The 144179-nt window shown below is 37.2% G+C and overlaps 3 protein-coding genes across 3 annotated transcripts; all 3 read left to right on the plus strand.

Annotated features, from left to right (window-relative positions):
• The first annotated feature begins 27864 nt into the window (after positions 1-27864).
• LOC146003947 (modular serine protease-like) lies at positions 27865-97527 on the plus strand. Its single transcript, XM_083142459.1, has 13 exons — positions 27865-28003; positions 30666-30786; positions 47228-47353; positions 54734-54850; positions 58510-58674; positions 62141-62257; positions 69160-69509; positions 71541-71804; positions 73160-73321; positions 74921-75024; positions 76372-76548; positions 96177-96333; positions 97278-97527. Exons 1-13 carry the CDS (start codon positions 27952-27954, stop codon positions 97481-97483), a joined length of 2118 nt encoding a protein of 705 aa, XP_082998585.1. The 5' UTR covers positions 27865-27951; the 3' UTR covers positions 97484-97527.
• Positions 97528-110831: 13304 nt separating this feature from the next.
• Positions 110832-112082, plus strand: LOC146004483 (chymotrypsin-C-like). Its single transcript, XM_083143342.1, has 2 exons — positions 110832-110911; positions 111857-112082. The coding sequence occupies exons 1-2, from the start codon at positions 110851-110853 to the stop codon at positions 112060-112062; spliced, it is 267 nt and encodes an 88-aa protein (XP_082999468.1). The 5' UTR covers positions 110832-110850; the 3' UTR covers positions 112063-112082.
• Positions 112083-125358: 13276 nt separating this feature from the next.
• On the plus strand, positions 125359-126715 carry LOC146004358 (chymotrypsinogen B-like). The gene is made up of 2 exons (XM_083143148.1): positions 125359-125490; positions 126435-126715. Exons 1-2 carry the CDS (start codon positions 125385-125387, stop codon positions 126638-126640), a joined length of 312 nt encoding a protein of 103 aa, XP_082999274.1. The 5' UTR covers positions 125359-125384; the 3' UTR covers positions 126641-126715.
• Positions 126716-144179: the final 17464 nt, after the last annotated feature.

The raw sequence follows: 144179 nt of genomic DNA on the forward strand, positions 1-144179 counted from the left end.
CGCGTATGCGCGAACAACAAACCACGGCAACATGTTGCAAGCTATTGAGGAAATGGCCCAGTTTGAGCGACGCAGAAGCGACAAAGCGACACGTGTGGCTTATCGTGTCGCCTAGATCTGTTGTTGTAATGTGCGATTTATCGTGTCGCCTATCTGTTGTTCGCAAGCAACGCTTGCTAATAGACTGAAGGCACCATGTCGCTTGTCACTTAGTTGGGAACTCCCCCTGTAGCGGGTCGCTTCGGTCTCAGCACCCTTCCTTTAAGGAGCTTTCCGACCGAAGTAACAAGTAGCACGCGAATACGCCATATGAACGTGTCGTTTGCTGTTTGGACCCTCATGTGCAATGAATGCTATTTTACAATCTGGAAGTGTGTGTCACTAGTGTGACAGTGTGAACATCCCGTGTCGCTTGTCCCATTGGTTTGAAAGTTGCCTTACACTCATGTCGATGGCATTTGTGGGGTTCCCCTTGTCGTTTCATGCAATCATCATTATCATCATCGCCGCGATTAGTTTAAAGCAGAAGAAAAGAGATAAATATCCAAAATACAAATGCTTCAGTGTGTATATCTTTAAAAGAAATGATGATGATGATGATAATAATAATGAACCTAATTCATACACAAAAATGTAGTTGCCAAGAACATTCCACGCGTATTTTTTCTCCCGTATTATTAACGAAAGTATGACGATAACAGGACGTGGTCGACTGTCTAGAATGTTCGTTAATATCTTCGCGACCACTGTACCAAATATCATAGCAATTATCACATTCATAGAAATGCTTCATGTAAAAGAATCAGACGTTGCAGCGAAAACTCCATTTACTTCCATTATAAGAAGACGAATGCCTAGCACGTGTACCGACACCAGCGCCTCTAGCGGTATCATTTTCGAGTGGAACCAGCCTGAGAGCGCAGAAGCATGCCGTTTTCCACACTACGTTATTCTAGGCGCTGTAGTAGTCGCGCGGAGAGATTTGAAGTTGCAAGAGGTGCTTCGCGTTACGGAAAAGATAGGCTTACGCATCTCGTGCTGTACCGTTCAAAAGTATTTGAATTGTAATTTTTAGTCTTACATGATATACGTGCGTGTCTATAATAAACGTAAAATTGAACATATTGCGGTTTTTCTTTATTTCGAAAGTGTATTTCGTACTTGTGGATACCTGCATCAGGAGGACAACCTCGTGGGTTGTCATTGGACTTCACCTGTGGATCCAAGGGGAAGGAACGCAGTATCTCAACCCGATCCCTGGGATTATCCAGCATGCTCTGCTGAGCTTATAAGGTAAGTGTACTTGTGTGAAGTGCACCGCTACGCGGGACGTAGCACCCCACACCCCCTAAAATGACCCTAGATACCATTTCTCTCTTTGAACAACTTTAAAAAGGAATCCCAAAAGTGGTAATTACCAAATATTTTATATTGTCTCTCTCCACCTCCCCTCCGAAAGAAAATCCTGCGTACGTACGTTTGTGTCTGGAGGAGATTTACAAATCACTCGCGTAATGTAAAGTGTTGCTTGCGATGGAATACTGCTAGAATTTAAATTTGAAAATAATTTCAATGTTAAAGGCGTCATCATTATTACTATTATTAATATGATTTTGTAACGTCCTATTATTGTTATCATTACGTCCCTGCCTAAATTCGCAGCCAGAAATACGATTGATTGATTGAGTTATTGTTTTAAGTCCACTTTATGCACAGTAAGGCTAATGGGGACTGGACTTACAGTTTAAAGTGGGGTCCGAACCACTATGTGCCTCCACCGGGTATCAAACCCGGGACCCCTTAATTACAAGGCAACGACGCTACCACTGCGCCATCGAGGAGGCCCAGAAATACGAATAAAACGCGATCTTCTATCTTCAGGAAAGCAACGTCTTGACAAGGCACAAGGCGGTCCTAAGACCAGCACAAAGCTTGAATGGAGACAATACAACAAGCTTGTTCAACAAATGTTGGCGCGAAGGTTGCGGACAACCAAAGGCGGCACTGCGTCCCAAATACTTTCTGAACTGCCTGTCATAAAATATTCCTGCGAGAGGACAGTCGTCACCTGTCGAACCTGACAAATTGCAAGGAGCGGTCTTTCTTGCTTTAAGGGAACAAGGGAAAGATGGAGAAGATAAAGGGAAGGAAATGACAATCAAATGGTAGAGAAGACTTATCCCTGGGTTGTACCCCTGCTGTTTGAGAGCACAGTTCCTGAAAGGCAATACGCAAATATGGTTAAATTTTCCCTTCCCCAGTAAATCTTTGTTTCCGATTCATCTTGTTCATTCTGCTAGATTTTGCTTCTCTCCAGGGTGCCAAGTACCAGAACGGTCCAATGACCTCGGTGCCCTCGAGCAAGGAATAACATGAGTCAGGAGGCAGGAGGGCTTTGGGGGAGGGAGGCGGGGCAGATGCAAGAGGACGAAGAAAATGTAGCAGTTTACTTACATGATGACTCGTGAAAGTAAAATTGTTATTGCCTGCTTGAAAGAATGAAAGATATGAAATTAGTAATATTTTTCTAGTTTGCTTCGCTCTCAATATAAGCGTTTCTAATAAGTAACAAATTGTAATTGTTATCCCAAAAAACTGTGTATATTTGTGTGCGTGTATGTAATATGTTTTGTTAATGATGACATACTGGATACCAAATAATGTAAAAAGTAAAGTGCTCCCCTGTGCTTTTCACCACGCCATGTAGGCGTATAGAGAGTGTGGAGTTTGGGCTCCATACTTTCTTGATCACGGCCGAAGGTGGCCGCCTTTACCCGCCAGAGTTCCCTCCATGTACCCACTTTATACGACGCTGGGTGGGCGCCCGTGCCGCTTGAACAGATTGGAAAAAATCCCGGTTCATCTCCGCCGGGGATCGAACCCGGGTCTTTCTCATGGTAGTCAGACGCCCTAACGATTGAGTTCTAGGACACCAAATAATGACTAAAACTATATGCGGGAGTGCTCTGAAAATACTAAATAGTTAAAATCTGAAAATGTGTTGTGCTTATTGATACCGTATCAATCCATAGGATTGTATGTTTATTTTACTAAGTCTCTCTGAACGCTTCATGTTGACCAGGGCATTCACTTGTTTTCTCAGCTGTCTCAAGCCTCTTAGGCATGTTTACAATGCGTTGTGTTGTGCCATGCAAACCTCCTGAGCATTCAGGAAACAGGTAACACTTCTGGGTTTGGTGTCAGCGGTTTGCATGGTAGCAATTAGAATAAACACGATTCGGCGATTCGGCATCGAGGAAGAGCTCGATGGCCAGGGGATATAGAGGTGAGACAAGCTGGGAAGTGACTGGACTTTGGGAATTGAGTTGGTAGAGAGAGGAGGTCAGCAAGACAGGAGGTCGATAGTGGAAGCAAGCTTTGGTCAACACTTAGAGAGAAGCTTACAGAGGACTTCGCTATTTTCGATTCAGCTCAGAGACTTCAGTTAGACAGGTAATTATCCTACACCCAGCCATGATACAGGTTCAACGGTTCACAAAATCCAACGAGTTGCCATTGTCTTTTCAGTAGTTTAATTCCTTTGTGTTATTTGTACCTTTCGCATGCCAAGCAATAACTCGTCATGTCAATGACGAGTGGTCTCATCAAGAGGATGAATGATGAGTAGTTTACATCACCCCATCAGCTAACTGGTTAACCTGCTAGATACTTTTAAGATCCCACGAACTTTAAGGTTCGTTACGTGGTGGAGATTTGCGGGTCTTTTCATTTTTTTTAGAAATGAAAAGAAATTTTTAACCAGTTTAAATTCAATCCCACCCCAAAATTTTGCTCATTTATTTAGTTTCGTTAGTATGTCCTTGCCAGAATTTATTTTGAAAATACATAGGGCTTAAAGTTTTTTGCATTTAGGGGGGGAGAAGAATTTATATATGCCATGATAGATGTTTAGTCTAACATGAGGATGAATTTGATTAAATTTATCGACTTCAAGTTTGGGTCGGTAATCAGCGAAATGTAGAATGCGAAGGAAACTGCGCCCTAGCTCCGTCGCGGTTACCCGCGTCGGGCTGGCGCTATGGTATCAGGAGCGTCCGGCAGTCCGCGTGGCGGAAGGTTCGATGTCGGGTTTCAGGCAGCCACATTTTGCCAAAAATGCGGTCGGCCAGGGACGTCTGTGGACGTTTTCCTATCAATCTGCTCCTGGTAGCTCTGTGGTTCACTCACGAACCCGGTACCATGGTTACGACAAATTCCCACCTGAGAAAATTTTACCATCCAGAATTTTACATAAGGAATAAGGGAAAAGCATTTAGATTTGAAGATTTCTTGCATTGACAGTGATTTTAGAATTTTTTTTTTTTTACATAATCTTGAATACGAAAATTATTACAACGTTGGTTATGAGGATGCAGTAAGCTACAGTGAACAGTAAACGATTTTACCTTTAACATTTTAATTAATTAATATAGTGGATTAAAAGTGGATTTTAAAGTTATTTATGAATGAGGAAAATAAATTAGTGCCACCGAGTCAGAGTCAATCGGCACTATGGTGCATTTTAACGAGTCATAGCACAGAGTATGCTTGTTTGAGTCAATATTTTGTTTTTGTAATTATTATTAATTGAAATTCCTTAAAAGTTTAATTTAAATTTGGTTCAAAACTGACCGTAACTTGTAAATGATTTAGAATGCTTGAACTATGACTGCTAAGACTTTTGCAACGAGGATATTACATTTTATACATATATAGTTTTGGGAACGAATAAGGCCCCGAGGACCACTCATTTATATTCTTAATGACTGAAGTCTCCTAGCACCTCATGAAGGGAGCTTAGATTAAGGAGATAGTCAAGTTTATACGAGATAGTCACTTGCCTTACGTTACCTTAACTTACGCATACATTGCCTGAAAATTTTAATTCATGTTAATATGTAAAGAAACGAAACGCTAATTATATTCCTCGACACGCTGTACAATGTTCGTACCGTGATTTAGGGTATAAACCGCCCGATTAATTAAAAGTTCTAGTTGAGAAGTAATAGATGTATAAATAGGCTGCAGTGACGAGAGATGTCCGTTCACAGGTAAGCAGTTGTGACGAGAATGAATCCGTACACATATATACATATACTTATATGCTTTAAGCAAAGTTAGGCACAGCCAACTTATTTTGAATAACTAGAAGAGAATTATGAGAGCATTACACGGCGTGGACGTTTCTCACATATTAACGAGATTTTATTGTTAGTTTATATTTATATATTTTTTTTCCTGTCCGAAACATTGTTTCGTTTGACAGTTGAATATTTATCCTTAGCACGTTGTAGCTTCGAATGTTAAAAACTTTAAAATGTAGTTTGTTTTAAATTTTAAAATATAAATATTAATATTCTGCTCCAAGTTACGGTATTTATTAAAGTGAAACAGGTCTAATATTTTAAATTCACTTGCATGACATAATAATAATTTATAATAAAATGGCACTAATAATATTAAAGATTAAAAGCAGACTTATTATTTAATAATGTGCTTTAGGCACAAAAGTTTTTTTGCAGTATGTAATAATACTAGCTCAGCGAATACGTCACTAGAATTTTATAGTTACTCTTCAGAAGAAGGTATATGATTATATTAGCAAAGTTTATTTTAAGCGCCAGTTATGAGAATATTTATATTATATGAATATGTAGACGTCGATGTCAAGATTTTATTGCGCTCCTATAACAAGTATTTTCCTTCGGATATTGGATCATGACCAATAATCCTGGAAATCCATTCTGCCATCGCAGAATGATAATGATTAAACCACAACGGTTTTAGTTTAAAGCTTTGCCACAATAATATGCTAAGCATATTTTAGAATGAGTAGAGAGAATTAAAGATTCTTCAAGTTTTAGTGATGTTAGTATTTTAATGCATTTAAAGATCGCATAAATAATAATTATTTTATTTCAGGTAGTCAGGAGTAAATCAGTCTCAATTTTTTTTCCTTACCTTGTACCTCAGTACGGTTCGATTGATTTCAAAGAATTTAAACGTAAAGTTAACACCTGAAAGTAGATAAGAGAAGTTTGTAGTAAAATTTAAAATAAGATAAGTTAACCAGTGCTAATAAATTCAGAGAATAAAGAAATATATATTAAATAAATAAATTACGCAGATAATTTGAGCCTAGAGTCAGAAATAATTAAAAGTTGAGTTAAACTATTTACTAATTAAACTAGGCAGGCTTATAGTACGTATTAGTTTTGAAGAACTGTTTGTTTTGATTGCCTAAGCAACATGAAAATCATTGCGATTTTAGTTATTTTAAACGGATTTCTTCCATACGTAAAAGCTTCTAATTTTATTTATCTGTTGAACAAGTCCTTTGACTATCCTTATAATATAATTACAATTTTATTATTAACAACATTTATTATTAGTATTTTTATAATTTTCATAATCTGTTATTTTCAATGTCAACGCAAGAAATCTATTATTTATGACCATGAGTGTACCAACGAATTACCGTTAAGCAACCTTAATGATTCACCGTCCATTGACCAAATTTACGACGATGTTGCACCGATTGTTGAAGTGGTACCATTGAAAACTATAAATCCGCCACTGCCGTCTCCACTGCCTCAGTCCATTATTATTCAACCCAGGGTACAACAAGAAGTTTAGGATGTATCCAGAAATAGTTTAGTCACTAAAGACGACAGTATAGATTTGCCGAAGAATATTTTATTCGTTAAAGATAGAGTTCAGAAATTTGCCGTAAGCAAGGGTCCTAATTTTGATCAAAGCAGTTGCAGAATGGAAAGTGAATTGCCTATTTCACCCTGTGTTCAGCCAGTTGTAAAAGTTAAAGAGTTATTTGCGAATCAGTCACCAGTAAAAGCCGAGAAAGTTTCAAGTGTTATTTTAAAAGCAGAATGTAAGCCAAATTCTCAGGTTCTCGAACCTCTTGTATCATTTACAGACCATATTTTTTACGACTTCACGTTTGCCTAGAATTTTTATATTTATTACGTTTTAAATTTTAAGTATAATTCATTTTTTTTACGTTTGATTGTACCTTATGCAAGGTTTATTAGTCATTTAGTTTGCTAACAGCTTCCCAATTACTGTTGTTATTACGAGCGCGGAAGTGTTCAAGTAAACACGCTGTCGCAAGCACAACGAAGTTTTTCTCTTTCCATCACATTTATTACGTCATTTCAAAGACCTTGACTTTATTTCGAACTCCCGCAGCGCTTACTAGACTTTGTTCGTAGTAAGTTAAAGTTTTGTAAACTTTAACGCGTCATGCTGGTGATCAGCGAATCATGGCGTTGCATTTTCTTCCTCCGCACCTTTGCTTGTTGCCCAAAGCAACGATTTTTCGTTCGCTATCCCGAACGGAACCCGAACGTACCCGAAGTCGCCGATCACGGCAGCGAACTTGCAAGAGCTCTCGTTGTCGCCATAGAGAAATTTTCAGTTGCGTCCAGCGACCACTAATGCAACTTTGCACAATTTAGATTGTCTGGTATCAGCAAATTCCTTTCTCCGCACTGAAGCTCTCCCGAGTACTTTGAACACGCTGGAAGTCAGAAACCACTTACCATAGGCTTTGCATATTTTTTCGCATTAGTGGCGGTCGTCCATTAAAATTTTAGGGAATCAGTTTAGTTACGCTTATAGCCATCAGAATTTGATTTTTACGATAGAAGTTCATGTAAACAATGTTAGGGATATTTTGTTCTATATAGATAATTTTTTTCCGTAAAACGTCGCATTTATGCACTTCAGACTAATCACGACCTATAATTTTCAAAGGAACAACAAGACGAATTTTTTTTGCGTTTTCTCGCAAAATTTTCCCGTTTTTCATAAGAGATATTTATAGTAAGTAAGTTTTTGGGAAATCGACGTATATTTGGTTTAAATCAGGATAAGTCAAACGAAATTTTGATAAAAAAATCAGGGAAATTTTACAAAAGGGCAATTTTAACACTTTATGCACTTAGAGTAATCAAGATTATTAGCAACATGCCAGGCTAAGCCTCGGTGATTGGCACAGGCATGTGCAGCAAAAGTCGCCACGGCATCGTTAGCCTTTCCGAATTTAAACAGTGTGGTTTACCACAAATGTTATAATTTGGGAATTTATTATTATTATTAATATTTATTATTAGGAAATTTAGCTTATTTATCCAATTTGCATCTTATTCGACAATGCAGCAATAAATTCATTACTTCTTACTGATTAACTTCATGTTAATGTTAGTACAGTAGGTAATAACTATTAATTTGTATTTATATTCTAATATATTGCATAACTATTCTATATTTATTTTGTTTAAACATACCTAAGGAATTGACACACCATTCTTATACGAGTCAAGTATATTTTTACCGCGGCGGGTCTGTTTACACGGCCAAGTGATTTGAGGTATACGGCGGACTCAAGAAGTTTTGAGTGGTTAAATTTCTTTTGTTTAAAGGAAATTTGAAATTGAGAAAGTTTTTCATTATTTTTATTGTGTTTTAAATTTGAATTTCACCTTTTTAATTCCCTGATGCTATGTTTGTTACCACCTGGAGTTTCAACGAAACTCAGAAGTAGCATTTAGAACATGCTTGCAACACTTATCTTTGTTTATTAATTCTACATTTTGTAATTTTGAAGTGAAGTCTATTACTGACAATAAATTATTTCAGTTTATTAGAACACGCAATGGTATTTTAATATCAGGTTCAGGTCAATTTATTGTGATTCAGAATTTGAATAATAATTTGAACACGCACAGATCAATTCAGCTTAACGAAGGGGAATCTTTATTTTTTAATTATCAGGATTTTTCGCAAATTATTGTGGATCAACAAATTTTACATACAAGAATTTTAGCTTTCGAACAAGTCAGAATGCAGGAAATTGAGTTACTACCTAATATTCCCAAGAATTTATCTGATTTCACTATTCCCCAATGGACTTCGCTTCAACTTGCTTTAAAGCAACTTAATCAATCAATTAGTAAGAACATTTCATTTAAAGAATTAGTTTTAAACCCTTTGCCCATGTCTATATTAGTTTTTGTTATTTGGAATGTGTTATTAACCACAACCCTAGGATATTATTTTTATAAGCATCATCAGCTTGCAAATCAGATTAATTCAGAGCAGCGCAGTAATAATTAATAGGTTAAGGCAACACATTAATCATGGACATTAATATTTTAATTACGGTTGGATATTTTATTTAAATTTTCCTTATTTATTTTCAAAGAGTTATGGCAATTATTTTATTTATTTATTTAATTTATTTTATTTTGATGAGACAATTTAATTTAATTGTAAAGAAAAGGCAGTGGAAATTAGTTGGTTTTGTGTACATGCATACTTGAATTATATATACCCATCCTATTGCAATTTCCTTTCTTTGTCATAATTTTTCCTTTTAACCTAACCTGTCTATACGGAGCACCATGGACAAGCAATGCCTACACCATCCATGGGCATTTTTCATGACGGACATCCGCAGGCAGTCTATTACCAGGCAGAAAGACTGATTACCATTCTACGAGGGAGACATGCAGACATTTTAAGTACTATTTCAAGAAGAGACTCGTCACCACCAATTTGAGGGAGACATGCAGACATTTCTAATTACTACACGGAGACTACCTTTTATAGGAAGGATGTAATCAACCATACATTTCCCAGTATAGCGGACTACACATTATCCACAGCACCTAGTGATGAAGCTAGATAAAATTCCCCTCCACACTGTTTGCAGTTCGAACAACAATTTTTCCCCATCTCCCAAGTTCTACGGGTAATTTACCACATTTTTTTTACATTGCCCAATGCAGTTAAGACGACAAGCAATTCAGAAAGAAGAAGAAGCATAGAAAACGTACTTTCTACAAACAGCAGTTCCGGTCACAAACAATAATTACAGAATTGTGCTACAGTGTTTCTACACATACACATGCGAGCTCCTATCATGTGTATCTATTTGGTCATTTAACATGCATTATGGGAAACAGTACTTTTTCATAGCCCTTATACACATCTTCAGTTTTGTGCCATGCATGAGAACCAGTTTTATATGCATTCAAGTTCACAGTATACTACAAGGAAGCGACAAGCACCAGTGGTGTCAATTGACCAGTGCAATTAGTGCATAATTTTTTTTAAGATGAAATTTTGCACTTTGAATAATAAACGGACATGCAAGCAATAAAAACATAATTACAGCACTTTCGAACATTTTAGAAAGCATGCTTTAGTGACAATATTTTATGCATATGTTTATTGCATGCAGATATTAGTGTGATATATTTTTTTTTTCTTCTTCTCACCAACATGGAATATTGAAAGCGACACATTTGTTCGCAGAACATTTATTTGATATTTAAAATTCAAGCACATAGTTTTGTCACTTGGAAGATTATTAATTTTGTGTGCAGTCATACAAAGGTATTCACCTAGCCATATATATGTATACAGTGTACAGTTTACTGTAGAAGAGAAAATGGAACGCTATAATTAAGTTTTTACCAGCGACAGTTTTCAGTGTAACTCACTATATGCATTGAATATTGTAGAATAATACATTGGAATGTGCAACACAGCCATGCAAGTTCATATATTTGGCGATGTTAGGAGTGCAGTGGCTATATAGTTCGTAAAACATACGCACTTTGATATGATCAGGTTTTCACACGGACAAAACAGTGAGATGTGACAATGTTTTACATGCTTACTTACGTGTACTTACTTGTGCACCTTTTTAAGGTTTTTCTATTTGTTTGAAGAGTCTATATCAAGTGGAAATATACATAAACATTGTGAATTCTGTTCCATCTAGCACGACGCTCCAACCGCTTGCCTCGCGGAACACACAGAGTCGTTACCGCGTGGCGAGACATCACAGACTCTTGACTAGGAGCAGGTTGATGAGCAATTATACATAATATACATTACGTACACGCACATGTGCTACATTAAGAGTTTTATCGTTTAACGACATGAACTTTTGTGATTTCTAGTCCTATAATAGTATATATTATTGTTTTTTTACATCGTATAAACATACGAATTTGTTAGTATTAAGGGTATTATTCATTTTAGAGTTTAGGGAATAAAAATTTTTTTTTTTTCATTTAGGCTACGGCAAACAAGGGAAAGTTATGTTTTGGTGGATTTTTTTTTGTATATTTGGTTTTTTATGAAAATATATGGAATTGGCGAACCTGAGTCATGTCAAGCTTTGCGATTTGACTTTTAAATTTTCAAAGGGGAAAATTTTTCCTAGGAGGCGCGAACGTATCAATCCATAGGATTGTATGTTTATTTTACTAAGTCTCTCTGAACGCTTCATGTTGACCAGGGCATTCACTTGTTTTCTCAGCTATCTCAAGCCTCTTAGGCATGTTTACAATGCGTTGTGTTGTGCCATGCAAACCTCCTGAGCATTCAGGAAACAGGTAACACTTCTGGGTTTGGTGTCAGCGGTTTGCATGGTAGCAATTAGAATAAACACGATTCGGCGATTCGGCATCGAGGAAGAGCTCGATGGCCAGGGGATATAGAGGTGAGACAAGCTGGGAAGTGACTGGACTTTGGGAATTGAGTTGGTAGAGAGAGGAGGTCAGCAAGACAGGAGGTCGATAGTGGAAGCAAGCTTTGGTCAACACTTAGAGAGAAGCTTACAGAGGACTTCGCTATTTTCGATTCAGCTCAGAGACTTCAGTTAGACAGGTAATTATCCTACACCCAGCCATGATACAGGTTCAACGGTTCACAAAATCCAACGAGTTGCCATTGTCTTTTCAGTAGTTTAATTCCTTTGTGTTATTTGTACCTTTCGCATGCCAAGCAATAACTCGTCATGTCAATGACGAGTGGTCTCATCAAGAGGATGAATGATGAGTAGTTTACATCACCCCATCAGCTAACTGGTTAACCTGCTAGATACTTTTAAGATCCCACGAACTTTAAGGTTCGTTACGATACATAGAAATTATTCTCAGTTGTAATTAATAATGGCAATTATGAAAATATTTCGTTGTGGAATTGTATTACAATTAAAGAACAGTTTTTTCAGTGATTTTATAGTAAAAACAGTATGCTATTCAGCGCAGCTTTGTGTGAATTCACTGAAAACCGCAAGCCTTCGCACAGAAGTTTGATATCAAATATAACCAACATGAGATTGAGGTACTACAAAACTATGTTCGTAATATAAAACAAACAACCACACTAAACAGCATTTCTGACCTGCATTCAGCTTTGCCGGAAACAATTTTTCCAATTACAGCAGAGCTGTTACAAGTAGCATTAACGTTACCAGTATCATCTTGTGCGTGTGAACGATCTTTTAGCGTGCACAAGAGATTAAAATCTTACCTCAGATACAAATCAAACCAAGAGAGAACATCTGCTTTGGCAACCATAAACATAGAACAAGAAATTTCAACGTCATTAAATGTTGATCGTGTCATAGACTCGTTTGCATTACAAACGAAACGACGTCATTCTTTGATAGTTCCAAGAATGTAACTTCCGGTAATGGCCTCGGTCTCAAGATTAGCAATTGCTACGTAAGTAAGCACGAACACAAATGTGTCAACAGTCCACAGCTGCGACTCCTGTATATAGTTTAAAACTGTGTTTACAAGCTTCGTTGTACTGATTTTTGCATGTCTCAGCAGAGAGGAATTTTCAAAAACATCTCTCCTCTGAAAGTGCTAAGCAGATTTCGTAAATTCTGAAAAATGAATATGTGTAAGATTTCATCTGTAGGTTTGTTTGTTTGATTTGTTGTCTTCACTTTATGCACAGAAAGGCTAATCAGGACTGGACCTACAGTTTAAAGTGGGATCCGAACCACTGTGCCATTATCTCCACCGGAAATCGAACCCGGGACCCCTTGATTACAAGGCGACGACCTTACCACTACACCATCGGCGAGGCCCTTTCACCTGTAGGTTTGGAAGAATCCTCATGATGGTTGCATTTGTAGCTGTGTTGAAAATAAATGTAGTAGTTTTGTCTTTCCGGAAACTTAATATCAAATATCTTGACAGACAATAATGCAATCCACAGGAGGATTCTCCAGAATAGCTAAATAGGAAAATCCTGCACAGAATAATTTATCAGATGTCAAGAAATCAGCTTAGCACTTCCACAGTAGTTTCTATAAAAAAGAAGAAGTTGTCATTGAGACAGGCAGAAAGTAAAATACATTAAGAAAACTGTAAAGTAATAGTTTAATAGTGGTACTTTCATAAATTGATTTGCTTCCTGAAAATTCTTGAACTCTAATGTTTATTTGACCTCCATATATATTATATACACTTCGTAGTAGTTTTATATGCCAATGCACTATATATGTAGCAATATTATAATGTAATATAATGTACATATAAAACATATATATATATATGTATATATATATATATATGTGTGTGTGTGTGTGTGTGTGTGTGTGTGTGTGTGTGTGTGTGTGCATCACACAGAGTTGTTTAGATTTAGTGTCTGGTAATATTTGCATAGGAACAAATTTTAGATTTGGCCCCCCCGAACTGATCAACCTAGCTACGTCCCTGACATTAAGTCAAAATGTAGGACACAAAACATTCTCAATAAATAATACATATTTCTATAGAGCACGTTAGAAAGTAGTTGAAAAATTACACTTTTCAGTTTTAGAAAAAAATAATTCTTAATGAATTTTTAAATGCAAAATGTCAAGACTTGCAATCATACTAATCAATGCACCTCTTACTACATGATTTAAGTGGTACTTCTCTGAGGAGACAATTTTTATCAAAATTTCAGGTTTAGTCACACTCAGTCAAACTCTTTGAAATTATAGGGGCCAGTAACAGACATTTTACAGACTTTATGAACAAATAATTTATCTCGTTAGTCTGTTGAGCTGATGGTAATAAAAGTACTCTCTGAACATTTGAATTATGACCTGTAATGTTAAACAAATATTCAGCAATTACCGTAATTTAAAATTCGAGAAGTTTGAAGCTTGAGAAGTTTCATCTTGGGTAGTCTTTAGTTCAATAACAGGGTGTCTACCAAAACAACACATCCAGAATTCTTGACTTTTTTAGGAGTTTTCTAGAACTTTTTCCACGTCTTTCTTAACGTTTATTTATCCGACCCCTACTTAGGTAAAATTGGAAATTAGTAATTAAGAAAATAAATATTTATTTATTGAAAACCCCTACCAAAGGGCCAGTTAAGATGAAAACTGAAGCTGAATTTAAGAAGAGAATTAGATCTGCTTTCTCGTATTAGTGCATCCTGAACTGTGTTTGGCAGACGAGCAAGGCTTTGGCGTCTGGACTCAAGCCAGTATAATCTTATGTGGGGTCTGTGTCGGTTGTCCCTATATGTTTGTGACTGTCCCTTCATCCATCTTACCTTACCGCCATTCATTATCATTTTCGCGATTATCCAAAGGGACAGAAAAAAGTTAAGTAAAATAAACTAAATCAACCAATCAGTCATTATGATAGCAAAAATTGCCTTTGTATTGACTTCTTGACCAATTTGTTGATTTCTTTACATTTTCTTGACTACCATGACTTTCTTGACTGGTAGACATCCTGAATAACTTTGTTCTCTATACCCCTGCTTTACAATCAAATTGAATAAGAATGGCAACACCTTGTTCCATCAGTATAATCCCTAACGTAAGAGATTCTGCTCAGGCATTGAACAGTGACGTTATCAGAAAGTGGTCCCAAAACTTTGTTCATTAAGTGCTTCCGTTTTTCCGTATTTTTAATATCAGGACAAACCTTTTTCTTTTTGGGCAATGCCCGAATCAAAATAAATTTCACCATTGAGTTTGGAAGCGCAGTCCATAGACTTGTACTTTGCATGACTTTATCTGTTAAGTATTTTCCTAATTAATATTATGTGACGCTCAAAATGTAGGACATTTATGATATTTTTCAAATTCCTCCCGAACGCCGGACATAAGGCTAAAATGTAGGACATGTCCGGGAAAATCCGGACGTCTGGTAACCCTACATGTGCCCCACGGTCGACGTAGTGGAGATATAGGTTTGGCTCTATGGGGATTTTTAGTTGATATATAAGTGGGTGATCGTGGGTAAAGGACAGCTGGTATGCCTCGGTATCTATAAAATAACAGTATAAGAAAAAATATCGGGGGTTTGAGTGATCGATGCTCTTTACGATCTCCCATTGTCGTTGGATGGCGAATTCTCTATTGAAAGGGTGTGGGTGAGTATCCCATGTTTTAAGTAAAAATTTTACAGCGAGTTTTTTCCGTCTTTGTGTGAGTGATTGTTCATTGCTCTCGAGATATACACTCACATTAGGACTTGAAGGCATTAATCCGAGACAAGTATGTAATGTCTGTCTTTGCAATATATCTAACGAATTCAGGAGTTTTATATTCGCCCCGCCATATACTGGGGCTGCGTAATCGTATAGGGAACGAAAGCAATTTTTATAAAATAGTAACATGATGTATGGATGACTCCCCCACTTAGTGGTGGCTATACTTCGTAATATGTTAATATTTTTTTTCCCCTTTGCTTTGAGGTATGCTATGTGAGGTCTCCACGTTAATTTTCTGTCAAAAACAACTCCGAGATATTTATAGGATTCTACAAGAGGTATGTTTTGTATACGTGAGATATTGTTGGGATAGGTAAGGGGTTGTCGAGAATTGAAAATTATTATGTTAGATTTGGGGGGTGAAAAAGTTAGTCCTATACTCCAGAGATTATCCCGAAGTACTGTGATAGCTCAGTTTAGAGCCAGGATGCCTTGGGTGGCGTCCGATGTTTGTTTATAACAGCATAAATCATCTGCATATTGTAATATTTTAAAATCAGCGAGATCTAAGTGGTGGATGTGTTGAGTATATATGTTGAAAAGTAAGGATTCCGGTTCGAACTTTGCAGGTCCCGTCTACTCGATCGTCGAACCAAAAGACAAGATTTCGTTCATTATATAAGTTCCATATGATATTAACCACCGAAGGGTGGACTGTAATTTTTGTAAAACATTGCAGAGTATTGGTATATGAACAGAATCGTATGCTTTCTCTATATCTGTGAACAGGCTAAAACAATAATCTTTAGGTATCTGACTATTTTGAATTGCTACAGTTAGTGTCGATACGGCATCCTGACTGCCATAACTGATCCGGAATCCCATTTGTGTTGGGGGAAAAACTGTTGTTTTTCGAGGGCCCAGTTTATTCGATATTGTAAGGTTTTTTCAAAAAGTTTAGTTATTACCGGAATTAAGACAATGGGGCGATACGAGTGTGCGTTGTTGCGGGGTTTGGATGGTTTGAGGATAGGAATTACGATATGGTTGTTCCAAGTTGATGGGATAATACCTGTATGGTATATTTCATTATATATTCTGACAATGGTTTGAAGACCTTCTTCCGGCAAGTGGCGAAGGACGTCATATGTAATGCCGTCATATCCCGGTGCGGTATTTTTGAGTGAGTCCAGAGTATTGATGAGTTCTAATGCGGTTACCGCAGGAAAGTCATCTGTGAATGAGGCATGTAATCTTTCGTCGTGTTTGTAACCAAAGCTAACCGAAGAGGGTGTTAAGAAAGAAATGAAGTCATTTTCCCAGGTTCGGTCAATCGTTTTTACCTTACTTTGGGTTGGTTTACGAAGGGTATTAAATTTGTGCCAGATCGAGCTTAGACTGTCACTGCGATCTAATGTGTTGCAAAAATGTTGCCATGCTGCTCTCTTCGCCTGGAGATATATTTTTTAGGCTTTCGCTTGCAAGCGTTTTATTTCAAGCAAATTAGCACGAGTGCGATATCGTTCATATGTGCGAAGTTGATGTCTTTTCCTGATTTTAATGGTTTCGCATTCTCGTGTCCACCAACTGATGGATGGATATCTGGGCGAGGTACGAAAGCGGGTACGTGTTGCACTGTAATCCATGGCTACCGTGATCGTGTCGATGAGATTATCGTAAGCTACATGGATGTTTCAGAATGATAAGATTGGTATATATATCCTTGTGAACGTGTCTTTGAACGCCTCCCAGTTAATGGAAGCCTTAGTCCATCTCCGCACTGGGGGAGTCTGCCTGTTTGCCAAACTTGGGTGTCGGGACGGAGAATGACGTCTGATTAATAAAATGGGTGCGTGATCGCTGCCCCGTAAGTCTTCTTCTTTATCCCACGAGAACTGGGTGAATATTTCCGGGGACGTTATCGTCAGATCAATGCAAGAGGGGGTGATTCCCGTTTAGAGGGAAGTGGGTGGGGATTCCATCATTACTGATGATGAGATTGTTCTCGGTAATCCATGTGTCTAATACTTTACCGAGTCTGTCATCATGTGGGTTTCCCCACGTTGAATGATGCCCGTTAAAGTCACCTAGTAAGGCAATAGGTCCCAGAACGTGTTGTCTCAGTTCTTGGAGGTCCCTTGAGCTTATGCGTTGGGAGTTGGGATGGGAAGGGATGTATATCGATATTACCGTGAAAGTTCGGAGGAATATGGAAGCGCGAATGGCTACAATTTCTGCTTGAAAATCTTGTTCTAGTCTTATGTCATTCGGAATCGGTACCTCTGTATGTTGTATTTGTTCATGTACAAATATGACAGTTCCCCTATTGGTGGTTGGGATACCGTATAAATTATAATGCGCGAGGCGATATTTTTCATGTTTGGTACCCTTAACTTCCTGTAAACAGAGAATTTGGGGTTGATATTCGGCAATTAAGTCTATCAGTTCCAATTTTCTTGCAGATAAACTATTAACATTCCATTGAACGATTATGTCCATTTCCGGTATCTGTTGGAAACCTGGTTCCATCAAGGTGTGGCTTCTAGTATCGCCAGAAGGTTGGATGTTAAGGCTTGGATTTGATGTATTAATTGAATTCGACGGTGTTTATTTGTTGTGTCCCGCACTGCGTCCCACAGATTGGGAATTATTGCTAATATCGAGTTGTAAATTTGAGTTTGCTCCCTTGTTATTTGTGCAGAGGTTGAGGTTTGTGAGGACACTTTTGTGGTTAACCGAACCGGGGTGGCTCGATGATGTATCGGCAATGGTGTGGGGGCATTGGGAAACGCCCGTTTCCCCACCGGCAAGGATGCACAAATATCTTCCTCTGTGGCTGAGCTACTAGATGAATAGTTGCTAGTTCGTTTGCGCATAGGATTATGCGGTTTCTTGTTCCGGGGTTTGTGGTGCGAGTCATATTCTGGTTGTACGAAGGTAGTTAGGGGTTCAGGCGTATGGGCTGTAGGGGCGAGGATAGCTTGTCGGAAAGACTGGCGTCTCGCGTTTATGGGTAAGGCAGGTTTCGTAGGGGCGTTAGGGGTCGGGGTTTTTAGTAACGGGTATGCCCGGGGGTCGTGTAACGAGTGCAGCACTTCTGCTTTAGTTATTGGCGCAATGTATGTTCCTTGAATTCTGTGCTTAGCCTAAAAAAATGAGATGTTGTCGATTGCCATACGGTTTTGGATGTCAGTTGCCTCTTGCCATTTGGTACAGGTTTTATCATTGGCTGAATGGGCCTGTTTGCAGTTAATGCATCTGGGACCTGTGAGACATGGTCCTTCATGTCGGTCCGACCCACAATGTCCACAAATTGCTCGAGATCTGCATTGGGCTGCTGTGTGATTATAACGCAGGCAATTTTTGCATTGTAAAACAGGGCGAATTCGGGGTTTCACCTCTTTGATTTCTCGATTCAAGATAACAAATTCTGGGAGTCGAGTGCCGCTGAAGGTGACACAGATAACTCGGGCATCTTCGAGATGGAAGGATCCATCGTCCTTCCAGATCTTCTTTTTTTGTCGTGTCACACTCAGTATCCGAATTGGACCCGAGTCCAAGCCTTCGATGATGTCGTCTTCTGTGATATCCAATGCCACACCAAAAATTAGCCCTTCTCTTTGAATAAGTGAGAGGGGTACGCGAGCAGTAACCGCCAGCTTTGCGAGAGTGGTTGTATTCTCAACAAAGTGATTGGCATCCTGGCCCGAGGGAAAGTTGACACGTACGCGGTTTTTCCCGCACTGTTCGACAAGTTCCACCGGGATGTCGTTTTTCCTAAAAAAAATTCCTAGACTTCCGCCATTCAAATGGCTAATGTGCTGGGCATGTGGAGTGCCTTCTAGGAGGACCACGTACGGTCCTGGGTGGTCAGTGGGGTAAGTATGTTGTGTCGCAATCATATCAGCAGTTTTGCGGGATTTGACGTTAGTTACACTCTCGCGTTCAACAGAACTCGAGTCGCAAAGTCTTTTCCCATTGCCCTTATCATGACAGTCTGGAATATGGATATCATCGCAAAAGGAAGCACCAGGGTTATCCCCGAGCTGAGCATTGGGCTCTAAATGGTTTGATTCGGTCATGTTAGATGGGGTATTAATACACGGTTTAGAAAGTCTGCGAGGGTGTGAGAGAGTAGTTTTCGCCCTCGAGGGGCGTTGTCTATTTCTCCGAATCTGCGGTATGGTATAGTTGTCCTTATCAGGTCTACTCAGAAATGATAACACTTACAATAAATCCGGGTCCACTTATTCGACAGATCGTACTCACTATTCACGAGGTATGAGGATAGACTTCCAGCACCTATCGTGGTTCGCGAGCGACTCTGTCAGAGAAGGGAATTGCAGAAATTCCAGTGTTCCACTTCCACCGATCACCCTCTAGATGACGTTCATACAGCCTCCTGCAGTTCCTCTTTCACTCAGCCACATGACATGGTTTCAGGGCGTGCACACTGCTCTTGTGAATGACCTTGTGAATGACCTTGTGAATGGCGCAGTTGATTGTCGCCTGCGATGTGGGGCATTTGCTGGCCATTGCACGCTGTGTGGGGGGATTTTTGGAGGTCGCCATACGCCGAACAACATGCAATAGCGGCAGGGTCCTCTTCACGGGAGGCCGGTTTCTAGCTCCTCGCGTAGGTGTGGTGGGCTCAGGACTCTGTGCCGCATATTTCCATATAATACGAATCATAGTGGCACGACCTACTCGAAAATTATGCACTTTACACATTTCTACGATGCGCGACGCCGTGAACTTACCGTCGGAAAGGGCAACAATGTACCCCTCCCAGAATCTGTTCAGTTTCGGCGGTATCAGTCTACGCTTGACCACACTGCTCTACTGTGTGAATACCGAGATACTGTTGCTTGTCTGGGGGCAATCTCACGGCGATACGTTTACCTTCACAAAAACGATCCATTGGAATATTTGACGTTTTTATAGTTACGGTTATCAAGAAAATAAAATTTAAAGTTGGGGGGCTGGCTCCCTACTTGAAAGTGGAGAAAAAATGTGTAGATATAATAGAAATTTCGTGTGCACAGATTTTGTACTGCTGAAGTTTTCAAGTAGAGGAGGGCACTTCCGATATATAAAAAAAGGTAAAGTGATCCCCTGTGCTTAGCACCACGCCATGAAGGCGTATAGGGGGTGTGGGGGTAACGCCCCACACTTTCTTGATCCGGTCGTGAGTGGGGGTGATGTGATCAGCATCACGCCCCTGACCGCCTTTACCCCCCAGGGTTTCCTCCAGGTACCCATGTTATTCGACACTGGGTGGGGGCCGGGGCCGGGGCCGCTTCCAACGTTAGAAAAGTTCCCGTATTGGAATTTTAATTTCAAAACCATATCGATACAATTTTTTACGAAAAAGGATGTGATGCAAACTTGAAATATTCCAATCTCATTGTTTTTCTTTTTCACGAAATATACCGTGCGTTCGAAAAGTCCCCGCACTCAAACTTTAAGGAAAATCTACTACGGCATTCATCTGGATGAGTTGGCAAGTCTATCAGTAGCGATTGGCATGACCTTGAAGAAAGAGTTTATGTTATATTTAGAGCAGTGCCGCTGTCACAGTCCTCGGTGTGAGACATACAATCACATCGCCCACGGAGACGCGGAGAAACGCGGCAACAGAACTTCTCTTGTCTACTTCTATTGAAATCAAATAGTGTAACGCCCACTACAGGGAAACGCACGGAATTTCCCGTCTGCAGGTTATCGCCCACTGAAACTTACCTGTTGCCGCGTTGATCCGCGTCTCAGCCGGCGTTAAGCTTTACACGCACACAGCGAATCGCTATGTTGGAAGCATATTTTGAGTATGTCATTTGCAAGATGTGTGGAGAAATGGAGAAGTCTATTTCCCGATGATGCAGCACTAGGATAAACAGCAATGGATGATTGTTTCAAATTTAGTTTCAATATTCTTTTTGTGTATTTCAGTGCGCGGTAAGTGCTTTGCCGTCTTGTCAGTGTGTTACCAACCTCTTGTCAGTGTGTTTACAAATTATTTTTTGTGCATTTCAAGATATAGTTAATATTTGTATGTATTCATTACGTTGAAGAGTTCAATAAATTATAAGGAAAAAATTCCTATGCGGGTTCTTTTCGAACGCTGTGTAAAAGTGCTGCATTCCAATACAAACGAAGAGCAATCTAATGACAATGACAATGATATATAGATAGTTGACTCGCCGCGGACGAGTGAAGCCACACAGGAGTGCTCCGTGTACGGTAAGAACCCGTTGGCTGTATGCGCGGTAGCCGTAAATATGGTTATTTCTTGCAGAGCATATCACTGCATAACCCTGGAAAAGCCAGGGTCGGATGTTTCCTTTCATAGATATGTATTTATTAATTGTGTACCTACATCTTATTTTTATAGGATGAAAAAAGTGCGTCTTATACGCCGGCAAATACTGTATTCCTCGATTGAAAGTGCAACAGAATGGCTCTTGTTTGAGGAATGGACTTCGGAGACATTTTAAAAGATATTTACGTCAGCAGCAAGTACAGAATATGGAGTGAATGGTACTTACCAATTAGTTGTGATTGTTCCCCTTCTTTTTTGCAGCATTTTGATTTTGTCGTCCCTGGATGAGCAAGTTGCCGCTGAAAGATACAAGGTAAACATGAATAAACCCAATGCCGAGATATTGTTAATTAATTATTAAAAACAATGCAACTGAAATCTTCACCAGTGTGATAGAAGCAAGGTAGATTGATTTAAATCACTTTAAAGAAATAATTTAAAAAAATAATGCACATAAAGATTTTGTATGAGTAGATATCAGAAACACTTTTGGTGAAAGCATATTAATCTCGTACTCATTCAATGATGTTTATTAGGCTCTAAGAAAGGAGAAGATACAAAATATATGTACTGATGGGGTGAAGCTCACACGAAAGGAAATGTAATACGCGTATGTTATATGTAAACTGTGCACACACTTAAATTTATCCTGATTTAAAATTCAATAATTTTTACCGGCAAAAATATCAAACATTTTGTGTATATTAGTAAACAAAATGCTAATAATGTTAAACTGTAAATAGTGTCATTATCATTAAACTGTAAATAGGTGTCATTATCATTAAACTGTAAATAAACACGGGAGCTGATATTTTGCAAACTATCATGAAAAATCTGCCAAAATTCAACTACAAAGACAAAAAAAAAAAAAATTTAAGTTACAATTATATAATACATGCAGAATGTTTTATTTTTACTGGAATCAAAGTTCCATAGTAGGTTCATATGTACAGTATCATAAACAGAAAATGTATATACACATATTTTTTTATTTGCTTTAATCAAACTGTTCAAATATTTTACAGGGCTATTTACCAGAAAAGCCTTTCTATATAAAAGAAATATATCTATATGTATGTTCCCAAAAACCATGCAAGCAATTTTAAGCATGTTTCTTTTAAATCGATTTAAATAAACAAAGTCATCAAAATTATTTTTTAAAAAATAAAAATCACGATTTTTATCCACGATTTTTATTTAAACGACAGAAAATTAAAACAATCTTCAACTTTGATTTTTTAATTAATTTGTTTCGTTCCTCGACAACCAGAAGCCACCTAAGTAATTCAGTATTTAAAAGATCGTCTTGGTACAATCTCTAGATTTTTCTGAACCCATATTAATATGAGCTTTCAATTCTTCATTTGCTTTGTGAACAGCGTCCCTTTACATCCCCAACTATTGACCAGAGGCATACAGAGACTTTTTCCGTTGGTGTCACATTTGGAATAATAAACGAAATTATATACAGGTATGTAAAAATAATAAAACTGAATCCTCATCTCCTACTTTTACAGTACTGCTCTTGGTAGAAGCTGCTGCCTGTCCCACTGGCTCCTTAGAAGATGTGAAGGCCGTGGTGTTCAGTCTGTCGGTTGAACTTGGCTGTCATCAGGCAATATGGGTTTGCTGGCCTTTCCATTTCTCAAAGTATGTTGAGACACTTTTCTGAGGAAGAAAAATGTATTAATTTCGAACAGGTTTTCACGTCGCCAGGAAAGCTACAATTCCTAATGTATTCATTTGTAGCATTCAGAGGCGCAACCAGGAATTTTTGCCTGGGAGGGGGGACAAGTACCAGGAGGATAAACGTGCCAATAATAATAATAATAATAATAATAAAAATAAAATTTTAGATTCAATTTTTGCGAACTGAAACATGTCTCTCTTTTACAACATTTTTCATTTAGATTGTTCGGTGTCCAGGTTGGACTCCTGCCGCCCCCTAGCTACGGCTCTGAACTTGATGAGACAGTACGATAATTATACGAAACTTATTTTTATTTGCATAAAATTTGAAAACAGGGCGCAATCCCTGCTTTATCCCTGGGCTGTCTTTTAGTAAGAATTCTTTCTCCGTGGCAGACTAGCTTAAATGTTATTTACGCGGTTTTGAACTTTTGAAATATCAACATGGCGTTAAATTTGCTATTTTTCTTAACATTTGTTCCCTTATACATAGGCCCCTTTCCGTATTCAGTATAATCTTTCTTAAGGAATTGTGCGTTATGATTTAGACACCATTCTATGGATTTAAATTCTAAACAAGTGCATGCCTCACGTAATATATCAATATGCACAGCTGTTTATAAGGAATAAATCTAGCCTGACCATTGAAGGTTATATTTGAATAGCATTACAAGCATCAACCTTTCCAATTATTTTTCAAGACCCGTACAAAACAACATTCGTGATTTTCGTACAGCTATCAATACTCAAGCTAGACTGCAAAGTTTAAAACATCTATCCAATACTTTAATGTTAGCGTATGTTTTCCTTGTATTCAGTAGACATTTCCTTGTTGTATTTTGACCTACATTTTTTTCTTTTTGTTTGTTACAATACTTTCAAAACTGTAATGCCTGTAAATAAAAACACCAGAGAGATTTGGAGACGTTAAGCAACATAAGATGTTCTGAGATGTACGTAAGAAATGCGTTCCGTAAACCTTTACGTAACTTGAAATTTACGTGAGTCGAATTTGTAAATTGCTTAAGTGTAACTTCGTAAGAGAAACTGCAATATTTATTATTATTATATGTATGTATATAATTTACACAGTATTATTTTACAAATGAAACATCATGCAGTAGTATTTTCTTGGATATAAACTATAAAAGTATGAAAAATATATAAAATAATATAAAAACTAACGGAAATCACACTTTTTTAATAAACGAAATGTCTTGTGACAGCTACGTACAGTTATTACGTAAATGCGAATTTACGTAAGTCGCGTATTACGTAAGTCGGGGATTACTGTATTCTTTTTGATAAATATTTATATAAAGTAGAGGATCAAATTCAGTATCCATGCCGAAACGTGTGATATGTAAAGAAATAGTCATTTACAACAACAATTAAGGAATTATGTAAGTAATATTCTTTAGCGGACCAACTCGCAACAACAAGTACTTAATTTGTGAAAATTACATTTAACGTTACAAATACTGTGTAGGCTATAGGTATTAGAAGTTTTTTCCTTTTTATTTCCAATAGGCTTTATTTTCTGTTTTTGATTCATTTTATGTTACCGTACACAAATTTATAATGAATACTGCAAGTTCTTAAGATCTGAATAACCGAAAAGTGTATACTTATATTATTAAATAAATGTCCTCCTTTCCTTTTTTAATTTTTTTATTCAATTTTGGTCTCTCATTAGTTTTTCATGTCACATTTGCATTGACTTTTTTTCTAAGATAAGTTGTATGGGAACATATAAGTATTATTGAGGTAAAATATTCTTGCAAGCCAACAATGCAATTTGCTCCTCATATTTATTATTAGAGCCGTATTTTTGTGACATCATACTTCATTCTCGCCTGTTTTTCGGTGCTTTAGTTCATTTAGACAAGTTTGTATCTTCTGTGAACACGTTGATGTTGGTTGTATTGGTCATGTAAATACGTACATGTGTTTAATATATTTTATCTTTAGGTCGTATTTTGTCTAAAACATGGGAAAACATGCTGACCCCACGTCACCCGATTACCGGTTGAACTACACACCTCAAGGTAGGATTGTGAGAGGGAGATTGGCAGTCTGGAGATAGGCCAAGGCCTTTACGGGCTGTAACCCGGTGGAGGCGCAAGTGGTTCGGATCCCACTTTATACTGTAGGTCCAGTCTCGATTAGCCTTACTGTGCATAAAGTGGACTTAAATCACCAAGTCAACCAACCTTACGGGCTGTAGAGCCACGGGTTGTTATTATTATTATTATAGAGTCAACATAATGGCATCTGATACAGAATAAAATTAAATAAATATTTTGTATTTTTGGAATATGCATGAATATTTCTAGTTATTTGGTTCAATTTATTATATTAAGGTTCAGCTGGTCAAAGCCCTTCTTTTAGGACAAGTACAGTGGTCAGTGGTATTTTACATTCTAAAATAATTAAATCTATTTATAATTTCTGCTAGAGAATTCAGGAGGAACTTCACCTTTTTCTAGATATTGGTGACACTGTATATTATAGTGCTACAGTGAGGGTTTTTTTCTCGAGCGTCTAATACTTCGCACGGACGACGCTAAATAGCGTACGGAATAGACAGCTTCTTCACTCGAGCGAATAACGCTCGAACAGGGGTGGCTCTAGTATCTGATCAAAGCTAACTGAGTAAGATCGCTCGTTGAGCAGACTGATCATTTACTTGACGCTGTGTGCTCATTTATCAAAATATCAGTGCCTCTGAATAATAATGTGTGATCAATGTGGCTACGTCGAGTGGACAAAATTTCAGTGTTTGAAAAGCTGTTAATTATGGAAATAGTTGATGTGGATAAAACTGTCGAAATTTTAATTTTCACACCTTGCACAACTTTCCAAAACTACGGTGTATATTTGGAATAAACAACACTTTCATATTAATAGAATTACAAAAACTGGAATATTATATTACCTTCTGTCAGTGGCGGCGATTGCGTTCCAAAACTGTATGGGGGGGGGGGGGGGTGCAAGGTGGTACAACTGAAAGGGCAAGAACAGTTTACTTCTCCCCTTGGTAGATAAGATTTAGCATAGTGCGGGAGTAAAAGCAGCAAAAAGTGGGGAGGAACTGACCCCCCTTGCCACACTAATCGCCGCCACTGCCTTCTGTTATTTGAGCTTCCTCTGTAATTACGTCATATTGCAAGCCGTTAACCATAAATGTTTCCTCATTGGCCACCAACCAGCCACCCTCACACAGTTTTCCTCTTCTTGCTCTCTGCCTCACGAGAACGAAAAAAAAAACCGATAGAATATTCTGTGCCTCAAATCTATGGTGAGCAAGGTTCAAGTTAGCTCAGCGATGAAGTGAGCAGCGCTCGCCGAGCAACGTTTATTTGGTCGTCAAGTAGCTGAGCGTTGCTCGCTGAGCGCTCAGATACTTGACGTGCCCCATGTAAAACGATCGATATACGCTCGAAGTCCAGCAGTCCAACTATAACGTAATTTGTCTGTGGTGGTGGTCCTCAAATATGGATCCTGAAGTGAAACTTAAGTGAACATGGTCATCATCTCCAAGTTAAAATGTAGTTTAATGTATCTTACCAATACATAAAAATATATGAAAATGAAATAGATGATTATGGGCTGAAACTACCAGGGCGGATTTTTACATATAGGTCACGACGTGCCTCTCCCGCTAAATCTGCCCATAAATGTTAGCTGTAAGATGAACATTAGATTATTGCAATGCAACCAAGTGAAGAAAATAAATTACATAGTCGCGTTTCAATATATTTCTGTAAGACAACGTCAGAATTGCCTGATACAGTAATTCTTGGTAGAAGGGAAAATTCCTTCCCCCAAATTTTTAAAAATTGCTTTCCAAATTCTATACCCATGTCTAAACTATCCTACAGAATATAGCCTATCACTGAAGATGAAATACCTTGGTAAATTCTTCGAGGTGGTAGTAACTAAAATACATTCGAAAGGTTTGAAATCACCACTTCCGTAAATTAAGTGGGTAGATCTGTTTCATTTTCTCTTAAATTACATCATATCGGAATTAGCGATTTTTCAGGATTTCCCAGGAGTTTGCATGAATGGATTTTGATGATATTTTGCTATGTTGATTTTTCTGCGAATTTTGAATAATTAACTCTGTGTTGCATTGTAATTAATTCCCACTTCAATTTTATCTCGCACCGAGTAAAAGGTCAAAAGTAGGATTTTTCATGTAGGAAAGAACATTTCATCAAGAAGCACTTAAATATTCAGTTTCGTGATCGCCTTCACATGGTTCAATTCGGGTGCTTACTCATTCATGACTTTCAATTGTTGTATTATACAATCCTTTCTTTTATTTCCCATTCATTATGAACGGGTAAAAACCCACAACAATAACTCCTAAGAGAGCGAAACGCTGTCGAGGCATGCTTGGGTTTGAGATCTTACTTCAATCAACCGCAACAATAGAAGTACCATTGAATTGTTGCTTTTTAAGTTTTCTCTTTCCTACAGAAGACTGGAGACGATGTCACGCAAATCATGGACATTTTTGTTGATAAAAGCTCACGAAATGCAAATGTGAGTTCCACTATCGCGGCTTGGATGCAAGAAACCTGTGTTCGCCAGTTACACTCAAGTTGAATCAAAATTCATTTTACCTAAGAATAAATAAAATAGCTAATATTTTCTAGATGTGCGGGTATGGGATGTTCCTGTCGCTATTTGCGATACTTTCAGCAACAGGTAAGTTGATGTCATTTTCGAATTCATTTAAATACAGTGGAACCTCGATTTTACGTTCGCGGATTTTATATTCTCCCGCATTATACATTCACTATTCATGATTCTAATCAAGGTTGATTGATTATCGCGTTTTAAATCAGGTATTTTTTTTAAAAAAATCACTGATTTTAATTCACTTAAATAAATAATTTATAGAACAGCTAATGTATATAAGGATTTTGTAGATATCAGAATCACTTATGGTAATAGTACATTAGTAATAATTTAATTGTGTTTATTAGGCTCTAAGAAATGAAAAGAAATTAAACAAAATATATGTACTGATGGGGTTAAGCTCATACGAAAGGAAATGTAATATGTAAAATGTAAAGACACTTAAATTTCTCTTGATTAGAATTCAATAATTTTTAAAAGCAAAAATAGCAAACATTTTATGAAGATTCAAAATACTAATCATGTTAAGCCGTAAATAGTGTCATTATCATTAAACTGTAAATAAACATGGCAGTTGATATTTTGCAAACTATCATTAAAAAATTGCCAAAATTCAGCTACGAAGACTAAAAAATATTTTAAGTTACAATTACATATAGCACATCCAGAATGTTTTATTTTCTCAGTATCAGAAACAGATAAATGGATATTTACACATATTTTTTTATTTGCTTTAATCAAATACTTCAAATATCTTACAGGACCGTTACCAAAAAAGCCTTTCTATACAAAAAAGAAAACATGTATGGTGCCAAAAACCATAAAACCAACTTCTAAGCGTGTTTTCTTTATCAAAAAAATCGATTTAAAATGATTTTTAAAAAATCATGATTTTTATCTACCCTGGTTCTAATAGAGCAAAACACCTTAAAATTTCATTAGATTTTACATTTTCTTATGTTTTAAGCTCTTTTCACCTTGGTCCTGTGTAAAACGAAAATCAAGGTTCCACTATATCTTGCCGATAATTTTACACAAATTTTACTTATCTTTTAAAAAAGTATTAATAAGTTTCAGAATGTGGCGTTGCATAAACACGGGAAACACGATGTTAGGTATACATCGTGAACTCCGCGTAGCAGAAAGGTTAGCGCTTTTCTGCGAACGGATCCGGGTTCGAACCCCGTTTCTGCTCTAGCATCGCTAATACACAATTGCGGCTACTAATAGTTTACTTCGGTTGTTGCACTCTTTCGAGTGGAACTTCCACCTTCTAGTTACGGCCTCCCTCTGGTCTCTGGGGGATGTTTTATATACAATATTCCATTGCTTCGATAGAATTATAGAATTTACCAAAGTTTCTCCCCAGCCCCACCGTCGTCGATACCCGGTGGAGGCACATAGTGGTTCCCACTTTAAACTGTAGGTCCAGTCCCAATTAGCCTTACTGTGCATAAAATGGACTTAAAACACCAAAATCAAATCAATCTTTGCTAGTTAGTCTTGTTTCGGCAAATGGAAGAAAGCAAATGTAAAGTCACACATCTTCACACAAAGGCAAATTTGAATGCTCCATAGGAATGTTAAGAGCGAATATGGTAATTTTCGATATTTTCGTATCATCAATTACAATGAATGTGTTTTTATCTTTCAAATAATAAAACAATTTAATATTGTATACATTTCAATGACTTCTGTCATCAGAAATCAAATTGGGTTGTATGTAAATTGTTTTTTTCTTTAAAATGTTATTTAAGGTAAATTTATAAATATAAAATAAAATAGTATTTTGAGGTGTAGCAATTAATTCTACCAAGTCTTGCTTTTATCAAATAATCAATGATTCCGGATTGACGGTCGGATTGTGCTCAAGACACACTTTTTTTGGTACTATCCTCCACTTGGATACACATTTAATGGTAGATCTTTCATTAAAATATATTAAAACATGTCGTTTTAAAGTTTATAAATTAAGCTTACAACTTTTATTCGAAACAATTTCCTGTCATTTGATTTGTTCGAAAGTTACAAGGCAAAAACTTCAAAAAGCATTTGGAAAATATAACTTTTTAAAGATTATTTTTCAAATTATGGCAAAACCACTGACATAAAAAATGAAACAAAACCTTTTTGTAGCCCATAATGAGAATTAAGACTAAAAATAGTTTATTTGCCTATCAGGTTACGGAGATATTATGCGAAATTTATGTTGACGGAGCTGGAGGAGAAGTTCCGCGGGATCAACGGGATCTTTTGGGATTTTGCACTACTAGTAGTGTTCCAACAACTGATCAAAATTCAGCTCTTACGGAATTATTCCCAACATTGGACGCTTTCTATCATTCATTGACTGAGCTTCTCGTATATGCCTTCAAGGCGAACTGATAAATAAGTGGAAATTTCATCGCTAGAGTGCAGTTGCTTTTTAAGATATTGAGAGTTCCATATAATCAGCAGGGTTCTAAATTGCCACTTCTTCCTCTATTAAAAACAAACTCAAACTAATATATAAAATGTACCACTAACACACACACATACATACACAAACACACACACGCAATGCTTGATAATTTCCGAAATAAAGTTGTAGCGTATTAATTCTTCAATGTGTGTTCCTGGGAATTAAGTTCTCGTTCATATCTCCACGAGCATTCCATTAGAATTTTTATTGATGTTCTGACCATGACAAGTCATTGCACTTACACGAATTCATTTTTTTGTTGAACAGGAGTGAAGAGTATGTTTCAGTGCGATGACTACAGCACAATCGTTGCACATAAAACCTGCGATGGAACACGTGATTGTCCCGATGGATCAGATGAAACCAGCGCTGTATGTGGGCAAAAGACGTAAGTTTACACCATCCCATCATTTTTACCTGTTCCTTGTGGTGATGTTTGTTTACCTAAAAATGTTGAATTTCTGTTTTCTACAGAAGTTTTAACATTATAGTTTCTTTTTTTCAGATTAAGAATAGTTTTTCGAGTGCAATGTATCTATTTGCCAGATAGAGGATCTGACCAAAGTACAGTGTAAAATGATAATACTGAAAGAAGGCATGATGAACAAGAATAATAGAAATAATAGCACTACGGCTGTGACTACTGTGGCGTAGCGTTTCATCCGAGTTGCGTTTCGTCCGAATTCCAGGAACAGGCAGCTTACGGTTACCTGACCGAGTAGCGTTTCGTCCAAGGGCTACCATCCTAATAGTGTTTAATGAAGCTTTAAAACCTATTGTTCATTGCTTAGGTTTACAGTGCGATAAGGTCCATCTCTATGAAAATAGAGGCAGGCCTGCCGTATAGCCTCGCACTCGGCATGGACACGCACGTATAATCCATGGATGTCTTAAGTTATTTTTAGAATGTTTAAAATGCTTAACAGCTCAATGGAATTACCTCACTCGGCAGCGATCTAGCGGCAATTGAAGGAAACTACGCGATGTTAACTTCCGTTCAGAACCGTTGGACTGTATGTGGGAACACTGACCAAGGGAACGGATGAGGAGGCGTGGCTCAGCGAGAGCAGGCCAAGTCCACAGCTGCCTCCCTCGTCCACTTAGCGCCCAATACAATTTATGACTGTTGATGGGAGCGAGGGACAACCAAACAAGTCCGCGGTCAACTTTCTTGCAATCTGAGAAGGAAGCCACCAGATGGGGCCAGATAGAGAACTTGCCCTGAGATAACTGGAACAAGTTCATGAAATTTAAATTTTGAGTTTGTGCTGACATTTCTAGACTTTCGTTTTCGGTATCCAGAAAGTGCAGAAATCATTTACGGAAGTCTGAAACTGACTTTGACAATACACGCGACGGTATTTTCAATTATTATTTTTTTCTACAGATCTTTCGACGCGTAATATTATGCATCAGGGATACCATGAAGGAGAGCAGAGAAAGTGATCTCCGTATGTTTTTCTTTTATAATAAGACCTCGATTCTTTTATAATAATAATGGACTCAAATATGAACTTTTCAACAATAAAGTATTATGAATTCAATTACAATTTTATGATTTGTAAAATAATAATATTAATATACGTAATACATATTTTCTTAACGACTGAAAGTCAAGACATGGAATCTTACTCTGCCACTCCTCCCTCCGCAGAAAAATCCTTCGGGTGCCCTAGGTCGTCTGAGGAATGAAATGAATTAACTTTACTCCTATTTTTATGTGATAAATCAAATAATAATGTATTTATGGTTTTGGGTGTTGTTCAAACCCCATAGCCTACATTACAGTTTACCAAAGTCTCCAACGGGGAGACATTATCGAACAGTAAGTCTTCGTCTCGTCTCGATTTTACAAAGTTTGACTTGTCCTCGGTCCTGTCTCTATTTTCAAGAGTTTTCTCATTGGAATTTTGAATATTAAGATGTAACAAACTTGTACCAATCCCTTCGAGTTCTGAGATTTCGTGCGACTTTGGTTTAGGTTAATTTTTCAAAGGTCACACATTCTGATTAACCAACTATCCAACGAGACGAGAGTGTCGAACAGTAAGTCTCAATGTTTTCAGTCTTTAGAGAAGCACGTCTCAACTTTGGACTCGTCTTGGAAGTCAAGGAAAAGTTCCCCGTGCATGTAGCACCGTGCCGAGGAGGTACATTTAGTGGATGTGGGGGACAGGGCCCCACATATTCTCGATCTCGGCAGCTTTGGAGGTGATGTTATCAGCATCACGCTGCGACCGCCTTTACCTCCCACGGTTTCCTCCAGGTAACCACTGATTTGAGGCTGGGTGAAAACCGGATCCGTTTTTAAGTGAGGACAAGGCCGGAAAAATTCCGACCTTAATCGAACCCGGGTATCCCACGTGGCAGTCAGATACCATACCGACTAGTCTTGAAAGTCAGGTATCGAATATCAAACAGCCATCTCAGTCTCGATCGACTAGTCGCCAAAACCTGCCCTTCAGTCAACCGGTAAACTATCGTTTTCTACCGAATTATAAGTTTCCTGTCCTTCTCCAACAGTGATGATTTGAAAATCGCAATCTAAAAATGTGAGCTATAAAGAGCGTCCGAAAAGTAAAAAACAGCCAAATGCGAAGAATACATACACACACACACAGAGAGAGAGAGAGAGAGATGTATGTGCGTGTGTACAACCATTATATATATGCACGCAGGGTAGACCAAAAGTCGCAATACATAGGAAAATAACATTTTGTTTTTAAGTTTTTCTATTTATTTATTTTTTAAAGTGTTCTTTCTAATGCGTGTTCATCAAGAGTGGAAGAAACGTATTGCAAACCAATGGTAACCATGTAGAGGATATTATATGAATACATTGTTTCTTATCACAACATATTTATTTGTCCTATGTATCGCGACTTTTGGCCCACCCTGTATATATATATATCAGCCACGTATCTAGAAATATGTTTCGGGGGGTCCGAACGAAGTTTTTCAGGAATAATAATATTTAATAACAGTAATGTTTAAATTATTATATAAAATTAAATTAATACTAATTACAATATATAAATTAATATTATATTATTATTACACGATTAGGTAAAATGACTATAAGAATAGAGATATAACAGCGCATATTCATTACGTAGCTTATCTGTAGTTAAAATCGAAATAATTTACATAAAAACAAGTGACCTGGCAATGAAATTATGTCAAATAGATAAATAATTGAATATTTACCGAATAACAAAAATGATGTTACATGTAGTTGGAGAAAAGTGAGTTTCTGATATATATATTTTTGCATAAATTATTTTGAGTAGTAGTGCACATAAATCCTCTTTGTAGTGTCATTCAAAGCCGTATGATCCCAATATAATCCATGCCTTCTAAAAAGTTCAGAGGAAATTAATAACCATCGACAAATGCTAATATTTTCATTACTTCATTTTAGTACTTGGTAAGGCTCTCAGGGCGTCCAGACCCCCCCCCCCCTTCTAAATACGTTCTTCCTGTTCTTCCAAGCCATATGATCCCAATATAATCCTTGTCTTCCAATAAGTTCAGAGACAATTAGAAGCCCAATATTCACGAAGAAATTTTACAGTTAATTGTTGGATTGGAGATGGTGTGGCAGATTGGATTTTAACGAAGTCGAAGTTCCTGTCCACTGTGCGTTTGGTCCTGAAGTGGCAGCCGCTCACCCCCATCACCATGAAATATTTTGATGCAAACCTACAAAAATAACATGGATAATTTTTTTTAAGATTTTGCAATAATTTAGATTTTCTTCTTGTATAAATGAATAGGTTGTCTCTAAAGAGATGCAGAAGTCTGCAGTCTACTATATTTAGTAATTTTAGTTTCTTAGTAATTTTAGTTTTATAACAATTTCTGCGAAGCTAGTAAATGTTCCAATTTGGTCGGGATAGTTCACCATATTTGCTCCCTCTTTTGACTTTTTTCGAACTGCAGTCTTCAGAAAATGATCTCTTTTTGTGGTTAATTCACATTCAGACATGTTCTTCATTATTAGGATAATTCCATAGTTTTGGTGGATACATTCAAGGTACGAATACATACAAAGAAGGAATGACAAAGAATGATGTCAGCCTGTGTGTGAATGTTGCATACATCTCTTGCTCTCTCTCTCTCTTTTTTTAGGGCTGGTAACAGCATTAGGTAAAAAAGTACTTCTACAGTCATTGATAAGACTTTAAAATTATATCAAATTGGACTAGTAAGAAATGGAGCTGTAGCTGCGAAGGTTGTTGTCATTGTCACCCTAGGCCCCTGGATCATAGAAATTAGACCGACCTGTTATTTCTCGTACATTTCTCACCTCCCTTCGTCGGGAATAAAACATAGCATTACAGGTTAATTTAATAGGAAACTAATGTCTTTAAAGTTTCTCATTTTTTGTACATCCACCTAGTTATTTTTAATTTGCAATCGATGTTGCAGATGTGAACAATAACACACACTGCTTTAATGAAGACTGTTCTTCTATTAGTCACATTTCTTGAATGCTATGTTCTCTTTTCATCGAATTCAACGGAAAAGAGTAGGTGCATAAAATTCCTACAATGTCTAAGTATGCCAGCTACGTCTAGGTAGGGGAGGGTACAAATTTGGTGCAGGGATGCGAAAATCATTCTCGTCCTGGACACTGAAATCTCTAGCTACAACTCTGATAAGGAAATATTTCCTTTCGAGAGACCATTAATAGATTTACACCATTATAGAAGCATAACACAATAAATGTATGAAAATTTAATTATCATTTTAATAAAAAGCAATACAAAATTACTTTGGTACATTTATAAAGTAGCAAATTAATTCCTTTGACTGGTTCAAAATGTCAAGAAATTAGAAGATAGGTGAAATGTTTTTAATAAGTGAAACATTTCACCCATCTTCTAATTTCTTGACATTTTGAACCAGTCGTTAAAGGAATTAATTTGCTAGTTTATAAATGTACCAAAGTAATTTTGTTTATATATGTTTATAAATATAAATATATATAAATAAATGAATTAATTAATGATATTAATTATTTAATAATTGACATATATTTCATGACAGTCCTCCTCCGTAGTCGAGCGGGTTAAGGCGTTCCCTCGTCTTGAGATCGTTCGCTGCGGGACGGCGTAGGTTCGAATCCGGCTCTGGTCGGAATTTATTCGGCCTACGTATAGGACCGGTAGCAACCCACCATCGTGAGGAAATTGGGAAGCTACGAGTGAGTGAGCGTAACCCGGTCGAGAAGACCTACAACAACGGCTGGGGGTTCGTCGGGCTGATCACCCGTCACCCCAATACTGGTCTGAGACCTCCACGCTATAAACAGGTGACGGAGGAACAGTGTGGGAGGGAGACCAGCAGTCGGTAGGTAAGCCAAGGCCCTTCAAGGTGCTGTAGAGCTGTGGGTTATGTTATATTTCATGACAATTTATATATATATATATATATATAACCAAGGTTTCGGACTTGGCCCGCCTCAAAAACATCCTGGTACTGGCCTGATCGCACTCCCTAAATTTCTTTACGCACCCCCTCAACACCCCTAGATGATAAATCCAGGCGCCGCCGCTGCCTTTGCCTCCTAGTTTTGGCACCCAATCGCCTCTTCTGTATATAACCATATACCCAGAACATTTTGAACGGCACATATTCTTGTTCTAGAAATCGAGATTTGTGCATATTGCATGATCTAGGGCTCACGAATATTAAACCACGAAGGTCTCCACAATAATATTTCCTTCGGAAAAAAGATCAAAATGTTATATTATTTACTATTATTAACTACTATTTGTCACAACACAATTTACTGGGGCAAGGGAGGGGTCTATCGTTAGATGGTTGTAGGGAATCTGAGAAAAAGCTCATGGGAGTATTATTTTTATTATACTCTTGGGAATATCAAACTTCCAATGGCGCAGAGATGCATAATATAATAAATCAACTATCCTTTCACAATGTGAGTTGATTGAGTTCATTTCACTTCGCTGTTTTTCCACTTTTGGCTAATCGCGAAGATGTGAAGATACACTCACAAAGAACACCCATGCCCTCACCGGGATTCGAACCCGGGATGAACCCTGCACGACGTGCTAACCACTCCGCCACGGAGGCCGGCATATGAACTGATCACATTGAATATTTCCGTCATGTGATGTAAAGTGAAGTTGTTGCGTTTTTTTCTCCATAAGGAATGAAGGGGATTCTATAAACATTTATTCATCATGATTTTCAAACATAGTGTATTGCTAATGAACTAGAAATCGCTTACACTTGCAACATGGGGAGAAATTCACACTATATCATGTGGTATGGTTATATTTTATTAGCAGTACCCATTCCGACGATGTAGAAATAAATGTACACCTGGTACGAAACTGCCAAGTCTTCTAATATATGCAATTAATATGAACATCAAACCCAAATATGCACCAAGTGTTTTAAATCGAGTCAAATGAATTAATTCGTTGACAGCATGTGGATTTTCCTCAAGGTAAAAAATATGCAAAAATCCGCCGGCGAATCATCATCACTCATCTTCATCGTCGACATTAGTAAAAAGTGGCAAAAAAACCCAAAGGTAAATAGCAAAACTTTAAAAACCAAGCGGGACTCCAACCAAGTATAAAAAATTGAAGTACTGGCCTGGGTTTGTAAATAAAGATACAGAAGGTTCGAAACATGTAGGGGAATTCGTACCTGTAAGTCCCATGACGTTACTAACATCTTATACTAGCACGACGCCCTCTCTTTTTACTCTTGGAAACAAATTATTTTCAAATTACTGTATAAATGTTGACATTCCTACAGTAGCAACCAATGTCCCGGATGTTAGTTCCCCAACAAACTTTCACCCCGCTTACTTCTTGCCTTTGTCCTTGAAAATGTATCAGAAAGAGGTAACTTTTGTTACAGTGACAACAGTTAGAAAATAAAGTATCAGTGAATATATATATTCAGTGTTCGAAAAATCTTCAGAGCTAGGCGCCAGCTTTGAAAAGCAGGCGCCAAGAAACCACCTACTAGCAATTGTGCATACTACAAGAGTGGCGGAGTGGTTAGCACATCGCGATACGAAGCAAGGGGTTACGGGTTCGAATTTCGGCCTAGGTGTGGATGTTTGTGTGTGTTCATTCATCAATTTCATCATATCACTTATCCCCATCTTCGCAAATTAGCTAAAAGTGGCACAAAAGGCGAAGTAAAATAAAGGAAGTCAATCAAAAATCGATCAATCTATAAGAAGCTGAACATCACCGTATTCAAAACATCGCTAAATCGTGTGAGAAAGCTGGAAATGGGAGGGGGGGGGGGGTTGGAGGACAAAGAGTAAGAAATTGTTACTGATTCTATGGAATGTTCACAACGTTGATAAAAAAATCATTTGCTAAATACGTTGATAAAAAATTGCTAACTTACGCTGTACTGCAATTTGAACTTGGAATCTTTAAAATTTCGTACATGCAAACTTAAAGAAAACAACAATACTACAGCAAAATATCACAGTCGCCAGGCTGAATTTTTTAGTCGCCATGGCGACCTGGCGACAGGGATTTTTCGAGCCCTGTATATATATATAAAATAACCCATGGCTTAACAGCCCTCGAAGGGCCTTGGCCCTCTCTCCCATACATATATACTATATACAGTATATTAATAATTACTTACAGATTAGGGGTTAATTAAGTAATAACATAAGAAAATTGGGTTTAATTTTGTAAACGCATTGGAAATTGAAACTGATTATCTTTTGTTACAGTCACAGAAGTTAGGAAACAAAAATACTGATATGTATCATCTATCAGTGTAAACGTTAGATTCTGGAGAATGCCTGGATAATTTGCCCATTCTTCGCAAATGAGGAGTTTATGAATAAATGATGCAAGGAAACCGGATATTTTTCAGAAAAGGATTGATACACACACATACATACATACATACATAGAGAATGAACTTCGATGGAAAACATACCACTTACAAGTTTTCTGAAGTGCAATTTAGATCCACTTTATGCTCAGGTAGGCAAATCGGGACTAGACCTACAGCTTGAAATAGGATCGAAACCACTGTGTCATGTGCCTCCAGCAGGAATCGAACCTGGAGCCAGGTCACTGGCACTGTCACGCTTAGCCAGTCGATTGTTCCTCAAGGACTCATCGGTTATGACGCACAAGCGACTACAATCAGTACTCCTTGAAAAGCATAATGTATGAAAAATACACGAAAAAATCTGACAAAATTTGTCTATTTGTGGATCACTGTATGAATCTGTTTGAAATAGTTCCCTTGTACGAAGAAAAAGTAAACATAGTATTCGATGGAATTCTGATCATTTCCAAAGCATTTCCATGATGGAAAGTAAATTCGGCAAAATACAGAGCATTCCCTGACATTCGCTATGAGACTCGGCGGAAAGCGGCCCGGCATCGGCGCTTGTCTTTCCCGGTGAATGGATCCGCGACAGTCGCTTATATTAAACCTCGTAAAAAAGTTTAGAGTAACAGGGTCAGTTCTGAATAAAAGTGGAAAGAAAAATGGGAAAATAAAGTATACAAAGACAATCCGCACACCATCCGTGAGTTAAAAGATAGTATTGTACAAAAAATCGGGAGAATGACAGTAGACGAACTTGCACGTGTAAATGTCAATTTCCTTCGGAGATGCCAGGAATGTGTTGCAGCAGAGGGACATCATTTTCAACACCTTCTGTAGTCAAGGTTAGTACACAATATGAAAACTGTAATTTTAATAGCCGATTCTAGCGACTGTCGCTGACCCGTTCACCGGGAAAGACAAGCGCTGATGCCGGGCAGCTTTGCGCCGAGTCTCGTAGCGAATGTCAGGGAATACTCTGTAGTAGTATGCTTGAAAGTAGGAAATGTAAAGTATATATTTTTTTTCGTTTTAAACATACGTTCAGTGTGAAATTCACATTCAGTAAAAGCAAAATAAACATTCAATACACAAAAACCTGTCTATTTATCGTCCGAAGTCACAGAGCATCCCAAAATTATCCGGACAATTTGTTCATGGAAATTAAAAAAAAGCCCTGTGAACAAAATAACACAGTTTTATTTCCCACCCCAGCACTAATAAATCATCGTTCTTGAAGCAGAGATGTCCCATAGTTTAATATATATTGTGCGGAAACGAAAAATTGCAATGAGGAGAGGTACAAGTTACAGTAAAACAATAGTTAAACAATGGTAAACCAAATAAATATGGATATAATGTAAATATGTACTGTATTTGTTCGGTTACATATACATTGAGACAAATCCATGAAGAATTACATAATTATTATAATAACTCCATGCCTCTCCTGCATTCTGCCCGTAATTTTCCAGGCTTGTTCAAGTACGTTACTGCATATTACAAGAAACTGTATAATATGTTTCCTGATTTTCTACCTGAAATCTATTCCCTGTTGTCTGCTTTGTTTTTCTACCGTCTCTACTTTTCAGAGCTTCCAGGGCCTTCTTGCCTGTCGCGAATCCCACCCTGCAAGCTTGTTTACTCTGGAGGACCCTTCAGAAATATTTTTCCTCTAAAACGAACATGTGTTTCTCGTTCGGTGACCAGTAGACAGACCTCTTCTCGCCCCTCCCCCTCTGCCCTCCGCGACGAGCCTCGAGGGGTGAAGCGTGTGCCGTGGGTAGCTAGCAGACAGGCAGAAATTTAACATTACGCATATGGGAGAATTACTTTACTGGTACTCTTGGGAATATCAAACTTCCGATGGCGGAAAAAAACATATGATGGGGTAGAGGATCCATTGAAGATTATATTTTCAGAAGGAAAATACAAAACTCCCATTGGTTTAGCCGTAACTTGAATTTAAAGTTGCTCCTCCATAAGGAATACATGCCTGGTGCGTTATTGTCCCTCTTCGCCTTAACAGCTCAATGGAATTACCTCACTCGGCAGCGATCTAGCGGCAATTGAAGGAAACTACGCGATGTTAACTTCCGTTCAGAACCGTTGGACTGTAATCCAATGAGTAGTTTCAACAGCATACTGGTGTGTAATACGTATATTATTTTTGAATCATGGCGTACTTTAAGGATAGCTTCAAATAGGCGAATATAGGTAACCTTTTTCTTGTCAGGAAGCAACGCAAGAACTGCAGGCGTAACATTTGTCTCTTTTCTAGTGCTTCCTAAATCTACGTGAACTGTATACAACTGAGCAAACTGTTTGCTAACATGGACGTCCGCAGGATTTTTTCCAGGGAGGGGCAAGGAAGGTATTTTTTCCAGGGGCTCCAAACAAAGCACATTTTCTCCAATAATAGTGTTGTTTCCTCAAAAAACATTGCCTAAATTTGAATGTATCATATTCATGCAATAATTAACTCACATTATTGCAGCTGAAATAAAATTATATGTGAAATATATATACTTTTTGGTTGACTTTCATTTTCCAGGGGGGGCCACGGCCCCCCTTGCCCCCCATTCCGGACGCCCATGTTTGCTAACACTCTTAAATGTTCCATCCAAGAAAATATTTTTTTGTTGTTTTAATATTTCTTTCCCTCTGGAACTTGCGAATATTAATAACCTCTCACCTTCACATCGTCAGCTAGTAAGAAAGTGTTGCCATCTGCCATGACTAAAATTTCTGGATCCAACCTCGGACGAAACGCAACTCATTAAACCGTCGCGGACGAACTGTAGCATTTTTCTACGAATTTCGCTTTCGCACGAACTACAACTCGGACGAAAACTACTGAACCGTGACTACAGGCTGTGCTAAGCCCTCTCAAGTAGTAGTAATACCACACATTCCACACATATGAAATTATAAATAATGTATATGCTTTATTTGTCTTTGCGTTAAACCGGTTAAGGTCGAAGGTGATGGAAGAGACCCTCGCTTCGACATCTGCGTCGTTTTGTATACTTTCCTACCGAGGACATCTGTTCAGATGTTGACTTTGAGATTGCAGTGTGGTCGACATCTTGATTATTCTATCATCAATGATTTAGACCTCAAAATGCAGGTTGGTCATCTGTCTGACATAGGAAATGAGAAATTATCAGTGAAAGGTCATGAGGTTTTTGAAGTATGAAGACAAACTTATTTTATTACTTATTTATTAGTAAAGATGTGTGTGGCCTGATTTATATTTTTTAATATGAAAGTTGAAAGCAATTAACACATGAAAGTTAAAACATCAACTGTAGATTCATGCTCAGCATTACACAGTATAAATATCACTCATATTTTAACTAACTTTAATATATTTTACAAGTTAAAATGTAACGCATATTGTTCCCTGTTTCAATGTAAAATACATATAAACACATGACATTTCAATTGCAGAAAAAAAGAATTATAGATCACGTCCGCAATGAATTGTTACAAAAACATGGAAGTTTATCTCAGAAAATTCTTGAAGAATTGTTAAGTAACAAACCAGTGAGTGCATATGCGGAGGGAAATAATTTCTGCTAACAGTAATATTCTCAGATTTCTGTCTTCCTGTATTCAATGTAGTTTTGCGAAGCCTTTCTCATAATTGAACTAATAGTAAAACAAAATATACTTAATACTTTGGACATTCTTCATTTCCAAGAAACATCTATCACTTTGTTGGTGAACAAATAATAACTTCTTGTTCTCTTTCACGATGCACAGTTACCAGACACCACGTATCTGTAATCTATTGTCATGGTACCTCTGATTGGTGTAAATTATTAAGGCTAGATTCCGACTTCGGGAAATTGTTTCTCGACTTTTCGTAATCTCGAACAGCAGAGAAATTCCAAAAGATCTTCATATTTTATGGACTATAAGTGTCTGATATTTCTTGAAACGAACATTTTTTTATTCCAGAAGTGCACAAACAATCACTTGAAGGGAAAATAATGTGTGCAGTTTGAGATCTTCACCGCATCGGGAAATTTCGAAACTTTACCGTCCTGAAAATTTCTTGACTTGGTTGGGAAATAATTTTTCACTCCAGAATTATTAATATTTCCTTCCCAATCGGGCCAATAGGCCGCGGTGGCTCAGTCGGTAACGCGTCTGACTACCATGCTCAAGGTCCCGGGTTCGATCCCCGGCCGGTTCAAATCCGGGAACTTTTCTAACGGTGGAAGCGGCCCCGGCGCCCACCCAGCGTCGAATAACATGGGTACCTGGGGGAAACCCTGGGGGGTAAAGGCGGTCAGGGGCGTGATGCTGATCACATCACCCCCACTCACGACCGGATCAAGAAAGTGTGGGGCGTTACCCCCACACCCCCTATACGCCTTCATGGCGTGGTGCTATGCACAGGGGAACACTTTACCTTTTTTTTTTACCTTTTTTTTTTCTTCCCAATCGGGTTTCTACAAAAAATTTTCAGTATCACTTCCCTAGTAACAGCAGTCAATATCATTCTAATGTCTCTTGTGAAAACGCTCTCTCCTTATTTTGTTGGACATGACTGTAACTGATGACAGCCAGAAAACAATATTCTTTGTAATAAAATATAGCTACAGTTTCAACATTCGAATTACATAAACATTTTGCCGATCTATGTGAAGGGGGAGAGGACAAATGCCCTCGCTCACGGCCCGACCTTGCTTCAAAAATACGCATGGTAACGAATCGAGCTAACTTTTATAAAAAAAAAGGACGAGATTTAGAATAAGCACACCTCACTGATACAGTCAACAGCACATTGTCATTCGCTGTTTAGTCTACTAGCGCCACTCAAAATGTAACGCCGTCTTGTAATCAAGAGGTCCCGGGTTCGATACCCGGTGGAGGCACATAGTGGTTCGGATCCCACTTTAAGCTGTAGGTCCAGTCCCGATTAGCCTTACTGTGCATAAAGTGGACTTAAAACACCAACTCAATCAAATCTATCAAAAAGTAACGATACGGGCTCCTAAAGGCGATGAACAAGCATGCAATAACTTACAGATTCAATGCAATTTTCCGTTGGATAGGTTGATGACATTGTCAGAAATCACTTGGGTTTCAGGAACGATTCGGCGAAGTGGATATCTCATGCACTCAGTTATGACAAGACCAGTCGCGTCATGATCTGCCGTGAGCGGAAAGACCACTTGACACGTGAACCAGATTTCCTAGATAGACGTTTTCCTGTGACTTCAACTAGTCCTTCAGGGATAAAAGGAGCTTCCTCTCTTCTGATAGTGGACCGAACAATGAATGCTGTGATGTTTCTTTTCCGAAAGTGGATAGGCAGATGCCACATGTTCATTCATATAGGAGAGTACTGCAAAGGAATCTAAGTGTTATTAATCGTGTGTGTTTTGTGTGATAAACTTGGTTTCCTTATTTTTTAATGCCCCTCGTACATTCTCTGGTGTTTTAAGAAGTTGGAATTGTTGATGCGAAGTAAATGATATTATCTGCTTAATTGATGTTTTGTATTAATACATGATTATTACATTGAGGATGAGTGTATGAAAATGGTGATGAACAATTCGCCGGATACTTTTGCCGTTGGGTGTACGTCAATATTTGCATGAGTGGAGGAGGTTTTTTTTGGGTTATAACTAATATTTTTAAAATTTATTAGATACATGAATAGACGGTTAACCTTGCACTCACTACCAGGACTCACCTGCTTACGAGATCCATATTCACACCACTTTACAAAATTGAGTAGCAGTTGGAACATTCCCTGACCTATTTATACATTATTCCACAAGTCTGACGTAGCAATTAGCTAAAACTGGAAGAAAAGCGACGTGAAATAACAAAAAACATAATCCACAAACTGGATTTGGAAGAATACTTTCATTTTATGTATTTGCTCGCGAAATTTAAGAAATCGAAACCTTATCTTCGATATTATGTCACCTTGCGGACACTAGATGTAGTATGTAAAATGTATTAATACATGATTATTACATTGAGGATGAGTGTATGAAAATGGTGATGAACAATTCGCCGGATACTTTTGCCGTTGGGTATACGTCAATATTTGCATGAGTGGAGGAGGTTTTTTTTGGGTTATAACTAATATTTTTAAAATTTATTAGATACATGAATAGACGGTTAACCTTGCACTCACTACCAGGACTCACCTGCTTACGAGATCCATATTCACACCACTTTACAAAATTGAGTAGCAGTTGGAACATTCCCTGACCTATTTATACATTATTCCACAAGTCTGACGTAGCAATTAGCTAAAACTGGAAGAAAAGCGACGTGAATTAACAAAAAACATAATCCACAAACTGGATTTGGAAGAATACTTTCATTTTATGTATTTGCTCGCGAAATTTAAGAAATCGAAACCTTATCTTCGATATTATGTCACCTTGCGGACACTAGATGTAGTATGTAAAATGCTAGCGAAAAATGCAGTCTCAACATGGATGAGATTGCATTCTTGCTAACATTTTTACATAATACAGCTTTTGTGTGCCAGATGGTAATGTGTAGTAATATTCTTCTTCTCATTATGAGATATTTTGTAACATTAACGTCATCAGTAATTCAAAGGCAACTGATTCAATTGCGACATCACTGGTTGGCAGAATTACCTAGAGCTGGTTCCAAGAAGGAACAATCCTGTTCTAGACTTGCCGAGACAGACCTCTGAAAAATCTAGACGAGACCGAGACTTAGTGTCCGGGACTTTTGCTCTTGTTCGAGACTTTTGTATGGTATTTGAAAAATTTGCCCAAAATAAAATTTATTTCACTAATGAGCCTTCTGTAAATACTTATATGAAGGGGATATTATTTTTATAGATAAGACTATATTTTGTTTATTGTAATTTCAAACTCAATCTACTTTTACCACAGATCAGTGAAAATAGGCCTAAATTAAGATAACTACAAACGCATATCTACATCTAAAACGATATCGATTAGATGTCTTCTTTGTAAATTTCCTTGTCTGCCTATTTAGTGTTCACACTACAGATAGATTAAGGTTATCAGAGGTCCTTTTTTCTCGAGCATGTCCTACATTTTAGCCTTATGTCCGGCGTCCGGGAGGAATTTGAAGAAAAAAAATCATAAATGTCCTACATTTGTAGTGTCACAATTTGAATTTAAAAAATGCGCGTTCATGTTGAACAAAGATAAATCAAGTAAGCCATAAGTCTATGAACTGCACTCCAAAACTCAATCCTGATATTTATTTTGATTCATTGCCAGACTTCGGAATCGCTCATTTCAATTTCTAGATGAAGATAAAATCAAATCATCCATCCAAATCCCCGAATGAGAAAGAGACCCCCAGGTCATAATGCCGGCCACCGTGGTGGAGTGGTTAGCACATCGCGCTACGACGCCAGAGATTAGTGTTGCCCACGAGACGAGACTTTGGCCTGTCTCGTCTCGTGGAAATGTTGTGAAATGCTGTCTCGTCTCGAAAATATTTGTTTGTCTCGGGACACATGATCAATCTCGTCTCGTCTCGAATTTTTAAAAGCCTGTCCCGTCTCGTCCCGTGGGCAACACTACCAGAGATCCCAGGTTCGAATCCTGGCTTGGGTAGGTGAGTGTCCATTCATCAATTTCATCACTCATCCCCATCTTCGCAGATTAGCCAAAAGTGGCACAAGAATAGAAGTAGTATAAAGCAAATGTATGTATGTACGTATGTATGTATATACGTACACACACACACATACACACACACACACACACACTCACACAAATATATATATATATATATATATATATATATATATATATATATATATATGCACGTTTTTAGAAATTTATTTCGGGGGGTCCGATCCAAGTGTCTCAGAAATAATAATAACAACAAATATAAACGTTTAAATTAAAATAATTATATTAAATTAAAATTATAATAATAATTAATATTAAATTAATATTGTATTGTTATTATTAAATTAATAGGTAAAAACTGTGTAAGAAGAGAGATATAAAAGCATGTATTCATTATCTAGCGTGTAGTTAAGATTGCTAAAATTTGTATTGAAGCAACTACCCTGGCAAGGAAATCAGTGCCAAGTGGATAAAGAATGTAATATTTATTAAATAACATGAAAGAATATTAGATCCGTTTCTCGAAAATTAAAGTGTCAGATTAAGATCTTTGGTACTATCACTCAAAGTTCGGCGAAAATAAATAACCCTCGATTATACAGCAAATGCTAAAAAAGTACATTTTCATTGTTTAATGTTAGTACTTGGTAAGCCTTTCGGGGGGACGGGGGTCCGGAACCTTGGGCTTCGGCCCCAAATACGACTTCACAGTGCGGTAGGATAGTTTAGTGTCAAGCGTCTCCCAATAAAATAATTACGTTATTATTATGCAGTCATTGTACTACATTAGCTTTTGTTTAGACACACACACATATCAAATTAATGTTAAATAAAGGACATATAAAAAACCTACTGCCTTCAAATAAATTTTAAACAAATAACCCTCGATTATACAACAAATGTTAAACAATTAACGCAACGCATATTTTCATTATTTAATTTTTGTACTTGGTAAGTCTCTCGGGGACTCCGGACCCCTAACAGAGTTCGACTGTTCAGAGTTTCATAGATATATTTTGACTAAACATGAAAATTTGACATAAATCGGCTCCTCTGAACGACTGAGAACACGTGCAATAAGAAGCGTATTATTTAATATTGATTACAAATTTGGAAATTTGAAAAAAATAATAATACCAGTAATTATTTCTAAAGGCTGAAAATGAGTCAATTTTACATTACCTATTGCTAATATATTCTACTAATGTGTTATTTACTGAGAATGATTTGTGTCCCACGTTTTGGGACAGCAAGTCATACATTTCCCTTATAGTGATCTGGTAACCCTAAAATAGATGTGCATGTGCTTTATAAAATTAATATCTCTCCTTGTCATTATAGTTGCCAGAATGCTTTTCGTTGTCGGTATGGAGCTTGCATAAAGAACACCTTCGTGTGCGATGGTATGGTTAACTGCGCAGATGGTTCTGACGAGGCTAACTGTGGAAAGAAGTCTGGAAGCTGCGAGTAAGTACTGGCTGAAAAGTCCGTGAACTTAGCCCGCCACTTGTCTAGAAAATTAACCAAAGTTTGTCCATCGTAACTGCAATGTTAGTGCTGGTTTCTGTCGTAAAGAGTTTCGTTAGTGTTCCTATAATTCCTAAATTAAGAATTTGAAAATATATTTCAATTTTGTTGTTGTGGGTTAAATTTCTGTCCGTTTAAACTTTAGTGAAACAACTTGACACTTGTTCTTTTGTTACCTGTGTTTGTATTAAGCTGAATTTCTTATCTCTACTTTTAATATATAAAAAATGTGTATCCTAATTTACCCTTTAGATACTGTAATACTAGGCCATTGCAATCGACGATTTTTTGCAGGGCCTTGATGAGGAAAATTTCTACCGCTTCCATGGCAATCTCACTGGTAGTTTCCTTTGCAATGATTGTGAAACAGAAATGTTCATTTCAAAAAATGTCTACCCAGATAGAACCTTTAAGATATGCCAGTTTTCACCATCATGCTAAACACAGAGCGCTAGGTACCAGCACGATCCAAATTATACTATGTTCGGGATGACATCGTAGACTCACCACATGAAATAAAGCATTCTAAAGAATTTTTGAATTTGTAAACAGCCCTTTCGGTGCTTCTGAAGCCGGCTTCATGATTGCCATAGTAACGTAAAGCAGGGACTTTAGTACGTGTGTACAGTCGGAGAAAGAATTACCTGGGCCACGGGACCTAGAATTTCGTAACGTCTTAAAGCCTGTTGTTTATGCAACCCAAATAACAAATTATTCACTTAAGTTTGTCTGGTGGATCTGAGTTCTCGGGAAGGATTGAGCATTGATAGCATGAATCACATGACTCATGCTCCAGCAAAAACAAACAACAGCTGGGTGTTACGTGGCCTCAAGAAGAACATTTCAGCAACTGGTTTCTTAACAAGATCTACTCGTAAGAAAATATTTTCGACTGATACTAGTCATTGTCAAGAAGGTTCACTGAAATGATGGTTCTCATCACAGGCCACATGCCACACGCTAATGGTTTAAGTCCAGTTTATGCACTGGGCCTACAGATTAAAGTGGGATCCAAACCAAATATTCCTCTATCTGGTATTGAATTCGGAAGCCTTTGATTACATGTCGAAGACGTTACCACTACGCCATCGGAGAGGCAATGGAACGCATTGAGAAAGAGACGAGTGAAACCATATTTGACGTAAATTTTAAAAATAAGACAATATTTTGTGGTGACAGTTTCGAACCGTGGGAGAGGCATATATATTTTTTGTCCCATCGTCCATTTCACGAGTTTATAATTCTTCCTCACCGACACGATTAACACGAGTGGTAGAAGATAAGCGAAGTAAAATAACTGAAACAGAAATAAAAGGAAAAAGCGAAACAAATTTTATCCATAATATTCTGCAGTCACTTCAGTCGTGTTCAAGGAATCCTACCTTTAAAGAGAGCCGTAGTCTCTAACTTGTCTTTTCCCCTTCCTTTGTGCTCTCGATTCCCTCTGTCACGATTGGTCTAAAACTAATTAATGCGACGTTAATTAAACAATCTAAACAACGAAACAATGCACAACTGCTCAACATTCCAATTTTTTTCGAATCGGAAAACAATTGAGATGCAGTAAAATGAAGCAAGAAGCAGTAATAAACTGGGAATTTGGTACGGTATAGAATTAAATCGGTAAAGATGTTCCATTTGATTCGATTTTTGTTATTTAGTGTCGCAAATAGCGATGATGAAGATGAGTAATGAGTGATGATATGATGACATTGATTAACGGACACTCACTAAGAACACCCATGGCCAAGCCGAGATTCGAACCAGGGGCTCATGCTGTCGTAGCGCGCTGTGCTAACCACTCCGCCACGGAGGTTGGTTAGGAGTGGACATTATACCATATTTTGTGTGCGCAATTGGGATCAATCAATGGAATGACTAGGCATAGTATATTATTAATATATTCATATCATAATATCACGTCATATTATTCGGCACGAAGTAACATCATAGATATTCAATCTTGCATTATTGCCTTTCAACTATTTCTTCGACTTCAGGTTAATAACATCAATAAAATAAATTATGAAACAAATGATAATGAATGTGGGATATTGACAGTTATTTCGAATTACCTGACACAAGCAACATTAAGCAGACTCGGTGAGCAAGCTCATTAAGTGGTCAACCTTCGATCTCGTCACCAAAGTTCCTGGATTTGAGTACCGTCCTTGTCACAGGTGTTTGAGTATTTCGTCATTAATTTCATGTAATGGTCACTCGTCCGCGACTAGGAAGAAAAGTGATGTTACGCAACAAAACTAATAAAAATAAACATGATCGAAGAGTACTTATTTCATCTCTCACGAAATCTCCTATAAAACCGGGATATATGAAATATATGTATCTTCACATACTTTTTCGATTTCTATATTTAACTAGCCGAGACCGAGAACGAGAGAGCAATTTTCAATTCGAGAAACCGAGAGACGGAGACACTGTAAAGTCTTGTTTCTTTCTTGACATCTTCCTAATTGAGTTGTTGTTCTGTTCGTTATTGGCTTTGTATTGGCAATTATTGTCATTATTCCTCCCCTGTAGGTAAACCATAACGACGATTTATGATGAAATACAGTAGAGCAGATAAAAGGGCAAGAACAAGAGAGTCATGCGTGCCCGGGACTTCAACCCAGAACCTTACGTAACGAGATTTGAAATTCTGGAGAAGGCATCTGTGTTTCGCTTGGCTTTCTCTGTCCTCAACTTCTGTTATTTTATCATGCACGTATAATTAAAATGGATCTGAGAAAAAACGTTGCGATCCATCATTGTGTTGGTTAGATGCTATAAATGTGAACTCCAACATGGAATAAATTATTCCCTTTTGTATGTGGTTGAACATGAAATTTTCTTACACTGTGACAATTTCTTTTTTAGTTTTTCTGCACAGATAAGCTAATCTGGACTGGACCTTCAGTTTAAAATGACATACGAACTACTACGTGCATCCACCGTGTATCGAACCCGGGATCCCTTGATTATAAGGTGACGACGTAATCATTACGCCATCGAGGAGGCCCCGTGAGAGAATATTATTCACTCGATCTATACAATAATTTATTTAAACATTTACATTTTCGTTTTCTTCTTTCTTTTTTGTTAACTACTCTTCTACGACTCTTTTTTTGTCTTTGAATTTCTTCTTGTTTCAGGAAAAAAATAATACATGCAGGCTGGATACCCCCCCATACAAATAGATAGAAAGCTCACTCTCGAGAACTAATTTATAAATAACGTAAACATTAGGAAACAATTCGAACGTTGACTGATATAACTGCAGATGAAACAATACTTACAGACGCTAACGAAATATCTATTCTTGTATAAGCTCACAGGCAACAGGTATCTGGTGAGTCATTCACTCTTGCTAACTACGAGCGAAGGTCACTGAACCAAAGGGTGGCAAACAGGCGTCTGCTCTACGAAACTAGGGTTAGCAGACGAGGCCCGTGTTCCTGTTATCAATGACGTACGAAATAAGGAGGAACACAGCTTTCATATCAAACTAGACCTGTGTTTTGGTCCCGTCATTGCATGTAAAACACTTTCCTGTCGTGGCCTTGAAGGCCTACGTAAAGGCTTCTCTGCAAGAAAGATATCTTACCATTGAGGGGAGGAAAAGTGTGTGTGTGTATCGAGGTCCTTCAACTCTCGTATTCTTCTTCATTTCAGAATGCGTGCTGTATCGTCGATTTAATCTAATCTAGCCGTTCTAGGTTCTGTTTCTGTTCGGTAATTTCACATTGTCTTCCTGCTTATGTTATTCGCGACGAAGCTTCTGGTTTCGATAATCTGGACGATAACGGGATTATGTTGGTTGGTTGATTTGGTGTCTTAAGTCCACTTTATGCACAGTAAGACTAATCGGGAATGCACCTACAGTTTAAAGTGGTATCCGAACCACTATGTGCCTACACATTACTTTGCTGCTAGATATTTGCATGCTAAGATGTAGGAAATGCTACATTTTGAGTGTGTGGAATTAAGATTTATTTCTGATACGAAGAATCGGAGAATGGAGTTTGAATTATAGCCCCCCCCCCCCCACACGCACAGGATATCGGCCGTGGTTTTTATAACGAAATTTAACATGGATGAATTATGTCAAGAAAAACTGGAGCCTATTCACATCCCTACGGAACTTGGAAGAAAGTTGTAACCGTACATATTACCACTAATATATATTTTTACTCATTATCTTAAGTATAGGTATATGCATATTCATATTATTTATTTAAGATGCATATTGCTCATATCCCCGTTTAAGGAAATTTACTTCTCGTGGGAACTAAGCAGATTCTTGTCTCCCAGCTCTGACCTAAATTCCACATCTTCCTTCCAAAAGGGTGAATCTTCTGCCCGCCATCTCCCACCTTTTCAGAACAATAGTAGTGGCTATTCCGGCCCAAACTTTCATCACCACCTACCGTGCTGGGCGACAGCCGCTTGGTGTTTTTCGGCAAAAATAGATCCCTCTTCTCAGATAACGTTCATCAGGTTGGGTATGTCGGTAGCCGATAGTTTCTTGAACCTTGGCCTGCATGACCCCGTGGTTCAAAAGGAAAGGGCCAATCAGAACTTGCCCCTTTATGTGGAAGTTTTAGGAAGAATGGAAGCCCGCGAGAGGAGAGAACAACAGTTTTGGGGACAATAAAGAACAGGACAGTATTTGAAAGTGTTGGTAGAGGACAGTTCTGGACAAGGGTTGGTAGAGAAAAGTTCAGTGGAAGAGTTCGGGCGCGAAAGTTCATTGGATGTGCTTTACAAGACTTTGTGCATAACAGTTCGCAGTGCATTAGTTCAGTGCAGCAGTACTCGTACGCTAAGGGATGCTGAGTGTGATCTAAGTTTCTCGCAAGAGACAATTTGTTTGGAATATTGTTACGTCGGCTGAGTGATATTCGAGTTGCCCGGAGGGACTCAATGTGCATTTGAAGTGTTACGCAAATGACTCATCCTGCGATTAGGCCAGACGCGGAAGCAGCAGTGCTTTGAACTACAAGTTGCGACTGTGGGACAAGCCAGTGTGACGGGTTCGCGTCCCGGCTACCATACGGAAGTGTGCGGGGAACTTTTCCGGTATACCAGGTTAGAGTCCCGCCAGCGGGCACCGCAGGTAAGCGGAGCAGAACTATATGTGCGCCGTACCCAAAGAGGAGCAGCGAGCAGTGTAAATAAATGTAAATAAAATGTATATAGTGTATACGACGTCTCTCCATAAGAGCCCCTTGATTCTTTCACCGAGATCTGCGGGATTTTGTTGTGTTTTGGTCCCTGCAAAATGAGTCCCTGTATGTCAGCAATCTTCTCACTCGGCGTGGTCTGGCTACATTGTGACTTTCAACGGCGAGACGGCAACAATTTGCGTGGCGTCTCGGCTTGGTCGCTTACAAAGTCCACGTAGAAATTAGAAAGTTCTGTTCCGACAAAATCGGGACGTATGAATGAATGAAAAAGCAAAGTGCTACCTTGTGCTTTACAGCAAGCCATGAAGGCGTGTATGGGGTGCGGAGTTAGGGTCCCACACTTTCTTGTTACGGCCGAAGGTGGGGATAATGTGATCAGCACCACGCCCCTGGCCGCCTTTACACCCCCCCCAAGTTTCCTAGAGGTACCCACTTTATACGACGCTGGGTGGGCGCCGGAGCCACTTGAACAGTTGGACAAAATTCCAATTTTCCCCAGTCGGAGATCGAACTCAGATCTCTCGCATGGTAATCAATCTCCCTAACGACCGAGCTACCGCGGCACATATAGTATAGTAGCCTTTGTAATTAAGGCAATAATTATTTTAGCGTTTCGTTTAACGGTTTTAGGGGAATAATTTTCGGACATAGGCTATAACTCTTGTCGGTTCTGCGACCTGGCTTGAGAAAAGGCGATTTTATGACGAACAACATTCCACCTGATGTCACGTGACTTTCCTACATTTCCTGTGTCTGTTAGCTATTGCATGAAAGACGAGTTGCTCCTTGAGACAGACAGAATCACCCGATCACCTAAAGGTGCAATGTGTGTTGCCTACCTTTCCGGCATTATTTACTGCCATTAAAGTCTTATGGGGAAGAACTTTTTTCCATCACTGTACATCCCCCCCACCCACACACACTTGTTTGTCTACCCTACCAAGCGAGGAGTAAAGCGAAGTGTGAAATCCAATATGTGTGAAAAAGGTATGTGAACCGTAGACATTTGTGCGAGTGTGTGTTTGTCTACGAGCACCCAACATACGTAGCTACTGAGCCACGCTTGGGAATAGAGCTAGAGGCTGAGGAAGCAATGTGGATATCGGAAGAATTATCAGAACGTTGCCAGGACGTCCTCGGATCAACGGTCCGGAAAAAAATATGTTCTAAAATCGCTAATGTGTCCTCGTTTTTACGGGTATACCGATGCACGCACCAGCAGCAACTCACATGGACACAGTAGATGAATCTTTCTGTTAGCTGTAGGACATATTTTTTGTTATTAAATCTGCGGTGGTCGAATAGGTATTTAGTGTGACTGTCATGCGAGAGACCAGGGTTCGATTCTCGGGCTGGAAAAGGGGGCGGGGGAAGGGGGCGGGGGAAGGGGTAAAGAGTCTTGCTGATCACCTATAAAATGTCTGCGATCGTAAATGTATGTAGACTCTACTTACACAACTCTCCTCTGTGGTTTCATGACACTGTGCAGTTTGTATGGGGTAACTTTCCTTTTTTACTTTTGCTTAATGGAAACATGCACAAATGCATATACAGGGTGTTGTCAAAAAAGTCACACAACCGAGGTTTTGAACGTACATAACTTTTGTACAAAATGCGATAGAGACATGAATCTTACACTGGGTATTAACTTTGTCTATGTGGATATTTATGAGACATTAATCAAGAAGTCATGCTACATGAACGTTCAGTATGCGAGAAAAGTTACTAAGGTGTAAAAAAGTTTTTGTACGAAGTAAAAACAAACATAAATAAAGGACAGCTGTGGAATCGCTTGCAAGAATTTTCGATGGTTTCTGTGGGTATTGATCGATTTGATAACAATAATACATATTTACGTATTGTATGCATTACAGACATTTTTGGGGGTTCATTTTGACATACTCATGAAAAGTATGTTTTTAAAAAATTGCAAGGTGTACTGGCAACACTGGTCGTTTCAGAGGACAGTACCAGGTGTACCCAACATCTGGCTACGTTATTCAATCAACGCCCACATGAAATAAAGGGTTGAAATTTATGGTAAAAAAGGGACGAAGAAATGATATCTAATGTGCTGGTATAATAATGCTATTGTAAATTGTGAATTGCTATGAGGAATTTTAATCTTTCGCAGGTCTAGTGAATTCCGCTGCCAGTCGGGGGAATGCATCGACTTCACTTCTCTCTGCAACGGAACGGTGGATTGCAGGGATGGGTCAGACGAGACGAAGCAGACTTGCAAATTCCATCTGTAAGTTTGTATAATATTTTAGCAGACATATACGATACTTGCTTTTACAACTGGAGCAGCTGTTGTTTGTAGGCTTGCTTTGTTAGTGATGTTGCAAGTGTTATGAATGACGTATTCTATACCTTTAAACCCGGTATCCACTTGTTGCAAACCAGCGTATCGTATCCCCGTTCCGTATCAATCATTGATACGGCACGGACCCCGATTTGTCACGTATCATTACTGCTTTCCGTATCATCCACTCTGTAGCATGATTGATAAGGGAGTGCGATACGGTTCACAGTCTGACCTCAAATGACGATGAGTACACCGCAGCAAGTGGCAGCAGCCGCATATATTTTCATTAATTACGTTTTATCAAAAAAGAAAAAAAAACGCAAATCACGCTGGTGGATGACAAACATGTACGCAAACCGTGAACTGTATAGTGAAAGCAGCTTATTGGCAGACTTGCGGTTGCAGCAGATCAGCGGATTATACAAAAACTTTACTCGGATGCATCCGACGGACTTGAGTTGTTGTTACAACTTCCTCTCAAGCATCTTGTTTACGAATTTTGTTGTAGTGCTCCGGATGTTTAGGGTCCCACAGAATTCCATATTTCTTATCAATAAATTCAATAGTATTTTCCTTATCCCACTCCATTATAAAGATAATAAAGAAAATAAATTGACAACGGGACGTACTGTCATTCACAGAGCTCACTACACACTGAAGGATGATGCAACGAGGCAACGGAACGCGCGCATGCCCGTCCACACTGCCCCTCCTTTGCGTATCGTATCCTTTCTTTGATGTGACGGGGGAAAACCGCCAAATGAGCGATTGGGTCCGTTGCGTATCTTTTCTCACATTTTGAAACGGTGTGTTGCAAGTTTTTTTCGAATAAATTGATACGAAACGGAGATACGATACGCTGGTTTGCAACAAGTGGATACCGGGCTTTAGATGATAGATGAATGGTTATGGTTAGCGGGCGGTCTCGTGATGGATCTTCGTTACGAGCTCCAAACTTTCAGTGTTGACGCTGCATCGTGAGAATACATCGGTAGCTACTTGGAAGAAGCAACAGTAAAGGACTCCTGGTTAACACAGCTCGCTACAACGGCAGGGGGGCAGGCCTATGGTTCGGATTCCGGCCTGCGCATAGGTGTTCTTTGTGAGTGTCTCTTCATCATGTCATAACTCAACCTCATTTTCGCGATTAGCCAAAAGTGACAGAAAAGCGAAAATCAACCAACTAGGTCTCCCAAGTCCAGAAAACAGCGGCAATGGGATGGAACTGGACTGTTTGGCTCACAACAGGTTCTTGGCAAGCCAGCCCCTCCCAAGGCTGTTGCTCCACGGAGTTTAGTTTTAATATTTTATATGAATAAATTATTGGTTTTGGTATATATTTACTTCCATTTTCTTCCACTTTTGGCTAATCGCCAATGCCCAGAACCTCTGGCGTCGTAGCTTGTGGTGCTAACGACTCTGCCACGGAGGCCTGCGGGGAAGTAATAATTTTGCTTATGGTAAACTGAATGAAACGGCAGCCATTAACATCTAACATTCTATAACTAGACGTCTACTGTACGTATTGTGCTCTACTCTTATCATCATGCACAACCATATGCTGTACAGGTGAATCGCAAGAAATTCCATAACTCGATAATGTTTACGGTGGTGCTTCTTTTAAACAAGCAATTTAGCTTAGATAAATTTGCCAGAAAAATAATGATCATTTATCTGTGTTATTGGAATAGAAATAATTTGTTCGTTGTATTCACAAGATACTATGTTTAAAAATTAATTTAATGGCATTATTGCTAAAATAACTAGTGTTAATCGTATGGTATCATTTATAATAGCCTGGAAACTTTAACAAACAAGCTAATATCAGGCCTTTTGTTCAACAAAAAGGGTACAGGAGCTCTAATTCTTTCATCAGTCTCCTGTTTCATTCTATGATTTCACCTTAACAGTAGAGTCTCGATAATTCGATGTTCAGTACAATCCAAGGCAAAACAAAGAAAAAGAATTGAGATTTCTTCTGATAAGTGCGCAGTAAAATGGGTTTGTGGACGGAAACTGTGCAACGCCCTACAGCAGAAGAAACTTGACCTTCTTTTTCCTAAAGTTCAATATTGCCTAACTATTTTTCCATAACATCATTTTTACTACTATACTGAGAATGCAAGAATACAATATATTTATAACACGTAATACTCTATATTCCATTCGAAATAATATTGTTCGATTGCAATTTTTTTACTCTTTAGGAGCAAATAATATATTTTACACCTAAAAAAGTACTGCAGCCCGGCAGTGATTTAAGGTTTATCAATTCAAATTTCAAAATGTGTTAAGGATTTAAATGTGGAATGACATAGATTTATTGGATAATGATATACTTTACTCCAGAGATACAGTCGGTTCATGAATCATGATCTGTCTGAAAAAATACAATGTGTGGGTTGATTGATTTGCTTTATTTTACTTCGCTTTTTGTGCTACTTTTGGCTAATTTGCGAAAATGGGGATGAGTGATGATATGATGAAATTGATGAACGGATACTAAAAACATCCATGCTCAGGCCAGGATTCGAACCCGGGACTTCTGGCGTCTTAGCGCGATGTGCTAACCACTCCGCCATGGGGGCCGGGTACATTGTGTTGGGATTCAGTACTTTAATGGGAAGTATAAAATTCTGATTGTTGTTGTTTTTCCTTTTTTGCATCTGGACTACAATATTGAAGTTGAAAATCGTAATACCAACTCTCAAGAGTTGTAGTCCAATAATATCGGCAATAAAATTTTCTGAGTTTGTTTCCAAATTCCATACTTTACCTTATTGTATTCCTTGATTTACTTTAAATATAGATCAGTGTTTCAAGATTTTTCCACGGCGCCGAAGTCAAAATATAGGCCTTTCTCACACTTGCAACGCTAAGTTAGTGTGATTAGGTTGCTTGTCTTAAGTTAAAAAATAAACACATATTTCAACTTCAGCAACTTATTATTTGTAAAAAAGTACTAAAATCATATGTAGACTAACAAATAAGTGTCATTTGAGTGAAAATATTGGAACATTTTGCGGCGCCCCTCTAAGCTAGACGCGGCGCACACTTTGGGAACCACTGGTATATACATTTAAAACGTGTCAGTCTCATTCCAGACTTCCTGTTCATTATTTTTTTGACTGTTCTGGCCTTTCGTGCGACCAGTCCTGGGTTCCATTTCCGGTGGGAGCTCCAAAATATCTGTGTCGACTCAGAACCGTGAAAACAATTGAAGCGCTACTTAAATGGAAGTAGGGGATTCATGTCTATAAAGTCATCAATCAGCGACGATGTGAATCATACACTTACCACTTGTGGCTCAAGTAAGTCGCTTTACAGTCCTTGACCTTCAAAGAACTACCGCACCACAGCGTTTAGTTTTCCAATCTGGGAATAAATGAGTTCTTTTAGTGTTAATAACACTCATTCATTAGCTCCTATAGATTGTGTTTTTTGTATTGGTCTCGTAAATGTTATAGGGGAAATTGGCTCCTGCCAGTTAAAATCCCGCTTGAATATTTGGGATTTCACGAGCAACCTCTTTGCACTTAATCTAAATGTGGAAGTAATTTTTCCTATTGGCGTATATACACTACCGTTATTTTCCGTTCCAGGTGTCCTGTGCAAGCTTTCCGCTGTTCTTACGGAGCGTGCTTGTCGTCGAGGCTGGTGTGTGACGGCATCGCGGATTGCGTCGATGGGTCGGACGAGCTGAGGAGCCTTTGCCCCAAGGTCAACTGCAGGGACCCCAATAACTGCAAGCGTATAGAAGAGTGCGGGTAAGTACAGTTATTTATCATTCCAAACAATGCGTCTGCATCTGCAACAATAAACTCATTACGACTTGAAACTGAAATTCAGAACATAATCTTGTCCCTACTACATTTTGACAAGTAGAAGACGATTGAGAAAACAATAAAGATTTCAATGTTACATTCCCTCCTCATACTATATCACACACAAATATTATCTGGTAAGAATCGCAATTTCTTATATAGCTTACCATAAAAAGAATGACGTGTACACGAAAAGGTGATGAACTACCACTGACCACAAAAAGGAGAAGTCATATTCTCCCTCTTACAATAATATTTATTTTCTTACAAAATTCCGTGTTAGCATATTTACAAACTAATAGGAGAAATAAAAGTATATGTTATTTTATCAGATCCTGGCTAAATATTTATAATGCCCCGTGTATGATTTATTGTCTACTTGTATGTTAAAAACTAAGTAAATTTTACGTTTGGTTCTTACTTCTTATTATTGCATAAGGGATTCATGTGAAAAGTGCATATGCGATTGTGTACATAATAAACAATGTTATACAGAGGCGCCAACTTGAAAATATTATTTGGGGGCCAACACTGGAGTACGCAGGATTTTTTCTGGAGGGCCTTATTGTAAAGGTGGATAGTACATAGTTTTGTTCTAGAGGGTGGGATGATACATTATAAAATATTTCGCATATTTTTATTTTTCACTCTATTAAAAATGTACACGAAGACAAAAATGGTAATCAAAGATCATTTTATGCGATGTTTACATTTTCACCTTTAATTTGTTTTTAGTTCTTAGAGTTCTTATTTGACTTTCATTTGAAAATGTTTATTTTCTCAAAATTTCGGGAGGGGCTGTAGCTACCTTCTGCGTACGCCAGGGGGAGGAAAGAATGTAGACATTTAGCAAGTTCTTTGCTTGGCACCGAAGGCGTAATAAGTTGTTAATGCGTTAGGCGCGTACGTTTGTGTTGCACAATTAGGCGCGTGGGTGACAGGCGTCACCCACTTATTAAAATGTATCCAGCATAAGGAAAGTCAATTTTCTTTCAAATGATGCAGTATTTTATTCTACATTCTTTCGTTTATTTAACAAAAATGTTAATTACAGATTATAATTTTGATTTTACAGTGTACTATAAGCAAAAATGTATTTTCATGATCACTACACTGATTCCAAGCAAGTTACACAAATGTATTTGAGATGTTCTCCACACATCCACCTCTTATATTTTAAGCACCACTTCCTTGTAGTTTTGTCCCTCCCTCTTGCACAGGGGTAACAACGTCCTCTCTCAAGATCAACTGTTCCCTCTTCCTCAACACCAAACAACAGTCGGCCTGCAGTGATCATGAAAATACATTTTCGTTTATAGCTAACTAACTAACTCACTAACTCTCTAGCCTTCTTAAACCCGAAGGTTCATGGCTGCAGCAACACAGACCTTCCATCTGTCCCTATCTTGAGTAAGATCTATATACTCTTTTCCATCCCTACCGATTTCCTTTAGGTCCATCTCAACGTTGTCCCTCCATCTTCGTCTTGGCCTTCCTACAGGTCTCTTACCATCAGGTTTCCCAACAAAAATCCTGTAAACTCCTCTTTCCTCTCCCATTTATGCCACATGGCCTGCCCACCTAAGTCTTCTTGATTTAATTATTCTAATAATATCTGGACATGAATACAAATTATTTAGTTATTAATTATGTAACCTTCTCCACTCACCTGTCTCCTCATCCCTTTTAGGTCCAAATATTTTCCTAAGGATTTTATTTTCAAATACTCTCAATTTATGTTCCTCTTTCAATGTAAGGGACCAAATTTCACATCCATATAATACTACAGGCAAAATTACTGTTTTGTATATTTTAACTTTTACTTTCTTAGATATTAACGAGAAGACAAAAATTTATGAAGAGAGAAATAACATGCATTTCCTGAATTAAGCCTACTTTTTATTTCCTCTTTAATATCATTTTCATTTGTTAATATTACTCCTAAGTATTTGAATTTGGAAACTGGTTCAAACGAGTTGTTATCAATAATTAGATTTTGATTATTACCTAACCCCTTGTTTCGGCCTGTAAGCATATATTTAGTTTTCTCTTTGTTAACTTCCAAACCTTTCTCTTTAGCAGTTTTGAAAAATATTTTAGCATTATTCTTAATTGTATTCACATCATCCCCCAGTAAGTCTACATCATCTGCATATGCTAACAACTGAGTCACACCATTTAATTTTAGTCCTTCTTTATTTTCTTTTACCTTCCTTACAGCATATTCTAAGGCAAAATTAAAGAGCAATGGAGATAATGCATCTCCTTGTTTTAACCCATCATGAATTGTAAATTTGTCAGACATATTAATAGCCATACGAATTTTACTTTCTGTTTCACTGGTGCATATTTTTATCATACCAACAAGCTTCTTAGGTATTCCAAACTCGACTAATATATTATATAATTTATCTCTTTTGACCGAATCATATGTTTTTTTTAAATCAATGAATAGCTGCTGGACATTTTGATTATATTGTCGTTTATGGTACATTGTAAAAATCCAAATTATAATCTATAATTGAGGACTAAAAGTGGTAAACGTTGTAAGTGTCAAAAGCGAAAGTGTTAGGAAATCGCATCGTTCAGCACATCAGGCCGTACAAACGTTCACACTAGTGCCTTTTTATACGCTTTTTGAACTACTTAGAGGGCTACCAGCCACTTTTCACGTTTACCACATTATAAAGTATGGCACATTTCACAGTTTAACGTGGAAAACGGTGTTTGAATTCTTGTGGCACTTACATCGTTTACCAATTTTAGTCTTCAATTAACATTTTCGTTAAATAAACGAAAGAATATAGAATAAAATACTGCATCATCTGAAAAAAATTACTTTCCTTATTCTGGATAAATTTTAATAAGTGGGTGACGCCTGTCACCCACGCGCCTAATTGTGCAACACAAACGTACGCACCGAATGCAAGGAACCGAATAATTTCATGATCACTTTCATGAGAACACACCTCCGTCTCCTCCTCTTCCTCCTCAGGCCACTGCAGAAAACATTCCGTCTTCCGGCGTTTTGATTTTACTTGTTACGTATATAGGCGCGCGGTTGACAGCTGTCACCCAAACACGCTACTGCAGAGAGAATTTATTTCTTACCAACTGTAGGCGAGAAACAGAAGTGCGTTACTGCCGCCACAACAAACACCAACAATCAACGCTCAGCTACTGAAACCGGCGACTACCATAATTAACACACAGTGGTGCAAACGTGCGTCAAATATCAGTGGGGGACAATTGTCACCCACGCACCTAACGGAGGGTTAAAGTTGCTTGTTTCATTAGCATGCCCTGGTATTGGGGGAGGAGATGAAAGTGTCAATATTAGTGGGGGTGCAGAAAGTGTATTTGCCCCCCAAAGTCTGATGTTATATACATTTTTATTTCTCTTTCCTAGAGCGAAACAATATAAATGCAAGTCCGGCCAGTGCGTGGCGCTAAGATCGTTGTGTGATGGAAAAAAGGATTGTGAGGATGGCTCAGACGAAACGAAAGAAAGCTGCTACGATCAAAAGTAAGTTCTATTACTGGTGGTAAAATAACCAACACAATATGATTGTAAACTGAGTAATATGTATCTCTTCACTTGAATTCGAATTCCAGGTGGCAACTAGGTCGACATTAACCTGAATGTTTTCTATACTCTTCTTTTCGTGAGAAAGAATTATGGAAATGTAACCGTTAGATCAGAAGATATGCCTAATTTAGACGCTGGACGCCATCTTAAATTACACGAATAACTCGAAAGTAATTACGTGATACCCATTCTTGCAATGTGAAGGACTATTTTAATAATATCATCAATAGAATAACATTTAAGGGCGTAAGGGAAGGTTTCCGCGAGGTTCTTCTCTCTGCGACACCTGGGAGCACTGTTGCCAACTTAGCTGTTTTGGAGCCTCTTTAGTTTGGCTGTGAACTGGGGCCCGTTCCATGCCCCACTATGGTGCCATCACTGGCTCCGATCCATATAGACTAACTTTTGCCACAAATATACATTTTGCACTTAATATTGTAATATTGGCTGCGTCGCCTGACCCCCACCCCCACCCCCTCTTATGATGGCTCCAGATTTAGACGGTGAAAACTAAGAACAAATTGTCATCACCTTAAAGTGAACAGTAATAGCACCCCCCCCCCAACACCTTGACACCTTATCGAGCTTTTAAAAATCTAGCTCTTTGATACTCAGTTTTAACTCCATTTAAAGTGAAATTTAGCCCTTTTTTTCATATCAGGCATGGCAACACTGCTGCACAGTGCAGTTTTGTGCCGGAGAAATACATTATTATTATGGGAGTATTATTTTATTTGTTCTCTTGGGAATATCAACCATCCGATTAAGTAATAAACATGTCTACGTTAAGAGAGCAGGCTCAAGATTTTGTCACCGGTTGGAAAAGTCGAAATGTCCATTATTAGACGTAACTTGAAGTTGAAGTTGCCTCTCCGTAAGGAATATATGGGATCATGTAAATACTTATTTCTCATATTTTTCACAGATCGCATCTGGCTTAATAATCAATTTTAAAAACTGCTTCCACTTCCAACATGGGGAAAACATTAATGTTCTCTTTTGCTTTGATTGATTGATTGATTGATTTGTTGTTTTAAGTCCACTTTATGCACAGTAAGGCTAATCGGGACTGGACCTACAGTTTAAAGTGGGATCCGAACCACTTGTGCCTCCACCGGGTATCGAACCCGGGACCCCTTGATTACAAGGCGACGACGCTACCACTGCGCCATCGGGGAGGCCCCATGTTCTCTTTTGCCTCTGGCGTTTTTTCAGTAGCAGTTCACATTTCGACATCATTGAATTATAAATAAACACCCACTTGGTGCGAAACGCCTCTCATAGCCTTAAGACCATAATTTTGGGTTTTGCTATCCTCTACAGCAGCCATGTCAAACTCGCGGCCCCCAGCCCGCGTACAATTCATGCATGCAATATTATTTATACATTTCTAGTTATCCCACCTTTCCTTTTGTCTAAAAACAAGCCCCGATTCAACCGAACTTCCCAAGATCGACTAATTTTTCCTGCACTGTTGTCGACTAAGTAAGTTGATTGACAGTTTAGTTCTGAAGTACAATACTATCTTGCTGGTTGAGAGTGTTGCCAACGAGACAGTTCTTGGAGGAAAAGTGTCAGACCACCATGTCTCTTCCTTAGCCTTTTGGTAGTAAGATAGTGAGAAAAGAGCTATGGAACTGAAATGTAGACTTTTTCCAGAGAAGTGGGAGATCTTGAAGTAATTAGTGAAAAGGGTGGAAATTTTGTGCCCTGATAAGTGAGTTTGTTCAGAAATATTTCCTTCTCACGAAATACAGTTGCCAACCTTCGTGGTGGAGTGGTTAACATAGCGTCCTACGACACCAGGGTGTCGGGTTCAAATCCCAGCCTGGGTATGGGTGTTCTTTGTGTGTGCCACTTCATCAATTTCAGGATATTGTCACTCATCCTTATCGCGCTATTAGCTAAAAGTGGCACAAAAACGATTCTAAATATCAAAAATCAAAATATATTAAAAAAAAAAAAAATCAGAAATGCACTTGCTTGAGGAATGGATTGATGACTTAGCAGGCGATATCAACGAACAATTGAAAGCGAAAATTCCTGGTTTTGTTTCATTTTCGTTCGCAATAGATGAACGTACTCACGTCTGCATGTGGGGTAGCTCAGTTAGCTGTATTTATTCGTGGATGTGATTCTCATCTCAATGTGGCAGGAGAACTGCTAGACATGATTTCTCTCCGTAACACAACAGAATATATTTTCAAGGAAGTGGATGCCATGTCGCAAACGTACGTACATTATTCCTTTATCTCAGTTAGTAATACAATATGTAACATTGTTATTCGTACACATAGAATTTCCGAGGAAAAAATGTCATATCTACTAGTAAATATAATCATTTTCATATGTACCTGGAAATGAATGTTAATGAAGGTTTCACCAACAAATGTCAATAAAAATGTGTGTTCAAAGTGTATAAACAGAGCATATAATTTGTGTGAAAAGAGAAAAACACGCTGTTTCATGCAACATTGTTATTTGTACAGGCAAGAGATTCAATCTTCCTCGCATACAGCGCCACCGCTATTCGGGTGATTTCGTGCAGTTTGCAACTTCGTAACAAGTTTGAACATGCAGGCGCGCTCCCCGTCAAGAGGAATGCTGGCGTAGGTATTGTTGTAGGCCTATCGTCTATCTATCAGCGTGTTCGAAATGTGCAAGGTGAAGGAACTTATTTCTGATCTGAAGGATGTTATTATAAATTTGGCCCTTAGAGGTTATTCGTTAAGACAAATTGGACAAACAGTCAATAAATCACACTCCACAGTTCAATACATAGTAAACAAATTTAGAGAGGAAGGTTCAACACAGAATGTGCTTAGAAAACCAAAATTGAGACGGTTGAATAAACGTGATGAATGCTTTATTTTAAAAAGTGTGCAAGATAAGCCCCGACTAAGTGTTTCTCAGTTACGACCGTTAGTAGAAAATGTTTCTGGCAAGATGATGTCCGATCAAACTGTCCGACGTGCCTTGTGGAAGCATGGATATCACGGCAGAATACCACGAAAGAGGCCGTATGTAAATAAGGTGAATCACAGGAATAGACTTTCATTCGCGAAAGAGCACAGTCACAAGGACCAGGAATTTTGGGATAGTGTCATATGGTCAGACGAGTCCAAGATAAATATATACGAGTCAGATGGGATAAATTGGGTCTGGAGAAAATCAAATAAAGACAATGATCACATTAACATAGTTCCAACAGTTAAACACGGTGGTGGGTTATTAATGATTTGGGGCTGTATGTCGTCCAAAGGTGTTGGTACCATCCAGTTTATTGATGGTATCATGGATGTCTATTTGGACATATTGAAGAACAATGTAACATGTTAACATAAAGCGAAGGTGATTAAGAGAGTAAGAAGAAGGCTTTTAGAAGTAAAACTCAAAAATGGATTGACAAAAAGAGTGCACAGACATTTATTGGGAAAGCTAAAGAACATTTATATAGGTCAGAGATTGGAGGTTGGATGATTTTTGGACGTTTCCAAGATATACACAGGCAGCACCAGGACCTGGGGAACCAGAGGCAGCGGTAACTACACAAACAAGGAACATAGAGAAACGAGAATTTTGAAGATCTTCTAGATCTGAGAAAGAACCGGATAAACTAGAACTCACTTTTGGTAATAAGACCTATGAATGATTTTTTTTTGTTAGAGGGGGAGAATTGATAGAAGTTGAGAAAAAGATAAAGAATTTAAGATGATATACTGTGAGCAAGGCTAGTTGGAGATAGAATGTGTTTTGTCTTTGTTAAATGTCTTTCATGTAGTTTTTATAACTTGAAGTTATAAGTTAAATAAATGTTGTTATTTGTTTAACGTTTTGCCTAATTGAAGATTATTACACGATGGACAATTTTCTTGTTCAATTCTCTGCTCTTTTTTTATGCTGTATGTAAGTCTTAAACTTCAATCTGAATTGAATTGAAATAGAAATATCACAAAGTGGCTGTTCCACAGCAGTATCCTCGGATAAGTCATTTTGCTGCTGCAATTTTAGTGATTTTGGCAGCACTTGCCTTGGTGAACAGTTGTTCTCCATTATAAATATTAAATAAAACAATAAAAAAACAAGAATAACTAACAGACATTTGTTGTCTTCACTAAGAATTTGTTGCTCATAAAAACATAATGCGGTTATTTTGTTAGATCTTTGGAAAACGCAACTAGAATTATCCATAGAATGTTTCTTGTCAAAATGTTTGCACAATTGCAACCAATTTATATAACACCATTAAGCCTTGTTTCCATGATTATGAAAAAATATAAATATGCTGACCAAGGCAGTAATTTATTTTATTAAAAACAAAACTAAACGTAACGTTTCAACCTTTTAGCAAGGTCTTCATCAGACTCTGTATCAAGTACAAAAGTGCCTTGGTCAGCATATTTATATTTTTCCCAATTTATATGTACATGTAGAATAATATCACAGACTACGAACAAATATTTCAGTTTCATTTTATTTCAATAAAACCAATAAGGATTATAATTAAAATATTTTTACTACAATTACACACTCGTGTATTCATCCAGTTGTAAGCAAGGTGGTACGTGAAAGGGGGGGGAGTGGAAATTCCGCCTTCTGGTTTTTGCATCCCCTGCGGTTGCTAATTTATGCACATATAGTTTTCGTAATATACTGATGCTATAATAGTAATCAATGGCATTTTCCCTGTCAGGGGCGAACCCCTTAGTTTTGAACTTCAAGAGGTTGGAGTTTGACATGTCGGTCAGGAGAGATTTGACATTAACGTGCCCTACTCACGAATTGAGTTTGACATGGCTGCTCTCAGCATGGGCGAGGGGGGGGGGCGAACGGGGTGGTGGACCCCCTGGAAATTGACATCGTTCATTTCAAGATACATGAAAGCCGAAAGTTTGTTACTCTTATTGTTAAAAACAGAAGAAAAGTTCATTTAGTTAGTATTCGAACAGACCCGGTGGGGGCACATAGTGGTTCGGATTCCACTTTAAACTGTAGGTCCAGTCCCAATTAGCCTTACTGTGCACAAAGTGGATTTAAAACACCAACTCAAACCAAACCAAAACATTCGAACAGAATAATCAAAGTAAAAACGCATTGGATCGAAAACATTGAGTAAAAAATACAGGAACAAAGAACAAATGGTTCCAGTTTTCAAAATTCTAATAATTACAGTTGTAGGTGAGAGGTCACACAACAAACTTTATGAAAAAAATTCCCTTATCATTTGAAGCCTTTTCTTGAACGAGACGTGCAAAAGTTAATATCAAAATGCATTTCAGATACTAACTGCATAAAATGCAAAATAAATCATGGAAAATAGTTTTGCTGGTATTCACTCCTTTTGTGGATCGAGTCTCAACATTTGTGTAATAATAATAATAATAATAATAATTATTATTATTATTATTATTTTATCGAATAAAATTGGTTTTAATAGTTTATAATATTAATAAAACATTATTATAATATGACATTAATAACCGTGGTAATAATACCCATTGTTATTTTTTCTGCTTTCAACTTTTATCATTTGCCCGACCCCACCTGCAAAAATTTCTGGCAACGCCAATGCTCTACAGGACATCGTAGTATTTCTAATACCAATAACTACTACAATAGATTAGTTTTGAAACAACATTATCGCAAGATCATGAAGTCTTCCGTATCTACAAATATTGCGCAAATCCAAAACAAGGACAGCAATTTGAATGTTAGTGACGGTAGTATTAAAACAACAGGTTGTATCAAGATTTTTAATAATAATGCGTTTTCAAAATGGAGATGTGACTACTCAGTATATTCTCGTGTCTCTGTCTCCGTCCAACTTTAGAATTAATTCTCTAATAATTCAATATGCCAGACCACAACAGCTTGTTGGATATGAAACGTGGCCACTAGTAGCAATAACAAATAAGTTAGGAAACTTACTGAGTGGGAATTTCGGTGAATAAAATTCCATTCTCTTGAAATACGCCAAAAGTTAGGAAGACTTGCGGTTACTACAAACAAGTTCCATTTCAAAATTTGTGTTCTGATCTTTTGCGAGAGAATCTTCTAAAATCAGCAAAATTTGTTTTAGCCAGATGAACAGTATCATTCTCTCTTGTTTCTCCAATACTTTTTAAATAATTCCTATACTCTCATATTTTACTAATTCTCTTCAGAAATTCCTTGTACACGGTCTTATGTAAGCATTTAAATTTTGACCACCTTATCTAAATATAGACGATTGATTGATTGATTGCTTCATTGATTTGGTTTATTTTACTTCGCTTGTCTGCTACTTTTCGCAAATCGCGAAGATGATAATGAGTAATGATATGATGAAATCCATGAAGGGACAATTACAAGGAACACCCATGCCCAGGCCATGATTCGAACCGGAACTCCTGGCGTCGTAGCGGGCTCTGATAGCCACTCCACCAAGGAGGACGACTCTAGCCTCGGTTTATATTTCTTTCCCAGCATCGATGTCTCTAATTTGTAGGACCTCACCGATGACGTTGTTGTAATGTCATCGACTTGTAATGAAGTGGGTCCGACTTCGATGTGGAGGTACTTAATGGTACGGATTCCACTGTAGGTCCAGTCCCGATTAGCCTTTCTGTTCATAAAGTGGACTTAAAAACAAATTCAATCATTCTAATTTGTGGGTTATATTCTTCCCTTTGTTTTATCAAAGTCGACGTTTCAACTTTGAAACAAAAATATTCATAGCATGCCTTGATATCTACAATGCCTTTGAATCCTATTGTTTCACATTTGCTTTCTCTCGTACAGCTGTTTATTACTTGCATTGAAATTGTTTCTACAGGACGCATTGTTCTTTGTCTTTGCAGATGCCCTTCGCATTCGTTCCGATGCAGCTACGGCGCCTGCGTCGCCCGAGCCCTTCTGTGCGACGAAGTGTCCAACTGCGCCGATGGCTCGGACGAGGATGCGAAGCTCTGCAACAAGGCGGCTCCTGCAGGCAGCTGCAGGCTCCCCTCGAAGCCCCCGGGTGGAGACTACCTGGTGGTCGGGTGCGAGGCGGAGGGCTCCTGCCAAGGGGCCCCGCACACCCTGGTCGACGAGTTCACCTCCATCAGCTACACGTGCAACCCTGGCTACGAAATGGAGGGGGACGCCAGCCTCTACTGCCTGGAGGGCGCTTGGAGTCCACCGGAGCCTACGTGCTTGAAAACTGCTGGTAAGCCTGAGAAAGCATATATGAGTGCCTTTCTCATATTTCCTCACTTACTCATGAAACGGTATATTTGTTACCTCAAGTTCGCCAATCAGAATATTTCTACTTGGAAGTACCTTCTTAAAAGTACTTCAATTTTGTTATCAATTCAATCAGAAAGATACAGAATTTTCTGAATGGATTGTCATGATTTAAATCGCTAGCTGAAACATGGAGAGTCGAACCAAAATTTGAAAGTAAAATTATTCGACACATAAAATGTCATTTAGATTAACTGTGTATATGCGTTTGGATGAAAGATTACTAAATCTGGAGACTTAGTTTAGAACAGCAGTATTTAATGCTTGATTGGACGTAGTTATAGCGCCCACCCAGTGTCGAATAACATGGGTACCTGGGGGAAACCCTGGGGGGGTAAAGGCGGTCAGGGGCGTGATGCTGATCACATCATCCCCACTCACGACCGGATGAAGAAAGTGTGGGGCGTTACCCCCACACCCCCTATACGCCTTCTTGGCGTTGTGCTAAACACAGGAGAGCACTTTACCTTTTTTACCTTCAACAAAGGGCAACAATTGTATAATAATATAGAAAGCTACTAAATACAACTGAAAATCCATTACGTTAAAATCTCCACAAGCATCTCATTCATAAGTTCGGTATTCAATGTTTTCAAACAGCTTTTTGATATTTCCATAATCATACAATAATATTACAAATGTAGTTATAACTTTGCAAATAGCTAACTTTTACTTCCTAGTCAACAGTTACGGCGGGCCTCCCCGATGGCACAGTGGTAACGAAGTCGGCTTGTAATCAAGGGATCCCGGGTTCGATACCCAATGGAGGCATATAGTGAGTAGGATATCACTTTCAACTGCAAAGTTGTATCCTAAAAAGTCCCAATTAGCCTTTCTGTGCATAAAGTGGACTTAAAACAACAATTCAATTCAATTCAACATGAACTAGTAATTCCCCTTCAGTGAAACTTAAATTTACACATAAAATTACTGAGGATAATTTCATCACTTTACGTAAGTGACTTCAAAGCATAATTGACATAATTTGGTATCGATTTTTACTGCCTTTTAGTAGTTTCCGTGGTAACTATCTGTATCCTGTTATTGTAAAAATCCTTTTAAGGGAAACGTATGATGCAAAATAACTTCTGAAAAATCGACATTTGGGAAAAACTGGTTTCAGATTCGTCATTAGCAGGCCAAGCAGAAAACGTTAAAACATTAACATAAACAATTTCTTGTGAAGTAATGTTATCAATTCAGAAAAAAAATGTTATGAGACCACTATATGTTCAAATCAGGGTTTTTAAAGGAATTTTAAATAAATTCAATTCCGGTTCAGGAGAGAAAATCAGGAATCGTAAGTGGGTTCTGGACAGTAAAGATCCTTATCTGTAAAGTATTTCAATTCGGTCCAGGAACATTTACCGGATCAATTTAAATACGGTCCAGGAACCTTTATCGCAATCAATTTACATACGGTTCAGTAACATTTTTTCCGGATCAATTTAAATACAATCCAGGAACCATTTTCTTCGGATCAATTTAAATAAGGCCCAGGAACCTTTTTCAATGAAACAATACACAACTTGGACCGAATTTAAATTGTGCGAGAGAAAAGGTTTCGGCCCTGCGTAACCCATTAAAACCCATGGGTTCGTGGACCTTTGACAACCCTGGTTCAAATAGTATAATTGGGAATGGATCTTCAGTTTAACGTGGGATCCAAATCACTGGGAATACACCAGGGATCAAGCCACAGACCCCTAGATCACAAAGAGACCTTGTGTAATCAAATGTTGTAACATCCACTACAGGGAAACGCGCGGAAACGAGGCGGAAATTTCCGTGCCAGAAGTCTGTAGGTAACCTGTTACGTTCTGCTGCCGCGTTTCCCAGCGTCTCAGTGGGCGTTATGCTTTACACGTGCCGTTTCCCCACGGGAAAAGTCCTGTCGAGAAACGCATGGGGAAGTAATGTGTAACGTCACCAGCACTGTTCATTTTCATTTCAGGCGCCGATGCCACCGAGGTGAAAGAGGACTCGGCAGGCGAAGGCAACTTCTGTCCACCGATGGCCTCCACGCAGAGGCTGATCGTGAGCTGCGTGAACCCGGAGACCAAGTACCCTGTCCCCTGCACGGGTGCAATCCCCATAGGGACGGTTGCTCGCTTCGAGTGTCCTCAGTACTACCACCCGACAGGGACACCGGAGGACAGGGTCAGCGTCTGCGAGAACAACGGGCATTGGAGTAAGAAGACGGCAAGCTGCGAACCGGGTACGTCATAAACAGGGAACGGATTTGTATGTAGTAAAAATGTGCTTAAAATTGTAACGGTATAGTTTGCTCTTTTAAGCTGATTCTCAGCAACATACACAATATACACAACCATACATTTTTGAATCCTTGTCCCGAGGTTCAAAACTTGCAGTACCTGAAGTTCTGTGGATGCTAGTTTAGGCAATAGACACGTACTTCTTCAAATTATAGCTTAACGCCCATTTTCTTTTAGATATATATAGGTTTATTCATAATACATTTACAGAAGTTAATTCTTGGACGTTATTCACAAAATTACTTTCCGGTGTACCCTGTCCCCCCTTCCCGAAGAGAGGGTGTAGACTCGCGTAGCCACTGGCTCCACGAGTAAAAAAAAAATATATAACCCTCAGTACCAAAAAAGGTGGCTTAAATTGTAATAATATAGCTTTTAATAATACAAGACACTACACGAGCTACTGTACGCTTACATTGACATTAATTTTAAAACAACACAAAATGTGTTTTCATTTTTTCTTCTCAAACAATGAAAAACAAAATTTTGTTTTAAATGTGGAGCCGATGGAGCCCTAATTCTCTATTGTTGACAACAATTGAAAATATACAGGAATTCAAGTGTTTTACAATAACAAAAGTAAACAGTTTGGGGGTCTAAAATTGTCAGTTATTAGCGAGAAATTCACCCAACTCTTTCGGTCAGACGGAGACATCTAGTTATTGCGCGAATATGGAGTATATGTTGAGAAATGTTCTGAAATATGGAAATAATATGTCAAAATAAGTAAAATATGTGAAGCAAGCACCTACCCCACGAAACCCACTTACAAATGCATGGACCTTCTCACAATAACCTAAGTACTCAACGTTTCGCTTACAAGAAGCAATGATTATGCCCCATCTAGCCTTTTCTGCTCTACAGGTTACCCACCCAATACGCTGATCTTTCAAACAAACAGACATATTTTACAAATCAAACACGTTTTAGAAGTATTCTGTGTAAGTATGTGGGGCATTCCATATGAAAGTGGCCCTGAATAACAATTTTTAAAATTAAATGCAACCTTTATTCTATCTTGAGAGTGAGCAATCTAAAATGCTCCTCTACATCAAAATTCAAGTATTTTACATAATTAAGTTAGAAGGTAGAATGTGTTTTACATATTAGTTGATTATTTAGTTTTGGATTTGCTTTTGTTTTCTATTGTATCCCACCCGTGAGACCAAAAATCAAATAATTAATTTGGATTTTTTAAACAAATAAAGTAAATAATGTAAACCAAGGAAAACTATGATATTGAATACTAAAAGATTCTTGAAATTGAATAATCGTGCTTTTTTATTGTGCTTCACAGTTTGTGGAAAAGTTATAACGGAGGTGGCGCCCCTTGTGGTGAACGGGTTTGGGGCCCGCTATGGGGAATGGCCCTGGCAGGTCGGTCTTTACTTCAAGAAGAACAAGGAGTGGATTTTCTGGTGCGGAGGGTCGCTCGTTAGAGAGGACATTGTACTCACAGGTACGTACTTCTTCGCTTCTTGCGCACGATGGCGCAGTGGTAGCGTCGTTGCCTTGTAATCAAGGGGTCCCGGGTTCGATACTCGGTGGAGACACATAGTGGTTCGGATCTAACTTTAAACTGTAGGTTCAGTCCCGATTAGCCTTTCTGTGCATAAAGTGAACTTAAAATAACAATTCAATCAATCAATTTGAGCACTGTTCGCAATTAGGTAATAACCTGGATAATGTTCGGACAACTTCATGAGATGTCACATACTCTGTTAATGTTTAGGCTACCAGAAAGCTTATGTGTATTTGAGTGAGTGTGTGTGTGTTTGTAGATAGGAAAACAGATAGGAGAAGCATTTAAAGATACGTAAAACGTTTATCTTGCTGCAATACTTTGCCTCAAGAAACATACACGCTATAGAATTATAGAATTAAAGAGCAGCTGTAAACAATTTTAAGGTACTATGTAGTACGTTTATCATGCTTAAGGATATCGACATTTAAATGAATTATTGATATATGTGTGTGCGCATAATTGTGTATGTGCGAGGGATTTGTCATGAGCAATAAATGAAACATATCAGCCACATCACAGAAAGTGAGTCTAGATGTCCCGACCGTGTCAGTACTTTCAAGATTTCTCTATTGGTTATCACTTGAAAGTAAAATTGGTAAAAACACGTTCCTGACTACATGATGTGCTTGATTACTTTTCATCATGCTGTATTTATGAGGAGATAATTTTTTTTTATGAACTGTTACGATCAGGACATGTAGGTTAACTTTTTTGTGGAATGGCCTATATGCTTTGCCTGACATAAGCCTATATTTGAGTTATTTTGCTGTTTTATAAAAAATAATAATTAATTATTAATAATTAATTTATGGAATATATTAAAGAAGCTAAAGAAATCATGTAGACTCTCGGCTTCATAGACAAGTTTAGTATCACGTTACACTAACCAATACACGTTGAAGTTTGTGAATAGAGTGTGTAATAAAATTTAAAAAAGTAAATGAATCCATTATCCATTTGAAATTTTCATTTGTTGATCTTACTAGAATTCTCTTCGATGTTATTTTCCATAAAACAAGAATGTCTATCATTAAAATACATTTTTGAGTATATTAGTTTTCTTATACACGATGTGCAACTGAGAGGCCGCGGTGGCTCAGTCGGTAACGCGTCTGACTACCATGCTCAAGGTCCCGGGTTCGATCCCCGGCCGGTTCAAATCCGGGAACTTTTCTAACGGTGGAAGCGGCCCCGGCGCCTACCCAGCGTCGAATAACATGGGTACCTGGGGGAAACCCTGGGGGGTAAAGGCGGTCAGGGGCGTGATGCTGATCACATCACCCCCACTCGCGACCGGATCAAGAAAGTGTGGGGCGTTACCCTCACACCCCCTATACGCCTTCATGGCGTGGTGCTATGCACAGGGGAACACTTTACCTTTTTTATCTTTTTACCTTTTTTACGATGTGCAACTGAAACTCCAATTAATGCTTTAAACCTGGCTTCAATGTTAGCATATTGTACTTTCATATTTATTCAAAACTGGATATTAATCTCTGTGATAAAATAATGTTGATGCTATTTTTACCTTAGCTGCTCACTGCACTTGGCGTGTGGAGGAACCGAACCTGCGAGTGGCTGTCGGGAAATACTACAAGGAGTTCAACAAGACCCAAGACCTCACGCAGATCAAACTTGTAAGTTATTTCCCTGATGTAGTAAGAAAAAGTATAGGTTTGGTGATATCATTCCATTATGGAGATTTTGTAACCCACTAATCTGAGAATACACTACAGAATGACAACTTATGATTTTTGAAGTTCTATTATATTTGTTTATTTATTTATATCGGCTTTGTATACATGGCAAAGCTAAGACCTTAATTAATGCCTTTTCTTACACTTATCCATCTGCTTTCATCTGTTTACAAATAAAGTATAAATGAAAGAAAAACAGAATTAAAAAGAAATACAACAAAAATACACCGTTTATAACTCAAACACCGGCACATGCTCACCCTTTCACACACGTAAACAAACGCCAGTGCAGTTTATATTACACACACACACACACACACACACACACACACACACACACACACACACACAAACACACACACATTCTTATTCATACACACGCACACGCACACGTACGTACAAGCAAATGTATAACGTTACGCTTAAACATGGTCTAAAACAGTCTAAATTAATCATAATTCGACTGAAATATTACATGTAATCATTTTCTAGTTCTAAATTTGAAACTAAAAGGACTAAATCAGTCATGCTAGAGTTATTGACACACTTTTTTTTAATTTTATTTGTTTTTTTTTTTTTTTAGAAATTGATGGATTGCAGGAAGACACATACTTGACGAATACCTCAAGCAATAATTGATTCCGAGGTTACCTCAAACAAGTGACTTTCTCTGTTTCTCTCTTTCAAACTATATTTCGGTAGCCTCTCTCACTCCGCAACATATTTGTCTTTATGACATTGTCGTTGACAGATCTACTGCTCCTTGAACTCACAGAACGCAGCACCAGTACCATAGTAGTAACTTGACGGGGACAAGGGGGTCCATAAAGCCTTAAAAATGTTAAGGTTTATTAAAATTATTTCCACACAATAAAGGTACTTTTGTTAACCTTCTGAGAACTAAGGAGCAAAGTAGTAAATAGTAATATTTGTGATTACGTAAATGTAACGATTATTTATGATTCCTGAAAGCTAATTTTATGGAATGGAAAACTTTTCGATTCTGCCTCCCCCCCCGCCCCCTTCAAATTAAAACTGAAGTTCGATTGTGCATCTTCAAAATTAGGCCACACATCACGCCCCAGTTCCTCGGGTTAATTTTGATCGTAAAATCTTGTCAGACAATCTTGTCAGCATTTTCTCACGGATGTAAAATTTCAAACGATCATTTTCATAGACACAACCATCATTGACTACCATTTTGCGTTTTATCCGCAAAAAAATAATTCTAATATGTATTTATAACAATTTTCCTAAGATTATAACTACGATGTCTTTCTTTTTCAGGTGAGGAAGATAATAATGCATCCAACGTATCAAGACCTCGTAGGCAATTACGGATCTGACATAGCTCTGCTTGTTTTGGAATCACCAGTGGAACTTAGCCCAGTGGTGCAGTTGGTGTGCCTCGACTGGAACCAGACTCTAGCCACTGCCCACATAACTCACGGAGCTATTGGAGTTGTAAGTCGATTATATTTATTAGTTAATCACTAGGGATTATAAGATGCAAAATCATGGTCGGAAATATGGAAAAAAAGGTTCTGAAAATGTTTTCAAAACGGTGCAAAAAGCGGTGTTGATAGAGAACTGTAGTTCTGCCGAATATGTTTTGTTGAAGTTCGTGTTTTCTCTCGTGGATTTTGCTACATTATCTTGGGAAGTATTGGGGCTGCAATGATTGTATTATACCATTAGCTCCAGTTCTGCTCTATAAAGTGAGACTATAGCTGCTCAAGAAGAGTGAAAAGCATGTATTTTTCTGTGCAATTTTTTTTTAACAAAACATGAAAGAAAAGGAAGGGAAAAGGTGCTGAAGCATCAAAGAGAGAGTAATAAGGGGATAAATGTACTAATCTCACGAGAAGGTGCAACAAAGTGTGTTCATTTTACTTGATTTCATGCCCTAACGAAGGATGAAAAGAGCCATATTTTTGGAAAGTGCTGCACCCTAAAATCCGTTTCCAGTTAATCACGAAGTTAAAGAAAGTATTTTTCATAATGTCAAAATGCCTGTCCTTTATCACGGGTTACAGCCGCCTTTTGGGGCTATACTCCTAGCAAGAAACCTAGGCCCATCGGAGGTTCTTAATGCTCGGGAAGTAACAGGATTTTCAATACTCAAAATATAACAAATTAATCCAATCAGGCACTGCATTCATTTTACAGATATGTAGCTTCATTACAGTTGTCTGGGTACAACATTTATTAACTATAATTGAACTTCTGGTTTCAGTAAGTGGTTGAGAAAACTCACATGAGAGAGAGAGAGAGAGAGAGAGAGAGAGAGAGAGAGAAATTCCCATTTTACGTGACGGAGAGAACAATATAAAATCAACTAAATTTAGCTGTCTTTATAATCTATGAATTAATTAATTGAAAAACAATGTACCAATATGATCACAAAATGACGATCGAACAAAACGTTAATATTTGTTATAGTTAACTGGAAAACTGAAGACCGATTGCTTAGGCGATTCTCTCTCTCTTTCTCTCTCTTATGGCTGCCGATAGCAGCACATGCACGGCATCTCGCCAACCAATCCGAGCCCTCTCGTGACGTTACTTGTGACGTCACTCACTCTTGCAAAAAAAGTATTATTTTGTATATTTTCAGACCTCAACAAAATAATAAGAAAAAATATCCATGTGATCGAAGGGTTACAGGGTGAATTGAGGGAGAGGCGGGAAAGGTCGTCTACAACCAACAATTGTCATCACTGCACAGGGACGACGACAGGGGTGGGCACGGGTGGGCAAGCGCCCACCCAAAAATTCCTGTGCCCACCCGATTGCCCACCCAATCAATGATTAAATATTTAAGTGTAACCTGGTGTTCATAACATGGATATTTTACTTGTGAATATTATCTATACTGGAAATGTTCACATATTATCAACCCATAAAAAGCCACTTTTGTCATTGCGGAAACACAACTGTGATCAAATTAATACTTCCATGTTTAAAAACAGCTAGTAGGCTTAGGAGGCTCAAAATTATGCAGGGTATGATCAAGATTAGATCTGAATTTAGGGTGAACTTGAGGACTGTAGCTCCGGGCCTCCACTACGTATATATATTCTGGCCTGGCTATGGTTAAAATAATCTTCAAATAAACAAATCTAAACATCATCTTAGCGTTACTTCCACCAGCAACACAATACATTATTTCGACTTTTAATTAATATTAGAACAATTTAATCAAGAAGACTTAGTTAGATGGGCAGCCATGTGACACGAATGGCAGAGGAAGGAATAGTTTACAGGATTCTTGGGAAACCTGATGGTAAGGGACCAGTAGGAAGGCCAAAACGAGGATGGAGGGATAACGTTGAGATGGACTTAAATAAATCGGTAAGGATGGGAAAGATTGGATTGATCTTGACCAGAATAGGGGCAGATGGAATGCTTGTGTTGCTGCAGCCATAAACCTTCGGGTTTAAGTATGCTATAGAGCAGGCATGTCCAACGCCTCGATCGCGATTGACCGGTCGATCGCGGGGCGTTTGTTGGTCGATCGCAGTTATCTATTGTAATTATACGAATATACGTTATTTGAATTCAACTTCTATAATGTATAATGGCTGAGTAAGTACAAATTTTTGCAAAGATTAACGATTAATAGTAGCTCACTGCCTGTTGTTGATGTGACAATAAAAAGTAGATCACTGCTTGATTGAAGTTGGACATGCCTGCTATAGAGTATAATATAATTTTAATTAGCTCTGCATTGAAATTCCAGATGTTTCCCTTTTTTTTTCATTACAATTTTTATATACCTGTCATCTTCAAATATCAATGTGGTATACGAAATATCAACTTTATATTCGTTCTACTAATAAGAAGGATTCACAACAATCACTTCAATACCGAAGTGAATAAATTTTAATAAATCAGTTATATATGGAAAAAGCTACAGAATTATTCAATTGCTAATGAGTGGCTTATCCTGTTTAGAAATCCTCGTTCCACACATAAATTTTGTCACATGAATCAGCCGAAAATGTCAACAGAATCTGTAGATGCAGCTGAAGTAAAGTATATAGAAGACGATTTTGTTAGTTTGTTTCTAAGCCCACTTTTATGCTCAGATATGCTAATCAGGACTAAACCTACAGTTTAACGTGTAGTCCGAACCGTGTGCATTGTGTTGCCAGCAGAGGAGGGGGGAGTCGAACACAGGACCTCTTCATTATAATGCTACAGCGTTATGCCATTGGGGGAAAAATATACAGAAAGAACTCGCACCAAATGTGGCGTTTTATCACCACAGAAGATGTGTCTATTTTAAGAGGGTGATTGCCCGAGACAACTATTTGAGAGTTTCGGAAAACAACGTCATTGTTCACGGAATTAGCTGCCTTGATCCACTAATGAAACGCTGTGCGATTGAAATTACCACCTCAACTTTCTAAGAGGTATAAACTAATGAAACTCCATTTTTGGAAGAGTAAGTTCTGGTTGATTTGTTTTATTGTAAGTCATTTTTTTGCTAATTTTAATAATGACGACGTTATTAGGTTCAATGGTGATTAGATGAAAGTAACGAAGGGGCGAAAACAAACACATGCTGACACTTAAAATACAAACCCTCATAAATTATTACTTTGACAGTGGTTCCAGGTGCCAGGGACTCGTTGCCCTGAAAGAATAAAGTTTCCAGGGCATGTTGCCCAGGATAGAGGTTGACATTCTAGTGTGTTCGAAATGGTCACGCCATACAACCCAATGAAAAATAGATGAATTATTACTGGTACGATGATCAACTTCGATTAATTCTTTGTGTCCTAAATCACTTTCTTATATCAAAAAATATGTTCATGTAACCATACGTGTATTGCTTCTCCCGCATTAGCAATATGACAGTTCTTCAGAAAACGAAGAGCAACTTAGCTAATAATCTCTTAAATTCTGAACAGATTTCTCAATCTTACCTGTTTATTACTTATGAGTGATATTTTGTCAAAATAGCCTTTCATTAGCCTAGGAATACTTCATGGACAATGAACAAAGAATTTGTTTTCCATGTGTGTTTTAAATCATTCCTAATAAGACGTTTATTTTAATCCAAACATTCAGTGGCAGTGGCGGCGATTAGGAGGAGCGGGAAGTGGGAAGTGCAGTTCCCCAGCCACATTTTGCCACTTTTTGCCCCCGCACTATGGCCTCTTTATGCTAAGCCTTTTCTACCAAGAAAACGTATATTCAGGAGTGCCCACAGGGGGATTATGGCGCAGGCTGCGCCATCGATTCTTTAGGGGATTTTTTCCCTTCAAATAAGGTAAAATTGAACATTTATATATTTTTACAAAATAAAGATAAAAATTTTACACCTTAAATTCACCATATTTAATCCATTAGATAAGAAAAGAAAGCGTTTAAGGTCATTATCGAAGGTGCGAGGAGGGGGGAGATAAGTATCCAACTCTTATATATTAGGCCTTAATTGACACGTGGGTTCTGGGGGGAATTCTGAATTAGACGTTGGCGGGAAGTTATTCAACTCTAAGTCTTAGATTATGCCGGGTATTTTAGTCAGAGGGGCATTGAGCATTAAGGTATCCAATTCTTGTGTATTACTATTGTCTTAGAATGTTGCAGAAATTCTGGTGTGGAGACTGAGAATTATTTTTTTGGAGGAGGCAATATCCACACTTCAATGTCAACAGTTAGTCTAAAATTGGCATGGACATTTTTGTGGTAGGATTGAGTATTAAATTTAAAGGGGGAGATATGAAGCTCTTGATAAAATGTTAAATCTTAGATTGTCAAGGGATTTCTGTAGTGAAGAGAGAGTTTGAACATTAGATTTTGGAGACTATATTTAGCGATATGGTATCCACACGTTTTCGACCCCGAATGTGCTAAAATAGAAGTTCTAAAAGACTAAATATCCCGGGATCCTAAGAAAGTATTGACACCCCGTTAAATTAATATTCTTGAAAGCCTGCAAAGAAATGGATGTAAAAATGTTCTTGCTTGCTTCGCTCGCAATAATGTGTTTGTTACAACAATGCGTGTTTGGCGCTTTACTGAGGTGGATGTGAATTTTTATGCTATAGCTGCATTACAAGACATGAGCGATATTCTAAATATTCATGAGTAACATCACTTCTTAAAATATAGTGCTTATTTTAAAGCAGGTGCATCATTTGTAAAAAGCTAAGAAAAAAGTTACTTTCGGTGTAGGGATTACGATATAGTTTCAGGGCGCAAATGATATTATTTGGGGGGGGCGGATGACATGGACATGATTTTTGTGGGGATGCGCCATTTCCCTTGGGAAGGGATGGGCACCCCTGCGTATATTGTCCTTGCCCCTCAAATGTTGGCACCCAATCGCTGCTACTACAAACATTCAGATAGATTTGTCAGTTGTACAAACCTTGTAAGCTAAGAAAAGTAACCCCCAAGGAGTAAGAAAACTCTTTCAGTCAAAAACTTATTCGATGAAAATACTATGCTGAGGAACATGCATTTAAATTACGAGAAACTTCACGATTGTCTACCATCGCACTTTCTATCATTGTCGCCGAATACATAAAATCAAGTATGTGTCTTGTATTTGCAACACAAGCTTAAACCTATTTCTTTCGCTGTATTAACATGCATGAAAGAATGTGATTAGAATGTATGCCTGCGCATGTGTAAACACTTCCTTGAAATAATTGTGTCCATCAGAGACAAAACGAAAGGAAATGGAACAAGATGCGACAATAGATTAGAAAATAATAAAGAGGAAAAGAAGGAAAGGGAAAAGAAGTAAGTGGAAAATCGGGTGTGTATGAGAGAGGGGGATACATACGTCTTACGTACACATACATGGTCTTACATTTATACTGCCCACCCAAATCTATCACTATGGAGCTTCTGCCCACCCAGTCGAAAATTTCTGGCGCCGCCCCTGTCACTGCAGATAACAGTAAATGGCGCTACGTGATTCCCCATAGAGAAGACCTTCTGTCGTTGAATTTCCAACCATAAGCGAAGAAAGAGAGCGCGGACGATGCAATCAGCTGCTTGCCATATAATCCTGCCGCTGTGTTGTTAGAATATGCGGCATTCGTCAACACATCATCGTCGCCTTTAATGAGTATCAAGTGGTTGTATCATCATGAAGGGAAAAACGAAAAAAAAATACAGAGATATATGTAGTATTCGACAATGAAGAAAGTGACAAAATGAATTATGGCAACACGGGGCACTCGGGTACAACCGAAGGGGAAACGAGAAAAAAATATAAAAAGGGAGGGGCGCCTCGAAGTAAGCCCGTCTCCGCCCGCACACATTCGAGGTTATGGCCTTAGTGTCCTGGTACTTTTAAATAAACCAGTACGTCATTTGCGTGAATTTTAACGGTTCTCCCGCCTTTTAATCCTCCTTCTTTTTGTCTTTATTTTCAATTTTCATACATAAAATACAAATACAATAAGAAAATAAAATAGATGGAGATTCTATAAATAGCTTCATTCAGTAATTTTGAGTTTGTATTATTGTCACGTACACAAACTGTATTGTTGGTGTTGGAGGTAGAGGATCATATATGGCAGCATGCAAAAAGAACGACGCTTATGTTTGATGATGCATAAAGCAGTTTAGAAAGTGGGCCAGAGATGGCAGCACTCAAGAAGACGTTTGCCCTTGTGAAAGGAGAAGGAGCAAAGAGATGATGTGGTGAAATAATGATTGTAGATATTAATACTAATTATAATGGAAGAAATAAATGAACTTAGCACAATAACAGAATACAAATAAGGTGGAAAGGGTAATTAATATTCAGTAATAACATATGTGATCATTATATAAAAGTAAAGAAGTCGAATTGTAATTACGATTATGGGTCTTTTACGGTTCCCACGAACTGAGAGTTTCGTGCGGTTTTTGGGTTGTTTTTCACAGGTGTAGCGCCATCTCACGGCAGGCATCCAAGCACTTTTGGTAGGCGCATCTATTGCAGCACCAAGTTAAGGTTAGCGCCGGCCAGGCGGCGATCTTTAACTAAATCCTTTCTCTTTGTTTGTCGGGGAGATCGATTTTCTTAATATTTACGTCAATTTGGATAAGATCGACAAAGAAACCCAGAGAAGAAAAAATACACAATATGTAATAATTACAAGAAGAAGTAGCATTAGTAATTACAAGAAGAAGAAGCTTTAGTAATAACAAGAAGAAGATGACCTAGTAATTACAAGAAGAAGAAGCATTAGTAATTACAAGAAGATGAAGCCTTAGTAGTTATAAGAAGAAGATGCCTTATTAAATGCTAGAAGAAGAAGAAGCCTTAGAAAATGTAAGAAGAAGAAGAAGCCTCAGCGATTACAAGAAGAAGAAGTCCAAAGAAGAAGATTGGCTGCAGTTAGTAAGAAATAAAATTGAAGAAAAATGTTGTATGAAAAGATTTCCAAAGTATTTGTATATGTGATTCAAGAATACATTACGAATTGTACCCTCCGTAGTGGGTTAAATCTATTGTTTCTTTCCATATATTCGTAGTGTTAGTCACCCTGATCTGTGCCCAGAGGTATCTCATTGTTTCTACTCTGTGCTAAGCTGGCAGATGCTCACGTGAGAGGACGTGGCATTGATTAATGGCGCACAACGTGGGGCACGATACAGACCAGAGGTTGAAATAACGCGAAGAATAAGAATTTGGAAAGATAAGTAAAGCAAAAATGGAAGAAGGAATATATATATATATATGTTGCGGCGAAGAAGGAAGTAAGGAAAAAATAATACAGTGTAAGATATGTGAAGAAATGAAACACTGGTTATGTGAAGGAATCCGGAAAGAAAAATATGACAAGATATGACATCTCTAAAATAGATGAAGTAGAAAACAGAGTAGAAGAAATGAAAATTGTGACAGAAGAAACAATAGTAAAGGAAACTTTGAAATTTAGAGAAATGCTAATTAGAGAGCGACAAGAAGTGAGGGAAGAATTAGAGAAGAGTAATAAGAAGATGCAAACCCTCGAAAGTAAGATCGACAAAGGAAAGAAAGAGAATAAAGTACAATGGAGAGGAATAATAACTAAAATAGAGGATATGAGAATACAAGATAAGCCAATAGGTTTCAAGTATACGAGTGCAAGGAATGCAGGAAAGTAAAGTTAAAGGAAAAGGAAGAAAAGAAAGAAGAACAAAACACGATGGAGATGTTGATGATTGCAGAAGTATGCGAAGAAAACAGGAAAGCACTTGAGAGAAAGATAGAAGAAATGATAAGGATGTCAGATGAAAGATATGAAGAAACCAATAAAAAGATCGAAAAGGAAGCTTCAAGAGTGAATGAAGAATGCCAGCAGAGGAGTACAAGTTTAGAAAACAAAATTTTGGCAAATAAGAATCAGATAGATATTAACATCTCTAAAATAGATGAAGTAGAAAACAGAGTAGAAGAAATGAAAATTGTGACAGAAGAAACAATAGTAAAGGAAACTTTGAAATTTAGAGAAATGCTAATTAGAGAGCGACAAGAAGTGAGGGAAGAATTAGAGAAGAGTAATAAGAAGATGCAAACCCTCGAAAGTAAGATCGACAAAGGAAAGAAAGAGAATAAAGTACAATGGAGAGGAATAATAACTAAAATAGAGGATATGAGAATACAAGATAAGCCAATAGGTTTCAATCGAGAAGGAAATGATGGAAAAGAAGAGTATGAAAAGAGGAGAATTAAAAAGGAAAGTAGTAGCGACGAATCGACTACAGAGTAGGAAATAAAGCATAAAAGGTATCATCAGAGGAAGAGAAGGAAATGGAAAAGTAGTGAAGAAGGGACCGACAATGGAAGATGGTTAGACAAAGTAAACGGAAGTAATTTGGAAGAGGGAAGATATAAGACAAGAATCCCTAAGCCTAATGAATTACAACATTTACCCAAGTTTAATGGAAATATATCTGACAAGTGTCCACGAAAATTCCTGAAGGAACTAACAACTAACGTGAAGCTAATGAGGATACCTGGAAATATGATACTGGACCTTATCGAAGGATGTTTTGAACACCAGCACAAGTTTGGAACATTCGAAGAGCTTAGTAAAAGATTTTTGGAATGTTATTGCAGTGAGGAAATTAAGGAAAGGCAACTGGAGACATTAAAAAGAAAATATATAGATTGGTCCAAGGTTGAGAGTTTAGAAACACACACATGGGAAACATTAAGGAGCTTCAGAAATTTGAATGAAAACTGGAATGAGGAAGAGTTGGTTAGACAAGTGATACAAACGCTACCAATATGGACACAAAGAGCGAGCGGTGGCTGTAGTAAAGATAAGGAAGGTGGAAGACTTGATAGACTACCTCAGAACAGATGACATGCTGAAAAAGACTCAAAGGTCATGGGATAAGGAAAAGGAAGGTAGATATTATCCTAAGAGGCATCATCCTAAAGAGGAACAACGTCCAGAGCAGAAATTCCGGAAACAAGAATTCGGGATTAGGAACATAGAAGTCAGAAATGCATATAGAGGCAGAGGAAGAGGATTCTTAGAAGATAACGGAAATGGAAGAAGGCGAAATTATGTCCAGGAAGCGCAAAGAAATTATGAAAGAAGGAATATAGGACCGTGGAGAGGAAACCGCGGATATAGAGGAAGAAATTATTATTGGCAAAATGTGAATCAGAAGGAAGGATGGAGATAGAAGAAAGGCAACCTAGAGGAAACAATTACAACGAGAGGAACGAGAGGGGAAATACAGAGATAAATGAAGAGCGAAGAGAAGCAGTGGAATTAGTCAGAAGCCAAGTGTAGAACGAAGTAGGAAATGCTGGATGGCAGCAGATAAATGAGGAGTCGTGGAACGTAGAATCGGTCGAGAGGCTAAACTTGTAGAGCTCTCGCAGCAACTCCCAGGTGTGAGAGCAAAGGAAAATGAATATATGAAGGGAGACCATACGATAAATGAAGAAGGAATTCTGAAGTTATTTTTAATTGGAGAGTCGAGCCTTGAAAACTTAAAACCTGGAAGATCTGTGTATGTAGAAGCAGAAATAATAGAAATTAAGGTTAAATGGTTGATCGATTGTGGGAGTGTTTTCGAAGTAATGAGCTTTAAATGTTGGCAAAGAATTAAAGAGAAATACCCACAAGCAAAATTAAACGCTTCTGAAAAGGACAAAGTCAGATTAGTTATGTCTGCGGGAAATGAAGAATACAAAATTCAGGTCACGGTACGCATCATAATGAGCATCAGAGGAGGTAATTTTGAAGTAAAATTTCTGGTGATAAAGTGTTTGAGGTGTGATATAATCCTAGGAGTACCTTTCTTAGAAAATTACAATAAAATTTCCTAGGTCATGTAGTATCTGGAGGTGAAATAAAGATGTGTCCAGACAAAAATGACGCGATAAGAAAGTTCCCAAGACCAAACACAAGGAAACTACTCCAAAGATTCCTGGGAGTATGTAATTGGCGATCGAAATTTATACACAATTTCGCAAGCAAAGCCAAGCCATTATATGAGCATCTCCGAAAACATATAAAATGGAAATGGGAAGGAGATGAAAGACTTAAGAAAGACCTTATACAAGCGCCAGCTATAAGCCAACCTGAATTTGGGAAAATGTACTTCTTAGGCACAGATGTATCGAACATTGGATTGGGAGCATACCTATTTAAGAGAAACGACTCCAACGAAGAGAATGCGATACAATATGCTAGCAGAAGCTTGAAGAACTTCGAAAGAGCGTATACGATAAGCGAGCTAGAGTGTCTGGCGATAATATTTGAAATAGAAAAGTTCTCTGCATATCTGAAAGGTAGAAGATTCAAGGTGGTAAGTGATCATAAGAGTCTAGTTTGGTTAAATTCTGCAAGACAGTGGAATGCATGGCTGACTAGATGGGCGATTTTACAGCAACAGTACAGTTTTCATGTTATGTATGAAACAGGAAAAGAAAACCATGTTGCAGATACTCTAAGCAGAGCACCTTTGAGGAGAAATCAGGAACCAGAGGAAGTAATTAGGCTAGAAATCAACGCTATCGCTGAGGAATGGTATTAAAGAAGAGGAATGGCGATTTGGAACAAAGGAAGATGAGGAATTAAGGGATATTATCAAGGTTTTGGAAGAAGAGGAAGAAAACAAGAAAACAAGGATGTCTAAGATAAAGAGCTGATATAAAATTATAAATGGCATCGTTTTCCAAGTTAGCTACGAAAATCCGAACCAAGTAAGGATAAGGGTACCACGAACCTTGATAAGAAGAGTACTTGAGGTCGTGCATGAAGGATCTGGCCACTTCGGAGTTGATAAAACGTTGAGATTAGCTAGGAGATTTTAAGTATGGAAAACTATGAAGAGTGACGTTGTTAACCATGTCAGAAATTGTACAGTTTGCGTACAAACTAAACCCTCAAAGATAAAATTCAGGAAACAAGAATTACATATTATTGCTAAATGGCCATTAGACATGGTTTCTATAGATCTAAAAGGACCATTACCTAGGTCTAAGCGATTTTTGTATATATTAACGTGTGTGGACGTATGTAGCAAGTTTATCATGTGCTATCCTTTAAAGAAAGCTACAGCCAAAGAAATAGTCAAGACGTTAGACGAAGGATTTATCAAACATTATGGCAGCCCAAAGAAAATGCTAACAGCCAACGGGACTCAATTTACTTCAGAATATTTCAAGGAATATCTATATTTCAAAGGGATAAGGTTGATTAATGTTACAAGATATCATCCAAGTTCCAATCCAATTAACCGTTACAATGGAGAGATTGTGAGATTACATCATCATACAATGTGGTGTGCAGTAATTAACAGGATAGTTCGATTATTAAATAACTCTATATCAGCTGAGGCAAATATGAGTCCGATAGAGAATTTCTTGGGATATGAAACAGAGCCGATGATTTTCGATGATTTAGAATGGCCAAAGAAGGTTATGGAAAGGGAAACGAGGAAAGAATTTTCCAATGATTTGTATAACAAAAGGAAGAAGAGGACGTCAAAGGAGGAAGTGAAAGGGAAGAAGATAGAAGTAAAAAGGGTGATATAGTTTATTGTAAAACACACCCAATAAGTAAGGCCGTTGATCGCACAATTAAAAAACTGTTTTTCAAGTATGAAGGTCCGTATATTGTATTAGATACGTTTAGGAACACTATAGTTATACAAGACATGGTGACAAAGGAAGTAAGAAGAGAAAATTTAGATAATGTAAAGACATATAACTGTACGGAAGACGTTAAACAAATGTTGAAAGGAAGACAGTAGAAGTGAATAGTAAGAATGGATATTGCAGAAAATTTTTCCTTCCATACGAAATTTCTACGAAGGAAAAATTTTACCCAAAGGAGGGGAATTTTGTGTCACGTACACAAACTGCATTGTTGGTGTTGGAGGTAGAGGATCATAGATGGCAGCATGCAAAAAGAACGACGCTTATGTTTGATGATGCATAAAGCAGTTTAGAAAGTGGGCCAGAGATGGCAGCACTCAAGAAGACGTTTGCCGTTGTGAAAGGAGAAGGAGCAAAGAGATGATGTGGTGAAATAATGATTGTAGATATTAATACTAATTATAATGGAAGAAATAAATGAACTTAGCACAATAACAGAATACAAATAAGGTGGAAAGGGTAATTAATATACAGTAATAACATATGTGATCATTATATAAAAGTAAAGAAGTCGAATTGTAATTACGATTATGGGTCTTTTACGGTTCCCACGAACTGAGAGTTTCGTGCGGTTTTTGGGTTGTTTTTCACAGGTGTAGCGCCATCTCACGGCAGGCAACCAAGCACTTTTGGTAGGCGCATCTATTGCAGCACCAAGTTAAGGTTAGCGCCGGCCAGGCGGCGATCTTTAACTAAACCCTTTCTCTTTGTTTGTTTGGGAGTTCGTTTTCTTAATATTTACGTCAATTTGGATAAGATCGACAAAGAAACCCAGAGAAGAAAAAATACACAATATGTAATAATTACAAGAAGAAGCAGCATTAGTAATTACAAGAAGAAGAAGCCTTAGTAATTACAAGAAGAAGATGACCTAGTAATCACAAGAAGAAGAAGCATTAGTAATTACAAGAAGATGAAGTTATAAGAAGAAGATGCCTTATTAATTGCAAGAAGAAGAAGAAGCCTTAGAAAATATAAGAAGAAGAAGCCTCAGCGATTACAAGAAGAAGAAGTTCAAATAAGAAGATTGGCTGCAGAAAAGATTTCCAAAGTATGTGTATATGTGATTCAAGAATACATTACGAATTGTACCCTCCGTAGTGGGTTAAATCTATTGTTTCTTTCCATATATTCGTAGTGCTAGTCACCCTGATCTGTGCCCAGAGGTATCTCATTGTTTCTACCCTGTGCTAAGCTGGCAGATGCTCACGTGAGACGACGTGGCATTATTGTATTAGCCCGTTCTGGTGACCGGAACAAGTTTTGCAATCTGTTGTTGTTTACTTACTGAGCATTAGTATGATTGGTAATTAATTAAACTTATTAGTAGTATAGATTAATTTGAGTTAGTTAATAGGTTAGCTTTAGTTATCTTGTTAGTAGGGAATGCTATGTATAGGAGGAACAATCAATCTGGTATCCAGAACGATTTAAGGTTTGATAGGGAGAGTATGATGGGGTGAGGGTTTAAATTAGGATGACATTAAGTGGGTCTCGGTAAATGATGGTTTGGATTATTTTGCACGGAAGCATGTTGTGTCTGGTTTCCAGAACAGGTTTTATTGTAGTGTGTAGAAACGAGAGGATAATATAAGTGACAGTCCGCTTCAGTTCGAGAGATCGCCGGGGTTTTTCTCCACTTGGTTTAGCAGTAGATGCTACGGCTGAGACGATACCACTTTGAATCGATACCGATACGGATACTTGAAAATCGTAAAAATTAAATGTTATACAAAATGTTCATTAACAATACTGTGTAAGTACTAGGATGACCATAATATTTTGACTCCAAAACGGGACAGCCAAGGGAGGTTAGTATACCCTCACCACCTTACTGAAGAATAGTTTGGTCTAATTATGTAATTATTGTTATTATTAGCGTATTGTTATTATTTATTAAAGTATGGGTCACATAATTATACATCATAAATAATAAATGGTTGTTGTCTCAAGGTATTTATTATTATAATCTCGGTGTGACTTTCATAGTATTTCTTGTCCCTTCTGATTAATATTTTTGATGTTAGTCCTATGCTGAAGTTGAGAAATGCCAGAAGTACAAGAGGGACCAATTGTCTTGAGAACACCTTTGACTTCGGCAACCGTTCATAAAACTCTCCAAAAGACTTACTCCCTGACTCACAAAGCCAGATTTGTGTTTTTTTAAGTTTATGTCAAGATGTAGGAATTTGAATTCTTTTTCCAGGTCCGTATTGAAACTTCATGTACGCTTCGTGGCAATGCTAATCCACTACTCAACAAATAACGGAACACACAAAAAATATAATCTCCGACGCGAGCTAACTTAAACAGTAAACTGCCGTCTGCTCCAACGTTCCAGACTGTAATGGAACATTTTTTATTCTTATGAAGTGCTTGAAATACGGTCCAGCTGTTTTGCCACAGTGTTGCCATTACGCTAGTTAATAAACTCCATTCATTATTCTTAACATGCAATGTCTCTCAAATTTAGATCTTTATAAAACGGGACAAATTGTGTTCTTTGATAATACCGACGGGACGACCGGGACACACCTCTGTTTTGTCCCGGACAAAACTGGACGTATGGTCACCGTAACTCCGCTCTAATTATGTATCAATTGATGAAGTTTTTGCTTTAAAATAAACAAAAATTTCATTAGAATATTAAATTACCTGTTATATCATCACAAAATTATTATTTTTTTCACTCAAAACTGGTGCAAACTTCGGTTTGGAGAGGCATTCTTGCGGAGTCTGTGAAAGACCAATGCCGGAAAGGTATCGGTCAGTATCGGTAAACAAATTCCAACCGATACCGATACATCGGCATCGGTGTCGACTTAGGCCTAGTAGATACCCTTCCTTTCAATTGACATTCTGCTGAGATTTTTACTGAAAAATTAGTCAAAGAGGTTCGAAATCTCATTTTGAGTGCAACAATTGCAGAAAAGATGACATTGTTGCTGAAAAATGAACGAAAGAGACACGAATCAAGCGATCATTGCTTACGCGAAACCTAAAATTAACAATATTAATCGGTACTTCATGTAAATCTGTAAAGAAATGATGATCCCTTGTTTTATATAGGTCTATCTTCTATCTAGAGCCTTCCTTACACCTTGGTGCTGGTAGAAAATTTTGTTTACTCTGGGCATCTAGGCTCATAGGCGTCATCTTTGGGGGGACAAGACACTTTCTCCCCCCCAAATTCAGGTGGAAGGACACATTTTATGTATATTTACATATCGTCGATGTTTTCACGAACTGGCGAATATGTCAACTCCCCTGCATCACGAACCGGCGAATGTGCAAAATTCGACATTTTGAGTTTTTGACGCTGTATATGTTGGAACAACTTGTACTTTGCCTTCACAAAGTTTCAAGTTTCTATTAAATATTGCTTAGGAGTTAAAGATGGACAACGTTTTGACGAATATGAAAACTAGTATTGTGATAATTTCACGAACCGGCGAATATGGAATTCGCCGCTGCGTGGAGAAAAACATGATATCATTTTACAATCCATTCAGGATGTGTCAGTTTGACTACATTTTGCCTAACAGATGCCGCTGTAATAAAACGTTTTATATTTCATTTTTTTCTTAAGAAATATAGCCCATTTGTAAGATATCAGAAAACATGTAAGGCACAGTTGTTTGTGTTTCTATTGGAACAATGTACAGTCTATATTTTGAGACTTTCAATGAAATTAACAATCATCTGGTTTACTTCTCGCAACTAAATTATTTCGAATGGTTTATAAAAGAAATGCCATATTTCTTTGATATTATTTTGAAGTATAGCCTTCTAGTGGTGTGGCTCGTTGTGTAATTATTCAGAAGATAGGAATAAGGACGTGCTTGTGAAATGGACTGATGGCAGTACTAACATCGTCAGAAGCCAAGAACTTACACTCCCCCATGGAATGAAGAAGTTGCAATATGGAGGGAAAGTAAAAATGTGGTGGGATCCTGAGAAAATTTGTTATGAAGGTGTTGTGATCGGGATGGAAGAAGATTCTGAAAGTGGTGATACAGGTGATATTCTTCCTCTGTCAGTGCCAAAGAAGAGCTCAGGTGGTGTGATCAATGACTCGAGTGCAGTAGTTAGTGACGTTGACAGTTCTTCAGAAACGTTAGCGGATGATGAGGACAAGGATCCTGATTTTCTTATATCTTCCAGTGATAATGAATCGTCCGTACATTCTTCACCGAGGAATGTTCACGCTGTATGTAGTTCCTTGCATTGTGAAGAAGAAATATTTGCTGCATGCGTAACGTGTCAGGATTTGGTTCGTTACAATCACTTCATATTGGATTGCGCCGAGCACAACAGACGTGTTAGTATACAAGAGAAAAACAACCCTCCGGGATCAAGTCATACCGATTTTAAAGGAGATGGTTCTCAAAAGGAGGATGTTACTCCAGTAAAGCGAAGGGTTTCCGAAAAGGAAAAAGTAAGAAAAATGTAAAAGCCTGTCGTTCTTTGGGTTATGAGTATGTAAGTGAAAAGAGTCATCAAGTTATTCCTTCTCGCAGATTGCTTCGTCCACGCTGTCAGTCACGGACATGCCAAACAAGAGTATTCAAGTGCAACGATTTTGATGACAACACAAGAATGAAAGTTTATAATGCGTATTATAATTTAGGAAATGTTTCCCGACAACGAGAATGGTTGAGTAAGTTCATCGCTTTTAATGCTCCTGTAAGGTCAACGAAGTCAGAAGACAAAAAGAGGAAGGAAAGAACGCTTCATTATTTTTTACCAGATAACCATAACGTAAGACAAAGAGTATGTCGGAAAATGTTTCTTAACACACTTGCAATTGCTGAGAGACGACAAGTAAGGACATTGATAATGAAGTTAAGGAACAAGTGCATGGTAGAAGAGGTGGACGTCAGACAACGTTAAAAGAAAGAGACGAAAAAATGCTTACAGATATTAAAAAGCACATAAATATGTTCCCTGGGATGGAATCTCATTTTTGCCGCAAAAGTTCTAGCCAACAGTACTTGTCGTCCAACTTAAGTATTGCAAAGATGTATGAACTATTCAAAAAAGAATTTCCAAACAGCTCGGCATGTTACTCCTTATACAGATCAATTTTTAAATGTATGAAGTTAAAATTTCGTTCTCCAAAAAAAGATCTTTGTGGTTTGTATGAGACGTACAACTCATTGAAATCAGCTAATTGTTTATCTAATCATTCTGGCTTGATTGAAAAATATAACAGGCACATACAGGAAAAACAGAAGGTGAGGGAAATTAAAGGTGCGATGAAAAATACAGCTGTACAAAATCCACAGAAGTTCGTGGTTGCTTGCTTCGACATGGAGCAAACGAACTGAACTGCATTACAAAAGAAAATTATCAGCCTACAATTTTACAATTTATGAATTAGCTAGTAAAAGCGGTCATTGCTAAGGTTGGCACGAAGGATTAGCGAAAAGAGGTCCGAATGAAGTTGCAACAAACCTAAGGAAGTTTCTGCTGATGAAAGATGAACAAGGTGTAAAACAGGTAGCGTTCTTAGCCGATGGATGTGCATCTCAGAACAAAAACAGTATCCTGCCTTCTATGTTCGTTTATTTTTTAAACAACGAAGCACAACACATCAACACCATACATGTTTTCTTCTTCGAAACGAGTCACGGACAAAGTGAAGGTGATACTATTCACAATACAAGTGACAACGGACTTCGACGGAGCGAAGATATCTTCATCCCTGCCCAACTCATCCCGGTAATCAGGATGGCAACAAGAAACAACCATATGCTGTTCTGAGTTGCATAGACGTCTTAGATTGGAAACAATATTCGCAATACCTGCGTATCCTAAAAGTTATAACAATAAATGAGGGTCAATCCGTGGACTGGACAAAAGTCATGCAAATTCAAGTGCACAATGGTTGTCCCTATATATTTATAAAAACATCGCGTAACCTAAACACACACTCAAGTATATCACTTCTTAATCCACGCAGTGCTAAAGAGGACAATTTAACACCAAGGGCTTTTACTTCAAAGCCAAAACTGCCTATGAAAAAATACCAGGACTTGCTGTCATTATGTCAAAGAGTAATACCAGTAATTTCTCATCCTGATTATAAAGACTTCTATGTCAGATTACCTCCCTAATTGTACAACCATTTTGCGTCTATTAACTTTGTGTTTGATAACAGACTAGTGTTGGTCAATGTATTAATATTTTGTTCCTTACATTTTATTTCCTGAATTTTATTATTCTTGAAATTTATTTGCGGGTACGTCTAGTGTTGTGTGAATTTCTCTGTTTCTCACTGTTATGTATTGAACTGTTATGGTGTATGTTATGATTAGTGTATTAAGGATTGGCCTAATATTTAACTCTCTATAAATATCCAATAAATAAATTGGAAGTTTTAGCCTTGAACTGTAGAATTCTCAGTTTTAGTGAAAATTACAATGACGTATCAAGCTAAAAATATTCCATTCTTTTTTTGTTTTTACGAAGTGACCAATAGATTCAATGAAATCCTTTGTTCACTTATTGTTCATTAAAATTCTTTCTACGGTGTTCTTTCTCATGTGAACTACCTTCTCACACAGCATTTATTGTTATCTCAAATTATAGTTTAGCTCGAATATTTTTTTCAATGATTCGCAAGTAACGCAAAATTGGCTACTTTCAACTTCGTTTTTCTCAAAATCAATATTTTGCACATTCGCCGGTTCGTGATGCAGGGGAGTTGACACATTCGCCAGTTCGTGAAAACATCGACGATATATAAAGTATTGTTTATGCCGATCTTGCCCCCCAAAATTTATCTTTTCTCTCTCTCTTCTTTTCCCTTTTATTTATCTCTTGCATCCTTCCTACTTTGGTGGCCGCGGTGGATCAGTCGGTAACGCGTCTGACTACCATACTCAAGGTCCCGGGTTCGATCCCCGGCCGGTTCAAATCCGGGAACTTTTCTAACGGTGGAAGCGGCCCCGGCGCCTACCCAGCGTCGAATAACATGGGTACCTGGGGGAAACCCTGGGGGGGTAAAGGCGGTCAGGGGCGTGATGCTGATCACATCACCCCCACTCACGACCGGATCAAGAAAGTGTGGGGCGTTACCCCCACACCCCCTATACGCCTTCATGGCGTGGTGCTATGCACAGGGGAACACTTTACTTTATCCTTCCTACTTTGCTGTGTTTTTCATCTCTTTCTTTTACCGTTGCTCCATCTAACACCCCTAATTTCTTGTGTTCATGGCACTTCCTTCCTTTCTTTGTCTATTTCTTTTCTCCCCGTTTCTCTTTTTCCTTCTTTCTATTTTCATTCTCACTTCCTTTGTAATTTAGTTTGTTTTCTTTCTTCCTCTGTTTCTCCGATCTCTTTCTGTATCTTTCTCTCTCCTTATTTCCGGATTTGTATATGGTCTTATATTGAAATTTTACAAACTGCCATATTCACATCATAATTAGGCTATGCAAGTGTATAATACGTATGAAAAAGTGAATTGAAGCTGTTACTAAAACTTTGAAATTCAATTCAAATAAATTGACGTTAATCGTTATATGTTATAAATACAAGTACATACTAGTGCAAAACGTAATATCAACAGGTTTCTCAATTTTTAAAAATACATATGTGAAATGACAGTTATATTTTAAAAAATCTGTTAGTGATAATGATATTGTGCTGAAATATGTAAGATAATTAAAGTTTAAAATGTAATATAATGAAGGTAGATTTTTAATTACGAATTTACGAAAGAAAATTAGCTGTTTACATCTGCGTAAAGAACTGGTTTTCCACGCGAAGTAAATTACACGTAATTTACGTAAAAATATGTAACCAGTAAATTAACTTGCCAATCCTGACTGTAAGAAATGATTCTGAACATTAGTGGGAGGGGAACGGAGACACATGCTAGTCTTGTTGTAAAGAGGGCCTTTTGTTACATGCATGAACAAAATGTCACTACATAAATATCGATCATTACTTTCAGGCTGCTGGATGGGGAGTCAATGAAAATGAGACCTACAGCGATGTACTCCAAATGGCGCGACTTCCGGTTGTCCCATACCGGAAGTGTATTTCCGAGATGCCCAAAGACTTTGCTAAATTTGTGGCGTACACATCTTTCTGTGCAGGATATAGAAACAGTAAGTATTAATTCTAGCTTACTTGTGCCGTAAGAGTAACTTAAATGAGTGATGAAGGGGGGGAAGGGGCTCACAGGCCCACACTTTTTTTACTACTAAATTCAAGAAGCCATCTTGTAATTTAATCACTGGTTCCTTTGTTATTAATATAGGTGTAATTATAAATTAATTTAAATAGTTACAAAAATTACCATCATTTGGAAAAAAATAATAACCAATTAATTATTGAATGAGTGTCATACGTACATTTTATCATTTGCTCAGGCTCAAGAAAGCAATATTGCGTAATTTTGCACTTTATACAGGTGCAATTATACATTAATTAATAATAGTTACAAAAATTAAAACCATTACCAACTAATTGCACCTTGTTACTGGCAGGAGCGCCATGGATACTCATCCAAATGGGTTGTCAGATATGACCACCAAGTTATTTTGCCTCCCATATACATTACTTTTATGTTTTTATGAACAAAAGATTGGTAAAACCTTAGGGAACAACGTATCTTTTTTTTTAAAAAAATAATGTTTACACTTGAAAAATCGAAAACCAACAGGTGGTGGCCCCTTAGAAAACGAATGTCAACCTAAAAGTACATATTTCACACGTATAATTTGATTCCAGGTACAGCCATTTACACAAATTATATAATGGAGATGCATGAACGCGATAATTCCAAATTCAGGTGGTGTTTTTTCAGGGGGCATATGCTTCGTTTTGCTCATGGAAAAATACCTTGCTTGCCTCTCAGTGGAAAAAACCTGCGTACGTCCATGATTAGGGGTGCAATTGCCCTATCTTGCCCCCCCCCCATGCGCACGCCTATGCTGCTCTAGCGTATATGTGTGAACTTTTGACAACTGCATCGTCGTACATTGTAAATACTTCTTTCACAATTGCATGGTACAAAACATTGTTTTTCATAAACCACCTTCCTTTGCAGACACCAGCGTGTGTAACGGAGACAGCGGAGGCGGCCTGGTGTTCCGTGAGATCAACGATTCCAGCTGGACAGTCCAAGGAGTGGTTAGCGTGAGCCCTCGGCGCCACGACGCCCCCTTCTGCGACCCTAGCTACTATGCCGTCTTCACCAAGGTAGTCCTCTACGTGCCTTGGATCAAAAGCATGCTGGAGCTCTACCCCATGTAACCATTCACTCCATCGTCGATAGACAGTATATGTTATAATAGAAATAATATAAAAGTAAATCGGAAGAATCATAAGATAAATCATACAAATAAATATTTTGTAGCTTGATATCAATAAAAAATGCTCCTGTTGCATCCCTGTATTATTTCGTAATGTACGGTCAGCTCTTTTCTGTTTATTTAGTTTAGGCCTCCACGGTAGTAATAACTCTGCCTCCTCAAAGGGGTCCCGTGTTCGATTCTCGGTAGAGGCAGAAATAATGAGATGAAATTCATGAATGGACATTTACAAAGAAACAATCATGCTAAAAACCGGAACTCAAACCCGGAACCATCGGTGATCGAGAGTTGAGTTCTCAACACGCTCGGACGGCATTTATTAGAAAAGGTTTAGCATTTCCAACATCTCTGCCTGGACACACACTGATTTCACGTAAACAATGCATTAGCTCCATAGGTAAAGGCATTGTGCATTGTGCATTGCACTGTGCCATGAGGCACGTAGGAGATGTTGTGACTAGCACCAATGTTGAGCGACTTTAACCCTTACTGGCATCCGTCATCTATGAAAGGATTACAGTATGCCCAATCGACTTATGCAGAGATATAGACGGGAAAATTCCCACCTAAGATTAACGACCTTGAAAGTCGAACCGGGCTCCTGTGTTGTGGTCACAGGCTCTTTTAAAACACAACATTTTGTGACAAATTTCACAAAAATTGAAAAATATAATGGACAGTAGAGGAAGAAAATTGATGATAAATAGTGCAGAAAAATACTACCTTCATACACAACACATGATATTTTCAGAACTTGCCTTACACGTAGAAGAGATGCAATGCAACCATTGACGATATTTCTTTGTAAAATTGTCCACGACTTTATCGGTCGATCCTGATCCACAATCGATTTTTTACTCGCGATGCACGAAAACGAGATCACATATACTCCGTGATTCTACCCTCTCTCGTTTACAGAAACTACAGTCCCTACCAAAAGTTTAAGACCACTAACTTTTTTCATATAAATGAATACTGACCGAAAGTTTTTGGTACAAATATGGAGTGAAATTATATGAAAGTAGTATAGTGTGTAAGACATATATTGCCTAAAAATATTGGTATACGTCTTGTAGTTCTTGAGATACGAAAGTGCAAAATCAAATTTCTTAACTGAAAAATCCAGCATTTTGAAGTACAGATGAATGTGTATATACGTAACCGACGTCGTTATGACAGTACTGAATTTTTTTCCAGTACTGGAACATGAACGAAGGTTTTGGCGCAAAATGATTGGTGAAGGAATACAGTATAGCATATAATTTACTAGGTTCAATTCTGATTTACTTCAAATCTAATTTTTGTACTTAGATTAAAATCTCTATGTATCTAAATATACGCGTATATTTATTTTAATTAAGTAATAAAAATGGACATCTTCATCTACGGCCGATCCTCTGCAAATAGTCCATGTGCCGTTCCTCTGGTGGCTGGAGCAGGCGTCCTTTCCTTCTGCCTCCCAGTTGACGCAATGTTACGCCTGCGACGCGACGTTGCCTCCTCTTTCTCCCGCAGCTGTTCTTGATCCAGATCCTGAGAACGGTCCCGGACTCTTCTCCTTAGATTTCTTTTGCGTTCTTGAAGTGGGCGGAGGCGGGGGCGAGGTGGAGGGAGGGCTTTGCATTGGTTGTTCCTGCTTAAATTTCCTTAGTTCAATGTCCGAAACCAGCTGGGTGATATAATTCAGTTTCTGTTTCGAACTAACAGTTCCGGAATGTTTGCGTTAGGTAGATCTTCTCTTGCCCGTAGAACTTATTCGTCCGCCTCCGAACATAAAAAAGCCCTTGTGTTCCGATGTGTCTCTCAATGGACACTCATGAACATCCATGCCCAGGCGAGAATTCGACCCCTGCCGTCGTAACGCGATGTGCAAACTATTTAATTGTATTTTATGGTGAAGAGAAAGAAAAGTCATTCTTTAATCCCGATTGAATTACAAGGAATTTTGTCACTAGAAAGAAGCTTACAAGTACGTTGCATTAAGAATCATGGAATTAGAGCATATGTGTTTTAAGGCCTAAGTTGAACCTTAGTGTAACAAAATAATGTCTGTTAAAATAATGTTTAATGTGTACAGATTTTCTCTTCTTGAGTATCATCTTGGAATTCCATTTACTTTAAACAAAATGTCATATTTGGTTAAAAATTGAAATTGCTGTCAATTTTTTGTTCTATAGCAATCAAATGTGATTTTAGAATCATTTTAAATTTTCTGATGACAACGTTATTCAGTGCCTTTCGTATACGGATTTTATTGTGTTTTAAACGTTTTTTTCAATGTACAAACAAAACTGTGACGGTAATTGAACGCATTTTTGAAACCCTCATCGGTTTACCATAACTTCTTCCTACACTCCAAAAAAGTCACGAGTCGCCACTGTGAAGAGGTCCTTCTCGTTCTTGTTTGTGTTTGTTCTCGTTTTGGTCTCGATTCAGAAGTTTGTCAAAACTTGTTTTACATTCACTTTATGCTCAGATAGGGTAATCGGGACTGGGTCTACAGTATAAATAGAATAAGAAGTATCTTACAAATAATTTAATTGATGAAATTATGTGAAATTTTCAACGCATTTATGTATGCATAAAATGGGAAAATTATAAATTCTGTTTATAGTGATGAAATATTGAAAGTTTATGTAATTATGCACTTTCATAGGTCGTAAAAATTCCCACAATTTCGTTTCTGACAATTGTGAAAATATTTACTTCAGGAAAACCCTATTTGAAAAATCGAAAGGAAAGAATGTCATTTATATTATTCTGAAACAGGTTTATATCAATCGACTACCTCTTTAGAAAACTGTACTCCCCCCTGTGTTCTACACAAGCTGGGAGTTAGCCTGCAGCGTGATTTCCTTAAACTAAACTTTATCTTATTCCATCGTTTCACACCCTTTTAAAATAATTTCCATCCCTTTAAAAAGCTTTCCAAAAACACAAATGAAGCGAACTAGTACCACAATGTAGAAGAATAAGTTTAACCCTTAACAGGAAGTAGGATTTTTTATTACATAATTGGAAGTATGTGTCTGACAGACACGGAACGCCGAAACTTTTGTTTCCTTGCAAAGTATTACATAGATTTATTCTTATAATCTAATATTATAAAATTTATTTCAAAATGCATACACAACGCAAGTGCTACGTAAGAAAAAATAACTATTATTGAGAAAAACTTTTCTTTTTTTATGAAAATGCAACTTTGTTTGTCTCCTTCCGTGTTTCTCTTGTTTCAGAGTCGTCAAATCAGAGGCAAAATTTAGAAACGCTTCACTGACATAGCTGATCTAAATATGGGTCTACCCATAGAATCAGTAGAAAATAGGAAAACCATATCCTTATGTCCAGACTTACAAATTGATGTAAGCATAAAAAGAGCTAAAAGTGCCTTTATTTCACACTTATGAGTTGGTCTGTAATTGCTCTTTTGATGCTCTTTGACTTTAATTCTTGTTTTCTCTAATTTTACATTTGTCCACAACAGAATATGATCAATAATGTCGTCATCAAAAATTAGAGACCAAATATCTTCCATTTGAGGATTTTCACCTAAATTTCTAACAATCTTTGTCAAGCTTGGAATTCCTCGTATTATATTTTGACGAGGAACACGTCTAGTCTTTGTTGGTTCTTTAGATTCAAAAGAATATCCTTCCTTACCTTGAAAGAAAGCTGGAACGTCATTCTCTTTATTTGTCCTGCAACTTACAGACGAAATACTAGCTTCGATATTACGACAATCTTCATCATCAGTGGAAGAACCATATGTCACAAGAATGAACATGGAGTCCACATCGGAATCATCATCAGAAAATAGATCTTCCATCTCCTCTTCTAGCCCGTCTTCTTCTTCCATTTCTTCCCACATTTTTGAAACCTTGGCGCAAAAATTGGGTTCACCCACTTTCGCTACATCGCTTAGTTTCCTTTTCCTAGATGTAGAAGGTCCTTCCTCCATTATAACTAAGTTCTAATCATCAACATCAATAATACTTGTGTGCAAGAAAACTCCATTTCTGGAAGTATGTGTCCAAGGGACACGCAAAAAAAATTACGTTATTGGAAGTATGTGCCTCTCAGCACAACGAGAAAAAAAACCATGCGTGTCTGTCATACACATACTTCCAGTAAAGGGTTAAAGTGGTTTGAATTTTATTGCAAAGGAAGATAATAATTGTAAACAATATAATATTTTTGTGTTGAGCTATTAGAACGTATGTTGTTTTGACAGCAGCAACTTGCGCCTGTCAAATTATTGTAGGGGGTACAGGGAATACAACTTGATCTACGAATTTAGGCGATACTGTACCTCCTCAAAACATTTAGGGGGTTCAATGTACCCCTGTATCTCCCCGTTCATGTCACCCATGACGATCAAAATATCTCTCTTCTTCACATTTTTTTACGTCATTTAATGTTTGGTAAAATTCATCTTTCCTCTCAATTTCTGTCGTCTCTGGGAGTATAACATTGTATTATAGTTACATTTCTAAAGCGAGTTCTAAACCTAGCTGTAATAATTATCTTTGAGATGGGCTTTCATTCTATTAGGCTCTTCTTTGCCAGTCTGTTTAAAAGACAGAAGGAGTATTTCTGCACCATTTTATAGGAGTATCTCTACGCCATTCCTATGTTCTGCATTATCCTTTATTTGTCCTGAACACAAAATTGTATTTCCTTCTAGTGTTGTTATTTCACCAAAATTTATCAATCTCCCCTCACTCAACCCAAGAATTTGTAGTTTTTATTTTTTCATTTCTCTTTCTGCTTATTTTAGTTTTGAGCTTTCTTTCAGAGTTCTGATATTGCAACTTACAATATTCGTTCTCCTCTCAACATCAAAGGTTGTCGTCAAAGCATCCGTCCGGCGTTTCACTTAATTTTCTTTAATAAAGCAATATAAGATGTACATACAGGTTATATGCCTAAAGCACCCGAGCGTGGTGGTGGGATGCCACCTGAAGCATCCAAGTATGCTGTTTTTCTGTCAGGGTTGTCTCCATTAGCCTTGGAACATCCCTCTTTACCACGAGGCAGTGGTTCCCATTTTATTTAAGCCTAACAGGTGAGGTTACCTGGGATCAAATCACTATTTTTCGAGAACTCGCGTTAAATATTATTTTTCGTTTGAAACTCATTTTCTCTACAGACCAAGCCAGAGATGATTTTTATTAAAATGTTGATTTATTATGCATCTCAGAGCCTGTAAAGCGTTTTAATTATGACATTTGGACTATAGGTTGAATACTTGATTTTTCAAGAAATACGCGTTCAATGCTAGTACTCGTTTGAAACTCATATTCTCTACAGACTTAGACAGAGATGATTCTCATTAAAATGTTGAATTATTAAGCTTTTCAGAGCCAGAAAAGCGTCTCAGTTCTGCCATTTTCACTATGGGATTAAAAATTGATCTTTCGAGATATTCGCGTTCAATGCTAATACTCACTTGAGACTCATTTTCTATACAGACCAAGCCAGAGATGATTTTCTTTAAAATGATGAATTATTATGCTTTTCAGTGACTGAAAAGCGTTTCAATTATGACTTTTCGACTATAGGATCAAAACTTGATTTTTCGAGAAATTCGCTTCATATGCTAATTTTCGTTTGAAAAAGACCAAGCCAGAGTTGATTTTCACTAAAATGTAGAATTATTATGCTTTTCTGAGCCTGAAAAGCGTTTTAATTATGACATTTGGAGTATGGGACGAATACTTATTTTTAGAGAAATACGCGTTCAATGCTAGTACTTGTTTGAAACTCATTTTCTCTTCAGACCTAGCCAGAGATTATTTTCACTAAAATTTGAATTATTATGCTTTTCAGAGACTGAAAAACGTTTTAATTCTGACATTTCGACTATAGGATGAATACTTGACTTTTCGAGAAATTCGCGTTCAATGCTAGCACTCGTTTGAAACTTATTTTCTCTACAGGCCAACTTAGAAATGATTTTCTTGAAAATGATGAATTACTATCCTTTTTAGCGTTTGAAAAGCGTATTGATTCTAATATTTCGACTATAGGATCAAAACTTGATTTTTCGAGAAATCCGCGTTAAATGCTACTATTCACTTGTGACAAATTTTCTCTACAGAACAAGCAAGAGATAATTTTCTTTAAAATCTTTTATCATTATGCTTTTCAGATCCTGAAAAGCGTTTTAATTACGACATTATGACATTATTCTCTATTTGCCTAAAAATGATGAATTATTATACTTTCTAGAACCTGAAAAGCTTTTTTAATTAGTACATTTCGCCTACAGGATCAAAACTTTATTTTTCGAGAAATTCGCGTTTAATGCTAATTATCGTTTGAATCTCATTTTTTTCTGCAGACCTAACCAGAGATGACTTTCGTTTATTATTAATATTTTCAAAGCCTGAAAAGCGTTTTAATTGTGACCTTTGGACTATAGGTCAAATTCTTGATTATTGGATTAATACGCGTTCAATGCTAGTACTCGTTTGAAACTAATTTGAAACTACAGACCAAGCCAGAGATGATTTCACAGCCTGAAAAGCAATTTTATTCTGACATTTCCACTATAGGATCAAAACTTGATTTTTCGAGAAATTCACGTTAAATGCTACTATTCACTTGTGACACATTTTCTCTACTGACCAAACAAGAGATGATTTTCTTTAAAATATTTTATTATTATGCTTTTCAGATCCTGAAAAGCGTTTTAATTATGACATTTTGACTAAAGGATGAATACTTAAATTTTCGAGAAATACGCGTTTAATGCTAGACTCGTTTGAAACTCATTTTCTCTCCAGACGTAGCCAGAGATGACTTTCATTTAAATGTTGAATTATTAAGCTTTTCAGAGCCTGAAAAGCGTTTTAATTAATATATTTCGCCAATAGGATCACAACTTTATTTTTCGAAAAATTCGCGTTCAATGCTAATTTTTGTTTGAAACTCATTTTCTCTACAAACAAACCACAGATGATTTTCATTAACCATTAAGCTTTTCCGAACCTGAAAAGCGTTTTAATTATGACATTTGGACTATATTTTGAATTCTTGTTTATTCGAGAAATACGCGTTCAATGGTAGTACTCGTTTGAAACTCATTTTAACTACAGACCAAGCCAGAGATGATGTTCATTAAAATGTTGAATTATTAAGTTTTTCAAAGCGTTTTAATTATGAAATTTGGAAAAACGGATGAATACTTGAATTTTCGAGAAATACGCGTTCAATGCTAGGAACAGTTGGGCTGAAAAGTTCGTAGGATAACATAGTAAAAAAATATTTTTTTGACAAAATTCGATTTTATTATTCAATATAGTTGCTTTCGAGGGCGATACAACGATTGTAGAGGACATACAATTTTTCGATGCCATTTTTATAGTACGATTTCTCTTTAGCCTCAAAATAGGCCTCAGTTTCGGCGATTACCTCTTCATCAGTGCTAAATTTCTTTCCAGCGAGCATTCTGTTAAGGTCTGCAAATAGGAAAAAGTCACGGGGCCAAGATCTGGAGAATATGGTGGATGGGAAAGCAATTTTATTACGGTTGAATATCGCTAAACATTGCTCCGAATCATCAAAACGTTGTTGCTTTTGATCGATTGTGAGCACGCGTGGCACCCATTTTGCACACAGCTTTCGCATGTTCCTTTGATATTTTTAAAGTCTCAGCAATCTCGATCAACTTCACTTTAAGATCATTTAAAATTATTTTGTGTCCAGATATTATTAGAATAATTAAATCAAGAAGACTTAGGTGGGCAGGCCATGTAGCACGAATGGGAGAGAAGAGAGGAGTTTACAGGATTCTTTTTGGGAAACCTGATGGTAAGAGACCTGTAGGAAGGCGAAGACGAAGATGGAGGTACAAGGGAAATCCTTAGGGATGGAAAAGAGTAAATAGAACTTGCTCAAGATAGAGAAAGATGGAAGGCCTGTGTTGCTGCAGCCATGAACCTTCGGTTTTAAGTAGGCTAGGGATTTAGTTAGTTAGTTACTGGAATTATGCATTTTACAGCCTGAAAAGCGTTTTAATGATTACATTTCTCGTATAGGATCAAAACTTGATTTTTCGAGAAATTCGCGTTATATGCTAATTTTCGTTTGAAACTCATTTTCTCTACAGACCAAGCCGGATATGATTTTCATGAAAATTTGGAATTATTATGCTTTCAGAACCTTAAACGCATTTTAATTATGACATTTGGACGATACGTTGAATATATGATTTTTCGAGAAATACGCATTCAACGCTAGTACTCGTTTGAAAATCATTTTCTCAACTGACCTAGCTAGAGATGATTTTCTTTGAAATGATGAATGAATATGCTTTCCAGAGCCTCAGAAGCGTTTTAATTAAAACATTTCGCTCATAGGCTCAAAACTTGATTTTTCGAGAAATTCCCGATAAATTCTAATTTAAATTTGAAACTCATTTCTTCTACAGGCTCAGCCTGAGATGATTTACAAGCAAATGTTGTTTTATTATGCTTTTCAGATCCTGAAAAGCGTTTTAATTATGACATTATGACATTATTCTCTATTTGCCTAACAATGATGAATTATTATACTTTTTAGAACCTGAAAAGCTTTTTTAATTAGTACATTTCGCCTACAGGATCAAAACTTTATTTTTCGAGAAATTCACGTTAAATGCTACTTTTCACTTGTGACACATTTTCTCTACTGACCAAGCAAGAGATGATTTTCTTTAAAATGTTTTTTTATTATGCTTTTCAGATCCTGAAAAGCGTCTTAATTATGACATTGGGACTAAAGGATGAATACTTAAATTTTCGAGAAATATGCGTTTAATGCTAGACTCGTTTGAAACTCATTTTCTCTCCAGACGTAGCCAGAGATGACTTTCATTTAAATGTTGAATTAATAAGCTTTTCAGAGCCTGAAAAGCGTTTTAATTATTATATTTCGCCCATAGGATCAAAACTTTATTTTTCGAAAAATTCGCGTTCAATGCTAATTTTTGTTTGAAACTCATTTTCTCTACAGACAAACCACAGATGATTTTCATTAACCATTAAGCTTTTCCGAACCTGAAAAGCGTTTTAATTATGACATTTGGACTATATTTTGAATTCTTGATTATTCGAGAAATACGCGTTCAATGGTAGTACTCGTTTGAAACTCATTTTAACTACAGACCAAGCCAGAGATGATGTTCATTAAAATGTTGAATTATTAAGCTTTTCAAAGCGTTTTAATTATGAAATTTGGAAAAACGGATGAATACTTGAATTTTCGAGAAATACGCGTTCAATGCTAGGAACAGTTGGGCTGAAAAGCTCGTATAATAACATAGTAAAAAATATTTTTTTGACAAAATTTGGTCCCTTACATTGAAAGAGGAACGTAAATTGAGAGTAATTGAAAATAAGATCTTTAATAAAATCTTTGAACCTAAAAGGAATGAGGAGACAGGTGAGTGGAGAAGGTTACATAATTTAGAACTACATAATTTGTATTCATGTCCAGATATTATTAGAATAATTAAATCAAGAAGACTTAGGTGGGCAGGCCATGTAACACGAATGGGAGAGAAAAGAGGAGTTTACAGGATTCTTTTTGGGAAACCTGATTGTAAGAGACCTGTAGGAAGGCGAAGACGAAGATGGAGGTACAAAGGAAATCCTTAGGGATGGAAAAGAGTAAATAGAACTTGCTCAAGATAGAGAAAGATGGAAGGCCTGTGTTGCTGCACCTTCGGTTTTAAGTAGGCTAGGGATTTAGTTAGTTAGTTACTTGAATTATGCATTTTACACCCTGAAAAGCGTTTTAATTATTACATTTCTCGTATAGGTTAAAAACTTGATTTTTCGAGAAATTCGCGTTATATGCTAATTTTCGTTTGAAACTCATTTTCTCTAGAGACCAAGCCAGATATGATTTTCATGAAAATTTGTAATTATTATGCTTTCAGAACCTTAAAAGCTTTTTTATTATGACATTTGGACTATACGTTGAATATTGATTTTTCGAGAAATACGCATTCAACGCTTGCTTGCAAATGAGAGGGTGGATCAGAGGACGATGGGAAAGGGTGTGGGCGATCTTGACCAGAAACCGGAGGGCATTTCTCCGAAAAAGAAAATGACACGTGCTGTGGGGTTTTATCTACTGAAAGACCTTTCTGAAAATAAGGAAAGGAAATAATCCAAGATTCCAAAGAGATGGTTGCCTTCGCATGAGAAAAAAAATCCATCCCCAAAATCAACGGATAAGGTAACGAATCCACTATCCAAAAACACCATTTCCATGACAAATGACCCAATCGGAGTGAAAGTTCGGATCGAGAGTCTAAAGAAAAGACCCGATTTGTCACATCCATTAATTCCATCGTTGCGTTTCGAGCAATTGAATAACCACTTCTAATCTGCCCCAACAATGAAGAAGAAACAAGCGACACTGACGAAGCGGTATCGAGAAGAGCAACAGTTGGTTGGTCTCCTAATAGAACTTTAATCGTAGGAAACAAACGATTTTCCGTTGAGAAAGGGTGTTCTGCATGCAATTGAATAAAAGTAACACCCTCGCAAACAGAACGCAGCACGGATGGCTGAGCAAACGAACTGAACTGCATTACAAAAGAAAATTATCAGCCTACAATTTTACAATTTATGAATTAGCTAGTAAAAGCGGTCATTGCTAAGGTTGGCACGAAGGATTAGCGAAAAGAGGTCCGAATGAAGTTGCAACAAACCTAAGGAAGTTTCTGCTGATGAAAGATGAACAAGGTGTAAAACAGGTAGCGTTCTTAGCCGATGGATGTGCATCTCAGAACAAAAACAGTATCCTGCCTTCTATGTTCGTTTATTTTTTAAACAACGAAGCACAACACATCAACACCATACATGTTTTCTTCTTCGAAACGAGTCACGGACAAAGTGAAGGTGATACTATTCACAATACAAGTGACAACGGACTTCGACGGAGCGAAGATATCTTCATCCCTGCCCAACTCATCCCGGTAATCAGGATGGCAACAAGAAACAACCATATGCTGTTCTGAGTTGCATAGACTTCTTAGATTGGAAACAATATTCGCAATACCTGCGTATCCTAAAAGTTATAACAATAAATGAGGGTCAATCCGTGGACTGGACAAAAGTCATGCAAATTCAAGTGCACAATGGTTGTCCCTATATATTTATAAAAACATCGCGTAACCTAAACACACACTCAAGTATATCACTTCTTAATCCACGCAGTGCTAAAGAGGACAATTTAACACCAAGGGCTTTTACTTCAAAGCCAAAACTGCCTATGAAAAAATACCAGGACTTGCTGTCATTATGTCAAAGAGTAATACCAGTAATTTCTCATCCTGATTATAAAGACTTCTATGTCAGATTACCTCCCTAATTGTACAACCATTTTGCGTCTATTAACTTTGTGTTTGATAACAGACTAGTGTTGGTCAATGTATTAATATTTTGTTCCTTACATTTTATTTCCTGAATTTTATTATTCTTGAAATTTATTTGCGGGTACGTCTAGTGTTGTGTGAATTTCTCTGTTTCTCAGTGTTATGTATTGAACTGTTATGGTGTATGTTATGATTAGTGTATTAAGGATTGGCCTAATATTTAACTCTCTATAAATATCCAATAAATAAATTGGAAGTTTTAGCCTTGAACTGTAGAATTCTCAGTTTTAGTGAAAATTACAATGACGTATCAAGCTAAAAATATTCCATTCTTTTTTTGTTTTTACGAAGTGACCAATAGATTCAATGAAATCCTTTGTTCACTTATTGTTCATTAAAATTCTTTCTACGGTGTTCTTTCTCATGTGAACTACCTTCTCACACAGCATTTATTGTTATCTCAAATTATGGTTTAGCTCGAATATTTTTTTCAATGATTCGCAAGTAACGCAAAATTGGCTACTTTCAACTTCGTTTTTCTCAAAATCAATATTTTGCACATTCGCCGGTTCGTGATGCAGGGGAGTTGACACATTCGCCAGTTCGTGAAAACATCGACGATATATAAAGTATTGTTTATGCCGATCTTGCCCCCCAAAATTTATCTTTTCTCTCTCTCTTCTTTTCCCTTTTTATTTATCTCTTGCATCCTTCCTACTTTGGTGGCCGCGGTGGATCAGTCGGTAACGCGTCTGACTACCATACTCAAGGTCCCGGGTTCGATCCCCGGCCGGTTCAAATCCGGGAACTTTTCTAACGGTGGAAGCGGCCCCGGCGCCTACCCAGCGTCGAATAACATGGGTACCTGGGGGAAACCCTGGGGGGGTAAAGGCGGTCAGGGGCGTGATGCTGATCACATCACCCCCACTCACGACCGGATCAAGAAAGTGTGGGGCGTTACCCCCACAACCCCTATACGCCTTCATGGCGTGGTGCTATGCACAGGGGAACACTTTACTTTATCCTTCCTACTTTGCTGTGTTTTTCATCTCTTTCTTTTACCGTTGCTCCATCTAACACCCCTAATTTCTTGTGTTCATGGCACTTCCTTCCTTTCTTTGTCTATTTCTTTTCTCCCCGTTTCTCTTTTTCCTTCTTTCTATTTTCATTCTCACTTCCTTTGTAATTTAGTTTGTTTTCTTTCTTCCTCTGTTTCTCCGATCTCTTTCTGTATCTTTCTCTCTCCTTATTTCCGGATTTGTATATGGTCTTATATTGAAATTTTACAAACTGCCATATTCACATCATAATTAGGCTATGCAAGTGTATAATACGTATGAAAAAGTGAATTGAAGCTGTTACTAAAACTTTGAAATTCAATTCAAATAAATTGACGTTAATCGTTATATGTTATAAATACAAGTACATACTAGTGCAAAACGTAATATCAACAGGTTTCTCAATTTTTAAAAATACATATGTGAAATGACAGTTATATTTTAAAAAATCTGTTAGTGATAATGATATTGTGCTGAAATATGTAAGATAATTAAAGTTTAAAATGTAATATAATGAAGGTAGATTTTTAATTACGAATTTACGAAAGAAAATTAGCCGTTTACATCTGCGTAAAGAACTGGTTTTCCACGCGAAGTAAATTACACGTAATTTACGTAAAAATTTGTAACCAGTAAATTACCTTGCCAATCCTGACTGTAAGAAATGATTCTGAACATTAGTGGGAGGGGAACGGAGACACATGCTAGTCTTGTTGTAAAGAGGGCCTTTTGTTACATGCATGAACAAAATGTCACTACATAAATATCGATCATTACTTTCAGGCTGCTGGATGGGGAGTCTATGAAAATGAGACCTACAGCGATGTACTCCAAATGGCGCGACTTCCGTTTGTCCCATACCGGAAGTGTATTTCCGAGATGCCCAAAGACTTTGCTAAATTTGTGGCGTACACATCTTTCTGTGCAGGATATAGAAACAGTAAGTATTAATTCTAGCTTACTTGTGCCGTAAGAGTAACTTAAATGAGTGATGAAGGGGGGGAAGGGGCTCACAGGCCCACACTTTTTTTACTACTAAATTCAAGAAGCCATCTTGTAATTTAATCACTGGTTCCTTTGTTATTAATATAGGTGTAATTATAAATTAATTTAAATAGTTACAAAAATTACCATCATTTGGAAAAAAATAATAACCAATTAATTATTGAATGAGTGTCATACGTACATTTTATCATTTGCTCAGGCTCAAGAAAGCAATATTGCGTAATTTTGCACTTTATACAGGTGCAATTATACATTAATTAATAATAGTTACAAAAATTAAAACCATTACCAACTAATTGCACCTTGTTACTGGCAGGAGCGCCATGGATACTCATCCAAATGGGTTGTCAGATATGACCACCAAGTTATTTTGCCTCCCATATACATTACTTTTATGTTTTTATGAACAAAAGATTGGTAAAACCTTAGGGAACAACGTATCTTTTTTTTTAAAAAAATAATGTTTACACTTGAAAAATCGAAAACCAACAGGTGGTGGCCCCTTAGAAAACGAATGTCAACCTAAAAGTACATATTTCACACGTATAATTTGATTCCAGGTACAGCCATTTACACAAATTATATAATGGAGATGCATGAACGCGATAATTCCAAATTCAGGTGGTGTTTTTTCAGGGGGCATATGCTTCGTTTTGCTCATGGAAAAATACCTTGCTTGCCTCTCAGTGGAAAAAACCTGCGTACGTCCATGATTAGGGGTGCAATTGCCCTATCTTGCCCCCCCCCCCATGCGCACGCCTATGCTGCTCTAGCGTATATGTGTGAACTTTTGACAACTGCATCGTCGTACATTGTAAATACTTCTTTCACAATTGCATGGTACAAAACATTGTTTTTCATAAACCACCTTCCTTTGCAGACACCAGCGTGTGTAACGGAGACAGCGGAGGCGGCCTGGTGTTCCGTGAGATCAACGATTCCAGCTGGACAGTCCAAGGAGTGGTTAGCGTGAGCCCTCGGCGCCACGACGCCCCCTTCTGCGACCCTAGCTACTATGCCGTCTTCACCAAGGTAGTCCTCTACGTGCCTTGGATCAAAAGCATGCTGGAGCTCTACCCCATGTAACCATTCACTCCATCGTCGATAGACAGTATATGTTATAATAGAAATAATATAAAAGTAAATCGGAAGAATCATAAGATAAATCATACAAATAAATATTTTGTAGCTTGATATCAATAAAAAATGCTCCTGTTGCATCCCTGTATTATTTCGTAATGTACGGTCAGCTCTTTTCTGTTTATTTAGTTTAGGCCTCCACGGTAGTAATAACTCTGCCTCCTCAAAGGGGTCCCGTGTTCGATTCTCGGTAGAGGCAGAAATAATGAGATGAAATTCATGAATGGACATTTACAAAGAAACAATCATGCTAAAAACCGGAACTCAAACCCGGAACCATCGGTGATCGAGAGTTGAGTTCTCAACACGCTCGGACGGCATTTATTAGAAAAGGTTTAGCATTTCCAACATCTCTGCCTGGACACACACTGATTTCACGTAAACAATGCATTAGCTCCATAGGTAAAGGCATTGTGCATTGTGCATTGCACTGTGCCATGAGGCACGTAGGAGATGTTGTGACTAGCACCAATGTTGAGCGACTTTAACCCTTACTGGCATCCGTCATCTATGAAAGGATTACAGTATGCCCAATCGACTTATGCAGAGATATAGACGGGAAAATTCCCACCTAAGATTAACGACCTTGAAAGTCGAACCGGGCTCCTGTGTTGTGGTCACAGGCTCTTTTAAAACACAACATTTTGTGACAAATTTCACAAAAATTGAAAAATATAATGGACAGTAGAGGAAGAAAATTGATGATAAATAGTGCAGAAAAATACTACCTTCATACACAACACATGATATTTTCAGAACTTGCCTTACACGTAGAAGAGATGCAATGCAACCATTGACGATATTTCTTTGTAAAATTGTCCACGACTTTATCGGTCGATCCTGATCCACAATCGATTTTTTACTCGCGATGCACGAAAACGAGATCACATATACTCCGTGATTCTACCCTCTCTCGTTTACAGAAACTACAGTCCCTACCAAAAGTTTAAGACCACTAACTTTTTTCATATAAATGAATACTGACCGAAAGTTTTTGGTACAAATATGGAGTGAAATTATATGAAAGTAGTATAGTGTGTAAGACATATATTGCCTAAAAATATTGGTATACGTCTTGTAGTTCTTGAGATACGAAAGTGCAAAATCAAATTTCTTAACTGAAAAATCCAGCATTTTGAAGTACAGATGAATGTGTATATACGTAACCGACGTCGTTATGACAGTACTGAATTTTTTTCCAGTACTGGAACATGAACGAAGGTTTTGGCGCAAAATGATTGGTGAAGGAATACAGTATAGCATATAATTTACTAGGTTCAATTCTGATTTACTTCAAATCTAATTTTTGTACTTAGATTAAAATCTCTATGTATCTAAATATACGCGTATATTTATTTTAATTAAGTAATAAAAATGGACATCTTCATCTACGGCCGATCCTCTGCAAATAGTCCATGTGCCGTTCCTCTGGTGGCTGGAGCAGGCGTCCTTTCCTTCTGCCTCCCAGTTGACGCAATGTTACGCCTGCGACGCGACGTTGCCTCCTCTTTCTCCCGCAGCTGTTCTTGATCCAGATCCTGAGAACGGTCCCGGACTCTTCTCCTTAGATTTCTTTTGCGTTCTTGAAGTGGGCGGAGGCGGGGGCGAGGTGGAGGGAGGGCTTTGCATTGGTTGTTCCTGCTTAAATTTCCTTAGTTCAATGTCCGAAACCAGCTGGGTGATATAATTCAGTTTCTGTTTCGAACTAACAGTTCCGGAATGTTTGCGTTAGGTAGATCTTCTCTTGCCCGTAGAACTTATTCGTCCGCCTCCGAACATAAAAAAGCCCTTGTGTTCCGATGTGTCTCTCAATGGACACTCATGAACATCCATGCCCAGGCGAGAATTCGACCCCTGCCGTCGTAACGCGATGTGCAAACTATTTAATTGTATTTTATGGTGAAGAGAAAGAAAAGTCATTCTTTAATCCCGATTGAATTACAAGGAATTTTGTCACTAGAAAGAAGCTTACAAGTACGTTGCATTAAGAATCATGGAATTAGAGCATATGTGTTTTAAGGCCTAAGTTGAACCTTAGTGTAACAAAATAATGTCTGTTAAAATAATGTTTAATGTGTACAGATTTTCTCTTCTTGAGTATCATCTTGGAATTCCATTTACTTTAAACAAAATGTCATATTTGGTTAAAAATTGAAATTGCTGTCAATTTTTTGTTCTATAGCAATCAAATGTGATTTTAGAATCATTTTAAATTTTCTGATGACAACGTTATTCAGTGCCTTTCGTATACGGATTTTATTGTGTTTTAAACGTTTTTTTCAATGTACAAACAAAACTGTGACGGTAATTGAACGCATTTTTGAAACCCTCATCGGTTTACCATAACTTCTTCCTACACTCCAAAAAAGTCACGAGTCGCCACTGTGAAGAGGTCCTTCTCGTTCTTGTTTGTGTTTGTTCTCGTTTTGGTCTCGATTCAGAAGTTTGTCAAAACTTGTTTTACATTCACTTTATGCTCAGATAGGGTAATCGGGACTGGGTCTACAGTATAAATAGAATAAGAAGTATCTTACAAATAATTTAATTGATGAAATTATGTGAAATTTTCAACGCATTTATGTATGCATAAAATGGGAAAATTATAAATTCTGTTTATAGTGATGAAATATTGAAAGTTTATGTAATTATGCACTTTCATAGGTCGTAAAAATTCCCACAATTTCGTTTCTGACAATTGTGAAAATATTTACTTCAGGAAAACCCTATTTGAAAAATCGAAAGGAAAGAATGTCATTTATATTATTCTGAAACAGGTTTATATCAATCGACTACCTCTTTAGAAAACTGTACTCCCCCCTGTGTTCTACACAAGCTGGGAGTTAGCCTGCAGCGTGATTTCCTTAAACTAAACTTTATCTTATTCCATCGTTTCACACCCTTTTAAAATAATTTCCATCCCTTTAAAAAGCTTTCCAAAAACACAAATGAAGCGAACTAGTACCACAATGTAGAAGAATAAGTTTAACCCTTAACAGGAAGTAGGATTTTTTATTACATAATTGGAAGTATGTGTCTGACAGACACGGAACGCCGAAACTTTTGTTTCCTTGCAAAGTATTACATAGATTTATTCTTATAATCTAATATTATAAAATTTATTTCAAAATGCATACACAACGCAAGTGCTACGTAAGAAAAAATAACTATTATTGAGAAAAACTTTTCTTTTTTTATGAAAATGCAACTTTGTTTGTCTCCTTCCGTGTTTCTCTTGTTTCAGAGTCGTCAAATCAGAGGCAAAATTTAGAAACGCTTCACTGACATAGCTGATCTAAATATGGGTCTACCCATAGAATCAGTAGAAAATAGGAAAACCATATCCTTATGTCCAGACTTACAAATTGATGTAAGCATAAAAAGAGCTAAAAGTGCCTTTATTTCACACTTATGAGTTGGTCTGTAATTGCTCTTTTGATGCTCTTTGACTTTAATTCTTGTTTTCTCTAATTTTACATTTGTCCACAACAGAATATGATCAATAATGTCGTCATCAAAAATTAGAGACCAAATATCTTCCATTTGAGGATTTTCACCTAAATTTCTAACAATCTTTGTCAAGCTTGGAATTCCTCGTATTATATTTTGACGAGGAACACGTCTAGTCTTTGTTGGTTCTTTAGATTCAAAAGAATATCCTTCCTTACCTTGAAAGAAAGCTGGAACGTCATTCTCTTTATTTGTCCTGCAACTTACAGACGAAATACTAGCTTCGATATTACGACAATCTTCATCATCAGTGGAAGAACCATATGTCACAAGAATGAACATGGAGTCCACATCGGAATCATCATCAGAAAATAGATCTTCCATCTCCTCTTCTAGCCCGTCTTCTTCTTCCATTTCTTCCCACATTTTTGAAACCTTGGCGCAAAAATTGGGTTCACCCACTTTCGCTACATCGCTTAGTTTCCTTTTCCTAGATGTAGAAGGTCCTTCCTCCATTATAACTAAGTTCTAATCATCAACATCAATAATACTTGTGTGCAAGAAAACTCCATTTCTGGAAGTATGTGTCCAAGGGACACGCAAAAAAAATTACGTTATTGGAAGTATGTGCCTCTCAGCACAACGAGAAAAAAAACCATGCGTGTCTGTCATACACATACTTCCAGTAAAGGGTTAAAGTGGTTTGAATTTTATTGCAAAGGAAGATAATAATTGTAAACAATATAATATTTTTGTGTTGAGCTATTAGAACGTATGTTGTTTTGACAGCAGCAACTTGCGCCTGTCAAATTATTGTAGGGGGTACAGGGAATACAACTTGATCTACGAATTTAGGCGATACTGTACCTCCTCAAAACATTTAGGGGGTTCAATGTACCCCTGTATCTCCCCGTTCATGTCACCCATGACGATCAAAATATCTCTCTTCTTCACATTTTTTTACGTCATTTAATGTTTGGTAAAATTCATCTTTCCTCTCAATTTCTGTCGTCTCTGGGAGTATAACATTGTATTATAGTTACATTTCTAAAGCGAGTTCTAAACCTAGCTGTAATAATTATCTTTGAGATGGGCTTTCATTCTATTAGGCTCTTCTTTGCCAGTCTGTTTAAAAGACAGAAGGAGTATTTCTGCACCATTTTATAGGAGTATCTCTACGCCATTCCTATGTTCTGCATTATCCTTTATTTGTCCTGAACACAAAATTGTATTTCCTTCTAGTGTTGTTATTTCACCAAAATTTATCAATCTCCCCTCACTCAACCCAAGAATTTGTAGTTTTTATTTTTTCATTTCTCTTTCTGCTTATTTTAGTTTTGAGCTTTCTTTCAGAGTTCTGATATTGCAACTTACAATATTCGTTCTCCTCTCAACATCAAAGGTTGTCGTCAAAGCATCCGTCCGGCGTTTCACTTAATTTTCTTTAATAAAGCAATATAAGATGTACATACAGGTTATATGCCTAAAGCACCCGAGCGTGGTGGTGGGATGCCACCTGAAGCATCCAAGTATGCTGTTTTTCTGTCAGGGTTGTCTCCATTAGCCTTGGAACATCCCTCTTTACCACGAGGCAGTGGTTCCCATTTTATTTAAGCCTAACAGGTGAGGTTACCTGGGATCAAATCACTATTTTTCGAGAACTCGCGTTAAATATTATTTTTCGTTTGAAACTCATTTTCTCTACAGACCAAGCCAGAGATGATTTTTATTAAAATGTTGATTTATTATGCATCTCAGAGCCTGTAAAGCGTTTTAATTATGACATTTGGACTATAGGTTGAATACTTGATTTTTCAAGAAATACGCGTTCAATGCTAGTACTCGTTTGAAACTCATATTCTCTACAGACTTAGACAGAGATGATTCTCATTAAAATGTTGAATTATTAAGCTTTTCAGAGCCAGAAAAGCGTCTCAGTTCTGCCATTTTCACTATGGGATTAAAAATTGATCTTTCGAGATATTCGCGTTCAATGCTAATACTCACTTGAGACTCATTTTCTATACAGACCAAGCCAGAGATGATTTTCTTTAAAATGATGAATTATTATGCTTTTCAGTGACTGAAAAGCGTTTCAATTATGACTTTTCGACTATAGGATCAAAACTTGATTTTTCGAGAAATTCGCTTCATATGCTAATTTTCGTTTGAAAAAGACCAAGCCAGAGTTGATTTTCACTAAAATGTAGAATTATTATGCTTTTCTGAGCCTGAAAAGCGTTTTAATTATGACATTTGGAGTATGGGACGAATACTTATTTTTAGAGAAATACGCGTTCAATGCTAGTACTTGTTTGAAACTCATTTTCTCTTCAGACCTAGCCAGAGATTATTTTCACTAAAATTTGAATTATTATGCTTTTCAGAGACTGAAAAACGTTTTAATTCTGACATTTCGACTATAGGATGAATACTTGACTTTTCGAGAAATTCGCGTTCAATGCTAGCACTCGTTTGAAACTTATTTTCTCTACAGGCCAACTTAGAAATGATTTTCTTGAAAATGATGAATTACTATCCTTTTTAGCGTTTGAAAAGCGTATTGATTCTAATATTTCGACTATAGGATCAAAACTTGATTTTTCGAGAAATCCGCGTTAAATGCTACTATTCACTTGTGACAAATTTTCTCTACAGAACAAGCAAGAGATAATTTTCTTTAAAATCTTTTATCATTATGCTTTTCAGATCCTGAAAAGCGTTTTAATTACGACATTATGACATTATTCTCTATTTGCCTAAAAATGATGAATTATTATACTTTCTAGAACCTGAAAAGCTTTTTTAATTAGTACATTTCGCCTACAGGATCAAAACTTTATTTTTCGAGAAATTCGCGTTTAATGCTAATTATCGTTTGAATCTCATTTTTTTCTGCAGACCTAACCAGAGATGACTTTCGTTTATTATTAATATTTTCAAAGCCTGAAAAGCGTTTTAATTGTGACCTTTGGACTATAGGTCAAATTCTTGATTATTGGATTAATACGCGTTCAATGCTAGTACTCGTTTGAAACTAATTTGAAACTACAGACCAAGCCAGAGATGATTTCACAGCCTGAAAAGCAATTTTATTCTGACATTTCCACTATAGGATCAAAACTTGATTTTTCGAGAAATTCACGTTAAATGCTACTATTCACTTGTGACACATTTTCTCTACTGACCAAACAAGAGATGATTTTCTTTAAAATATTTTATTATTATGCTTTTCAGATCCTGAAAAGCGTTTTAATTATGACATTTTGACTAAAGGATGAATACTTAAATTTTCGAGAAATACGCGTTTAATGCTAGACTCGTTTGAAACTCATTTTCTCTCCAGACGTAGCCAGAGATGACTTTCATTTAAATGTTGAATTATTAAGCTTTTCAGAGCCTGAAAAGCGTTTTAATTAATATATTTCGCCAATAGGATCACAACTTTATTTTTCGAAAAATTCGCGTTCAATGCTAATTTTTGTTTGAAACTCATTTTCTCTACAAACAAACCACAGATGATTTTCATTAACCATTAAGCTTTTCCGAACCTGAAAAGCGTTTTAATTATGACATTTGGACTATATTTTGAATTCTTGTTTATTCGAGAAATACGCGTTCAATGGTAGTACTCGTTTGAAACTCATTTTAACTACAGACCAAGCCAGAGATGATGTTCATTAAAATGTTGAATTATTAAGTTTTTCAAAGCGTTTTAATTATGAAATTTGGAAAAACGGATGAATACTTGAATTTTCGAGAAATACGCGTTCAATGCTAGGAACAGTTGGGCTGAAAAGTTCGTAGGATAACATAGTAAAAAAATATTTTTTTGACAAAATTCGATTTTATTATTCAATATAGTTGCTTTCGAGGGCGATACAACGATTGTAGAGGACATACAATTTTTCGATGCCATTTTTATAGTACGATTTCTCTTTAGCCTCAAAATAGGCCTCAGTTTCGGCGATTACCTCTTCATCAGTGCTAAATTTCTTTCCAGCGAGCATTCTGTTAAGGTCTGCAAATAGGAAAAAGTCACGGGGCCAAGATCTGGAGAATATGGTGGATGGGAAAGCAATTTTATTACGGTTGAATATCGCTAAACATTGCTCCGAATCATCAAAACGTTGTTGCTTTTGATCGATTGTGAGCACGCGTGGCACCCATTTTGCACACAGCTTTCGCATGTTCCTTTGATATTTTTAAAGTCTCAGCAATCTCGATCAACTTCACTTTAAGATCATTTAAAATTATTTTGTGTCCAGATATTATTAGAATAATTAAATCAAGAAGACTTAGGTGGGCAGGCCATGTAGCACGAATGGGAGAGAAGAGAGGAGTTTACAGGATTCTTTTTGGGAAACCTGATGGTAAGAGACCTGTAGGAAGGCGAAGACGAAGATGGAGGTACAAGGGAAATCCTTAGGGATGGAAAAGAGTAAATAGAACTTGCTCAAGATAGAGAAAGATGGAAGGCCTGTGTTGCTGCAGCCATGAACCTTCGGTTTTAAGTAGGCTAGGGATTTAGTTAGTTAGTTACTGGAATTATGCATTTTACAGCCTGAAAAGCGTTTTAATGATTACATTTCTCGTATAGGATCAAAACTTGATTTTTCGAGAAATTCGCGTTATATGCTAATTTTCGTTTGAAACTCATTTTCTCTACAGACCAAGCCGGATATGATTTTCATGAAAATTTGGAATTATTATGCTTTCAGAACCTTAAACGCATTTTAATTATGACATTTGGACGATACGTTGAATATATGATTTTTCGAGAAATACGCATTCAACGCTAGTACTCGTTTGAAAATCATTTTCTCAACTGACCTAGCTAGAGATGATTTTCTTTGAAATGATGAATGAATATGCTTTCCAGAGCCTCAGAAGCGTTTTAATTAAAACATTTCGCTCATAGGCTCAAAACTTGATTTTTCGAGAAATTCCCGATAAATTCTAATTTAAATTTGAAACTCATTTCTTCTACAGGCTCAGCCTGAGATGATTTACAAGCAAATGTTGTTTTATTATGCTTTTCAGATCCTGAAAAGCGTTTTAATTATGACATTATGACATTATTCTCTATTTGCCTAACAATGATGAATTATTATACTTTTTAGAACCTGAAAAGCTTTTTTAATTAGTACATTTCGCCTACAGGATCAAAACTTTATTTTTCGAGAAATTCACGTTAAATGCTACTTTTCACTTGTGACACATTTTCTCTACTGACCAAGCAAGAGATGATTTTCTTTAAAATGTTTTTTTATTATGCTTTTCAGATCCTGAAAAGCGTCTTAATTATGACATTGGGACTAAAGGATGAATACTTAAATTTTCGAGAAATATGCGTTTAATGCCAGACTCGTTTGAAACTCATTTTCTCTCCAGACGTAGCCAGAGATGACTTTCATTTAAATGTTGAATTAATAAGCTTTTCAGAGCCTGAAAAGCGTTTTAATTATTATATTTCGCCCATAGGATCAAAACTTTATTTTTCGAAAAATTCGCGTTCAATGCTAATTTTTGTTTGAAACTCATTTTCTCTACAGACAAACCACAGATGATTTTCATTAACCATTAAGCTTTTCCGAACCTGAAAAGCGTTTTAATTATGACATTTGGACTATATTTTGAATTCTTGATTATTCGAGAAATACGCGTTCAATGGTAGTACTCGTTTGAAACTCATTTTAACTACAGACCAAGCCAGAGATGATGTTCATTAAAATGTTGAATTATTAAGCTTTTCAAAGCGTTTTAATTATGAAATTTGGAAAAACGGATGAATACTTGAATTTTCGAGAAATACGCGTTCAATGCTAGGAACAGTTGGGCTGAAAAGCTCGTATAATAACATAGTAAAAAATATTTTTTTGACAAAATTTGGTCCCTTACATTGAAAGAGGAACGTAAATTGAGAGTAATTGAAAATAAGATCTTTAATAAAATCTTTGAACCTAAAAGGAATGAGGAGACAGGTGAGTGGAGAAGGTTACATAATTTAGAACTACATAATTTGTATTCATGTCCAGATATTATTAGAATAATTAAATCAAGAAGACTTAGGTGGGCAGGCCATGTAACACGAATGGGAGAGAAAAGAGGAGTTTACAGGATTCTTTTTGGGAAACCTGATTGTAAGAGACCTGTAGGAAGGCGAAGACGAAGATGGAGGTACAAAGGAAATCCTTAGGGATGGAAAAGAGTAAATAGAACTTGCTCAAGATAGAGAAAGATGGAAGGCCTGTGTTGCTGCACCTTCGGTTTTAAGTAGGCTAGGGATTTAGTTAGTTAGTTACTTGAATTATGCATTTTACACCCTGAAAAGCGTTTTAATTATTACATTTCTCGTATAGGTTAAAAACTTGATTTTTCGAGAAATTCGCGTTATATGCTAATTTTCGTTTGAAACTCATTTTCTCTAGAGACCAAGCCAGATATGATTTTCATGAAAATTTGTAATTATTATGCTTTCAGAACCTTAAAAGCTTTTTTATTATGACATTTGGACTATACGTTGAATATTGATTTTTCGAGAAATACGCATTCAACGCTTGCTTGCAAATGAGAGGGTGGATCAGAGGACGATGGGAAAGGGTGTGGGCGATCTTGACCAGAAACCGGAGGGCATTTCTCCGAAAAAGAAAATGACACGTGCTGTGGGGTTTTATCTACTGAAAGACCTTTCTGAAAATAAGGAAAGGAAATAATCCAAGATTCCAAAGAGATGGTTGCCTTCGCATGAGAAAAAAAATCCATCCCCAAAATCAACGGATAAGGTAACGAATCCACTATCCAAAAACACCATTTCCATGACAAATGACCCAATCGGAGTGAAAGTTCGGATCGAGAGTCTAAAGAAAAGACCCGATTTGTCACATCCATTAATTCCATCGTTGCGTTTCGAGCAATTGAATAACCACTTCTAATCTGCCCCAACAATGAAGAAGAAACAAGCGACACTGACGAAGCGGTATCGAGAAGAGCAACAGTTGGTTGGTCTCCTAATAGAACTTTAATCGTAGGAAACAAACGATTTTCCGTTGAGAAAGGGTGTTCTGCATGCAATTGAATAAAAGTAACACCCTCGCAAACAGAACGCAGCACGGATGGCTGAGCAAACGAACTGAACTGCATTACAAAAGAAAATTATCAGCCTACAATTTTACAATTTATGAATTAGCTAGTAAAAGCGGTCATTGCTAAGGTTGGCACGAAGGATTAGCGAAAAGAGGTCCGAATGAAGTTGCAACAAACCTAAGGAAGTTTCTGCTGATGAAAGATGAACAAGGTGTAAAACAGGTAGCGTTCTTAGCCGATGGATGTGCATCTCAGAACAAAAACAGTATCCTGCCTTCTATGTTCGTTTATTTTTTAAACAACGAAGCACAACACATCAACACCATACATGTTTTCTTCTTCGAAACGAGTCACGGACAAAGTGAAGGTGATACTATTCACAATACAAGTGACAACGGACTTCGACGGAGCGAAGATATCTTCATCCCTGCCCAACTCATCCCGGTAATCAGGATGGCAACAAGAAACAACCATATGCTGTTCTGAGTTGCATAGACTTCTTAGATTGGAAACAATATTCGCAATACCTGCGTATCCTAAAAGTTATAACAATAAATGAGGGTCAATCCGTGGACTGGACAAAAGTCATGCAAATTCAAGTGCACAATGGTTGTCCCTATATATTTATAAAAACATCGCGTAACCTAAACACACACTCAAGTATATCACTTCTTAATCCACGCAGTGCTAAAGAGGACAATTTAACACCAAGGGCTTTTACTTCAAAGCCAAAACTGCCTATGAAAAAATACCAGGACTTGCTGTCATTATGTCAAAGAGTAATACCAGTAATTTCTCATCCTGATTATAAAGACTTCTATGTCAGATTACCTCCCTAATTGTACAACCATTTTGCGTCTATTAACTTTGTGTTTGATAACAGACTAGTGTTGGTCAATGTATTAATATTTTGTTCCTTACATTTTATTTCCTGAATTTTATTATTCTTGAAATTTATTTGCGGGTACGTCTAGTGTTGTGTGAATTTCTCTGTTTCTCAGTGTTATGTATTGAACTGTTATGGTGTATGTTATGATTAGTGTATTAAGGATTGGCCTAATATTTAACTCTCTATAAATATCCAATAAATAAATTGGAAGTTTTAGCCTTGAACTGTAGAATTCTCAGTTTTAGTGAAAATTACAATGACGTATCAAGCTAAAAATATTCCATTCTTTTTTTGTTTTTACGAAGTGACCAATAGATTCAATGAAATCCTTTGTTCACTTATTGTTCATTAAAATTCTTTCTACGGTGTTCTTTCTCATGTGAACTACCTTCTCACACAGCATTTATTGTTATCTCAAATTATGGTTTAGCTCGAATATTTTTTTCAATGATTCGCAAGTAACGCAAAATTGGCTACTTTCAACTTCGTTTTTCTCAAAATCAATATTTTGCACATTCGCCGGTTCGTGATGCAGGGGAGTTGACACATTCGCCAGTTCGTGAAAACATCGACGATATATAAAGTATTGTTTATGCCGATCTTGCCCCCCAAAATTTATCTTTTCTCTCTCTCTTCTTTTCCCTTTTTATTTATCTCTTGCATCCTTCCTACTTTGGTGGCCGCGGTGGATCAGTCGGTAACGCGTCTGACTACCATACTCAAGGTCCCGGGTTCGATCCCCGGCCGGTTCAAATCCGGGAACTTTTCTAACGGTGGAAGCGGCCCCGGCGCCTACCCAGCGTCGAATAACATGGGTACCTGGGGGAAACCCTGGGGGGGTAAAGGCGGTCAGGGGCGTGATGCTGATCACATCACCCCCACTCACGACCGGATCAAGAAAGTGTGGGGCGTTACCCCCACAACCCCTATACGCCTTCATGGCGTGGTGCTATGCACAGGGGAACACTTTACTTTATCCTTCCTACTTTGCTGTGTTTTTCATCTCTTTCTTTTACCGTTGCTCCATCTAACACCCCTAATTTCTTGTGTTCATGGCACTTCCTTCCTTTCTTTGTCTATTTCTTTTCTCCCCGTTTCTCTTTTTCCTTCTTTCTATTTTCATTCTCACTTCCTTTGTAATTTAGTTTGTTTTCTTTCTTCCTCTGTTTCTCCGATCTCTTTCTGTATCTTTCTCTCTCCTTATTTCCGGATTTGTATATGGTCTTATATTGAAATTTTACAAACTGCCATATTCACATCATAATTAGGCTATGCAAGTGTATAATACGTATGAAAAAGTGAATTGAAGCTGTTACTAAAACTTTGAAATTCAATTCAAATAAATTGACGTTAATCGTTATATGTTATAAATACAAGTACATACTAGTGCAAAACGTAATATCAACAGGTTTCTCAATTTTTAAAAATACATATGTGAAATGACAGTTATATTTTAAAAAATCTGTTAGTGATAATGATATTGTGCTGAAATATGTAAGATAATTAAAGTTTAAAATGTAATATAATGAAGGTAGATTTTTAATTACGAATTTACGAAAGAAAATTAGCCGTTTACATCTGCGTAAAGAACTGGTTTTCCACGCGAAGTAAATTACACGTAATTTACGTAAAAATTTGTAACCAGTAAATTACCTTGCCAATCCTGACTGTAAGAAATGATTCTGAACATTAGTGGGAGGGGAACGGAGACACATGCTAGTCTTGTTGTAAAGAGGGCCTTTTGTTACATGCATGAACAAAATGTCACTACATAAATATCGATCATTACTTTCAGGCTGCTGGATGGGGAGTCTATGAAAATGAGACCTACAGCGATGTACTCCAAATGGCGCGACTTCCGGTTGTCCCATACCGGAAGTGTATTTCCGAGATGCCCAAAGACTTTGCTAAATTTGTGGCGTACACATCTTTCTGTGCAGGATATAGAAACAGTAAGTATTAATTCTAGCTTACTTGTGTCGTAAGAGTAACTTAAATGAGTGATGAAGGGGGGGAAGGGGCTCACAGGCCCACACTTTTTTTACTACTAAATTCAAGAAGCCATCTTGTAATTTAATCACTGGTTCCTTTGTTATTAATATAGGTGTAATTATAAATTAATTTAAATAGTTACAAAAATTACCATCATTTGGAAAAAAATAATAACCAATTAATTATTGAATGAGTGTCATACGTACATTTTATCATTTGCTCAGGCTCAAGAAAGCAATATTGCGTAATTTTGCACTTTATACAGGTGCAATTATACATTAATTAATAATAGTTACAAAAATTAAAACCATTACCAACTAATTGCACCTTGTTACTGGCAGGAGCGCCATGGATACTCATCCAAATGGGTTGTCAGATATGACCACCAAGTTATTTTGCCTCCCATATACATTACTTTTATGTTTTTATGAACAAAAGATTGGTAAAACCTTAGGGAACAACGTATCTTTTTTTTTAAAAAAATAATGTTTACACTTGAAAAATCGAAAACCAACAGGTGGTGGCCCCTTAGAAAACGAATGTCAACCTAAAAGTACATATTTCACACGTATAATTTGATTCCAGGTACAGCCATTTACACAAATTATATAATGGAGATGCATGAACGCGATAATTCCAAATTCAGGTGGTGTTTTTTCAGGGGGCATATGCTTCGTTTTGCTCATGGAAAAATACCTTGCTTGCCTCTCAGTGGAAAAAACCTGCGTACGTCCATGATTAGGGGTGCAATTGCCCTATCTTGCCCCCCCCCCATGCGCACGCCTATGCTGCTCTAGCGTATATGTGTGAACTTTTGACAACTGCATCGTCGTACATTGTAAATACTTCTTTCACAATTGCATGGTACAAAACATTGTTTTTCATAAACCACCTTCCTTTGCAGACACCAGCGTGTGTAACGGAGACAGCGGAGGCGGCCTGGTGTTCCGTGAGATCAACGATTCCAGCTGGACAGTCCAAGGAGTGGTTAGCGTGAGCCCTCGGCGCCACGACGCCCCCTTCTGCGACCCTAGCTACTATGCCGTCTTCACCAAGGTAGTCCTCTACGTGCCTTGGATCAAAAGCATGCTGGAGCTCTACCCCATGTAACCATTCACTCCATCGTCGATAGACAGTATATGTTAAAATAGAAATAATATAAAAGTAAATCGGAAGAATCATAAGATAAATCATACAAATAAATATTTTGTAGCTTGATATCAATAAAAAATGCTCCTGTTGCATCCCTGTATTATTTCGTAATGTACGGTCAGCTCTTTTCTGTTTATTTAGTTTAGGCCTCCACGGTAGTAATAACTCTGCCTCCTCAAAGGGGTCCCGGGTTCGATTCTCTCTAGAGGCAGAAATAATGAGATGAAATTCATGAATGGACATTTACAAAGAAACAATCATGCTAAAAACCGGAACTCAAACCCGGAACCATCGGTGATCGAGAGTTGAGTTCTCAACACGCTCGGACGGCATTTATTAGAAAAGGTTTAGCATTTCCAACATCTCTGCCTGGACACACACTGATTTCACGTAAACAATGCATTAGCTCCATAGGTAAAGGCATTGTGCATTGTGCATTGCACTGTGCCATGAGGCACGTAGGAGATGTTGTGACTAGCACCAATGTTGAGCGACTTTAACCCTTACTGGCATCCGTCATCTATGAAAGGATTACAGTATGCCCAATCGACTTATGCAGAGATATAGACGGGAAAATTCCCACCTAAGATTAACGACCTTGAAAGTCGAACCGGGCTCCTGTGTTGTGGTCACAGGCTCTTTTAAAACACAACATTTTGTGACAAATTTCACAAAAATTGAAAAATATAATGGACAGTAGAGGAAGAAAATTGATGATAAATAGTGCAGAAAAATACTACCTTCATACACAACACATGATATTTTCAGAACTTGCCTTACACGTAGAAGAGATGCAATGCAACCATTGACGATATTTCTTTGTAAAATTGTCCACGACTTTATCGGTCGATCCTGATCCACAATCGATTTTTTACTCGCGATGCACGAAAACGAGATCACATATACTCCGTGATTCTACCCTCTCTCGTTTACAGAAACTACAGTCCCTACCAAAAGTTTAAGACCACTAACTTTTTTCATATAAATGAATACTGACCGAAAGTTTTTGGTACAAATATGGAATGAAATTATATGAAAGTAGTATAGTGTGTAAGACATATATTGCCTAAAAATATTGGTATACGTCTTGTAGTTCTTGAGATACGAAAGTGCAAAATCAAATTTCTTAACTGAAAAATCCAGCATTTTGAAGTACAGATGAATGTGTATATACGTAACAGACGTCGTTATGACAGTACTGAATTTTTTTCCAGTACTGGAACATGAACGAAGGTTTTGGCGCAAAATGATTGGTGAAGGAATACAGTATAGCATATAATTTACTAGGTTCAATTCTGATTTACTTCAAATCTAATTTTTGTACTTAGATTAAAATCTCTATGTATCTAAATATACGCGTATATTTATTTTAATTAAGTAATAAAAATGGACATCTTCATCTACGGCCGATCCTCTGCAAATAGTCCATGTGCCGTTCCTCTGGTGGCTGGAGCAGGCGTCCTCTCCTTCTGCCTCCCAGTTGACGCAATGTTACGCCTGCGACGCGACGTTGCCTCCTCTTTCTCCCGCAGCTGTTCTGGATCCAGATCCTGAGGACGGTCCCGGACTCTTCTCCTTAGATTTCTTTTGCGTTCTTGAAGTGGGCGGAGGCGGGGGCGAGGTGGAGGGAGGGCTTTGCATTGGTTGTTCCTGCTTAAATTTCCTTAGTTCAATGTCCGAAACCAGCTGGGTGATATAATTCAGTTTCTGTTTCGAACTAACAGTTCCGGAATGTTTGCGTTAGGTAGATCTTCTCTTGCCCGTAGAACTTATTCGTCCGCCTCCGAACATAAAAAAGCCCTTGTGTTTAGATGTGTCTCTCAATGGACACTCATGAACATCCATGCCCAGGCGAGAATTCGACCCCTGCCGTCGTAACGCGATGTGCAAACTATTTAATTGTATTTTATGGTGAAGAGAAAGAAAAGTCATTCTTTAATCCCGATTGAATTACAAGGAATTTTGTCACTAGAAAGAAGCTTACAAGTACGTTGCATTAAGAATCATGGAATTAGAGCATATGTGTTTTAAGGCCTAAGTTGAACCTTAGTGTAACAAAATAATGTCTGTTAAAATAATGTTTAATGTGTACAGATTTTCTCTTCTTGAGTATCATCTTGGAATTCCATTTACTTTAAACAAAATGTCATATTTGGTTAAAAATTGAAATTGCTGTCTTGTTTTTCACGAGTCGCCACTGTGAAGAGGTCCTTCTCGTTCTTGTTTGTGTTTGTTCTCGTTTTGGTCTCGATTCAGAAGTTTGTCAAAACTTGTTTTACATTCACTTTATGCTCAGATAGGGTAATCGGGACTGGGTCAACAGTATAAATAGAATAAGAAGTATCTTACAAATAATTTAATTGATGAAATTATGTGAAATTTTCAACGCATTTATGTATGCATAAAATGGGAAAATTATAAATTCTGTTTATAGTGATGAAATATTGAAAGTTTATGTAATTATGCACTTTCATAGGTCGTAAAAATTCCCACAATTTCGTTTCTGACAATTGTGAAAATATTTACTTCAGGAAAACCCTATTTGAAAAATCGAAAGGAAAGAATGTCATTTATATTATTCTGAAACAGGTTTATATCAATCGACTACCTCTTTAGAAAACTGTACTCCCCCCCTGTGTTCTACACAAGCTGGGAGTTAGCCTGCAGCGTGATTTCCTTAAACTAAACTTTATCTTATTCCATCGTTTCACACCCTTTTAAAATAATTTCCATCCCTTTAAAAAGCTTTCCAAAAACACAAATGAAGCGAACTAGTACCACAATGTAGAAGAATAAGTTTAACCCTTAACAGGAAGTAGGATTTTTTATTACATAATTGGAAGTATGTGTGTGACAGACACGGAACGCCGAAACTTTTGTTTCCTTGCAAAGTATTACATAGATTTATTCTTATAATCTAATATTATAAAATTTATTTCAAAATGCATACACAACGCAAGTGCTACGTAAGAAAAAATAACTATTATTGAAAAAAACTTTTCTCTTTTTATGAAAATGCAACTTTGTTTGTCTCCTTCCGTGTTTCTCTTGTTTCAGAGTCGTCAAATCAGAGGCAAAATTTAGAAACGCTTCACTGACATAGCTGATCTAAATATGGGTGTACCCATAGAATCAGTAGAAAATAGGAAAACCATATCCTCATGTCCAGACTTACAAATTGATGTAAGCATAAAAAGAGCTAAAAGTGCCTTTATTTCACACTTATGAGTTGGTCTGTAATTGCTCTTTTGATGCACTTTGACATTATTTCTTGTTTTCTCTAATTTTACATTTGTCCACAACAGAATATGATCAATAATGTCGTCATCAAAAATTAGAGACCAAATATCTTCCATTTGAGGATTTTCACCTAAATTTCTAACAATCTTTGTCAAGCTTGGAATTCCTCGTATTATATTTTGACGAGGAACACGTCTAGTCTTTGTTGGTTCTTTAGATTCAAAAGAATATCCTTCCTTACCTTGAAAGAAAGCTGGAACGTCATTCTCTTTATTTGTCCTGCAACTTACAGACGAAATACTAGCTTCGATATTACGACAATCTTCATCATCAGTGGAAGAACCATATGTCACAAGAATGAACATGGAGTCCACATCGGAATCATCATCAGAAAATAGATCTTCTATCTCCTCTTCTAGCCCGTCTTCTTCTTCCATTTCTTCCCACATTTTTGAAACCTTGGCGCAAAAATTGGGTTCACCCACTTTCGCTACATCGCTTAGTTTCCTTTTCCTAGATGTAGAAGGTCCTTCCTCCATTATAACTAAGTTCTAATCATCAACATCAATAATACTTGTGTGCAAGAAAACTCCATTTCTGGAAGTATGTGTCCAAGGGACACGCAAAAAAAATTACGTTATTGGAAGTATGTGCCTCTCAGACACGGTAGGTTACAAAAAAGCTCTTATCAGCTAACACACAAGCGCGACCGACAACAATGAATCACACCAGCAAACTAAGAAAAAAAAATTATGAAGGTATTGAGGAGCTCGCTTCCCAGAAACATACAGGGATGCCAGCACAACGAGAAAAAAAACCATGCGTGTCTGTCATACACATACTTCCAGTTAAGGGTTAAAGTGGTTTGAATTTTATTGCAAAGGAAGATAATAATTGTAAACAATATAATATTTTTGTGTTGAGCTAATAGAACGTATGTTGTTTTGACAGCAGCAACTTGCGCCTGTCAAATTATTGTAGGGGGTACAGGGAATACAACTTGATCTACGAATTTAGGCGATACTGTACCTCCTCAAAACATTTAGGGGGTTCAATGTACCCCTGTATCTTCCCGTTCATGTCACCCATGACGATCAAAATATCTCTCTTCTTCACATTTTTTTACGTCATTTAATGTTTGGTAAAATTCATCTTTCCTCTCAATTTCTGTCGTCTCTGGGAGTATAACATAGTATTATAGTTACATTTCTAAAGCGAGTTCTAAACCTAGCTGTAATAATTATCTTTGAGATGGGCTTTCATTCTATTAGGCTCTTGTTTGCCAGTCTGTTTAAAAGACAGAAGGAGTATTTCTGCACCATTTTATAGGAGTATCTCTACGCCATTCCTATGTTCTGCATTATCCTTTATTTGTCCTGAACACAAAATTGTATTTCCTTCTAGTGTTGTTATTTCACCAAAATTTATCAATCTCCCCTCACTCAACCCAAGAATTTGTAGTTTTTATTTTTTCATTTCTCTTTCTGCTTATTTTAGTTTTGAGCTTTCTTTCAGAGTTCTGATATTGCAACTTAAAATATTCGTTCTCCTCTCAACACCAAAGGTTGTCGTCAAACCATCCGTCCGGCGTTTCACTTAATTTTCTTTAATAAAGCAATATAAGATGTACATACAGGTTATATGCCTAAAGCACCCGAGCGTGGTGGTGGGATGCCACCTGAAGCATCCAAGTATGCTGTTTTTCTGTCAGGGTTGTCTCCATTAGCCTTGGAACATCCCTCTTTACCACGAGGCAGTGGTTCCCTTTTTATTTAAGCCTAACAGGTGAGGTTACCTGGGATCAAATCACTATTTTTCGAGAACTCGCGTTAAATATTATTTTTCGTTTGTAACTCATTTTCTCTACAGACCAAGCCAGAGATGATTTTTATTAAAATGTTGATTTATTATGCATCTCAGAGCCTGTAAAGCGTTTTAATTATGACATTTGGACTATAGGTTGAATACTTGATTTTTCAAGAAATACGCGTTCAATGCTAGTACTCGTTTGAAACTCATATTCTCTACAGACTTAGACAGAGATGATTCTCATTAAAATGTTGAATTATTAAGCTTTTCAGAGCCAGAAAAGCGTCTCAGTTCTGCCATTTTCACTATGGGATTAAAAATTGATCTTTCGAGATATTCGCGTTCAATGCTAATACTCACTTGAGACTCATTTTCTATACAGACCAAGCCAGAGATGATTTTCTTTAAAATGATGAATTATTATGCTTTTCAGTGACTGAAAAGCGTTTCAATTATGACTTTTCGACTATAGGATCAAAACTTGATTTTTCGAGAAATTCGCTTCATATGCTAATTTTCGTTTGAAAAAGACCAAGCCAGAGTTGATTTTCACTAAAATGTAGAATTATTATGCTTTTCTGAGCCTGAAAAGCGTTTTAATTATGACATTTGGAGTATGGGACGAATACTTATTTTTAGAGAAATACGCGTTCAATGCTAGTACTTGTTTGAAACTCATTTTCTCTTCAGACCTAGCCAAAGATTATTTTCACTAAAATTTGAATTATTATGCTTTTCAGAGACTGAAAAGCGTTTTAATTCTGACATTTCGACTATAGGATGAATACTTGACTTTTCGAGAAATTCGCGTTCAATGCTAGCACTCGTTTGAAACTTATTTTCTCTACAGGCCAACTTAGAAATGATTTTCTTGAAAATGATGAATTACTATCCTTTTTAGCGTTTGAAAAGCGTATTGATTCTAATATTTCGACTATAGGATCAAAACTTGATTTTTCGAGAAATCCGCGTTAAATGCTACTATTCACTTGTGACAAATTTTCTCTACAGAACAAGCAAGAGATAATTTTCTTTAAAATCTTTTATCATTATGCTTTTCAGATCCTGAAAAGCGTTTTAATTACGACATTATGAAATTATTCTTTATTTGCCTAAAAATGATGAATTATTATACTTTTTAGAACCTGAAAAGCTTTTTTAATTAGTACATTTCGCCTACAGGATCAAAACTTTATTTTTCGAGAAATTCGCGTTTAATGCTAATTATCGTTTGAATCTCATTTTTTTCTGCAGACCTAACCAGAGATGACTTTCGTTTATTATTAATATTTTCAAAGCCTGAAAAGCGTTTTAATTGTGACCTTTGGACTATAGGTCAAATTCTTGATTATTCGATTAATACGCGTTCAATGCTAGTACTCGTTTGAAACTAATTTTAACTACAGACCAAGCCAGAGATGATTTCACAGCCTGAAAAGCAATTTTATTCTGACATTTCCACTATAGGATCAAAACTTGATTTTTCGAGAAATTCACGTTAAATGCTACTATTCACTTGTGACACATTTTCTCTACTGACCAAACAAGAGATGATTTTCTTTAAAATATTTTATTATTATGCTTTTCAGATCCTGAAAAGCGTTTTAATTATGACATTTTGACTAAAGGATGAATACTTAAATTTTCGAGAAATACGCGTTTAATGCTAGACTCGTTTGAAACTCATTTTCTCTCCAGACGTAGCCAGAGATGACTTTCATTTAAATGTTGAATTATTAAGCTTTTCAGAGCCTGAAAAGCGTTTTAATTAATATATTTCGCCAATAGGATCACTACTTTATTTTTCGAAAAATTCGCGTTCAATGCTAATTTTTGTTTGAAACTCATTTTCTCTACAAACAAACCACAGATGATTTTCATTAACCATTAAGCTTTTCCGAACCTGAAAAGCGTTTTAATTATGACATTTGGACTATATTTTGAATTCTTGTTTATTCGAGAAATACGCGTTCAATGGTAGTACTCGTTTGAAACTCATTTTAACTACAGACCAAGCCAGAGATGATGTTCATTAAAATGTTGAATTATTAAGCTTTTCAAAGCGTTTTAATTATGAAATTTGGAAGAACGGATGAATACTTGAATTTTCGAGAAATACGCGTTCAATGCTAGGAACAGTTGGGCTGAAAAGTTCGTAGGATAACAGTAAAAAAATATTTTTTTGACAAAATTCGATTTTATTATTCAATATAGTTGCTTTCGAGGGCGATACAACGATTGTAGAGGACATACAATTTGTCGATGCCATTTTTATAGTACGATTTCTCTTTAGCCCCAAAATAGGACTCAGTTTCGGCGATTACCTCTTCATCAGTGCTAAATTTCTTTCCAGCGAGCATTCTGTTAAGGTCTGCAAATAGGAAAAAGTCACGGGGGCCAGATCTGGAGAATATGGTGGATGGGAAAGCAATTTTATTACGGTTGAATATCGCTTAACATTGCTCCGAATCATCAAAACGTTGTTGCTTTTGATCGATTGTGAGCACGCGTGGCCCCCATTTTGCACACAGCTTTCGCATGTTCCTTTGATATTTTTAAAGTCTCAGCTATCTCGATCAACTTCACTTTAAGATCATTTAAAATTATTTTGTGGACTTTTTTGATGTTTTCGTCGGTAACAGCCTCTTTGGGGCGTCCACTGCGTGCATCGTCCTCGATGCTCATTTCGCATCGTTTAAATTTAGCAAACCACTTCTCAACTGTTGATTTTCCTGGTGCAGAGTCCGAATAATGTTTATCAAGCCAAGCCTTGGCATCAACAGTATTTTTTTTCGCCAAAAAGCAATGCTTTACTAACACACGAAATTCTTTTTTATCCATTTTTTCACAATAACAAAAGTTGCTTCATTCACAATGCTATATCTCACGAACTAATTATCCGAATTAAAATGATTAATTATTATCCTCTTTGAGTCTGAGAAGCGTTTTAATTATGACATTTGGACTAACAGATGAATACTTGAATTTTCCTGATGATACAAATCTAAACAATTATTATAGAATAAAGCGAGAAGTTAACCGCACGTTTAGAAGTAAAAAAAGAGATTATTTGAAAAGCAAAACTAACGAAATTGAAACAAACAGCAAAAATAAAAATATCAGAGATTTATATAAATGTGTAAATGAATTTACAAAGGGGTGGAAACCTAAAGTAAATTTGATAAAAGATAAAGACGATGATTTTCTAGCTGACCCAAGCGATATTCTAAATAGATGGAAGAACTACTTTAATGACCTTTTAAATGTCCATGTAGGAGATAAATCAGAAGTAAATGAAGTACACACAGCAGAACCTATAGTTCCAGAACCTAAGTTGACTGAAGTTAAAGATGCTATTAAAAGGCTAAAGAATAACAAAGCACCAGGCATTGATTTAATACCAACTGAGGTTATTAAATATGGTGGAAATTAATTAATATGTCAAATTCATAAATTAATTTGTTTAATATGGAATAAAGAAGAAATCCCTCAACAGCGGAAAGAATCCATAATAGTTTCTGTGTTTAAAAAAGGTGATAAAATGAACTGCAATAATTACAGTGGAATTTCTCTACTCTGAACAACATATAAAATATTATTTAACATTCTTTTAACAAGACTAGCAAAATATGCTAATGAAATTATAGGTGATTATCGATGTGGATTTAAACGTAACAGATCAACTACAGATCAAATTTTTCACATGAGACAGACACTTGAAAAAAAGTGGGAATATAATCAAAATGTCCATCAGCTATTCATTGATTTCAAAAAAACATATGAATCGGTCAAAAGTGATAAATTAAAAATATATTAGTAGAATTTGGAATACCTAAGAAGCTTGTTAGTACGATAAAAATATGCACCAGTGAAACAGAAAGTAAAATTCGTGTGGGTATTAATATGTCTGACAATTTTACAATTCATTTTGCGTTAAAACAAGGAGATGCATTATCTCCATTGCTCTTTAATTTTGTTTTAGAATATGCTGTTAGGAAGGTAAAAGAAACTAAAGAAGGACTAAAATTAAATAGTGTGACTCAGTTGTTATCATATGCAGATGATGTAGACTTACTGGGGGATGTTGTGAATACAATTAGGAATAATGCTAAAATATTTTTCAAAACTGCTAAAGAGATAGGTTTGGAAGTTAACAAAGAGAAAACTAAATATATGCTTACAGGCCGAAACCAAGTGTTAGGTATTAATCAAAATCTAATTATTGATAACAACTTGTTTGAATCAGTTTCCAAATTCAAATACTTAGGATTAATATTAACATTAATATTAATTAATATTAAATTATAATAAAGAGGAAATAAAAAGTAGGCTTAATTCAGGAAATGCATGTGACTTCTCTCTTCATAAACTTTTGTCTTCTCGTTTAATATCTAAGAAAGTAAAAGTTAAAATATACAAAACCGTAATTTTGCCTGTAGTATTATATGGATTTTAAATTTGGTCCCTTACATTGAAAGAGGAACGTAAATTGAGAGTAATTGAAAATAAGATCTTTAATAAAATCTTTGAACCTAAAAGGAATGAGGAGACAGGTGAGTGGAGAAGGTTACATAATTTAGAATTACATAATTTGTATTCATGTCCAGATATTATTAGAATAATTAAATCAAGAAGACTTAGGTGGGCAGGCCATGTAGCACGAATGGGAGAGAAGAGAGGAGTTTACAGGATTCTTTTTGGGAAACCTGAAGGTAAGAGACCTGTAGGAAGACGAAGACGAAGATGGAGGTACAAAGGAAATCCTTAGGGATGGAAAAGAGTAAATAGAACTTGCTCAAGATAGAGAAAGATGGAAGGCCTGTGTTGCTGCAGCCATGAACCTTCGGTTTTAAGTAGGCTAGGGATTTAGTTAGTTAGTTACTTGAATTATGCATTTTACAGCCTGAAAAGCGTTTTAATTATTACATTTCTCGTATAGGATCAAAACTTGATTTTTCGAGAAATTCGCGTTATATGCTAATTTTCGTTTGAAACTCATTTTTTCTACAGACCAAGCCGGATATGATTTTCATGAAAATTTGGAATTATTATGCTTTCAGAACCTTAAAAGCATTTTAATTATGACATTTGGACGATACGTTGAATACTTGATTTTTCGAGAAATACGCATTCAACGCTAGTACTCGTTTGAAAATCATTTTCTCAACTGGCCTAGCTAGAGATGATTTTCTTTGAAATGTTGAATGAATATGCTGAAAAGCGTTTTAATTAAAACATTTCGCTCATAGGTTCAAAACTTGATTTTTCGAGAAATTCCCGATAAATTCTAATTTAAATTTGAAACTCATTTCTTCTACAGGCTAAGCCTGAGATGATTTACAAGCAAATGTTGTTTTATTATGCTTTTCAGAGACTGAAAAGCGTTTTAGTTATTACATTTCGTTTAATAGATCAAAACTTGATGTTTCGAGAAATTTAATTTCAATGCTAATACTCACTTAAATCTAATTCTCTATACAGACCTAGCGAGAGATGATTCTCATTAGAGTGATAAATTATTATGCTTTCCATAGCTATAAAAGCGTTTTAATTATTACAGATCGGCAATAGAATCAACATTGATTTCTCGAGAAATACGCGTTCAATTCCATTACTCGTTTGAAAGTCATTTTCTCTACAGACCAGCCAGGGATGATTTTCTTTAAAATGTTGAATTATTATCCTAGTCAGAGCTTGAAATCGTTTATATTTTTACATTTCGACTATAAATAAAAAGTAGGCTTAATTCAGGAAATGCATGTTACTTCTCTCTTCATAAACTTTTGTCTTCTCGTTTAATATCTAATAAAGTAAAAGTTAAAATATACAAAACCGTAATTTTATCTGTAGTATTATATGGGTGTGAAATTTGGTCGCTTACATTGAAAGAGGAACGTAAATTGAGAGTATTTGAAAATAAGATCCTTAGGAAAATCTTTGGACCTAAAAGATATGAGGAGACAGGTGAGTGGAGAAGGTTACATAATTTAGAACTACATAATTTGTATTCATGTCCAGATATTATTAGAATAATTAAATCAAGAAGACTTAGGTGAGCAGGCCATGTAGCACGAATGGGAGAGAAAAGAGGAGTTTACAGGATTCTTGTTGGGAAACCTGATGGTAAGAGACCTAGACTTGTAGGAAGGCGAAGACAAAGTTGGAGGGACAACGTTGAGATGGACTTAAGGGATATCGGTAGGGATGGAAAAGAGTATATAGAACTTGCTCAAGATATAGAAAGATGGAAGGCCTGTGTTGCTGCAGCCATGAACCTTCGGGTTTAAGAAGGCTATTTATTTGGTTAGTTAGTTAATGGAATTATTATGCATTTTAGATCCTGAAAAGCGTTTTAATTATTACATTTCTCGTATAGGATCAAAACTTGATTTTTCGAGAAATTCGCGTTATATGCTAATTTTCGTTTGAAACTCATTTTCTCTACAGACCAAGCCAGATATGATTTTCATGAAAATTTGGATATATTATGCTTTTCAGAGAATTAAAAGCGTTTCAATTATGACATTTGGACAATAGGTTGAATACTTGATTCTTCGAGAAATTCTCGATAAATTCTAATTTAAATTTGAATCTCAAGCCAGAGATGATTTTCAAGCAAATGTTGAATTATTATGCTTTTCAGAGCCTAAAAAGCGTTTTAATTATTACATTTCGCCTATAGGATCAAAACTTGATTTTTAGAGAAATTTACGTTCAATGCTAATACTCACTTAAATCTAGATATCTATACAGACCTAGCGAGAGATGATTCTTATTAAAGTGATAAATTATTATTCTTTCCATAGCCTAAAAAACGTTTTAATTATTACCATTCGGCAATAGAATCAAAACTTGATTTTTCGAGATATTCGCGTTCAAAGCTAATACTCACTTTAGACTCATTTTCTATACAAGCCAAGCCAGACATTATTTTCTTTAAAATCTTGAATAATGTATGTCACTGATACATTTGATCACATAACAAAAATGCTCCTTAATTGCTAGAAAGTTTAATCGACTTGAAAATGCTTCATCTTTTCTTTTTCGTGAGTATAATATTGTATATTAAGCTGCGATCAGTCATGGGTGCATGCCACACTCACTTACAATTTAATAAAGTGTCATTTAACAGTTGTGCTGTCTAATATGTTTGCGTTTGTCATGTGTAGTAGTTGTGCTGTGTAGTTTGTTTATGTTTATATTGTGTAGTAGTTGTGGTGTGTTTGTGTTTAAATTGTGTTATAGTTGATATATGTTTGTGTGTGTCTTGAGTAGTAGTTGAGCTGTCGAATGTGTTTGTGTTCGTCTTGTGTAGTAATTCAGCTGACTCAAGTGTTTGTGTTTGTATTGTGTAGTTGTTCCTTCATTAATATTGGGGGTTAGGCGTAGATCTGACAACTCTGCACTGTAAAAAAAAAATGTCAAGAAGCAGCAATATAAGGCCATGGATGTTCCCAAAATAAAAAATTACGGAGGTAAAATAGTCGGATCTGCGTGTGGGGAGTACTTTGGGAGGTCCCTGGACTAAGGATAAGATCCACATTACGAATAAGGATATTAAATTAGGCACCTGGAATGTTCTGAGCCTTTACCGGCCTGGGGCATTTCAGTGTACAGTTAATGAGATAGTTAAGTATAAATTAAATGTAGTATCTGTCCAGGAAGTCAGGTGGTCAGGAGACAGGAATTGTAAAACTAAAAATTATACTTTTTTCTATGGTGTTTAAAATCATAATTTTGGAACAGGCTTTTTCTTAAATAAAATCTCGGCTCTTAAAACAGTAGAATTTATTAATGATAGGATATTATATGAAGTTTTACAGGGTAGGTGGTGTAAAATTATTTTAATAGACATACATGCACCATGTGACGCTTGCGTAGGTAGGCACCAACTAACCCGGTACGTTGTTATAGATCTTAATGGAAGCGCGTGGTAAATTTACCCTCGTTAGCACCTATTCCCATGCAAGGGTCACAAACAATATCTGACGCCACGTTTCTGCTGGATAAATGTGTTCTCAATAATCGAACAAGTCAGCAGAACGGCAACGCCAGGTTCCACTGAATACTGGAATCCGCGGAACGGTCAAAAATCATGAAAAGATTCCGTTCCTGTTTCTTCTTTACTTAATTACGCTGCAAATAGAATGCTTCTTGTTACAAGAAATTACTATAATGCAAGGAAAACACTCATTCGTAATTAATACGTACCACAACCTAATAAACCAATCTCGTGTTAAGTGTCAGTTAACGAGTCATAAAAAGGGGGGGTCAAATGTGGCATTTACAAGATTTACCATTCAATTTTCACACATTCATGAAAAAGGCGGGAGACATTAGTTATCATAAAAAAGGACAATGTTCCCATTCTTACTCAAAACATAGTATATCCGTTAAGTGTACGGATTTAAACCTACGGGTCAGAAACAATCAACCAAACAAGAACATTCAGTTTTAACGTTCTTCTTCTTTTTTATTCCAACAATTTTAGATTAACTTGATTTCTCAACAACAACAATGGAACGTTCGAGGAGATTTTTAACCTAACACTTAAATCCTTTCAAAATGAACTGTTTTCTGAATCAAGTCCAACATGTAAGCTCCATTATAAACATGCATACCCAGACACGTACATATCAAATACAGCACTAAGCAGTGCTAATAACAATCAACTGGGTATTCTTTTTACAACAGTGAATTCCTAACAACAACATGTAGATATAAATATATAGTCATTCGTGCATGGCTTTTGACGCTACAGTGTAAGGTTATGGGGAATATTAATTAAGAAGGGCAAAACGTGAAAATGCGGCGTGCGAATAGTGCATTAACGGACGTAATTAAACCAGCGGTTTTCTAGCTTTCGACGATTCTTGTCTAACGATTTCCCAAGTAAAGGAATCTCCTTTACCACGCAATAGTTTGTTCAATCACAAGGGGAAAAAAGGGTTGTATTTTTAATTATTCCTCTTTCTTGGCATTCGTTATTTTATTGAAGTGGAGCAGGAGTGCCTACGCTCGTACTGGGTGTACTTTAACTTGATTTTATTGGTTCCAATATATGTGTATAAGAGTTCGCTATCCAATCACTGCACCAAAAACACTTAGTTTATTGAGTTACGTTGAAAGAACCAAAAAGGGGGGGGAATGTGTGAGAGAAGCGACTTCGTAAACAGCTTGCATAAATCAAAAAAAAATGAAAATGTATAGTTCTAAGAGCAAGCCGGCGACAGGATCTAAGATGGTAACGTTCACTATACCTTGATTATATTCCTTCGGATGGTCCTTGTCAAAAATACACGCACTTTGTCCAGTTTGGATACGTCTGGCTGCAGTCCAATGCCTCCCTACGAGTCTGGTAATCGTGGCTCCTAAGGAAGGTTTCCCATCTCTCGATATCAGTAGGTACACGTAGGACTTGGCGTTCAAGGCAAGACGACCCTGTGCCGCTGCTAATTGGCTGGTATGCAACTGCTCGAAGACAGGAAGCGAACTGAGGAATTCCCGATCGGGATCATCGAAGAAAAAAAGGGAGGGGGAGGAGAAAGTGTAGTTTTCATTATATACGATAGACGGCGACACAATCCGAACGCCATAGCGCTGTCGTCTATTGAGTTGGAGAGTTTGTTTGCTCCAAATAAACTCTATAATCGTACCAAAAGGTACGTGTAATATTCACTAATAACAGATGGTATATTAGGAATATTACAAACTCCCGGATCCCCACAAAACAAAGGGAATTAAAGAAATGGGCGGGGGCCTAAACGGCCAAGTAGCATCAAAGCCTAACAATCGAAAAGCTGCACTTAAGGTGTGACAACAATATACATTAAACAACCACAATTATACGTGATAAAAGAGCATAATTATCTCAGCTTTATCCCAAGGAATACATGTGTATTCATAGATATTTGAATTAAAATTAGAGACACACCACAAAAAATACAACCCCCAAAATTGACAGTCAGGGAATGAGCATATATATTATAGATTCAAAAAAAAAAAAATCAAGCAAAGAGAATGACACCCATAATATCAATGTTAAATATCATTGGTAAGCAAAAGACATAATCAAGGTATAAGTTCATAACGGTTATAAATGCATGCATGCTTAGATACCATAAAAGAAATATATATCAGAGCCAAAAGACTCATGACAACATGTATATGAATCAACCTTGAACTCCATGCTGGCCATCCCGGATCCAACATTTGTTTAATGAGATCACATACACCCAAAAATCACCATATTCACAGCACATAGAACAAATAGCATAGGCACATAGCAAAGGTAATGTCAAACCGGGCAGCGCCAGAAGCATAGAATCACCACAAGGCGAAGACTTAAAAAAAAAATATAGTGATGCTCAACACTTCCAAATGTCCGGAGGCGTAGTAGAGCACTAGTCGTAAGATGGTCCAAAAAACAAGTCTCCCCATGGCGTAATTGTAGCATAGTAGTAGTCTCGTGAAAATATGAAACAAAAGAAAAGGAAGGGGATCAACAAAAGAATAAGAAAGGAGGAAGTTAGAAAGAGAACCAGGAAAGTTAAGACTACGAAGTACAGAAGGAAGGAACAAAAGGAAAGTAGCATCATTACAGAGCGCATGCATCACAATTATTGCATTTATCAAAAAAAATATCCAAACTACAAACAAAGGTAATTTCACATAGTATCTCACAATAAATATTTAAATTGATACAACACCCACACTGGACATAAATAATAGACCTAATAATAATGCCTATAAAGAGGAAAAATATTACAGAATTACCCTTAAATCCAAGACACTTCCTTATATTGACAATTAACAAATTTGCAAAAAAAAGGCCAAAAAGGTTTGTAAATAAGGGAGGTCTAGGAATGAATATGATTTTGTAACGTCTGTCCCACCTGAGTATGTCCCAAAGCCACAGGTGACACAGGAGAATCTAAATTCCGTATGGTATACGGTTTGAGATGGGTCACATGTGCTTTACGGAGCATCTGTTGAGTATCAGGGTCTATCAACAAGGCCGTCACCGGTGTTAACATTTTGAATACCTGTACTGGACCAGACCATCGTTCCTGGAGCTTAGATGACGTTTTGTTAAAGGCATTACTTAAGGGAAAAACACGGTATGAAACCATGTCCCCGGGTTTTTAGAAACCTGAACCCGAGAGTGATCATATTTGCGTTTGCGTGAATGACAAGAACGCAGCAAGTGTTGATAAGCATCACCCCAAGCGTGTGCACGAACAGGAGACGGAGGAGCTGCCAGCTCCTCATCAGATTGTAAGTCCCAAAAAGAATTCATTGGACCATCAATATCCCGTCCAAATATTAGCCTCGCCGGCGTAGCGTGAATGGCATCGTGCGTAGCTGTATTAAAGGCAAAGGCAATACTATTTAAGTGGAGAACCCATTTGGAGTTATCTTTTGAGTGAAAACAAATTAAGGATGACTTGAGATTACGCATGAATCGTTCTGCCAAAGAAGAGTTTGGATAATAGGGACTGGTATATATATGGCGAACATTGGACTCGAATAAAAGGTTATTAAACACCTGCGAACGAAAATATGAAGCATTGTCGGACACTAATTCGCATGGAGCTCCAAAGGAAAGAAAAAAGAATTTCAATTTATCAATAATTGCGTACGAAGTCGCCGAGCGAAGTGGATATAGTGAGACCCATTTGGAAAATGCGTCCACAACCACCAAAATATAAGTATTTCCGAGAGCAGAACGAACCAAAGGTCCCACCAAATCAATGTAAAGGCGCCGCCAAGGGTGGCGTATCACCTCCGAGGAAAGTAAACCTTGAGGCTTACGAATAGCCAATTTGGCCTTTTGGCAAATTTCACAAGACATGTATGTTTCAAAAAGGCAGATTTTAGGTCATCGAAACGGCCTTGATCCTCTTTGGACCAAAGAAATGGTATATTCTTTTTGCGCTTATCAGTAAGGAAGCTAGTCCTTTCGGCAAAATGAGGGAGAAAACGCGAATAATAAGAAAGGAGACCCATGACTTGCGCCACCCCAAGCTGGGATTTAGGGGGGGCGGTATATCTTGAATAGCGGAAATGCGCTCAGGGTCCATGACCATCTGTTTATGTCGGATAATATATACCAAATAATTAATTTCCTTAGCCATCCAGGTAGATTTAACCGGATTAACAGTAAGACGGGCCTCCCGAAGAGCCTGTAGTATTTCAGTCAAATGCAAGAGATGGGACTGCTCATCAGGCGAAAACACCAGCAAGTCGTCCGCATACGTAAGACGAAATTTATATTTAAACTTTCCCAGGACCTCATCAAGTACGCGAGACAACATCTGCGTACCCAAATTGATGCCAAAGGGGACACGAGTATATATGAATTGACCAAATGAAATAACAAAGGCAGTTAAATCTTTGCTCTTTTCGTCCAACCTAATCTGGTGGAAAGACTGGCATAAATCAAGGC

This window comes from Lepisma saccharinum, chromosome 21 (genome assembly GCF_977018435.1).
Source record: "Lepisma saccharinum chromosome 21, izLepSacc3.1, whole genome shotgun sequence".
NCBI lineage: Eukaryota > Metazoa > Arthropoda > Insecta > Zygentoma > Lepismatidae > Lepisma > Lepisma saccharinum.

Bases quoted from the DNA above. Each gene is read 5' to 3' on its own strand.
- LOC146003947 (XM_083142459.1), top strand. From the start codon at position 27,952: ATGTGCGGGTATGGGATGTTCCTGTCGCTATTTGCGATACTTTCAGCA. The intron at 28,004-30,665 runs GTAAGTTGATGT...TTTGTTGAACAG, and splicing joins TGCGATACTTTCAGCAACAG to GAGTGAAGAGTATGTTTCAG. The intron at 73,322-74,920 runs GTACGTACTTCT...TTTTTACCTTAG, and splicing joins AGAGGACATTGTACTCACAG to CTGCTCACTGCACTTGGCGT.
- LOC146004483 (XM_083143342.1), top strand. From the start codon at position 110,851: ATGCCCAAAGACTTTGCTAAATTTGTGGCGTACACATCTTTCTGTGCA. The intron at 110,912-111,856 runs GTAAGTATTAAT...CTTCCTTTGCAG, and splicing joins CTGTGCAGGATATAGAAACA to ACACCAGCGTGTGTAACGGA.
- LOC146004358 (XM_083143148.1), top strand. From the start codon at position 125,385: ATGGCGCGACTTCCGGTTGTCCCATACCGGAAGTGTATTTCCGAGATG. The intron at 125,491-126,434 runs GTAAGTATTAAT...CTTCCTTTGCAG, and splicing joins CTGTGCAGGATATAGAAACA to ACACCAGCGTGTGTAACGGA.